Below are 144,179 nucleotides of genomic sequence, written 5' to 3'. Positions count from 1 at the left end.
CATGTCCTTGTGGAAAGATCTGATGATGCTGAGGAGCCTGGGTGGACATCCAATCTTGGGGAGAATCTTGAAGAGGCCGTCCCTGCTGACCAGGTCGAAAGCCTTTGTGAGATCTATGAAGGCTATAAAGAGTGGCTGTCATTGTTCCCTGCATTTCTCCTGCAGTTGTCTAAGGGAGAATACACACACCTCCATACTGTAGCTGCTTTGGTGCAAGTGGTGGGGGACAGGATTGGGGCATTGTTGCAATGAATTCCAGGGAGTAACAATACAATCATATGTATGGCATTAAATCCTATTACATTAAGTGGGGCAGACTCCTAAATACATCTGCATAGACAAATATCCACAATCCGGTCAAATCAGACAACTTGCTCAGTCCCATTCATTTCAATAGAACTAGCACAATGAGCTTAAGTGATGGTCATTGAAATAAATGTTTCCAAGTTAGTAATTAAATTGAGATGTACTCATGTACATGAGATGTACACATGTACATGTACAATGAGATGTACTCATTGCAACTGTCTCCTAGATCAGATTATAAGCAAGCTTCAATGAAAATGTGTCAGCTTAAATGGTTTGTAGATTTCAGTGACAAACATGAAGCACAGTAAATGCATGATTCACTCTTAGGTGAATAATGCAAAGAAGTCATGTCCTTGTCATGACAGGACTTTGAAGTCCTGTCAGTATTTTTCTAAGGAACAATGACTTTGATATCTTTAATTCATATTATGTGTGCATGAGTGTCATTGATTGCATCTCTTGAATGTTAGTCATAAATGCCTGTTTTCTGACCAGAGGTCATTATAGGAGTGAAATTCTTCCTAAATGCACTGCTCTTCCCTTTTTGTAAAATAAAAGTTCCTACTGACTACTAAGAAAAATTTTAGGCAATTTGTGAACAACACATTACCAGAAGAACTGGGAAGCCATCTTCTTTGGAGCAGATTCATAGCCTATATAAGCAAGGTCTCCAGGAAAGGAAATCTTATAAAATGCTAAAGATATGCTGAATTGCAATTGGCCAAATGATTTTAAATGATTTTGATTCAAGGAAACCTTTTCATACAAACTCATATAAAATCTGTGTTTTGAAACTAATCTGAAGATCATCTATAGACAAACCACTATACCTGGGATCGGCAACCTGTGTTTTCAGAGCCGCATGCGGCTCTTTCAGTCCTCTGATGCGACTCCCCAGTGGGGGCTGGAAGCGGGGCGCCTTTCCCTTGGCCGCCGCCCAGCCAGCCCAGCCCCGAGGGCGCCTCACTCTGGCGCGATGTGCTGCGGGTGGTGGCTGCTGGTGGCCGGGGCGCTGCTGCTCCCTGCAAAGCTGCAGCTCCTTCCCTGCAGTTCCTTCCCTGCAAAGCTCTCCCTGTGCGCACAGCAGCTCCTTCCTCGGCAGGCAGGCAGGGGCAGCGGTGCTCTCCTGGACCTACTCTCCATGCCCCACTGTGAGCAGGCGCCCACAGGCGCCCCACTGCGAGCAGGTGCGGGGGGCAGCCGGGCCCCTCTTTCCTGCGCTCTTCCTTCCTTCGACCTGCAGCAGGCAGGGGGCTGAACGGAAGAGGCGAGGCTGGTTGGAGAAGCACGGGAGACGCACCACTGCTGAGGCGATGGGCAGAAAGGAGTGAGGTGAGCTGCACTCGTGTCCACACTTCCCTGGGAGGAAGCCCCGTTGTCTCTACTGGGGCTGACAGGGAGAGGAGGGGCTCTGAGGCTGCTGTACTCTCCACACATCCCTGGGAGTGAGCCCCGTTGACTCTCCTGGGGCTGACTTCTGAGTAGGCAGGGGGAGGATCCTCTCTCAAGCTGCTCTCCTGTCCACACATCCCTGGGAGTGAGCCCCCCTTGACTCTACTGGGGCTGACTTGTGAGTAGACAGGTAGAGGAGGTGCTCTGAGACTGCTGTACTCTCCACACATCCTTGGGAGTGAGCCCTGTTGACTCTACTGGGGCTGACTTCTGAGTACACAGGGAGAGGAGCCGCTCTCAAGCTGCACTCGTGTCCACACTTCCCTGGGAGGAAGCCCTGTTGACTCTTCTGGGACTGACTTCTGAGGAGACAGGCAGAGGATGTCCCCTGGTTCTGGTGTTATGTGAGAGTGTAAAGAGCATCTCTCTATCCACTCTGTCCATCCCCTGCATAATTTTGTATGTCTCAATCATGTCCCCCCTCAGGCGTCTTTTTTCTAGGCTGAAGAGGCCCAAAGGGTTAGCCTTTCCTCATAAGGAAGGTGCCCCAGCACCTACAAGAAGGGGCTACATTATAAAAATGGGACCTGTAGGAGGGGAGCGCATTATAAAAGTTGCATATACAAGAGGGGAGTGCATTATAAATTGGGACATACAAGGGGGAGTAATAACTATAAATCTCTTTATTGTATTGAAAAATACTTGTCATTAGATTTTGTATTTCATTGTACCTCTTTTACATTACTGTGGAAAAGACACAAAGATGACTATTTACTGTTGGTCAGGATTTTCTGCTACGGAGGGCACCAGCCGAAGTCTTGCCTATAGCACCAAATTGGCTAGAGCAGGCCCTGGGAAAATAAATTAGTATTTAATTTAAATGTATTTTATTTTAGCTCTTTCGTTTTTTATATGTAATTCTAAATTTAAGATTATGGTGATCTTGTAACATTAAAATATGTTACATATTGTTTTCTCTGTAGCAGTTCATTCATTTCAAAAATGCAACACACTATAGTTTTTTTATACATAGCATAAAGGTAAAAGAAACTATATATGCAGTGTTATCTTCATTTTAGATGTTAAAAGGGTTTTGTGGCTCCCGAGGTTTTCTTTTCTCCAGAAAACGAGTCCAAATGGCTCTTTGAATGTTTAAGGTTGCTGACCCCTGCACTATACAGTAGTAGTAGTACACTATACAGTAGGAAAAGCACAGTGGCAACTCAGCCCAGTCAAATAGAGCTGCCTGATGAAGCCCAATTCTGCTACTGCTCCCTCTTGTGTTTGGACACATCCACATCACTTCATTCTCACACTTCGTTGGGCCTACTCTTATTATGGATGACAGGAAATGACTTTATGATCCCAAATATATTTTTCAATAGGTAATTAAACAAACTACCAAAGAAGCCCTGCAGGGAGAATACTAAATGGGATGATCTCTCACTGTACTTGGCTTATAGAAGTTTCTGCACAGGGTGGCAGAAATTTATTGTAGCTGGATGGGAGAACTATTAAAAGCACCAGCATTACTGAACAATACACCCTTATGTTATACAATGCCTTTCATTCAGTCATTTTCTCCAAAATTCTGCACAAAATTAAAAACAGATTTCATTCAAGAGCAGGTTATTTTGTTTCTTTAAAGAATTGGGGGGGGGGAGGCATACGGGACCTGAACATGGACTCATACTGGTGTAAATCAAGAATTGGTGTGTTAAAATTATTTGGGTTGTTAAAGTTGGTGAAATTCAACTCTATCTACATATGCAACAGAAAAAGGTGGTAGAGTCCAGAGGTCATAGAACAGAGTGTACCACTTCACACTGTATATGGAGATGATACAATTTTTCAGTGTTTCTCCCAGTTCACTTAACTGCAAGCGAACAAGGGAAAAAAGCATTTCAGGAAGGCTATGCTAAACTTCTGCCCTGACATTAAATTCTTCTGTGGCCAAAGAGTTATTTGCCTGAAGTATTCAGTCCAGACTTTCAACCAGCTGTGTACCATCTCGTTCTGTCTAACTTGGACCTGGTCTATACATGCAGGAGTATGAGGTGGTAAATTATTGAGGTGATAGAATGGACCATGCAGGCTGGGAATATCATATTTAAATATGATGTGGCATATTTACATACACACACACATGTGTGTGTGTGAAAAAAAATCTTCCATGTGAAAAACTAGCACATTTCTTAGGTTCTAGGTAATTTCCAGACATGCTAGAGAACATCAGTTAAGGGATTTTTGCAAGATCTTATCTTGTAAAGTGGGATGACAATGGAAAGAAAGGCATCCAGTCCTTACATAAATGACTGGTGGCAAGGTGTGAATGGATCTGTTTTATATCTTTTTGCAATATCTGAAATTTCATCTGAAGGCAGAAACTCTGAAGTTGAGAGTCATTTTAGACAGTGCCTGCAATGCAGGTAACTACGCTCCCATTTGGTGCAACTTTGTCTGCAAGCAGTTGATCTTATCATGGGAATGGTGGACTTCCCTTTGTAATGACTTCACTTCTCTCTGCTGCTACTTGTTACTTTAAAATGAAAAGGTTAACAACTGCAAACTGCTGTACAACTTATAAGACATAACTGGGAGTGTGCAATTCAGTTCACAGCAGAGAGAGAAGCAACAAGGAATGAGCACAAGCAAGTGCAGCTACACATAGTTGGAACTTGATTTACTCAGAAGTAGAACCATTGCTTTCCATGGGTACTATTCTTAAGTAATGCTGCACTGAACTGTAGCCTGGAACTTTGATTCAGATGGAAACAAGGATTACATCCTGGTGTTTTAAAAACCATACCTCTGCCAAATATGCAAAATGGAAGGAGGCTTTGGAAGGGTCTGCTAAAGAGAAGGAGGTTTGCTTGATTTAAATGGAGGCCTTGAGCCCTGGCTTTTGTTTTTTTTCAGAAGGAGAATGAAAGGTTAACTTTTGGCTGCAGCTTCCTTGCCCTGAAGATTAATAGCCCCCTAATTATCTCTGCATTGTCCTCTTGCTTCTCCCACTGCCACAACTTGCCTCAAACAGCCCTGACCCCTGAGTGACCTAGCAGAAAAGGCAAGAAGATTATCTAAGCTTGATTTACTGGTAGAAATTTCTCACCTTATAGGCAAGTATCTACAGGATATCACGTCTTTGCTCTTGTTTCCAAGGTGACTGATTAAAAACATAAAATACATTACATGGGATGTACATTACATTATATCCTATTTCAAGTTCACAATAATTCTCTGTGTTAGTATTCACGTAGACATAGTGACTGGCTCAAAGTCACCCAGAGATCATCATAGATGAATGGCAATTTGAATCCACATCTCCATGGTCCTTCTTTCTATCCACTCTATCATTAGTTCTCAAACTTCTTAGTCCAGGACCCACTTTTTAGAATGCCAATCTGTCAGGACTCACTGGAAGTGATGTCATTAATCTGGAAGTGATGCAATGGCCAGAAATGACATCATCAAGCTGGAAAATTTTTTTCTCTTAATCCTGTATTCCTATCTACGCTTACCCAGGAGTACGATCCATTGACTATTATTGTTAAAAGCATATACATTGTAACCTGTCAAAAGTACAGATCTCCCCAAATGCAGTTACATACCATGTTGGCATCAAGTCTATTATACTAAAAATAAAATATTGAACTGAATAGAGACCCACCTAAAATTGGCTTGCGACCCAACTAGTGGGTCCTGACCCACAATTTGAGAAAGAGTGCACTACATCATACTGGTTCCCAGTATGGTCACTACCCATTGTCATGTGTCATATACATGCACCAATTAAGCTGCGCTCAACTCTGAGCTTTACTTTATTGTTTTTTTCCCCCTGCTTCTTAGCCTAGCTTGCATCTGACTAGGATTTGCTGGTAAAGTATTCAGCTATTTCTGTGTAGAATGCAATATTGTCAGTGTTCATTCTGATCTAATCTTTCTGCAGTCCTAGAAATTTAGAATGCCATTCCTCCTTCAGAAATACTTAGAAAGCAATACTTTGAAAAGTCATTTTTTGCAAATGGTCCAGTGTTATTCAAAGGAATTCATCCTCCAGGGCAAAAAACCCCTTTCTAGAGGAAAAGGAATTTTAAAGCTCAAAGACACCAGCTAAGCGATTAATCCTCTGTATAATTTAGATCTGGTTGCTAAAGAATGTAGATGCCTGGTTGAGGGCAGCATTGCACATGATTAAAAATCAGTATTTGTGTTCCACTTCTCAAGGTCTTTGTCCTAGTATAGAAGCACATAAATACTTTGTCCTAGTATTTAATACCAAGAGATCCAAGAAAGTCACTAAAGGTGATAGTAGCTGGTTGATCATTATCTCCTTGGGAGCCTCTTTGCAACCCGACACGGAAGATAGGATACAGCAGAGCAGATCTTTGCTTTGCAGGGTTTCCACTGGGTTCTGTTATATCTCCCCTCCACTGTATACTCCACTGTATACTCCACTGTATCCTATCTTCTGTGTTGCACTGTAGAGCCCAACATGGAAGCTCTCAAGTCTGTGCTGGCAAAATAGCCAGAGTAGACTAGAGTAGCCCCTTTTAGGGCCTGAGGCTTTCCCTTGTGGAAATTCTATTCGCCCTGTACGGATCAGTGGCATAGCTAACAATCCTGCTGCCTGGTGCAGAGCTCAAGATGATGCCCCTGAAGTGACGTCACTCCTCAGTTTTTATTTCATACCCACTTTTTAAAAACTGCAAAATAAATCTGCCACATCCCCCAAGCTGCTTGCTGCCTCCCCCCAGGACCAGCTCCCTCATACTCACCCCCAAGCTGCTGCCACTTCTCTGTCACCTTTGGCACACTCCACCAGCCAGGCATGTTGGACTACATGGGACAATGGGTACATTGAGGCCAGCCCTGCGCCCCCAGGGGCTGTTTTGTTTGGCGGGCAGAGCTCGGTCCCGCAGCTGCCTCATGGGGCTGGGAGAGGACCTGTGGTGAAGCCCTCCTGCTCACTCCCAGTGGCTGCGGGGGAAGGAGAACTCAGGGCAGGCGGGCTGGGAGGAAGTTGTGCCTGACTGTCTGAGACTGCCATCCTATCCACCCTTACCTGGGAGTAAGCCTCATTGACCATTATGGGACTTACTTCTGAGGTGCCTAGCGTTGGCTCTGATGAAGCTTCATTCACAGCTGGGGGCAGGAGGACAGAACGGGCAGGCAGGAGGAAGTCGTGCCTGACTGAGTCTGCAAGCCACTCCACACTTTCCTGGGAGTAAGCCCCATTGACTATCATGGGCTTACTTCTGAGTAGACGTTCCTAGGATTGGTTGTGAGTGAAAGGAAAGCTTGCTCACTGGAAGCAACTGGGGGCAGGAGGACTTAGAGCAGGCAGGTGGGAGGGAGCTGTGCCTGACAGACTGAGGCTCCCATCCTCTCTACACTTTCCTGGGAGTAAGCCTCATTGGACACAATGGGACTTACTTTTGAGTAGACATCCATAGGATTGTGCTCTGAGGCTGTGGGATGCGGCGGCGGCAAGGCACCTCCTCCTCCTTCCCTCCAGCTGCTGCCCCTGATGGTAAGCGGAGATGCTTGGCAATCCCACCAGGGAAGCTCCCTCGCCCCAGCGCCCACAGGTGGTTCTAAGCAGGAGGGGGGCTGCAGAGCTTCCCCACACCAAGGCGCCCCCCCATGAAAGTCTCCCACAGTCCCCCCATCTCAGGCGCAACAGAGCAGAGCTGCGTCTGCTGTCGCTGCCTCAACCCCCTTCCGGGCTTCGCCAAGGACAGGCTGTATGTCCCCACCTCTCCTTTCCATGTGCTCACAAGGCAATGGGCTGCAGGGAGGGAGCAGGGAAGCCCCACCTGAGCTGCCATTCAGCTGCTGGCCAATGTGCCTGGCAGGGCTGCAGCAGCCCAAGGTAACTTGCGTGCGCCCTGATGTTGCCCCTCAGCCCCTGATGTTGCCCCTCCAGCAGCCGTGGCCCGGTGCATTTGCTACCCACTGCACCCCCTAGCTACGCTACTGGTACGGATCATTCCCTTTGTCAGTCCACAGCTACAATGGTATGCTTTAAAGATTCTTTTAAGTATTTGATTAAGTGTTTGCTAATAGATCTACATTACCCTGAATTTTCTATCTGATTCTTTGAAACTGTTTCAGTGTTATGTTTCAGTATATTTGCATTGTTCAATATTGCTTTTAGTTCCTCCTGTAAATGTAGTAAGGTAAATAATCTTTAACTACACCTTTAAAACTAATTTCAGAGATCTATAAGATGTATTTATGAACTTGTTTATCCAGTTCAGTTGAAACTGAGTTAAGACTCATCTAAAATATTCTTATATGCCATCCTTAAAAATGTCAACCATGGTCCATTTGCTTAGGGTCAAAAAACCCTAAAACTGTTGATTTGGCTGAGGCTCCAAGCCAAGCTGGAAGTAATCACCACTGAACACAATAGAACTTACTTCTGAGTAGGCATGTATAGGATTGTGCTATTAGAGACATTTAAACCAGATGCAAACATGGATCAAGATTATTCCAGATCAAGTACATTATTTATAAAGATGGGATTGTATCCAAATATCTTCCTCCCCCAGAGTAACTAATCATCCTCAGCAGAAAAGATTCCTTGCCCCAGAGAGGGGAACACTGAATATAGTGCATACAGTTCCATGTGATAGAGAAGGAAGAAGTGGAGGTAAGAGGAAACAGAGCAGACAATATGGTGATAATAGCAACACTGGTTAACACTGCAGGATTGCTGTAAAATCATGATCTTGATTCATATGGGCAAAGATAATTTTAAAATCAAGCAGTCCCCAAACCATATAGCCTACTGTGCCAATTTTTAAATATCTGTGGCTTTTACCCCACCTTCTGCCCCTGAAGGGGCCCCCAAAGTGGCTTGTACAATAGAAAAATAACATAATCAATGATAAAACGCAAAAGTTATGACATGAAGATGTCCATATTGTGGCCTGGCATGTGCAAAATTTACCTTAAGACAAGCAACCACACAGCACAAAATAATCTCCTAAAGTGCACATAAATGAATCTATCCACTGAATAAAAGTCAGTTAACACTCTAATCCCAGCAGACCCCTGCAAAACATACACAACAAAAAGGTGGTTTCCTCTTCTGGACAATAAATTTCAGTTAAAAAGGTCTGTCCAAGTTCCAATGTTGATTGGTGCAAACTTCACTTGTCTTGGCAGGCTGGGAGTGAGAGGTGGGGCTGGGGCAACACCCATTCCTGGGGAGAACGGAGTGGCTCCAAGCTGCTCGGCCCTCCTCAGATTTGTACCTCAAGAGGTGGTGCAAGCCCAAGGAGACCCATAGGGGCCAGCGGCCCTAACCCAGGGGTAAGGGGAAAAGTTTCCCCTTGCCTCTGACTGGATCCTGCGCTTATGATCACTATCCTGCGCTGGATACAACGCAAGCCTCCTGGCTTGCCTGTTCCAGCGCAGGGTAGGATTGTGCCCTAAAGCAATCATTTGCTGTGGACCAAACTAGACCTTATGTAGGAATTGCATGATTGGAGCTTTTCCTTTTCTCTTTCAAAATGAGGGCATGGTTAGGGGGAGCTAATTTGTGTAAGGGCTGAGGCATAGAGAATGGTTTTGTTTTTTTTTACTCTTTGACTAGTGCTGATTGCCTGATGCAAATTTCAACTGCTTACCCCCACACTGCAAGAAGAAATTGAAGCATGCAGCTATACCAGTGAATTTTCTCTCTCTCTCTCTCTCCCCAAGACTAAGGGCAGTTTGATGGGTGCTTAGGATTTGAAATGTGGTATCAGCACAAGGCTGGGGCAAAGAGTTAGTCACTCCTACCCCGTACCATGACCCTGATCCAAATCTGTCCCTTGCAAGCTTGGACTGATATTTGATAAAGGAAAAGATATTGGGAGCTCCAATCATAGAACTGCCACATCAAATCTAGTTTGAACATGTGCCAAAAATGGATACCAGCCTCAGTTTTATAGTATCATTGCTTCCAACTGTAAAAGCACAATAGCAGCACATGAAATACATCTCATTTTCAACTACAGTTGAAATAATTTCAGTTGAGGGGGTCACATTGCAAAGAAAATGAATATTGCAAACACAGAAATTAATATTATAACCCAGTTAATTTTGATTTGGTTGACAATATTGGTTGTAATATATGATTCACTATGAGACAAGCTGAGACAAACACAGGAGTTCATAAAGCTTAGTGACACTGTGACATCTGATCAGTTACTGTAGCTGACTTAGAGCCCAATCCTGTGGTCTGTGGCACGGCTCCGTGGTCTTTGCGGGGCCACCGCTGGGCTCCCACAACTGCTAGCCCAGCGCCGGGTGGGGGCCCAAGTTCCGCGGCTTGGTGGTCTCCTGGATCGCCGGGCTGCGGAACGGGAGGTGGGGGCATGGACGGGAGCATGGGGCAGGCATTCCAGGGAGGGGGGAGTCCAGCGGGGGTGGGCGGATGGGAGGTGTGTCAGGGGAAGGAGAGAGGCAGATCCACGGAGCTGCGCTTTGCAGGATCCAGGGCACTCATGCAGGGCTGCGCGCCCTACACGAGCGCCTTTACTTTAGCACCCACCTTTTAGTGGGCACTAAAGAAAGTAGCCCCATTGCAGGGCTGCTTACCTTACTCAGGGGAAGCGGTAGGGCGGGAGGCGCAGGATTCGGCAGCAGCCCTTTTTGGTGCCGCCAAGCCTGGGCGCTGTGGGCAGCTCAGGATCGGGCTGCCCGATTATGTAGCAATATTGTGGAAGAAATGTAAAAGCACCATCCAACAGACTTTTTTTTAAAATACAGAGGATATTAATGATAATGACATCTATAGTACAATATTCAGTGGGCCCCCTCAATCCAGTACGCCTCTATCATATCGGGCAGACGTGTTGTGAATATGGAACAAAAACCCTAGAGGATCCTGCTGGACATGGAAACCTAAAGCAGACCTACTTTCTGCTTTCTGTGCTTGAGAACCCGCATAGGGAATACCATGTGATTGAGGAGAGCAGACCTGCAGATCAGTTCCCATTGGGTAATGAGACAAAATTGCAGTTCTCCATGGCACTATTGTCTGGGTTTTTATACACTTAGGTGTCAGTTACTGGAACCAGACAATTAATTTGCTGGTATTATTGATCAATGAGCATTTCACAAAATGAACCATTTTGAACCTGTAATTGGCTTTGTGAGATGCTGGGGGGGGGGGGGGGCTAAAGGCACAATCTAAATGGGAAGACCAGTAAACAAAACAAAACTCCAGGTTTTGGGTAGCAGACTTTGGGTAGAAGAGAGACCCAAACAACTTCTGTCTCCAGAATAAAAGGCACACTTCTTTCTTCATTCCTTCTGGAGGTTACTGTCAGAAGAGGAAGCCCAAAGTCAGACCCAACGAGACATCCAACATGAGAAGAAAAAGAATAGCCTTGCTGGATGAGAGCAAAGGTGTATCTCATGGTGTATCTCCTGTATCTCATGGTGGTCCACCAAACACCTCAGGGAGCACACGAGACAACAAAAGACCTGCATCCTGGTACCCTCCCTTGCATCTGGCTTTCTGAGGTAGCCCACTTCTAAAATTAGGAGCTTGCACGTACACATCATGGCTTGAAACCTGGGATAGACATTTCCTCCAGAAATTTGTCCAATACGCTCTTAAAGGCATCTAGACCAGATGCCATCACCACATGCTGTGGCAAGGAGTTCCACTGACTAATTACACGCTGGATAAAGAAATATTTTCTGTCCTAACTCTCCCAACACTCAATTATAGCGGATGTCCCCTGGTTCTGGTGTAATGTGAGGGGGAAAAGAGTATCTCTCTCTCCATCCCCTGCATAATTTTTTATGTCTCAAACATTTCCTCCTCTGGTACCTCTTTTCTAGATGGAAGAGCCCCAAACGCTATAGCCTTTCCTTGTAAGAGAGATGCCCCAGTTCAGTATTCATTTTGGTCACTCTCTTCTGCTCCTTTTCGATTTCCACTATGTCCTTTTTGAGATGTGGTAACAAGAACTGGATGCAATACTTCAGGTGTGGCCTTAAAATCGATTTGTACAAGGGCATTACAATATTCACTGTTTTATTCTCAAAACTTTTTGTAATGATCCCTAGCATGAAATTAGCCTTCTTCACTCCTACCACACATTGGGTTAACACTTTCATTGAGCTGTCCACTAGCATCCCAAGATCTTTCTCCTGATCTGTCACAGACAGCTCAGAACCTATTAGCCTATATGTGAAGTTTTGATTCTTTGCCCCAATGTGCATGACCTTACACTTACTTCCATTGAAACGCATCTGCCATTTTGCTGCCCATTCTGCCAGTTTGGAGACATCCTTCTGGAACTCCTCACAATCACTTCCAGTCTTCACCACTTGGAAAAGTTTGGTGTTGTTTGCAAACTTAGCCACCTCACTGCTCAACCCTGTCTCCAGGTCATTTATGAACAGGTTGAAAAGCACTGGTCCCAGGACAGAGCCTTGGGCACACCACTTTTCACTTCTCTCCATTGTGAAAATTTCTCGTTGACATCCACTCTCTGCTTCCTGTTCCTCAACCAGTTCCTAATCCAGGAGAGGAACTGCCGTCTATTTCCCTGACTGTGGAGTTTTTTCAGTAGCCTTTGGTGAGGGACCATGTCAAACGCCTTCTGAAAATCCAGATATATAATGTCCATGGGTTCTCCCACATTCACATGCCTGTTGACCTTTTCAAGGAATTCTAAAAAGTTTGTGAGACAAGACTTACCCTTACAGAAGCCATGCTGATTCTCCCTCAGCAAGGCTTGTTCGTCTATGTGTTTTGAGATTCTATCTTTGATGAGGCATTCCACAATCATCAACACCTCCCTGATCTGTTTCCTCATTTCAAGATTCCCTTCAGTTTTCTGGTCTGAAGGACAATACCATTCCCCCCCCCCCCAATTACATTGCTCCTTGAGCCTGGTAATTTAACCCACAGTGATTCTATGGCGGACTATGCTGTATTCTACCCCTTCTTTAACACAGATGGCCGCCCTACCTCCAACATGCCCCTCCCTGTACCCCCTTATAGAGTTTATAGCCTGGAAGGCCTTGCTGAGGGAGAGTCAGCATGGCTTCTGTAAGGGTAAGTCTTGCCTCACAAACCTTATAGAATTCTTTGAAAAGGTCAACAGGCATGTGGATGCGGGAGAACCCGTGGACATTATATATCTGGACTTTCAGAAGGCGTTTGACACGGTCCCTCACCAAAGGCTACTGAAAAAACTCCACAGTCAGGGAATTAGAGGACAGGTCCTCTCGTGGATTGAGAACTGGTTGAAGACCAGGAAGCAGAGAGTGGGTGTCAATGGGCAATTTTCACAATGGAGAGAGGTGAAAAGCGGTGTGCCCCAAGGATCTGTCCTGGGACCGGTGCTTTTCAACCTCTTCATAAATGACCTGGAGACAGGGTTGAGCAGTGAAGTGGCTAAGTTTGCAGACGACACCAAACTTTTCCGAGTGGTAAAGACCAGAAGTGATTGTGAGGAGCTCCAGAAGGATCTCTCCAGACTGGCAGAATGGGCAGCAAAATGGCAGATGCGCTTCAATGTCAGTAAGTGTAAAGTCATGCACATTGGGGCAAAAAATCAAAACTTTAGATATAGGCTGATGGGTTCTGAGCTGTCTGTGGCAGATCAGGAGAGAGATCTTGGGGTGGTGGTGGACAGGTCGATGAAAGTGTCGACCCAATGTGCGGTGGCAGTGAAGAAGGCCAATTCTATGCTTGGGATCATTAGGAAGGGTATTGAGAACAAAACGGTTAGTATTATAATGCCGTTGTACAAATCGATGGTAAGGCCACACCTGGAGTATTGTGTCCAGTTCTGGTCGCCGCATCTCAAAAAAGACATAGTGGAAATGGAAAAGGTGCAAAAGAGAGCGACTAAGATGATTACGGGGCTGGGACACCTTCCTTATGAGGAAAGGCTACGGCGTTTGGGCCTCTTCAGCCTAGAAAAGAGACGCTTGAGGGGGGACATGATTGAGACATACAAAATTATGCAGGGGATGGACAGAGTGGATAGGGAGATGCTCTTTACACTCTCACATAATACCAGAACCAGGGGACATCCACTCAAATTGAGTGTTGGGCGGGTTAGGACAGACAAAAGAAAATATTTCTTTACTCAGCGCGTGGTCGGTCTGTGGAACTCCTTGCCACAGGATGTGGTGCTGGCGTCTAGCCTAAACACCTTTAAAAGGGGATTGGACAAGTTTCTGGAGGAAAAATCCATTATGGGGTACAAGCCATGATGTGTATGCGCAACCTCCTGATTTTAGGAATGGGTTAAGTCAGAATGCCAGATGTAGGGGAGAGCATCAGGATGAGGTCTCTTGTTATCTGTTGTGCTCCCTGGGGCATTTGGTGGGCCGCTGTGAGATACAGGATGCTGGACTAGATGGGCCTATGGCCTGATCCAGTGGGGCTGTTCTTATGTTCTTATGTTCTTAAGTGCAGTATCCCACTGATTCTTTGCTTTCCATCAGGTTTCTGTTATGCCCACTATATCAAAGTTTTCCCTAGCCACCAAACATTCCGGATTTTCCATCTTCACTCAGTGACTTTGGGCATTTGCATAAAAGCACTTGTATAAGGAGTCCCCCAAGATGGGCTGCTTATTTGCTACTTTATCCCTGCAGTCTCTCATTCTGCTGGATGGGCTGTCACATCCCATCATGCTTCCACTCCCAATTCCTACTCCTACTCTGTCACTACCCTGTTGTCCTCTAACCTTTCCCTCCTCATCCCATAGGGATGAGGAGTCCCTAACCGGATGCCCCTCGGCTCCTGTCAGCTTTCCTCTAGGGGTCACTTTAAAAGCTGCTCTGCCACCTTTTAATGTTATGAACCAGCAGTCCATTTTGGTTCAACAGAAGCCTGTCCCACTTGTCCAGGCCTGGCTTGTCCCCAGACATTCCCCTGTGTTTAACAAATCTAGACTCCTCCTCCTGACACCACTTTCTCATCCACACACTGAGAACCATGAGCTCCACTTGCCTAGCTGGCCCTGCATGTGGAACAGGCCAGCCTGCCTGAGAACACTACCTCTGGGGTCCTGGTTTTTTGTTTTTTAAAATGTTTATTTATTTATTACAGAAACAGGATAGGGAAATGGGATAGACTTAGGGATAGGTCTACATGGGTTGCACATCAGGATAATGGCTTTGGGTTACAGCATGCATTCTTAAAAAAAATTTTAAACAACAGGCTACAAGAAAAAACTTATGCATACAAATATTATCTCCTTTATCATTATAATACTTACTAGTTGACCTAATCAATCAATATTATTCATCTAAAATTATCTATCCAGTCATAAAAAGGCTTCCAGAAGCTAAGCAGGGTCAGGCCTGGTTAGTACTTGGATGGGCAACCATCTAGGAATACCGGGTGCTGTGGGCTTATACCATAGTCTTTCGAGACTGAAGGTTGCCAACCATCTTATTTTACCTAGTTCTCTCTCTTTCATTCTTTCTGTTAAGACATCCATTTCTGCTATTTCATAAATCTTATCTATTAATTTTTCTCTGTTTGGAGCATCTATAGATTTCCACATTTGCGCATACAATATTCTTGCCGCTGTGCTAATATGTACAATAAGGTGTTTCTTGTGCTGGTCTTTAATTTCTGATATCACATTTAGGAGGAATGTTTCTGGTTTGAATGGTATTACACAATTCAATGTAACATATTATGTACTGTTTTCCAATATTTCTTTGCTTTTTCACATGTCCACCACATATGGTAAAAAGTCCCCTCAATCTCTTTACATTTCCAACGCTTGTTCGATGAACCTGAATACATTTTTGCTATTTTCTCTGGAGTCAAATGCCATCATTTTATGCCATCATTTTATGTAAACATTTTATATAAATTCCCTTTCAAAGATACCCCTTTCGTTAGCTTAATATTTATATTCCAAATTTGTTTCCAATCATCAATCGGTATGTTATATCCAAAGTTCTTTGCCCAGAGCACCATTGAGTCTTTCACTAAGGGGGCTGCAATGACTGGCATGTACTCACCAGTCCCTACAGCAGCCTCCCTGGGGTGCGGGGAGCCCTGTGCAAACATCTGCAGGCCAGTGGCGTCACTAGGATTTGCATCACCCGGTGCAGGAGGCTTGCGCGTCACCCCATGCAGTGGGCAGGGCAACGCCCCAAGTGGTGGGCATGGTGATGTACCATTGCCCCGCCCCCACTGGTTTTTAGGCTGTACCTTTTGTTAGAACACAGATATTTCAATGTGGTTTGTTTCATGGCATTCTGCATGAAATTACACATTGATTGATGTATAACATGATGGGATTATTCCTCCAAACTCTGTTTCAGTGATTTTGAAAATCTGTAGAGTCCCTCACACGCACACACCCATGTCAACTTACTAACACCTTATTGCAGCAGTTCTCAAACTTTTAGCACTGGGACCCACTTTTTAGAATGACAATTTGTCCAGGACCCATTGGAGGTGATGTCATGGCCAGAAGTGACATCATCAAGCAAATTAAAATAATAATAATAATAATAATAATAATAATAATAATAATAATAATAATAATAATAACTTTATTTTTACCCCGCCTTTCTCCCCGAAGGGACTCAAGGCGGCTTACAACATATTAAAAACAATTTAAAAACAAATAAAAACATATTAACACATCATAAAAAACAGCAGTCAGAGTAAAAGGGCAGGAGGTCTGGTCTAGAGGGTAGAGCCTCTGTTTGCCTGAAGATAACATCCATAAGGTCGCCAGTTTGAGGCCACCGGCACCGTGCGACCTTGAAGCAGCTGACAAGCTGAGCCGAGCTATTTCCATCTGCTCTGAGCGTGGGAGGATGGAGGCCAGAATGTGAAGCCAGATCGGAACGAAACATCTGAATTTGTTGTGGCTCTTGAAAGATAGAGCTTTCTTTCAATTGTAAAAATCCCTCCAGGGATTTAAACTAGCCTGCCTATGTAAACCGCCTTGAATAAAGTCTTGAATAAAGACCAAGAAAGGCGGTATATAAATACCTGTATTATTATTATTATTATTAAAAAAATAGGTAAAAAGAGCATAGAGCAGCAGCAAGTCAAAAAAGAATCAGGCCTGTAAAAAATATTAAAAGATGTTAAAAAGATGTTAAAAGGCCAAGAACTCAGAAGGCCTGTTTAAACAGAAGGGTCTTCAGGCCTTGCCGAAAGGTCTCAAGAGAGGGAGCCATTCTTAAGTCAAGGGGAAGGGAGTACCATAGCGTTGGTGCCACTACTGAGAAGGCCCTATTTCTTGCAGCCGCCCCATGTACCTCCCTAGGCGGCGGCACTTGTAAAAAGGCCTTCTCTGATGACCTGAGAGGGCGAGCCGGATTGTACGGGAGCAGGCGATCTCTAAGAAAACCTGGTCCAGAGCAGTATAGGGCTTTAAAGGTCAATACCAGCACCTTGAATTGGGCCCGGAAACGAATGGGCAGCCAGTGCAGCCGCTGGAGAAGCGGACTGACAGAGTCGAACCGTCTACCTCCAGTAACCACACGGGCCGCCGCATTCTGCACTAGTTGCAGTTTCCGAACCGTCTTCAAGGGCAGCCCCACATAGAGCGCGTTACAGTAATCTAATCTCGATGTCACCGAGGCATGGATCACCGTGGCCAGGTCTGCACGATCCAAGTACGGCCGCAGCTGGCGCACCAGCTGAAGCTGAGCGAAGGCCCCCCTTGCCACAGCCGCCACCTGGGAATCCAGGAGCAGCTGCGAGTCCAGGTGGACACCCAAGCTGCGGACCTGCTCCTTCAGAGGGAGTGCAACCCCATTCAGCGCAAGCCGATAGTCCAGCACCTGCATCGAGGATTTCCGAACCAGGAGAGCCTCTGTCTTATTCGGATTTAATTTCAGCTTGTTAGCCCCCATCCAGATCCTCACTGCCTCCAGACAGCGCTCCAGGCCCTCAACCACCACCCTGGAGTCTGGAGGAAAGGAGAGATAGAGCTGGGTGTCATCAGCATATTGATGGCACCCCACTCCAAACCTCCAGATGACCTCTCCCAGCGGTTTCATGTAGATGTTAAATAGCATGGGGGACAGAATTGAGCCCTGTGGCACCCCGCATCTCAAGGGCCAGGGTGTCGAACAGGCATCCCCCAGCACCACCATCTGGGACCGGCCCTCCAAGTAGGAGCGAAACCACCGCAAAACAGTGCCTCCAGCTCCCAACTCGGCCAATCGGCCCAGAAGAATACCATGGTCGATGGTATCGAAAGCCGCTGAGAGGTCCAGCAGGACCAACAGGAACGCACTCCCCCTGCCCAGTCCCCGGCGTAGGTCATTCACTAAGGCGACCAAGGCGGTTTCCGTCCCAAAGCCCGGCCTGAAGCCAGATTGAAAAGGATCCAGATAATCCGCTTCATCCAAGACCCTCTGGAGTTGGGACGCCACCACCCGCTCAATTACCTTGCCCAGAAACGGGATGTTGGAGACTGGCCGGTAGTTATCCAACACAGTGGAATCCAGGGAGGGCTTCTTCAGGAGGGGGCGAACCACCGCCCATTTCAAAGCGAGTGGTAACGTCCCCTCCATCAAGGAAGAGTTGACCACCCTCCCTGTCCACTCAGCCAGCCCACCCCGGGCAGCTCTTATCAACCAAGCTGGGCAAGGGTCGAGCAGGCAGGCAGATGGCCTCACACTCCAAAGGAGTCTATCCACATCCTCAGGCTGTACAAGCTGAAAAGAATCCCACAACACAGGACAAGCAGTTGCCAAGGGGACATCGTCAGACACTGTCAATGTGGCATCCAAGTTGTGACGAATACGATCGATTTTATCTGCAAAATGTTGCACAAACACGTCACAGTGGCTGACCGTGTGAGTAAAATGAGTAATTATAAATAATTAAATTAAAATAAAATAAATAATTAAATAAGGGGAAGCCAGTCCTGTTTCACCAAATGAATCTACTCTAAAGTAAGTCCCATAGTGGTCAATGGGGCTTACTCTCAGGAAAGTGTGGGTAGGATTGCAACCTGTGAGCCCAATCCTATGCATGTCTACTCTGAAGTAAGTCCCATAGTGGTCAATAAAGCTTACTCTGTAGCCTGCCTGCAATAACGCTCCTCAAAAAGAATCAGTGAGATTTCCAGCCCCTCCAGTGTCCAGTTTAAAGTTCTTCTATTTCAGGACTATCAAGATAAAGACCCTCCTGGCTTTGCAAGTGCAGAATAGAAAACTTTCCCTTACCAATTCAAGCCTCTTTTTTGTCCTTTTAAGTGGAGGGGGGGGGGGAGGCTGCCTTCTGGAGCATTTGTTGCCACCAGTTCCATCAGATCAGGACCCTTCAGGTGGCCTGACCAAAACGGAAGGCATGTCTGCCTACTCGTGAGTAAATGCAACCATGTGGCTGAGTTTGCTTTCCATAGAGCTCAATAGACTGCAGCTGGGAGGGAGGCATGGACCTCCTTCTCAGGTGTTTTGGGGGCAGCATTCATTGGATGAGGACCATTCTGATGTCCTTGGAGTCCTCTCTTCCTGCCCTTTCGGGCGGACTAAGGCAAGTTTGCATACTCACGAGTAAATGCGACCACGTGGCTTTGTTTCCGGCTCAGACTTGCAGCTGGGAGGGAGGGACTTTCTTGGGGGCTGCATTCATTGGATTGGGACCATTGTGGTGTCGTTGGATTCCTCTCAGCCTGCCCTTTTCGACGAACTATGGCAAGTTCACCTACTCGTGAGTAAACGCGCAAAATGGCTCACTTTCACTTTCCATAGGGATCCATGCATTTTTTCCTTCCTTTTTTTGGCCATAACTTTTGAAGGAAAGGAGCGATTTCAATTCTGTGTTTTGCATTGTGTTCCGCGGGCCATTCCGCATCCAAAGGTGTATGGTATGACGTGATAGCTCCTGAAGCCGCAATGTTACCGCATCACCCCCAGGACGCATCACCCCCCAGGTCACCCTCCAGGGCTCGTCACACACACACCCCCCCCCCCGGCGTGGCCCGGAGCCCTGCAGTTGCTCTCACAGGGCTCCCCACATGGCAGGGAGGCTGCTGCAGGGACTGGTGAGTACATGCCAGTCCCTGCAGCCCCCTTAGCGACCCGATCTTGGGGATTGCATTGCTGCCGCCCCCCTGCCCCTGCTGCCTTCCTCCCTCCCCTGCAAGGACTTTCTGTGGTCCTCAAACTCCCTGAAAACTGAAAAGGATTAACCAATTTGCAAGCTCCTGAATGGGGTGCCCAAATTTGCAGCTCCTAAAAGGTTAGATGACTATGCTAAATTTGCTGGCTGGCCAGGACCTCGGCCTTCTTAGCTTCTTGTCCTCTTAATTCATCCCTCTTGGCTTGACTGTACTTAACCCCAAGCTAGTTTTTACTTTGAATTTAAACTGAACTGACTTTAGAGTTTTTGAACTTGGAAGAACTTACACATGAAGTTTTAAATCCTTTTTAAGTTAAAACACTAAAATGCGCTTTCCCCCTTCTTTTATCATATTCCTCTGTTAGTTTGGGCTCCTACCCTTCAGTAGATTCTGGTCAACTCAGAGTGGGCCTATTTAGACTTGAGCTTGAACACCATTCAGAATCAGCTCCTGATCAAATTCTGCCCTATGGCTTATATTAGGTATGCACTTGTTTATTTTATTTATATTTATTGCCCTCATCTAGCTCCTGAGCCCTGTGCCCCAAATAACTAGACCTTCAAATTGTGATCTAACTTGGGTTAAGTTCCAACTTGGGTTAAGTATAAGGTTTATGTGGCCAGTGTGTGTCAGAGTCAGAAGATCCAATCTTCCCTGAACAAGGCAAAGGAGACCGAGAGCAACAGGACTAGGGATCCTCGAGCATTTACGTTTCACTTTGCCTCTAGAGCCAGTTGTGCAGGTTGCTGAGAAGAGCCCTGGGCTGGCCAATGTAGAAGTCACCCTATTGTCCATCAGACCCTCTAGCCCAGCCATTTTCAACCTTTTTCAGCTCACGGCACACTGACAAGGCACTAAAATTGTCAAGTCACACTACCAGTTTTTTACTTACATTAAATTACTATATTACAGTTAATCTTGAATTAATAAAATTAATACAATTAAATCATTACATGACAAAAAAAATTGACAAGAAGCATGGAGAGGGAAGTATATGTGGTTTCTGAAAAGGAGGAAAAATTCTATGTTCAAATTCTTATCAAAAGTGCCAGAAAGTGTTGGCAAAGACAGGGCAGGTTGATCACATAGTGGGTGAGGGGCAGTGAGGAGACATGATTGAAACAACTGCAGGATTAAACTGGGGGTGGGGGAGAGAGTGTGAGGCAGTGATTCTGTATCTTTGGAAAGTGTGGACAAGTGAGGGGAGGGACAATAAGAGCATTGCTAACTGTGATTGTGAGATTTGGGGGGGGGATATGACTGGGGAAGGGGGTGGGGGAGAAGAGGAGAGAGAAGTGCCAACTGCCTGCTTGTGTATTTGAGAGAAAAGAGTGCAACCAAAAGCCCAATCCTATGCATGCCTGCTCAGAAGTAAGCCCCATTATAGTCAATGGGGCTTACTCCCAGGAAAGTGTGGATGGGATAGCACCCCCAGAGCCCAGTCCTATGCATGCCTGCTCAGAAGTAAGCCCTATTATAGTCAATGGGGCTTACTCCCAGGTAAGTGTGGATAGGATTGTGGCCCAGTGCCCTTCCTCTAAAAGCCCCAAAGTGCAGGGAGGGTCGCTTTGGGGAATTGCAGGCAAACTGGCAAGGAAAAGGGATTTTCAGGAACCCTTTTCACTGCCAGCCTAAGGCTGCCTGACTACCAGCCAGTCCTTAGGTTGTGGGCCTCAGCAGACTCACTCACTATGTACCTGCCTGCCCGCTTCTGGCTCCCTCTTCTCACTCACTCTGCAGGTCCCACCTCCTGGCTCCTCCGGGCTTCTCAGCTTGGGCAATCAGCACGCAGGCAGGCAACAACCGCCTTCATGCCCAACCCTATGCATGTCTACTCAGAAGTAAACCCCATAGTAGCCAACGGGGCTTACTCCCAGGAAAGTGAGGATCAGGTTGCAGCTTGAGTCATGCTCAGTAGCAGGAGCAAGCTCCAAGCGGACTCTTCAGCTGCTGCGTGGGATGCAAAGCAGCCGTGACCACCCCTTTCCCTGGCTGCTCCCTTGCTTGTTCTCCCTACCGAGGGAGGCTCAAAGTAGTTGCTTCTCCTGCACGCGGGCGCGCAGCTGCTGCTGCCTGCCTCCTCTGATCCTGTGGCACACCGGAGACACAGCACAGCACTTGAAAACCGATGCTCTAGCCACTGGAGAACTTGAACTTGGTCTTGTTTGCCCAGCAGAGTCTTAATCACATCTTGAGGGTCCCCCGTCTCTCTCCTTGGCCTCTTTACTGACCCCTGAAAGCTTAGGCTCAGACCACTGGGTCTCACTGAGTCTTAGCGGACTTGATTTTGAAGCCGCGTCTGAGAAAATGTCTCCCAGAGGCTTACTGCTTATTGCTAGTTTAGAAGAGCTGGTAAGGAGTCTCAAAATGGTGACTGGAAGTTCTCTCATGGAGAGAAAAAACTCCAGTGTTGCTGGAGAGCAGAGGACAGGTTTGGGCACACTTTAGGAACACTGCCTGACCACCCCCAAATGCTGCGTTAGCATTTAGGGTCAGTCTTGGGAGTCTGCCAACACTCCCAATGCTTGCTGCCTCTTCTGAGAAGTGCAGTGTGATCCATGCTCAGCTTTGGCTTGTGAGTGCGCTGCATGGATGACGGGCTGCAGGTTAGCTTCAGTCAAAGTGCAGCAGAGAAGATGAGGCCTGAAACCCCAACATGACCGGGCGCCACATCATGCAAAGTTCTGCCAGGACCATGGAAAAGCTATCCAACTCATAGCGCTGTGGCTGCAAACATGGCAAACAATCTGCCGGCTGCCTTCGCTTCCCTGTGCAGAGTACCCAGTCCTGGCTAAGGACGGGAAGGAAGGGAGAGAAAGGAAGGAAGTTATGTAGCCGGAGGAGCAACTGGCTGATGGCTACTGAACTCCCTGCAAGGTATGAGTGGTCTGGGGACTGGATCCCTGCACATGGGAGTTCTTTGTGCTTGTGGGAGAGCATCTACAAGGGACTGATCTGGAACAAGGGGGCAATTGGGGTGGGATTCCTGCAAAGGGATAATCTGCAACATGGGGGCAGTTGAGGATGGAATTTGCATTCCAGGAGCTACCCTCCTGGTTAATCTTGGAGCACTGACTCCTCACATGTTCCAGTTCATTGCAGTGAAAGTACGTCCTTAGAGGCAGCTGCTCTTGATCTCGGCAGGGCTAAGGGGGCAGCAGCACACTGGAAAAGGATTGGAGTGCTGGCAGACTAGAAAGGACAGCAGACAGATGGGGGTTTCTTGGTTTGCTGTTCCACTCAACGTGATGCTTTCATGTCACTTCAAATGTTGGTGAGTATTTCACAGTGATTTCTTAGAACAGAAAGAATGCTACTGTGACTGAACTTTTTCACATTTTATTTTTGGTGCTCATCTATAACTGATGCATACCAAATGGAGGAAGCAGGATCAATGTTTAATTTCTGAACTTGGCTAGTTGAGCTCCTTCATATTCTATTTCCAGGGAGTGGTAAAGTGACTGGAATCATACCTGGCATTTGCATCAAAATGATCTTGTTCTTCCTGTTTCCATTAGTGAATACAGAGTCTAAGTCAAGAGCCATCTTCGATCTACCTCCCTTCCACGACAAAATCCAACATTTTGCGTGTTGCAATTAATGTCATGCCAACAATAATTCGGAGATGAACATGGAATTCTAATTTCACAACATTTTTCATGTGGGAAATTGTTTGGCTGTCCTACCGTCCAAAACCTGTAAAGAAGCAGCAATACCAATCAGGTCAAAATGGAGATCTACTTTGTTCTTTTCTGTACACTATATAGTGTCCAGTACACCTGCAGCATGCAACATAATTTTATTTTCCTTTCTCAGTACTGATGATTTTGATGGATGTGGGGGGCTCCTGTCCCCAAGAAGAAGTAGACAAGAAGTGGACATACAAACATACAGTGTGACCCCAAAAAACCAGAACCCACTAGGATTTAATAAAATTGTTATGGGTTCTGTTTTTTTGGGGGGGTCACTCTGTATTTTCTGACAGAGTTTTCCTATAGCGTGGCAAATTTGATGGGAGGTTTTGCCTCCCAAGTTGAGCTCTCTTTGGGCACCTCCAGGAGCTCACTAATCTGGAATGAAGCAATGACATCATTGCCAAATGTCTGATCCCTTTGCCCAAAAAGGTTGCTGACCCCTTGCTGTATATGTTAACCAAAATAGAACACCATGCTTACAAATACAATGACTGCCCCTTCCCTGTATACCCATGCCTTCCCCCTGCCCAGAAATGCTTTCCCACCACTCAGCAGGATACAGTTCCACTGTCTGTCCTAGTGGTGCTGAGGCCCAGCACTGACTGGTGCTGGCCTCCCTGTCACCACAACATGTCTTATGGCACATTTGGGACAGCCACTGCTGGAATAGCATGCAGGCCACCAGCACTGCCCTGGCATAGGATTAGGATGCCCATTCTTTATGTGACCATGAATATCACTTTGAGTGGCATGAATTCAGTACTGGGCCTAAACTCTCACAGGCACTATATACACAAGTGCACTTGAATACAGGTGCGACCTCGATATCACCAGATCCAGCATCCACGGATTTAATTACCCTGCACATGCTGAATCTCGTCTGATCTTGGAAGCTAAGCAGGGTCAGGCCTGGTTAGTACTTGGATGGGTGCTGTAGGCTTATACCATAGTCTTTCGAGACTGAAGGTTGCCAGCCAGATGCCAGCAGATACCAGGGTTAGGATTTAAAATGGGGGGAAGAGTCCTGAATCCAGATTTTCTTCTGAAGATTCCAGAATTTCTTACCTTTGTGAGGTCAAACAATGCAGTTTCTAAGCCTCTAAGGCAGTGGTTCTAGCACATTTAGCACTGGGACCCACTTCTCAGAATGAGAATCTGTTAGGGCCCATTGGAAATCATGTCATGATCAGAAGTGACATCATCAAGCAGGGAAATTTTTACCAGTCCTAGGCTGCAATCCTATTCACACTTACCCAGGAGTAAGTCCCATTTACTTTGTTAAAAGAATATACATAGTAACTTCAAAAAGTACAGGTCTGTAATATTTCCCCAAATGCTGTCACATCCCAGGGTAGCATCAAGTCTAATATATTGAAAATAAAATATTGAAATGAATGGGGACCCACCTGAAATTGGCTTGCAACCCACGTAGTGGGTCCCGACCCACAGTTTGAGAAACACCGCTCTGAGGACTAAAAACAGCTTAAAAGACCCATTTCTGAGTTCCACGAAGGTTCCTTGCTCTTCCCAGCATTGCCCCAGCTTGATATTGCCTCCTAGAAGAAGCCCTTCCAGGATACTTGCTAAAGGGCTAGGCTTTCTGACAGGGCAGAGAACATGTGACAGAGGGTAAGACCTCAAAGGCTTACCAAACATAAACCCTGTTCACCACATACACACACTCTCTGGTGACCTACACCCAGCCACAATTATCTCAGATTTTTGGACAGAAATATTACTCCTCATCTTTCCTGATTGACCCCCTCTCTGACCATAGTCTCCATGGTGCAGCTGCATCCTACAGCATAGCAGGGTATAGGACTGAGCTGTAATGTAAGGGTGAAACAAACATGAAACTAGGTTTTGCAGTCATTTTGCAACAAACAGTAAAATGTCACAAGCAGAACCCATTTTGTTCTGTTCAGCATCGACGCAAGACAAGCACAATTGACCACAAACCAGTCCCAAGAAAGCAGCAATCCATTTCGGCCTTTGAGACTAATTAGGGCTGCAATTATTTTTCCAGCACAAACCATAAGTATTGTGTATTTCCAAACTTACGCTGTCGTTACTCCTGACTTATCCGTATCCCAATACCAAAAATGCCTTCCCTGCTGCAGTCTTCTTTTCATTGGAATCCAGATACCAGTAGTAAGTCGGAGGAGTTGTGTCTCTAAAAACTTCTGCAAAAGACACATAGTGATGGTGTTTACTCCAACTAAGGGGCTACATTCTCATAGTGTTTCCCTCTGGAGGGAAGAGCCTGGAATTATGGCTGCATCACCAACTTCCATGAACCAAAAGACTGTAAAGTAATGGCTGGCATCTTTGCCATCAGCCAGCCCCTGAATTCATCTACAGTTCCTTCTGCCTCCATCCTTTAGAGGAAAGACTTGGAATCAGATCTATGATTTCAAGTACCAGGAAGCAGAAGAGGCTGTCATAAGAAATTTCACACAACATACTGCTATGAAATCAGAAAATGGGTTTCGGAGTTTGGAATCATGATTATCAAAATTAAGTCAACTGAATGCAGAACATTTTATTTCCTATAACAACATAAGAAGAGCCCCACTGGATCAGGCCAAAGGCCCATCTAGTCCAGCTTCCTGGATCTCATAGTGGCCCACCACATGCCTTAGGGAGCACACAAGACAACAAGAGACCTGAATCTTGGTGCCACTTCCTTGCACCTGGCATTCTGAGGTAGTCTACTTCTAAAACCTGGAGTTTGCATTATGGCCTGTAACCTGTGATGGACTTTTCCTCCAGACATCTGTCCAATCCCCTTTTAATGGCATATAGGCCAGACAACATCACCACATTCTGCGGCAAGGAGTTCCACAGACTACTTACACGCTGGGTAAAAAAATTTTCTTTTGTCTGTTCGAACTCTCTCAGTTTTAGTTTGGCCCCTGGCTCTGGTGTTGTGTGAAATGGAAAAGAACATCCCCCTATCCACTCTATCCATCCCTTGTATAATTTTGTATGTCTCAATCATAATTTTGTACGTTCCCATAAACAGTCTGGCAGCAGGATATGACACTTAGGGTGCAATCCAAACCTTGAGTTCGGCCAGCCCAAGTTTCTTGGGCCGGCCTGGGAGGGTCACAAACGTGCCGTAAAGCGTTTGTGCTTCCTTGAGGGGAAGCCAGGTTGGCGCTCTGAGAAGCGCTGGCCTGTGGATGCTGACAGAAGCGCCTGCACTGGCTTCCCTTCCGCCGCTGGTGCCAGCCTGCCTGCACTGACACAAGCGGAAAAGGTAGGCATGAGGGGACAGGGAGGAGGAGGGAGGAAGGCATTCCTGGGCAAGGGGAGGGAGGGTGATGGGCGGCCCCGGGGGTGGGCGGGCAAGCAGGCAGGCGGGCGGGCAGGGTGCTGGAGGCAAGGCTGGGATCTGGCAGTTGTGCCGGATCCCAACCCTCCTCCCCGGGGAGAACGGAGCGTCTTCAAGCTGCTCCACTCTCCTCAAACTTGTGCCACCCCAGGAGGTGGCACAAGTCCGAGAAGACCCATTGTGGCCAGCAGCCCTTACCCAGGGGTAAGGGGAAGAGTTTCCCTTGCCTCTGGTCACAATCCTGTGCTAGATACAGCGCAAGCCTCCTGGCTTGCCTGTTCCAGTGCAAGTTAGGATTGTGCCCTTAGTCTTTGTCACCAAGCAATGACTTGTCTGGGATTGAACAAAAGATGGTTAACACATGCCCCAAAAGTTTTCTGAAAGGGAGGTCTTAAAATTCTACCTCAAAGTCTACGAAATACACCACAACCAACCACAATCTGCCAGTACTTTGCAATCAACATCTGCTCACACTTGCTGTAGTAAAACCAATAAGAATCTACATTTTTAAAAATCCCTTAAGCAAGCACACTGATTGTCAGAAATTTGACAGAGATGATCCTTCAAATTACCTGCAAAAGTCATGTAGCTTGCCTGGAAAAACTGAAAGGACTAGGCAGAAGAACTGGATATGGTTCAGAAACGGAACAAAATGGGCAACAAAACAGACCACCCAGAGAACAAAAATGGTGTCGAGGAGAGGCAAGGTTGTAATAATGGGGATTTCAATTATCCTGACATCAACTGGATCAATTCATGCTCTGGCCATGAAAGAGAGACTGGATTTCTTGTGATGCTAAATGACTGTGCTTTAGAGCAACTAGTCATGGAGCCCACCAAAGGCCAGGTGACTGGGTTTAATATTGTGTTGTACTCAGGACCTGATTAGAGATGTAAATGTTACTGAGCCATTGGGGAACAGTGACCATGCTGCGATTAGTTTCACCATGCATGTCAGGAGAACAGTGGCATACCTAGCCCATCTGTCATCCGGGGCAAACTAACATTTTGGGGCACCCCCTGATTTAATTAATTAATTAAATTTATTATTATTACTGTATTATAGAAGATAGCAATGTAAAAATGGTAGATGAAATAACTTTAGCTTACAAAAACTTGTGCCACATCAATTTGTTAGGGCACAATCCTAAGCAAGTCTACTCAGAAGTAAGTCCTATTGTGTTCAATTAGTCCTACTCCCAGGAAAGCAAGGTTAGGATTGCAGCCTTAGGGCCCAATCCTATCCAACTTTCCAGCACCAGTGCAGCTGCAATGCAGTCCCAAAGTAAGAGAACAAATGTTCCCATACCTCAAGGAGGCCTATGTGTCTGCCTCCCCACCACAGGATGAAGTGCATGCCCCACTCGCATAGCTGCACTGGCACTGGAAAATTGGATAGGATTGGGCCCTAAATTGTCACAGGGTCGTGAATATTTTACTATCTTGGCACATCTCCCACACATACAGTTCTGTCTTAAGTAGCGTTATGAACTCTGAAAATATCTGACCAAAAGCATTCTCTCAGAGACAACTGCATCCTAAAGTGTTCTATCTCTTTAAAATGCAATGTAAGAAGTTGCCCATAAATCATAATCCTGAGCACATTTATTTGGAAACAACACTGAAATAAATTAAATTTACTTCCAAGGTAAAGGTGTTTGGGTCCATAGAGTTAGGTATACCATCATTATAATATGAAATCCGTAATGCTCAGAATGGTGCATTTGCACAGGATATTTTTCAGGGACTAAAATCAGTGCATCTAATCCTGCAAACCTGTCATAAAACACAACCTTCTTTTCTGGAGCATAGTTACCTATGTTTCTAGTTTTGCATTTGACATAAACACAGATCTCTCCTAAGCAAATATGTCCAGAAAATGACATATGATATTTAAATCAGACACAAAACAAAGCTGCAGTTAATCAGTTACAAACACATTCAAACAGCTTTGATTGGCAGAGTGGCCATGCTTCCTAAAATGTACACAGCACTCATGAAATTGGCAGGAAACTCCAGGGCTAGCCCAGGCTAGGAGGCAAACAGGATCATTTAGCCAGATTTCTGCTTCTCCAGCAAGGCCATACCCATTTATGACCGTGTAGCCCAGTGCCAAGCTCAAAATGTTGTCCTGGAGTGATGTCAAAACAAGAAGTGATGTCATGCCTGGGCTTTCTTAAAGTGAAAATTGGGAGGAACCCACCTCCTCCCTCCAGCAGCTTGCCATGTAATTGCTCTGCTGCCTCCCCTGGGGTCAAAGAAGATTTGTAGCCCCCCCCCCCCCAGACAAAATGAAATTAATTAAGTAAATAAATAAAAAGTGTGCCCTTGATAGGTTCAAGACACTGTACTGGGGTGAAGAGGGACAGTTATTCTCCTCTTGCTAAATATAAGAGGGGCACCAATTAAAAAAGTGCCTTTTACCCAGTTAGCATGGGTAACTGTATTATGGTACATGGAAATGAGAGCTGACTCATATTAACACCTTATTGGTTTCATGCTGTATCATAATAACATGTCATTGCCACATGTCAATAACATGATAATATGTCACTGACTCTCAGAACAATCAGTCTCATAGGTCAGTTTTGAGTTAAGTAAATCCACTTTTTGTTCCATAGGCAATTGTGTTTTCATTTTTTGCTTAATTAGCCATAACTTTTGATAGAATACAGATATGCCAGTGCAGTTATTTCATTGCATTCTGCATTAAATTACCTTTCCAGCGATATATAACACGATAGTATTATTCATACATACCAAGATTTTCACAATTTGGTCACTAGTATCAAGCTCAGCTTGTTGCACCCCTAAAGCTTGATGCTTGGTGCAACTGCTACCTCCTGCACCCCCTAGCTACGCCACTGGCCATACCACACTTACTGTGGGAGCCTGCTTTGGGTCCCATCCCCACATGTCTCCTATGCCCTTAACAGTGACATTCTACAACAGGCAAGAATTCAGTTGTTCTTTTTGCACCAGGAGAAGCTCTGGGAATCTAATGAAGTTCAAGGTTGGAGAGACTGGGATTCTCTCACATCAAAAGCAACATAAGAGAAGTTGAAGAGCTGCCTCTGTTCTCTCCTCCCCCAACAGTTTCACCATGAAGCATCCTTTCATTTTCCCCACCCACCACCCCTTTTTTTCGTGCTTAACATTAAACATGATAATGAACTGAAAAAGAATGTTTGTTCCGGCTTTGCTTCTAATATGTACCAGTTGTGTATGTATGTGTGTGTTGGGGAGGGTGCCTAACAGCTTTCCACTATGCCAGGGACTTCTCAAAAAGTCACCCCAGACCGCCCACCCCTCGTCACCCAGGCTTTGCCTGGATGAGCTCCTTTCCAGACAGCTAAGTCCCCCAGCCCTCCTTTCAGAGGATGACCACTTCTAGTGGGCAGGAAAAGTTCTTAATGGAAGGAGTTGACTTTCAGGCTGCAGTCTTCTATGTAGTTACCTGGGAGTAAGACCCATGGAACACAATGGGACTTACTTCTGAGTAGACAGAAATTGGCTGAGGGGGCAGGGCTGCAGAAGCAGGTCAGCTGCTTGGCTGATACTCAGCCAGTGGAGAGTCCTGAGCACCTGCGGAACAATCCCCCCTAAGCCACGAGCCATTCTGTACAGCCTCCCTCCCTCATCCACCTCACCTCACCTGCTTTCCCCTCCTGTTTCTCCATGTGCAACCTCACCCCAAGGACTACATTTCCCAGTGTGCACCTCGCCCTGTGCGTCCTGGGACTGGTCAAGGCTGGAGGAGAGGAGAGGAGGGAGTGCCTCGAGGACCCGCGAGCATTTCGCTGCTTTTCCAGCAGAGATCAGGAGCACCCCTTCTCCTTTAAAAAAAGGACAAACGGGCGGGAGGAGGTGAGGCTGGTGGAGGCACCCCCAGAGGGTCAGTGCTCGGGGCATCTGCCCCATTTGCCCCACCCTAGGTCTGCCAGTGCAGGAGAAAAGTTCCAAGCAAATCTGGCACAAAAACAGACTTCTGAAGGTGTAATTCCCTCAGATGAGGAGATTAGTTAGAAATAAGTTGAAAGGGAAAGTAAAGAGGGTCCAACCTCTCCAGTGTGTGTGGAAGCTGTTTAAAACAATGGTAACAGAGGCTCAGTGAAAGTGTGTACTGCAAAGGAAGAAGGGTTTGACTAAGGGCACAATCTTATCCTGCACTGGAACAGGCAAGCCAAGAGGCACTGTATCCAGTGCAGGATTGCCACAATCCATAAGTGGCTTAGCCAGAGGCAAGGGGAAACTTTCCCCCTTACTCCTGGGTAAGGGCCGCTGGCCCCTATGGGTCTCCTTGAACCCAAGTCTGAGGAGAGTGGAATGGCTTGGAGCCACTCCCTTCTCCCCAGGAACGGGGGGGGGGGGCAGGGGGTTGGGATCCTGCATAACTGCCGGATCCCAACCCCGCCTCCCGCTGCCTGCCCGCCCACCCCCAGGTGGCAGAGAACCTGCCAGAGAAGCAGTTGGCCCAGTAGATAGTGAGGGAGGGAAAGGGAAGATTAAAGGAGACTTAGAGATGGTAGAGAAATTAAATGAGTTCATTGCATCTGTCTTGCAGGCAGAAGACCTCCGGCAGATACCGCTGCTGGAACAGCCCCTCTTGACTAAGGAATGGGCAGCTGAATCCTGAGCTGCCTGTTGTGCTGGGAATGCCACGGCACTGAAATGACTGCCGCAGCATCCTGTGTACAACAGGGCAGCTGCTGGTGGCTCCTTGGGGGAAGGAGACTTTTGTCCCCTTCCCCTGGGTAAGGCAAGTAGCCCCACAATGGGACTACTTGATTCTGTGGCAGCCCTTGGGCTGCTATAGAATCAAGAGACTCTGTGCCTGTGGCCCGACACAGAGCCTCTGGATGCGGAGGAACAGAGGTCCTCTGCTCCCTCCTCTGGCATGCCTCCTCCCTGCCCTCTCCTTGCCTCCCCACACCCCAGAATGCTTCCTCCCTGCCTCCCCCATGTCCCCAACTACCTCTCCTCCACCCAGTGGTTCGGGCGACTGCAGAGGAGTGGCAGTCCACCAGCGCTAGCCAGTGCAAGCTGGTGCTGAGCTGGCAACAGTGCTGGACTGGCGCTGAGGGCTGCAGATGTGTCTTATGGCACATTTGTGACAGTGCGCACTGGCGGTAAGCTGGCGCACACTGTTTAGCATTGGGCCCTCCGTCAGAAAGAGGTGAAAAGATATTTCAGACCTAATTGACAAATTAAAAATCAATAAGTCACTGGGCCCAGATGGCATCCACCCAAGAGTTATTAAGGAGCTGAAGAATGAAGTAGCCCATCTCTTGACTAAAATACGCAACTTGTTTGGCCACTGTGCCAGAGGACTGGAGGACAGCAAATGTCACACTGATCTTTAAAAAAGGAAGGAGAGGGTACCCGGGAAACTATAGACCAGTCAGCCTAACATCTATACCAGGTAAGATGGTGGAATGCCTCATCAAAAATAGAATCTCAAAACACACAGACGAACAAGCCTTGCTGAGGGAGAATCAGGGTAAGTCTTGCCGCACAAACCTTTTAGAATTCTTTGAAAAGGTCAACAGACACTTGGATGCAAGAGAACCTGTGGATATTAAATATCTGGATCTCTCCAAATTGGAAGAATGGGCAGCAAAATGGCAGATGTGTTTTAATGCAAGTACATGTAAAGTCATGCACATTGGGGCAAAGAATCAAAACTTTACATATAGGTTCTGAGCTGTCTGTTACAAATCAGGAGAGAGATTTTCGGGTGGGGTGGGTGTTGGCAGCTCAATGAAAGTGTCAGCCCGGTGTGCGGCGGCAGTGATGAAGGCTAATTCCATGCTTGGGATCATTAGAAAAGGTATTGAGAATAAAACGGCTGATATTTTAATGCCGCTGTACAAATCGATGGTAAGGCCACACCTGGAGTACTGCATCCAGTTCTGGTCACCACAACTCAAAAAGGATATGCAGGTTGAGACTAATTATTCTGGTGGGTTCCATTCCAAGCACTATATGTGAATGGCAAAAAACACACTATAGCACTATACAAAACAAAGTTTCTTTGCCCCAGTGATTTAAAAACAGCCTTGCTGACCTTTGTGATGTTAAGATAGAGTCATTAAGACTACAATCCAACAGTCTCTCTCAAAGTGCTTAGAAAGGCTTCACCCCTCCCTTCACCAATGGAAAGTATCTTCCTTTCAGGCGCTCAGGGGGGAGGGAGGGGTCCGCTGGAGAAAGGAAGATTGATGGATTTTCAGCCAGCTGCCCTCTCTCTCTCTTTCTCTCTCTCTCTCATTAAGGAGGCTATTGTTAAAGGACTGTTCAGTTTTTTAAACTGATTTTAAAGGGTGCATTTTTCCCCTTCTCCAGGGATCAGCGCATTCCTTCTCATTTGCAGGAGCCATTCCTGTTGAGTCAAATCCGTGTATAAAAAATCCATGTATAACAAGGCTGGACCTGTAGTGGAAATGGGAAAAGAGCAACCAAAATGGGCTGAGGCACCTCCTTTATGAGGAAAGGTTACAGGATTTGGTGCTCTTCAGTCTAGAAAAGAGGTGCCTGAGTGAGGTCATGATTGAGACATACAAAATTATGCAGGAGATGGATAGATAGTGATGATCATTTCCCTCTCACACAATACCAGAACAAGGGGGTAGCCATTAAAATTGAGTGTTGGGAGAGTTAGAACAGACAATAGAAAATATTTCTTTATCCTGCATGTAATCAGTCTGGGAAACTCCTTGCCACAGGAAGTGGTGATGACATCTGGCCTAGATGCCTTTAAGAGGGAATTGGACAAATTTCTGGAGGAAAGGTCCATCAAGGGTTACAAGTCATGATAGGTATGTGCAAGCTCCTGATTTTAGAAGTAGGCTACCTCAGAATGCCAGATGAAGGGAGAGCACCAGGATGCAGGTCTCTTGTTTTCTTGTGTGTTCCCTGAGGTGTTGGGTGGGCCACCATGAGATACAGGAAGCTGGACTAGATGGGCATTTGCCCTCATCCAGCAGGGCTGTTCTTTAAGTTCTTATGTTCAGGAACCTCTGTGGATACCAATTTTCACATTAAACAAAAACAATTAAAAGACAAAACGCCCCTTTGCACAACAGTTAATGGCTTAAAAATAGCCTGCTTATCATTTCAATGGGCAGACAGGCAATCAGTCTCTCTCTCCCTCTCTGGGGCTTAGAACAGCTTAGTTTTAGCTGGGAGGCAGACCCCTCCCTTCCTCCTTGAGCAGCAAAAGAATGCAAAGCAATTCAGAAGAATCATCATTTTGCATTCTTTCCCTGCTCCAGGAGGAATGAAGAGGTCTGTCTCTCAGCTGAAAGGAAGCTGTTCTTAAGCCCAGGAGAGGGAGAGGGAGTGATTGATTGCCTGCCTGCCTGCCAAGTTACCATGGTAAGCAGGCTATTCTTAAGTTATTAAAGGTTGCCTAAAAGAAAGTTTATCTTTTAATTTAAAGCAGGGGTGCCCAAACCCCGGCCCAGGGGCCATTTGTGGCCCTTTGGGACTCCCAAAACAGCCCGCAGGGAGCCCCCAGTATCCAATGAGTCTCCGGCCCTCCAGAGACTTGCTGGAGCCTATGCTGACCCAACACAACTGCTCTCAGCATGAGGGCAACTGTTTGACCTCTCACATGAGCTGTGGGACAAGGGATCCCTCCACTGCTTATTGTTTCACAGGAAAGGCCGGCTTTGCTTTGTGCAAGGCCTTTTATAGGCCTTGAGTTACTGCAAGACCTTCGTTCATTCATATAAGTTCCATCTCTAATATATTCATTTATATAAACTTATGCAAATCTGAAATGTAAATTAATTCTTTTTTCTCCGGCCGCCTGACACACTGTTGGAGAGATGATGTAGCCCTCCTGCCAAAAGGTTTGGACACCCCTGATTTAAAGGGCCAACCTCATTCGCGTTGAGATAAAACTGTGTGAAAAATCCACTGGTAACACAGTCCTACAAAATTAAGGGTAAGAAACGTTTTCCCCAAACTTTATGGTGGCTGGATATGAATTTGGAGTGTCGATTCCAAAAATGGCATCCGTTTTGCCCTATCACATCTAGTTTTGGAGATATAGTATAGCCTCATTAGTGAATGGTTCAAGCAGCTTCCTCATAAGGAAGCCTACACCATGGCTTCCTTATGAGGAAGCTGCTTGAACCATTCACTAAAGAGGCTATGCCGTGTCTCCAAAACTAGACATGATAGGGCAAAACGGATGCCATTTTTGGTATCGGCACCCCAAATATACCAGGAATTGGTGTAACGTTTAAGGAAGCAAAATATGTGTTGGCCTGTGTAATTTTATATCTGTCTTCTGAAACATCGGAGCTGGCAAGCAAGAAGCAGCTTCTGGGATCTGAGGTGTGTGCAATTGCTTTTTTGGGGACTGATGTTGCTTTGCAACTTCTCTAACAACCCAATTCTAACCAAATTTCCACCACCAATTGTAGCTATACCAATGGGGACCACTGCGTTCTGTAAGGGAGGCAATCACAGAGACCTCTTCAAGGTAGAAGAGGTCTTGTAGCTTGTAGTTGTACTTTTAGCTGCATCAGCACTGTGCAGTTGTGGCCGCATCAGCACTGGAAAGTTGGTTAGGATTGCACTGTTAGTGCTTGATCAATGATTCTCACCTTCTCTACCTGTGCATTTCAAAAAGACATTACAAAAAAATGATTTCTTCAGTATACTTTGTTCTTCAGAAAAAAGACCTTGTAAAGCTGCCCCTGGGGCTTACAACCACTTGGAAAAGGAGAAGATGGAGGAAGCAACAGGATCTCCAGGGGCAAATGCTAGGAAGCCAAAACCAGATATTTGGAGTCACCAAAAGGATCAGGTTGTAAGATCCATTATCATTATGAACACATATCCTTTAGGCATTCCATTATTCAAACTCACCTGAAAGTTGAGTTGCTCGACTTTCTGCAATTTAAGTCCTTTCGATAAGCATTCCCTTACTATATCATCATAACTTTTTGGTTTTGTGAAGTACCAGTATGTCCTGTTATATATTCTCCACCCTTCACTGATCAGTCTGTTGGTGTAATCTTTGAGTCAAGCAGAGAGCATGCAAGAAACAGAGTGAGATAATTAAGGGAGGGCCTTTAGGAACAACTTCTACCTCGATATAGATTTATTTTTAAAAAGACATAGAACATTAAAATGACTTGCATACTGATATTTCATTTGACTGCAATACAATTTTTTTAAACAGCATTTTTCTAAGGAGAAAGCAAGATGTTAAGAACATAAGAAAAGCCCCGGTGGATTAGAACAAAGGGCCATCTACTGCAGTGTCTCTCATACCACCGGTGGTACTTGAGGTGGTTTCTGGTGATACTTCCTGGACCCTTGGACACCTGCAGCCTGGCAATGAGATCAGGAACACAATGGGAGGAGGCTCCAGAGCATGCTTTTCTGTGCTTTTCTGGTCACTACCTTAGATAGCTTAACATCTATTGATCAACTTGTCCATCATAGATGTTAAGCTATCTAAGGTAGTGACCAGTTTGGGGCACTGTGCTTTAAGAAGGGCATTGATAAGTTGGAGCTGGTTCAGAGGAGGGCTATTTCGATACGATACCAAAGGGGTGGAAAACCAAGTCCCATGAGAAACAGTTAAAACAGCTAGGTATTTAGCCTTGAGGAGAGAAGGCTAAGGGAAGATATGAAAGCCATCTTCAAGTATTTTAAGGGCTGTCCCACAGAAGAAGGAGAGAACTTACTTTCTATGGTCCTGGGGCAGGATTAGAACTACAGAGAAGTAGGTGTATGGCCCAAATCTATCCCCTGACTGAGCTGGCAGAGCATACGTTCTGCTGGTGCAGGCTGTCGCAAACGTGTGGCAGTGTAGGGGTTAGGAAGACTAGCAGGGAGACCTGCACCATCCTGCCAGTGACAGTGTAAAACTCTACACATGCCAGAGCAGGCAACTCCCATGCTGGGCAGCGGAGGGGCATGGGGAGGGCAGGGAGGAGATATAATAGGACAGGGAGAGGGTGGTGATAAGAGCAGGGGTGGGTCTGGGAGGGGGCGGAATAGGTGGGGCCGACACATGCCATATCCTAACCCCCCCCCTTCCTGGGCCAGATACGCCCAGGACAGATACAAAGAGGCAGCTCAGACTTGCACCAGTCATTTCATGCAGACAGATCCAGGCTGCCCCATTGTACTGGGTGGGGATTACTCTGGAGCAAGGGGTGAATGTCCCCTTGCCTCTGGAAGCCTGCTAAGTGCTTTAGATTTAGAGATGGCAGAGAAATTAAATGAGTTTTTTGCTTCTGTCTTCACAGCGGAAGACCTCGGGCACAATGGCCCCTCCTGACCAAGGAATTATGTCAGATAGAGGTGAAAAGAGAAGATATTTCAGACCTAATTGATAAATTAAAGATCAATAAGTCACCAGGCCCTGATCCACCCAGGAGTTAATAAGGAATTGAAGAATGAAGTTGCTGATCTCTTGACTAAAATATGCAACTTTTCCCTCAAAACGGCCACGGTGCCAGAGGATTGGAGGATAGCAAATGTCACGCGGATCTTTAAAAAAGGAAAGAGGGAGGACCTGGGAAACTATAGGCCAGTCAGCCAGGTAAGAAGGTGGAATGTCTAATCAAAGATAGAATCTCAAAACACATAGACAAACAAGCTTTGCTGAGGGAGAATCAGCATGGCTTCTGTAAGGGTAAGCCTTGCCACACAAACCTTTAGAATTATTTAAAAAGGTCATGTGGATGCGGGAGAACTCGTGGACATTATATATCTGGACTTTCAGAAGGCGTTCGACACGGTCCCTCACCAAAGGCTACTGAAAAAACTCCACAGTCAGGGAATTAGAGGGCAGGTCCCCTCCTGGATTGAGACCCGGTTGAAGACCAGGAAACAGAGAGTGGGTGTCAATGGACAATTTTCACAATGGAGAGAGGTGAAAAGCGGTGCGCTCCAAGGATCTGTCCTGGGACCGGTGCTTTTCAACCTCTTCATAAATGACCTGGAGACAGGGGAGAGCAGTGAGGTGGCTAAGTTTGCAGATGACACCAAACTTTTCCAGGTGGTGAAGACCAGAAGTGATTGTGAGGAGCTCTAGAAGGATCTCTCCAAACTGGCAGAATAGGCAGCAAAATGGCAGATGCACTTCAATGTAAGTAAGTGTAAAGTCATGCACATTGGGGCAAAAAATCAAAATTTCACACATAGGCTAATGGGTTCTGAGCTATCTGTGACAGAACAGGAGATAGATCTTGGGGTGGTGGTGGACAGCTCGATGAAAGTGTCGAACTAATGTGTGGGGGCAGTGAAGAAGGCCAATTCTATGCTTGGGATCATTAGAAAAGGTATTGAGAACAAAACAGCTAATATTATAATGCCATTGTACAAATCGATGGTAAGGCCACACCTGGAGTATTGTGTCCAGTTCTGGTCACCGCATCTCAAAAAGGATATAGTGGAAATGAAAAGGTGCAAAAGAGAGCGACTAAGATGATTACGGGGCTGGGGCACCTTCCTTATGAAGAAAGGCTACGGTGTTTGGTCCTCTTCAGCCTAGAAAAGAGACGCCTGAGGGGGGACATGATTCAGACATATAAAATTATGTATGGGAAGGATAAAGTGGATAGAGAGATGCTCTTTAGACTCTCACATAACACCAGAACCAGGGGACATCCACTAAAATTGAGTGTTGGGAGGGTTAGGGCAGACAAAAGAAAATATTTCTTTACTCAGTATGTGGTCGGTCTGTGGAACTCCTTGCCACAGGATGTGGTGACGGCATCTGGCCTGGATGCCTTTAAAAGGGGATTGGACAAGTTTCTGGAGCAAAAATCCATTACGGGTTACAAGCCATGATGTGTATGTGCAACCTCCTGATTTTAGAAATGGGCTATGTCAGATGCAAGGGAGGACAGCAGGATGCGGTCTCTTGTTATCTGGTGTGCTACCTGGGGCATTTGGTGGGTCGCTGTGAGATACAGGAAGCTGGACTAGATGGGCCTATGGCCTGATCCAGTGGGGCTGTTCTTATGTTCTTAAAGAATCCAAGGAATGATTAACAGCCCAATCCTATCCAAACTAGCCACAATGCAATGCAACAGCACCAAAATGGTCACTACTTTATCGAACGTGGGCAACCAAGCTGCCGGAGGTCTCCCCTAGGTAAAGGGACTTTTGTTGGGAAAGCCCCAATTTTGGGTTCTTTGGGGCTTTGGGACTACTCAGTTCTGCACCAAAATAGCTGATGCAGGCAAGTGCTGTCCTGTGTCGATCGATAGGGACCAGGAGGTGGGATAGGACCTAGCAGCAGCTTCTGTTGCCCAGTTTGACTGCCCCATGCCACCCCCTCCCAGTTTTGTCCCCCTTCTACCTTTCCCCCCTCTCTCTAATTTTTACTTACCTCCTTGTAGGTCCTGGGGCCACCTGTAGGTCTCCGTGGATATACACCACCTATTTTGGTGGTGAATATCTGAGAAGGGGAAACAGGCAGGGAGGTGTATGAAAGAGAAGCTAAGATCCAGCATGTGCCAAAGACTGGATTTTGAAGTGAGATATTAGGTGGTGCAGAAGATTTTCCACAAAACCAACCAGCAAAGAAACACACATGCATAGCCATCTTCTCTTCTTCTTTCACTATTATATATCATATAATGTAGTTATAGATTGCATATTTCATAATGGTCCCTTGTCCTAAACTCTCCAGGTATCTCCTGATGTATTTAGCACCATCACATTGATAAGCTATGGGTCTCTGAAGTAACTCCAGCAAGAGTGCTGAAACCACATCCGCAGGATGATATAGAATACTATCTTAAGTACAAAAGATCGACGCTGAATCCACCCAGCCTTTGCTAGGAAGACATCTTTGGAGAGGTTGTGGCACATGAGGACCTGACAAAAGCAGCAGTGCCTGGAATTCTTCCAGGTGAACTTGGAGATGAGCAAGAAGCTCACAGACACCCTAAACCACTACGTGGAGTCCCAGGAGCAGGATGCACAACTAGAGAGGGCAGCAATCTACTAGGGGTGAGCTCTCAACAATTTATCATCCAGGTTGGAGAGCCTAGCACAACAAAGGTGGCAGGACATCAGAAGGCTGGTTGGGGTGTGGAGGGCATGCAGCAAATGCCTTACCTTCCTGGAGAGGTAAGCCAATGTGATGGAGGCCTTTCTTGCCAGGATTAATCTCCCCCACAACCCAAAATTAGAAGAAACACAAGGGGGACGTGTTACTAGTGGGCTGTGTGACACCCCTTTTTTCTTGATGCAAACAAATAATTCCTGTGTCTATGTAAGTGTTGATGGTGTGGAGTGCAATGACCATGCTATTGAAAAATATTTGTGAACTCATCACTGAAAACAGTGCCATTAATCAGTATACGTCGGTGTGTTTCAAAAACACCTACTGTCTTTGCTTGAATGACCATCTACTGAGTGGTCCTGAGTACTGAAGATGCCGCAGAACCCTGATCCCTTTGGAATCCTCTCCATGTGCTCTGTCTCCAGAGCGCACTTTGGGTGGGAAGCAGCAGGGAGTTGCTGCCAGAAGCTGGGGGCAACACTATGGAAGGGAGAAGAGAATAAAAGATCTTCCAACTAGCAATACAGGTGTGTGCTACTTAACAACTGGGATACGTTCTCCAGTTCCTGATGTTATACGATTAGGTCACTAAGTGAACATTCAGTCCAATCTATTTCCTTTGTTGTGTAAACAGACCCTCCCTGCTAGCTGGCTGCACAAGGCTACTGGAGATAGAGTTTATCTTCTTTGCATTGAGCCTCTCTGTTGTGTAAACAGACACTGCTGCAGGCTACGGGAGACACAATTGCCTCATTACGAGCATCTTTATTGTACTTTGACCTCCATCGTATAAGCAGTCTGTTGTTAAGCGAACAGTTGTTAAGAGGCGCACACGCATACCAGTTCCAGGGAAGAACATCCAGGTCATCCATACTTGCCCAATGATGGATTTTTGGAGATCATATCTATGTACATGTGAAACTTTCAGCAATACAGTTCTAGTTTTGGGGTGTGAGTGCACTGCACTCACAGCTATCACCCCATGGTCTCACAGTGACTTACCAATTTCATTTTGCAATTCAGAAATACTGCTCCTCCTGTCGACCACATATTCTGCCATGTACTCAGCTCCTTTGAGTATTTCATCATCTAAAAAATTTACAACAGTTCAAGTCATGGGCATTTCAAACAGCATCTGCATATACAGGCTGAGTCTCATTATTCACAAGGGTTCCTTTCCCAGAACCCACCTGAATGGCACTAAAACAAATCAATTTAAAAAACAAAGTTGCTTCGCTTTGCTAAATCACTTTGCGCCAGTGATTTAAAAACAGCCTTGCTGACCTTTTGAAATGCACACGCAGGCAATCTGTCTCTCTTCAGGGGCTTAGGCTTTACTAGGAAGCAGCAATCCCTCCCTTCACCAGGAGTCACAGTGAGGGGGAATGAATGGAGGTGATAATCACTGCCATTTAGCCTTCCTTCATGTGCTCAGGGGGAAGGGAGGGGTTTGCCTTGTGCCTGGAGCGAGAATGATTGATGGATTGTCAGTCAGCTGCCTTCTTTTGCATTAGTGAAGCTATTGTTAAAAGACTGCTTTCTTTTAATTTAAAGGGTACTTCTCATCACACTAATAGCAAAATCTGTGGATAATTAGGTTATACCTGTAATCACTTGCATGACTGTCTCTCTACAACAGTAAAAAGCAGTTTTTTAAACTGTGGTTTTAAAGGGATGCATTTTCCCCTCCTCCAGGGATCAGCACATTCCTTCCCATTTGCAGGGGCCACTCATGTTGAGTCAAATCCGTGTAGGCTTTGGAGTGGTCTGGGGCTGCTGGAAGCAGCACCCAGGCAGGTGGGCTTCCAGCAGCCCCAATAGAGAACTCCATGCCACTTTACAAAAGGCACAGGAAGGCTCCATTGGGGCCTTGGCTGCCTCCTTCATTCCCCCTTTTTTCCAACAGAGCAGGTAGCCGCATGGAAGTCATTGTGGTGACGGTGATGTCACCACAATTACTTCCGTGACACAGGTGGGGGAGGGCAGAAAAGGGGTGGGGGGCAAGAGGTGTGGTGGGCAGAAAACTGGGGGTTACCTTGGGAACCAGGACCCCCAGGTATGCCACTGCTTAGGGTCACTGGCTGGCTTTTCTCTTCCAAAGAGATCAGAACAGGTGACCTATTTCCAGTGCATTTCAATGAGGCTTGGATAGGACACTGGGGAATTGTGTCCGCACTGTTTGCTTGTTGCTGCTTTATTCAGTTTTCAGAAGTGGGGGGCGACAACAACAAACTTCAGCTGAACTGAGACAATGGAAGGCCTCAGTCAAATGCATCTTTATTCCTGGTGACTGACCAGGGTTTATCTGTGCCTGCCTGCAAGGCCGCTGCAAAGCGACCCTCCCTGATAGTAAGGGCATTATTTGCTGTCTCTCTTGCATACGCAAGAAGGAAATTGGCGCCTCATTCTCCTCTTCTTCCTCACCCCACTCCTTTCGACATGCAGATCTCATTCCTTCCCCTCCTCAAATCTCATCACTGCATTTAACACCTACCTTCCTATCTCTAGCTACTTCCAAACATGTTTTCCTTCTTTCCAGAACCCACATCCCTCTACTCTCCCCAATTACAGAGTTCCTCTAGGTAACTTTATGAGAAAGAGCTATTCAAGTTTGATTTCAAGCTTGTTGGCGTGAATTTCTTTACTTGCCATGTAATAATTAGATTAAGTTATTAAGTCCATTAATTTAATTGCATTTATAATAATTTAATGTAATTTACAAACCGGTGGTGTGCTTCAACAATTTTAGCACCTTGTTAGTATGCCGTGAACTAACAAAGGTTGAATATAGCTGCTCTAGTATTTCTTCTCCCCCCAAAATTATGGATTCCTCTTCCCACCTTTTACCTAAAGGGTAAATTACCTAAAGGGTAATTTCTTTTAAAAAATATGCTGAATAGACCCACTGAGTATTAGTACTAACTAATAATAATATTAGTACTAACTAGTATTAGTACTAGTTGGGATTCAGTTATCCCCCCCCCCCCCATTAATCAAGGAATACCAGGCTGATGCAGGTGATGATGGGGAAGAATTTTCAGAGGAAAGGTGTTGGGTGGGAGATTAGGACTTAAACCTTCATTTGCTGCCTGCATTTCCAGTGAAACCCATTCACCAACCAGCAAAACTATGATTTACTGTAAAATGCAGTAAATCCTGGTAGGGAGGACATGAACTGGGGCAGCTGTTGGTATTCAGCACATGCACTGTAGCACTGCTCACCTGTCTTCCCTTCCAGGGATTTGTTGTAGCCTGTCACAACAGTTCGCAAATTTGCTAAAGCATCTGGTACTTCTTTCGACTTGATGTATACACCCTGAACTAACAGAAAGGTAAAGAATAAAACAAAGAATACTCTGACACTCATGCCAGGTGGCATTATGACTCTCAGGACCCCCCAATCAAGGGCTTAATGTGAATCAGGGCAAACCAAATCTTAGACCTGGATCTTGGCTTCAGTACCATGGCTCAGCCCTGAAACATCAAGAAGTGACATCAAGGAGACAATGCCTTTGAGCATGTGCAAAGAGCCATTATGTCACTACATAGTAATCCCTCAGACTCATCTAGCATATGACGCAACAGCAAAAGAGGCGCAGTAGCCACAATGTTGACGTCTTTTGTTTTTTTAAAAAGCAAGCTCTGCTGTGTACCCAGGGAGGGCATGAATAATGGGTCCGCTGAGGTGGGTGTGCAGAACAGCACGTGCCACCTGCAGTACTTTGTGGGCAGCAGTGGCAGACAGAAGAAGCACTTTCCTCCTACACTGTTTCTTTTTTCCTTCCTAAAGGTGAAATCTAAATGCACCAGGCTCCCTATAAATTCTGAACAAAGTGGAAGTTATAAGGGAAGCAAAGTCATTTCAGGACAAATAGGAAATCAGGATGAGCAGGTCCCATTTCATTCTGATTCAGCCCTATCCTATCCTTTCCTTCGCCAAAACAGGCTACTCTGTATGCTATGGTGGTGGGGGGGGGGGAGAGAGGGTAATCAGAAAAATGTTTCCTTTTTCTCCTTGGTAAGCCCCGCAACAACCAATAGGTCTCCTTGGACCTGTGCCAGCTCTTTAGCAAGTCCAGGGAGACAAAGGGGCCATGTCAGCTCACTCCAGAGGGGAGGGCAGGAGATCTGGTCTAGAGGGTTGAGCCTCTATTTGCCTGAAGATAACATCCGAAGGTCACCAGTTCAAGGCCGCTGACACCGTGCGACCTTGAAGCAGCTGACAAGCTGAGCCTAGCTATTCCCTCTGCTCTGAGTGTTGGAGGATGGAGGCCAGAATGTGCAACCAGATTAAGAAAGAAACATCTGAATGTTGTGGTTTCTTGAAAGATAGAAACCTTCTTTCAAATTGTAAAAATCCCTACGGGAATTTAAATTGCCTGCCTATGTAAACCGCTTTGAATTCTAAGGAGAAATCTGAGGACCAAGAAAGGCGGTATAGAAATACCTGTATTATTATTATTATTATTATTATTATTATTACATCCGCCGCAAGTTGCCCAGCTGGCCCTCTCCCCATTCTGCCCTGATCCTCCCACTCCCACTATGCCCACCCCACCAACTTTCCAAAGTTGATGGTCCTTCTCCTCCTTATCACTGCCTCCACGGCATCTGCAGCAATTTGGAAGCATGCAGCTACACATGCTTCTGGATTGGCGTTCATGATGTCAAAGCACATTCCGCTACCAGAAACCCCAGTTCTGGCTGCAGCAACATCACTTTGGATTGGACCGTTGGTCAGTTTCCCAGAGATGCACAATATGTCGCTGAACCTCATTGCTTTCTAATCCCCCATTCAGCATCAGCCAGGAAGGGAAGGGGGAACATTGCAAGAGGGAAGATTAACAATGGAAACGCTCTAATCATAAATGCACTGACATTTCTGCCAAAGTCCTTGGACATTCCTGCCTTCTGGAGAAATATCCAGTTGCCTACTGGAAGGGGGAAGGTTGTGCAGAAACAGAAGAATGACCAAACACACACATTCTCTTCCTTTGGTGGTGCAACTGCAGGGAGAGGGACAGAGGGTAGGAGCTTTGAACTTTGTGCTTTGAACTGTTATTTCCAAAACAGATTCCGATACTCATTTTGTCTATTAGGTAACTTACACACAATTGACAACGCAACTGAAATTACGGTCAGAAGTATGCACACCAACTTGCCAACATTTTTTGCAATTTCATTATCAAGCATGGATGGTTTAAGAGGTCCTGGAAGACAAAAGGCAGAAGATTCTGCTTTAATCATCAGTAGCCAATATCCTGCCGTCACACTCTGAATATGATATCCATATGCTATGGCTGAATCTCTCAATGTTTTGTGATGCGGGCCACATTCCATTTCTTACAGGACTGCAGTGGCTGGATAGGGAAAAAAGTATATTCAAAAAACCATTCTGCTGTGCCATTCTTACATTAGATTCTAAATTAGACACGTGAAGAAAATTTGTCAACATATCAAAGCCTATTCCTTATTTTACTTAATTTATATAAATTTTAATTTATATTAAATAATTATTTAATTTATATTTATATTTAATTTATATTAAATAAATTTTAATTTATAGTCACAATTTTAACGACATTTCCTTTGGGCTTAGTGGTGTGGAACCAGTGAGGTTCCAATTTAATGGTCTTATCACAGAAAGGGACTCCTGAAAGAAGGCAGGCTGAACAGGGGAATGACATCTAGTGGTTAGCGCGCACACATCTCTTCCTGCTTCCACTTTACTGCACCAGAGACTGAATGGGGAAAACCCTGGAAAGATTATGGGCCCAATCCTATAAGATTTTTCAGTGCTGGTGCAATTGTGCCAGTGGAGTGTGCGCTGCATCCTATGGTGGAGGGACAATCACTGGGGCCTTCTCAAGGTATGGAAACATTTTTTTCCTTACCATAGGGTTGTAGTATGGCTACACTGAAACTGGAAAGTTGGATAGGATTTTGCCCTGTACCTGCATTCAAGACTAAAGAAACCAGGCAGAGGAGGAGTGCCTAGGAAAGAAAAAAAACACCCTCCTGGGAGACACTGAACCCCAGAGCTTCTTATGAAAAATAAAACCCACAGTAGGGTCTTCAGGGTGAAGAGAGACGACAATCCACTGAATTAGCCATGAACATGGACCAGGCAAATAAAGGGTTAACATGCAAAACTAGTTTATTAAATGTCTAAATAAAAAAAAAGAATTAAACTATGTGGAGAAAGAAAAGTGGGTAGTAAAAATACAAACAGGCAGTTGGGAAATGTCTGTGCTTGGGTGGAGAGCATAAAGAAAAGTTTTCACCAAAGGGATGCAATAACTACTAATGCACAGCAGATGGAAATGGGACGTAACTCAAGGCCCAATCTTATTCAGTTTTCCAGAGCTGATGCTGCTGTGCCTATGGGGTTTGCACTGCTGTGTTGGGGTGGCAATCACAGAGACTTCCTCAAGGTATGGGAAGATTTGTTCCCTTACCTCAGGGCTGTATTGCAGCTGCACCGGAGCTGGAAAGCTGAATAAGAATGGGCCCTCATTCTCTCAGCCCACTACTCCCTCACACAGAATAGTGTTAAACCTGGGATAGTTTGCCTATGGCTGGAATGAATTTGCAAACCAGGAAAGTAACACACAGCCCAATTCTCTCTAACACTTGTCCCCTTGCCTTTGCAGCTGGACCACCAGGGAGCATCTAATGATGTATAAGTCAATGAAGAATCATAGCTTGGGACAGCCTGCACTTTCACTGGCTTCATAGATTTGTCCAACAAAATCTATTTTTGGAACTACACATGTTTCTACATCCATTGATCAGAATCTACTTCAGTTATGCCCACTGCAAGTTGTACATAGTTCCTTGAAAATATTTTCATTTGTGGCTGTTCCCTTACCCGGGGGTAAGGCTCCATGGTGCAGGATTGTCTGCTTGGCCCTGCACTAGCTAAAATAGCTGGCACTGACACTCTGGACCACACTGCAGGATCAGGTCCAGGAAAGAGGACAAGATATTTGTGGCACTGGCACCACCAATCCTGCCATTCTCCCTGCCACTCCCCCTCCCCATTCCACCCTCCTGCCACTCTGTCCTGCCACTTCCACTGACTTACATTCATTGGTAAGCAGCAAGAGAAGCACTGGAATGGGCGGGATGGTCCTTTCACACAGTTAGCACCAGTGCAGGAGCTGTGGTGCCATTGGGTGGCATGCATAGGATTGGGCTCTTTATCACTGAAACAGTAGAGTATCTCAGAAGAACTCTCCTTAGAACTCACTTAGAACAGTGTTTGTCAAAGTGTTCCCCTGAGGATATACGCAGGGCTTTTTTTCTAATGGAACACGGGGCAACCGAGTTCCGGCACCTTTTTGCAAGGCCCCTCCCCTTCGGAGGCATTCCAGGAGGGGGGGAGCAAAACAGAGGCATTCGCTGGGTGGGTGCTGGGGGGTGCAGGGTGGGCGGGCGCCTGGCCCCTGCACAACGACCCCCTCCTGCCCCATCTCCAAGCTCTCGCCTGAGCCCAGCCCGCCTCTCCTCCCCCCGTGCTCTGCTTCTCCGCACAGCTTCCAAGCTGGTGGAGGGCATGGGGGACACACGCCAACGCCAAGGAGGAGGACAGACAGACAGACAGCCAAGGAGACAGGCTGCGGCACCCACAGAACGCACAGGTACTGGCTTGGTGGAGGAGGAGGGGAAGGAAGCTGGCTGGTGCAGCCCCTGTGCCAATCTGCAGCACAAGCCTAGGCATGTCTACTCAGAAGTAAGTCTCATTGTGCTCAATGGGGCTTGCTTCTGGGAAAGTGTCATAGCCTTGCAGCCTGAGTAGACAGGCAGAGGAATGGCTCTGAGGCTACAGTCCTCTCCACACTTTCCTGGGAGGAAGCCCCACTGCCTCTACTGGGACTGACTTCTGAGTAGATAGGCAGAGGAGGGGCTCTGAGGCTGCAATCCTCTCCACACTTTCCTGGGAGGAAGCCCCACTGCCTCTAATGGGACTGACTTCTGAGGAGACAGGCACAGGAGGGGCTCTGAGGCTACAGTCCTGTCCACACTTTCCTGGGAGGAATCCCCACTGCCTCTGATGGGACTGACTTCTGAGTAGACAGCCATAGGCTTTGGCTCTGAGGCTGCAGTCCTCTCCACACTTTCCTGGGAGGAAGCCCCATTGACTCTAATGGGACTGACTTCTGAGTAGATAGGCACAGGATTGGGCCCTGAGGCTGCCATCCTATCCACAGTAAGCCCCATTCACTAAAGTGGACTTCTGAGTAGACATGCATAGGATTGGGCTGCAATCCTATGCATGCATAGGATTGGGCTGCAATCCTAGGCACTTTCCTGGGAGTAAGCTCCATTGACTAGAACGAGACTTACTTCAGAGTAGACATGCCTAGAATTGGGCTCTTAATCCTGGCAGAGATATATATCTGCACCCGTTTTCACACACTAAGGGCAGGTGAAAAGGGATTCTATGTGTGTACAACGTGCTGTCCAGCCTTGCCAGAGGTCCTCCTCATCCTTCCCCCACAAGCATGCCCTCCGCCAGCCAGCGTTTGCAGCTCCTCTCCAGCAATGCAAAGCAGCTGCTCAGGGCAGCAGAGAACATGCAATTGCATGCCAAGCGCCTTCCCAAAGACACAGAGTATTCTGATACCTGAATTAAACCATATTTAATCGCTTGTTTGCAAACATAGCTGTTTCTATGTGCACCTAAGGACTCCTCTCGTGTAAGAATTCCTTTTTTGTTCTTACTCCCACAGTTGCTTAGAGTAATTTTACTACATGGAACTCATGTAAGCCATTTTTCGGAATCTGTTCACTGCTTCCTCTCCTCGAAGTAGTGCCACACTACATACTACACGCTGCAAGTGCACCTATACAGTATTTTTCCCCATGTGTAGAAAAAGTAGCTGGGGGAAGAGGATGTGGAGATTGACAGCCCAATCCTATGCATGTCTACTCAGAAGTAAGTTCATCTTTAGGGGTGAAGCACATTTAGGAGTGAACGCACTCGGGATACTCCTCGGCGGGAGGGGGGTCGGGGGCTTCTTGTAGTGGGGGATTCAATTATTAGAAACATAGAGAGGGGGGTTTGCAACGGATGTGAGGACTGCATGGTGACTTGCCTGCCTGGTGCGAAGGTTGCGGACATCACTTCTTGTCTAGACAGGCTAGTAGACAGTGCTGGGGGAGAGGTAGCGGCTGTAGTGCATGTCGGCACCAACGACGTGGGCAAGTGCAGCTGGGAGGTCCTGGAGGCCAAATTTAGGCTTTTAGGCAGGAAGCTGAAAGCCAGGACCTCAAAGGTAGCGTTCTCTGAAGTGCTACCTGTTCCACGCGCAGGGCCAGCTAGGCAGGCGGAGATAGGGGTCTCAATGCGTGGATGAAACGGTGGTGTAGGGAGGAGGGGTTTAGATTCGTAAGGCACTGGGGAACTTTTTAGGACAAGCGGGGCCTGTACAAGAGGGACGGGCTCCACTTGAACCAGAATGGAACCAGATTGCTGGCGCATAACATTAAAAAGGTGGCAGAGCAGCTTTTAAACTGATCCCTGGGGGAAGGCCGACAGGAGCCAACGGGCATCCGGTTTGGGATTCCTCATCCCTATGGGATGAGGATGGGGAGGTTAGAGAACAACAAGACAAAGGCAGAGTAGGAGAAGAAATTGGGAAAGGTAGTGTGATGGGATGTGATAGACGGTTTGGCACAATGAGAGGATGTGGGGACAAAGGAGCGAATAAACAGCGCATCCTGGGGCATTCCGTGTACAAATGCTTTTATGCGAATGCCCGAAGTCTATGAGCAAAGGTGGGAGAACTGGAATGTCTGGTGACAAGGGAAAATATTGACATAGTGGGCATAACGGAAACCTGGTGGAATGCGGAGAATCAGTGGGATACTGCAATCCCGGGCTATAAACTCTACAGGAGGGACAGGCAGGGGTGTGTTGGAGGTGGGGTGGCCGTTTATGTTAAGGAAGGGATAGAATCCAGCAAAGTAGAGATTGAAGGTGGATCCAACTCCACCGTAGAATCTCTGTAGGTTAAATTACCAGGTTTGTGCAGCGATGTAATACTGGGGGCGTGCTATCGTCCTCCAGACCAGAAATCGGATGGGGACCTTGAAATGAGGAAACAGATCAGGGAGGTGAAAAGGAAGGACAGGGTTGTAATCATGGGGGACTTCAATTATCCTCATATTGACTGGATCAATTTGTGTTCTGGTCACGATAAGGAAACCAGATTTCTTGACGTGCTAAATGACTGTGGCTTAGATCAGCTAGTCATGGAGCCCACCAGAGGACAGGTGACTCTGGATTTAATATTGTGCGGTACGCAGGACCTGGTTAGAGATGTAAACGTTACTGAGCCATTGGGGAGCAGTGATCATGCTGCGATCCGTTTTGACGTGCACGTTGGGGGAAGAATACCAGGCAAATCTCTAACAAAAACCCTTGACTTCTGACGGGTGGACTTCCCTCAAATGAGGAGGTTGGTTAGAAGGAGGTTGAAAGGGAGGGTAAAAAGAGTCCAGTCTCTCCAGAGTGCATGGAGGCTGCTTAAAACAACAGTAATAGAGGCCCAGCAGAGGTGTATACCGCCAAGAAAGAAGGGTTCCACTAAATCCAGGAGGATGCCCACATGGCTAACCAGCCAAGTTAGAGAGGCTGTGAAGGGCAAGGAAGCTTCCTTCCGTAAATGGAAGTCTTGCCCTAATGAGGAGAATAAAAAGGAACATAAACTGTGGCAAAAGAAATGTAAGAAGGTGATACTGGAGGCCAAACGAGACTATGAGGAACGCATGGCCAGCAACATTAAGGGGAATAATAAAAGCTTCTTCAAATATGTTAGAAGCAGGAAACCCGCCAGAGAAGCGGTTGGCCCTGGATGGTGAGGGAGGGAAAGGGGAGATAAAAGGAGACATAGAGATGGCAGAGAAATTAAATGAGTTCTTTGCATCTGTCTTCACGGCAGAAGACCTCGGGGAGATACCGCTGCCCGAACGGCCCCTCCTGACCGAGGAGTTAAGTCAGATAGAGGTTAAAAGAGAAGATGTTTCAGACCTCATTGATAAATTAAAGATCAATAAGTCACCGGGCCCTGATGGCATCCACCCAAGAGTTATTAAGGAATTGAAGAATGAAGTTGCAGACCTCTTGACTAAGGTATGCAACCTGTCCCTCAAAACGGCCATGGTGCCAGAAGATTGGAGGATAGCAAATGTCACGCCTATTTTTAAAAAGGGAAAGAGGGGGGACCCGGGAAACTATAGGCCGGTCAGCCTAACATCCATACCGGGTAAGATGGTGGAATGCCTCATCAAAGATAGGATCTCAAAACACATAGACAAACAGGCCTTGCTGAGGGAGAGTCAGCATGGCTTCTGTAAGGGTAAGTCTTGCCTCACGAACCTTATAGAATTCTTTGAAAAGGTCAACAGGCATGTGGATTTGGGAGAACCCGTGGACATTATATATCTGGACTTTCAGAAGGCATTTGACACGGTCCCTCACCAAAGGCTACTGAAAAAACTCCACAGTCAGGGAATTAGAGGACAGGTCCTCTCGTGGATTGAGAACTGGTTGGAGGCCAGGAAGCAAAGAGTGAGTGTCAATGGGCAATTTTCACAATGGAGAGAGGTGAAAAGCGGTGTGCCCCAAGAATCTGTCCTGGGACCGGTGCTTTTCAACCTCTTCATAAATGACCTGGAGACAGGGTTGAGCAGTGAAGTGGCTAAGTTTGCAGATGACACCAAACTTTTCCGAGTGGTGAAGACCAGAAGTGATTGTGAGGAGCTGCAGAAGGATCTCTCCAGACTGGCAGAATGGGCAGTAAAATGGCAGATGCGCTTCAATGTCAGTAAGTGTAAAGTCATGCACATTGGGACAAAAAATCAAAACTTTAGATATAGGCTGATGGGTTCTGAGCTGTCTGTGACAGATCAGGAGAGAGATCTTGGGGTGGTGGTGGACAGGTCGATAAAAGTGTCGACCCAATGTGCGGCGGCAGTGAAGAAGGCCAATTCTATGCTTGGGATCATTAGGAAGGGTATTGAGAACAAAACGGCTAGTATTATAATGCCGTTGTACAAATCGATAGTAAGGCCACGCCTGGAGTATTGTGTCCAGTTCTCGTTGCTGCATCTCAAAAAAGACATAGTGGAAATGGAAAAGGTGCAAAAGAGAGCGACTAAGTTGATTACGGGGCTGGGGCACCTTCCTTATGAGGAAAGACTATGGCATTTGGGCCTCTTCAGCCTAGAAAAGAGACGCCTGAGGGGGGACATGATTGAGACATACAAAATTATGCAGGGGATGGACAGAGTGGATAGGGAGATGCTCTTTACACTCTCACATAATACCAGAACAGGGGACATCCACTAAAATTGGGTGTTGGGCGGGTTAGGACAGACAAAAGAAAATATTTCTTTAATCAGTGTGTGGTCGGTCTGTGGAACTCCTTGCCACAGGATGTGGTGATGCCATCTAGCCTAGACGCCTTTAAAAGGGGATTGGACAAGTTTCTGGAGGAAAAATCCATTATGGTGTACAAGCCATGATGTGTATGCGCAACCTCCTGATTTTAGAAATGGGTTATGTCAGAATGCCAGATGCAAGGGAGGGCACCAGGATGAGGTCTCTTGTTGTCTGGTGTGCTCCCTGGGGCATTTGGTGGGCCGCTATGAGATACAAGAAGCTGGACTAGATGGGCCTGTGGCCTGATCCAGTGGGGCTGTTCTTATGTTCTTATTAAAAATATTTCATTTCTCCAATAAAAAAATGGTTTATAAATAAATAAATAAAAGATTAACAAGTTGTGAGTTCCTGCACCTTTTTTTTTTTTTTTTTACAAAAAAGCACTGGATATACGTAAGTGGCTGCCATCTGTAAATTGCTTTGTGAACATTTCATTGAAAAGTGGTATATAAATACTGTTAATCATCATCATCATCATCTGCTTGGCACTGTGCTATTCAGTGCATGTGCCAGCACTATGGGGCTTTCTGAGACTCTGTGCGTGCACCAGTGGGTCCAGACTCTTAAAAGTTTCAGAACTGCTTCCTTAGAATTTGCTTTGTGCTTGTAGGGCATGATCGTAGGGCACTGACTTTGTAGAATTCCATACATTTTCACAGGAGCATTTTCAAAGTGGAAGTTGTCTTTGACAATACTAATTTGCTGAGATGTCAAACTCCTTGGTATGACAACCTCCTCCTCCATTGTCAGAACAAGGAAGAGGCTGATTGCTACTGAAAGAAGCAGGTTGAATAAGGCAAGTGTTTATGACACCATGTGGTGGTTATGTGTGTGTGAGGAGAGGTGCTTTTGAGTGTGATAGAAGGAACTTTGTGTGAATGAAATACTTTTTTGCAGGGCTTTTAAAAATGTATGTGCCTCTCTGAATGGGACTTTCTTCAAGGTTTTTGTTGAACTTGTACAGGGCCACTGAGACAAGGAGAAGCCAGAAAAGAAAGGGGTAGTGTGTTACTGACCTGGTTGCCAGCTGTCATGTTGGTTGTTGAATGGAGGTTGAAATTGGGCAACTTGTTGCAGCACCATGGGTTAGTAATCCACAACAAACCAACAGCAAAGCAGGTAGGAATCAGGAATGAATGTGGACCAAAGAATACGAGGCTCAAATGCAGAAGTTTTATACATTTTTTTGACCCCATAGAATCCTATGGGATTCATAGGTAGGGTGACTCAGGACCCAATCCTATCTAACTTTCCAGCATCAGTGCAGCCGCAATGCAGCCCTGAGGGAAGGGAACAAATGTTCCCATACCTTGAGGAGGCCTCTGTGACTGCCTCTCTACCACAGGATGCATCCAGCTGCATCAGCACTGGAAAATTGGATAGGATTGGGCCCACAGTCAGGAGGTTTTGAATTGTTAGCCAAGGACCTCTGGTGGGTTCTTTTGTCCCACCATCCAGCTAACGATGTGGCAGCCAGTTGAATAACCACTGGATCATTTCCTTAAGTAAGCTTCATCATCATGAGGTTGAGGAGGACCATTGGAGATGTGAAACCTTTGTCTTTCAGAAGGTGATTTTCAATAGCTGTTTATGAAAAGATGATCTTCCAAGATGCTAGTCAAACCATAGGGGTATAAAACCTGACAACCTAGATTTTTTTTTTAATTTAGCACTTTTTCATTTAGGAATACCTGATTGCCACTAACTGCACTCATCTGCCTTCACCTTCCACATTTTCCAGGCATCTGATTAGTCTGTCTGAAGTGCAACAGTTCAGAATTCTACTATCTCAGATCACCTTTAAATAACATGTCAGTTGGATCTTAGTTACATCCAGATTAGATGACTCCAAGGCTCTGAATAGGACTCACAGTTGGTGGAAAATGCAGCCATGAGTGTGATACCTGGGATGAAGCAGCCAGAGCACATCACACTGGTTTGGTTCAGCTCCCCTAGTGGCCGGGAGGCTTCCAGACCCAATTCCAGGAAAGCTGTAAACAGCTTTGGATTGGATTCTTTTATATGCAACTTCCTGGACTGCATACCTTCCACAGAAGCCCTGCTTGTGCATCCTCTGGACTCAGAATGTGGTCAGCAGCAGCTAGGAGCAGAGGCTTTCTGGTAGCCATCACAGAGGTTTGGGACATCCTGCCCAGGGAGGTTAGGCTGACTCCCTCCTTCACCATCTTTATGTAATGCCTGAAAACCACTCTATTCTGCACAATTTGTGGTGTCATGCTGTGATCAGCCCTCGAAACCTGCTGTTGTGGTTTTGCTCTTGCATATTCTTTTAATATTTTGCTGCACTGCTGTCCATTGTATTTCAAGTCTGTAAGCCACCTAGGTACATCTATGGCTGAAGGGTGGCACATACACAAAGAAATATGTATGAGTTTTAACTTGGAGACCTTACACTTACACAAAGAAATATGTATGAGTTTTAACTTGGAGACCTTACACTTACAAGTTCTCCCTGCCTGCCTCTGTGATTTCAGCAAAGGGGAAAGCAGAGGCACATGCCAACAGGGATTCCTGCTTCCTTGAGACTGGTTTGTGGCCAGTTGTGCTTGGCTTAGGGCAGCCATTTTCAACCACTGTGCCGTGGCACACTGGTATGCCGTGAGTGGTCCCCAGGTGTGCCAGAGGATTTGGGGGAAGGTCATTTATTAATAGGGCAAATGGGAGATGTGAGCCCCCACTAGCGGCATGGTGTGCCTTGTCAATTGTCAAAAACCTGGTGGTGTGCCTTGACCATTTTAGCGCCTTGTCAGTGTGCCATGAGATGGAAAAGGCTGAAAATCACTGGCTTAGGGAGACGCTAAAGAGAACAAAATAGGCTTTGCTTCTTATGTTCTCAGTTCATCCTGAAACTAATGCACATCTCAGTGTTTACTTCTTATGTGGCATTCATGTTAACATGGGTACTTTGAGCTACAACTTCCATGCCTGTTTTGGCACAGCTGCAATTACTCTTACTCTGAAAGGTTTTGCAAAATCTCAGAATATCAATTCCCCCTTCCTGTGCGGGCCTGTAGACTGAATGACTTCAGGGTTTATAGCATACATACCGGTGGGACCTTTTGCTTCCTTTCCTTTTTTGGCATCACCTTTTTTTGCATCATCCTTTCCTTTTTTGGGAGCCATTTTTCTGTAAAATGACAACAGAAGAATATTACTGTAAGCATTAATGTAAAGCTACACTCCATAATACACTTAAGCCACATAATATAAGGTATATAAGCAAAATATATAGGGCCTGATTCAGCCACAGGTAGGCATTTTGCCACTGAATACAACTCTGGAGTAGAGCTGTAGCTCTGTGAGAGAGAACATGCTTTGCATGCCGAAGGCCCTAGGATAGCCCTTGTATCTCCAGGTAAAACTAGGAAATGTCCCTCTCTGAAATCTTGGTGCTCTAGATCAGGGGTGTCCAAAGTTTTTGGCAAGAGGGCCACTGTCTCGTGGGCTAGTGTCAGGGGAATAAAAGAATTTTTCTAGGGGAAAAAAAGAATTAATTTACATTTAAAATTTGAATAAATTTACATAAGTTTACACAAATGAATATATTAAAGATGAACTTATATGAATGAATGAAAGTCTTGAAATAGCTCAAGGCCTATAAAAGGCCTTGCACAAAGCAAGGCTGGCCTTTCCTTTGCTGCTGCTACTGCATCACAGATGTGAAACAGTAAGCAGTGGAGGAAGCCCTCATCCCACAGCTCATTCAAGAGGTCAAACAGTTGCCCTCACACTAAGAGCAGTTGCATCGGGCCAGTGCGGGCGCCAACAAATCTCTGGAGGGCCAGAGGCTCCTTGGAGACTGGGGGCTCCCTGAGGGCCGCATTGAGAGGCCTCGAGGGCCGCAAGTGGCCCCAGGGCCGGGGTTTGGGCACCCCTGCTCTAGATCACCAAGTATACTGAGCTGATAAACAGATCTTATCAGATAAGCAGATAATAAGTAGATACTTGATAAGCAAATCATTTCCCCATGCCCATTTTCTAGGGCTGATGTGCCCTCAGCTGCTTCTGACTAACAACTACAAGAAAGCATCCTGGGCATGTGTTTAACAAGAGGGTTGAGCCCACAGAGACTCTGAGGACATGTGTGCGATCCCATACACCTGAAGAAGGAAAGCAAGGCAGGAATCATAATCCCCACCCCAGCCTGCTGACCTTTTAAAAGCTGTTTTTAAACTGAACGTGAGCCACACTGAGGGCTTCTCAGGCAGTGGCAAAGTGGCATACAAATGCCCAGAAAAAAAATAATAAACATGTGCACCCATAACATATATGTCTAGGGACATGCAGACAGTAATGGGGGAGGGGGAGATGTGACCTGGAGCCCAAACTGACACAAAAGGATAATGTGTCTGGTGCCACTGGAGGAACAGCAGAAGGGAGGAGACAATGCAAGGGATTAGCAAGGAGTTGTTTAAGGGAAGGTGCAGCACTTATGTAAAGTGCTGAATATACTGAGAGCACATGGGATTCTAGGAGAGGAAAAGTGAGAAGCATACAAACGTGACTGATGAGAGAGAGAGAAATCCTAAGGGAAGGAGCAGAGAATGGAAAGCAAAATTAGGGTGAAAACACAGTGGAGCAAGGACCAAGCTTGCTAACCCAATCAGGGAGTTGACTTCTGTCCATTTGTTAACCATTCATTATACTCTATTGACCTGCAATGGGGCATAGAACTGCCAAAAGAAACATCCATACGTTGATGTTTTAGTGAGACTTGCGAAGGGGGGACAATGGTGAAGAAGGGGGGACAATTGGATGTATGGGTACAAACCACTTTAGAAATTATTTAGAAAGTGTGGATAGGATCCTGGCACAAGTTGCTGCCTCCACCCCACCCCATGTTTCTGTGGCTCAGTCTACAGAGAATCATAATGCAGCCAGGGTCTTTTGCTGCAGCCAGAGTAATGGGGACAGCACTTTTCCTTCCCCCCCCCCCCAGCATTCCTCCTCTCCCTCTCCCATTAGCACAAAATCCCTGGTTCTTCAGTCTCAATTCCCCCTCCTGATAGCCCTATGTTCCTTCTTCCCTCTTTACCAGTTGCATTACACGCTCCTTGTTCCTTTTATGGATCTCTCCCCCCCCCCAAGCAACTACTGATGTTTAGGAAAGCAACTACATATGCATAGGAATGGGCAAGAAATAACACGTTGACCTTTTAATTTGATCCCCCTCCTCTGCATTTGTAAAATCATTCCCACAAAAAAGTTTGTTTTTTGCACCTTTACCTTCACCTTCTTATTCCTTCCCTGCTAAACCACTGAGCTGTGCCATTGGCCATTGCAGGAAGTTCCAGCACACAAAACAGATTTCCCCCACAGAACATGTTTTTCTGAAAACCACACCAATTAACAGTCCCTAGAGTAAAGGGAAGGGTAGCTTCATGAAGATGAGACTGATGTTTTCTCACCACTACTCTTGAAAGACTATCAGCAACACTGTTTACTGCCTCAAGAGATTTATTATATATAAAACAAGCTTGAGGTAGCAACTTGACTCACCCCACTCTGCACAGAAGGTCACACTTCCCTCTCTTGTAGTATGCTGTACCCAAGGGTTGAAGATGCACACACACAGCAAGAAGAGGCCAGTGTGGACTTGGCCAGTGGAAAGGCAGGACTCAGGGTATGGAAAGGAACTGCAATTTAACCCAGCCACCCTAGACAGTGCAAGGTTACCAAATAAGCAGCCTAGGAGAACAAGGGCTTCTGGAATTCACAGGCTGATGTGTCAGACTAGAATCTGGTCAAAGAGAGAGTAGGCCAAGCTCCTTAGTTATCCACCCCATCTTAGTATTTAGGTATCCCAGTGGAAGGGTAATTACAGTAGGAGAGAACTGCAGGCAGAGTATTTAAAGAGCACTCACCATGGATTTTTCAAATGCAGACCAGTTGGCATAAAAAACTCATTGCAGAACACAACATTTCTTTGAAGGTCCAGATGAGGCCACTCTTCTCCCTATGTAACAGACAAAGCCTTTTCAATGGTGGCATCCCAGTTGTGGAATGTTGTACAATAATGTGTTTGTGTATTACATTGCAGCACCTGTGTTCCAGCATGCAGGCAAGTATGTTGCGGCACCCACCTGCATCTAGCTTACTGCAGCCCCTGGCTTTGTGTAGCAGGTTGTGTTGCCCGTATGTGTATATGTTCATACTGACAGCTTGTACTTGACTGTTGCAGCTCCCATATACATGTAGCATGTTGCACCATGCATGTTATCACGTTCCTGCAAGCAGCCATTTGTTTGCAATTGTTTGCATGCAGCATATCAGATGATGTGTTTTGACAGTTGTCTCTGGTGCTGTGGCACCCCTTCACATCTGGCCTGTTGTGGTGCCCATGACTGTCTTTATTCCTGGAATGATCCAGTGATCTATTCCAGTGGTTCCCAAACGTTATGGCACCAGCATCCACTTTTTAAAATGACCCACCTAGTTTTAGAACATTAGAAAAAAGTTTACCAGCTGAGCAAACCTATGTTTTTATCCATTTTACTGTGGGGGGGGGGCCCTTTGGGAGTGTTTGTGGGCTCTACATTCATTGTATCCGGACCATTCTGGCAGCCTTGCTTTGCTCTGTGCTTGGCCTTCCATAGGAGCCAAGGCACAGTCTTACTCAAGAGTAAAAGCTCATGAGTGACTCAGTTTCACTTTCCATAGGACTTATTACATTGTTTCTTGTCAGCTGGGGGGCCACTTTCTTCTTGAGTGTTTTTGGGTGCCTGGATTCATCGGATTTGGACCATTTTGATGGTGCTGCGTTCTTCTTGGTTTGCACATCAAAACAGACTGAGGCACATTTGCCTACTTATGATTAAACACACATGTGCAGCTCGGTTTCACTTTCCATAGGGTTCAATACATTTTCCTTGTCAGCTATCAGCTTGTCCATTTCAGTTTCATGACCCACCAACAATTAGGTTGCGGCTCACTGATGGGTCCTGACCCAAAACATGAGAAACACTGATCTATTAATTACAACTCCCACATCTGCAGGTTTTTGAGCTTTTTATACGAGGCCATTAGTAGAGACAATATATTTGTTGTATTGTTTTAATCTACCCCTTTTCTTCTTGTATAAGGAACCAGTTCAGATAAATTGCCTCCCACCCATGACATAAAGGCACTCCAACCTGCCTAGCCACATTCAACCTCTGGATTTCACCAATGGTAAAAAAGACACAAATTCTTTCTCCGACCTTTCTCACAAATTTTTTGTTTCCTAAAAGAGTATCACAAATGTTCCAATCCAATGGATCACCTACAGCAGCAGATCTAATGATCTGCTGCCATAAGTCACCCTGAGATGCCACAAATGTTCCACTGCCACTCCGTATGCTACAGAGCCACCAGCAGAAACAGCCAGAGCCACTATGTGCATGTCAGAACTACCCAGATGCTCCACCAGTGCAGGCAAAGTGGCAGAGGAAAATATTTGTGGATGGTTCAGGGCAGGATCAGGGCAAGGAGAGGGGGGAGGACGTGGATCTCGGCAGCAGGATCCTCTCTCTCTTTCCTGGCCTGGACCCACCCCAAGGCTCCTCAGACTTATACCAGCAAAATAACTGGTGTAGGACCAAGGAAACCCATTGACATCAAGGCAGCCTACTCAGAGTTAAGTAAAAGTTATTTTTACTTACCTCTTACCAGGCCGTCTGGTTCCCCCTCCCCAGCATAGCAGGCAGTGCACATTCTGTCAGCAGTGCTGCATGTTATGGACTGGCGGGTGGTCACATTGGGATGTTAGTCTCCACCTCAAAGTAGGCTCAGCACTTCTCATACTTCTGCCAGTGGCCAGAGGTCTGGTTACAGCACCAATAGGCCAGCACAGGCCTTTCTGCCAGTGCTGCTGGCTCTCGAGTAGTCACAAACATGCTTTCTGGCACTAAACTAAAGCACTAAACGTGCTTTCGTGACATTTTGGGCTGGTGCAGCTGCTGCTGAACTTGTGGGGCCACTACTTAGGACTGTGCTGTGAGTCTGTGCTGGGTCGCATGAAGATATACATCCTAAAGAAATTTTCCTTCAGTTCAAATGAAGGCCCCCCCCCCCCCGTTGGGGAAAAGACATTTTGCTGGGGCCTGGATCTGGCACATTTTCACCCCTGTCACCGCCATCAGACATGTCCCCTCTCCCAACATAAGCTTCTGGATGCCTCAGAACTGGGGTGGAAGGAGGTGACAGTGGCAGAGGTGCCTTAGGGCCCAATCCCATCTAACTCTCCAACACTGGTGCAGCCACAAGGCAGCTCTGAGGTAAGGGAACAAATATTTCCATACCTTGAGGAGGCCTCCGTGACTGCCTCCCCACCACATGAAGCAGTGCACTCCTCATTGGCACAACTGCCCCGGAATTGGCACTGGAAAATTGGATAGGATCAGGCCCTTAGAGAGCTCCATCACCACCACTTGGATAGTGCAAAAATCCCCAAACTGTTCAGGGTCGAGCCAGAGGATACTTATGCATCGCTGGGAACACTGGTTAGATAAGTAATTACCTGGCATGGTATAATGCTGCTTCCTATGAATAATTTCCCCCTCCCCAGATATTGTGGTGGAGACTGGAAGGACCCTTAGTGAGGAACTGCAGCAGTTATTTTGCTTCAACAGCTTAACCTTTCCCCCTCTGATGTAACAAACATAGTATTATTACCATTCTGTTGTACTGCTCTCTGATTGGTCACAGCAAACAGCCAATCACCATTCTGCATATAATCTAAACTTAGAAAAATATTTATTTTATTATGTTTCCTAACCTTCCCTTCCTGGAGTTCAGCTGTGAAATAGAATCCCTGCTATAAATGGCCCTATTCCAAAAGACAGTGGGACTGGACTAGTGAGCCTTAGATGGGTGAGGCCACTTGAAATCCCTCTCTCTTGTGCTGGGTCCATCACACCTGGATTTGGGATGAGCCACTCAAATGAGTCACCCTCAATGGCTGTGCATAAGAAGGCAGAGGGGCACCTGCCCAAGGCGGGCTCATCATCCATCCCCACTGGCCAGGAAAAGATGCTGAAGCTGGGACTAGTCTTGGGGAGTGGGGTGGATGGCTCAGCAACTTCTTTCCTACCACTGGCCAACAACAGCCTGAAGGGACGATGGTTCGGAGCCACGAAGCTGGTGTAGGGCAGGATGTAGGTGTAGGGCTCCCTCTGCCAGCTCCAAAACCCTGTTGCAAATCATGCCTCTCCACATTGCTCCACACCCCAGCCCTGCATAAGACCTAAGAGCTCTGCTGGATCAGGACCAAGGCCCATCTAGTCCAGCTTCCTGCATCTCACAGCAGCCCACCAAATGCCTCAGGGAACACACAGGCAACAGATATATGCATCTTGCTGCCACTCCCCGGCTTTCTACTTGCCCTGGCACCACCCAATGAAGATTCCAGCCTGTGGCTTGGGTTTAACTTGGGCCACTTTATTAAAAACAAGTGACCCATTTTTAATGCATTAAACCTACTGAATTTACCTTCCTTCCTTTGCCAGTCAGAGGTATATGAAAAAACTACCATCCAAGGCCAATTTGGATGACAGAAAAAAAAAATCCTACCCACCCCTAATGATGAGTGACCTGCTAATCTCAGACTATACATACCCATTGTGGCTTGTAACCTGTGATAGAGTTTTCCCTCAGAAAAGTTTTCTTCTGTGGAAAGAAAGGAGCCCTAATTGCAGCGGGGCTCTGACCTCACATCTGGTTTTGTCTCTGGTGAGAACTTCTGCAGCCCAGAATGAAAGGCACAGCCCCTCCACGCCCATCCCTCAGATGGGGAAGTCTGTGGGGAAGAAGCTCTGCTCAGCCTGGCCCACACAAGGTCCACTTCAAGTGGCAGAACCTGCAGGAAACCTGCCAACCCCTGAAGGTGAATTCTGTCCAGGCAGTGGGGGGGGGGGGCGAAATGTGCCTGCAGCAGCCCTTTGTCAGCACATCAGCTCACTCCTCCCATCTCGGTGGCAAGGCCAGAGGGCCAGCCAGGGGCATCCATCGCATGTCCAAGAGTCCCCGGAGAGGCTGGAGAATGAACCCTTCACCAGAGCCCCCTCTGTCGGGCGTGGCCAGTTGAGAGACACGGATGCAGAAGCGACTTTAAGGAACCCACACGCCAAACCCCAAGACTACGAAGTGTGTGTGTGGGGGGTGGGGGGTGGTAAAGGCCGTGTGAACGCAAGAGGGGTACGTCAAGGAGGGACAGTAAGGCAATTGGAGCTCCACTGTCGGGAATGCAAATGACTGTATGGCCATCCTCTCCAGTCTCCGCCTTGATGCCAGTGCGGCTCTGGTCCATCGGCCCGTTCCGGGGGGTGAGGGGAAGAGGAGGGGGCAGGGAGGAGATGTGGGGAGTGGGCGAGGGCGTGAGTCAGCGTCGCTCCCTGTCACTCGGCGGCTTTGGGGGGCGGAGAGAAAGCCCAGCCCCGGCCGGGGAGCTATAAGAGCGAAGGGGGCAGCGGGAGGGCGCAGGAGAGCGCGGCTGCGGTTGCGTCCTGCGCGTGGGGCGCTCGCTCTCCGCTCCCGCGGGATGCTCGGGACCAGCTGAGCGCGGGCGGGCAGCGCGCTCAGCACTCCCGGCCAGTGGCTCTGCCGGGACTGGGGGCTGCTTCCGCGGGGGGCGACCCGCCTCTCGCTGCCTCTGAAGCCCCGGCAGGGCTCCGCGGGCGGGGAGGCGCGCGCAGGAGGAAGGAGGCGCGCAGGATGCCCGCGCCCAGGCTTTGATTCGCGCCCCTGCGCGCTTCCTGCGGCCCGGCAGCCGCCTCCACTCCGGGGAAGAGCGGCGATGATCATGCTCGGCCGGCACACCTCCTCCTCCCCGCGCCCGCTGCTGGTCCTGGCCGCGGTGCTGCTCGTGGAGAGCTCCCAGCTGGACGGCTCCAAGGTGAACTCCATCAAGGCCACCCTCCTGGGCGAGGCGCCCACGCAGGCCACCAACCGCTCCACCGCCTTCCCGCAGGGCCTGGCGCTGGGCAGCGGCGGCAGCAGGAAGGGCAAGATCCTGGGCCAGGCGGGCAAGGGGCTGAAGCACTTCCACCGGCAGGGCGAGGTAGGACCGCGCCTCTTTCCTGCCCTCGCGCCCTCACCTGCCCCTGAGCCGTGATGTCACTGTGTGTGAGCTCCTCTGGTGGTTCTCAGGCTGGCCCACCAGAGTCACTGCCCAATCTTGGGTGGTTGGAGAAACCGACAGGGGAGATTGGACTCTGTGCATCGGGGGTTCAACAGCCTGCTCTTGGGGGGGGGGGAGCGCTGCTGCCTAATAGCCACAGACAGAGGCTTGAGCAGCTGGTTAAGTGAAAACCTTTTTTCAGGTGCTCCTGATGCTAAAAAGTTTGGGAACTACTATGTAACTGGCACGACTCTGTCCGTCTTTTGTCCCCAACATCCAGAACTCTGTCTCTGGAATGGATTTCTGATCCATACAATCCAGTGCAGACTGTTGGCAACCCATCTTCATTGGCAGCACCCTTAACAAGGACAGCTGTTCTAGACAGCAGTCTGTGGCCATCCGCTTGCTCCTTGTTGTGGAGAGTAACAACCTGAAGAGAAGGTGGAATAATAAGACAAGCGTTCAGAGTGAAACCACCAGATTGGGCAGGAAATCAAAAGCTCTGGGGAGATCACGGCTAGGACTGACTTCCAAACAAGCCTGTGATGGTTTACACGCTTGCTTGAATGCTGTGGAAAGGGCTCTCCCATATTCATGTGTGTGTGTGTGTGCGCGAGAGAGTGAGAGAGAATAAGTGAGTGTGCGAGAGCACTTAGGATCATGCAATGTGTTTCAGATTACTGGAAGAGCTGTTGCTATCCCCAGCTGAGGCAATGCTTTATCTCAGATGAGTGAGCAGCAGCTGGATATCCAGGGCCAAATCCTGCTCCCAGAGGAGTATAGGCTGCATCCTCCCCCAGCTGCCAATCAAAAGGGAAGAAGTGACAGAGCAAGAAGAATTAGAAGCTAGGAAATGGAAGAATTGGGGCAAATCTACTGTGAAAGGGTGAAGGGATTTGCCCACCACTGTCCACCCCCCTGCCTCATAATTGCTCTTCATGAGACTAATTGCTGGCCAGGATCTTAGGACTCAAACAGATAATGATGGAAAAGTTCTGCATCCAGATAAACTTTGAAGCAAAATCTGGTTAAGAGCTAATGTGGCAAGAGTGGGATTTGGAGCTGGACAGCAGCACTGAAGGAGAGGACAACCCTTTCCCCTTGTTGTTTTCCAGGTCAAAATCCCTTCCCCAGATACTGTCATATATACAGTACATATTATGCTTGTCTGTCCCGTCCCCCCCAGCCCAGCTAATAGCAGATTCCAGGAAGGATTCAATTGGGAAAAAGGCTTAGGGAGAAAGGGTTAAACCCTCCTTCTCAACTATTGCTGCTCCAATCCCATTTTCCCCCTTCCACAGCTGCACTTAAGTTTAAAAAAAAACAAACCTGGAAGATCTAATCACAGATCTGCATCATGGCTCCTCTGGCCCTTAGGTGTTCACAATGAGTGTTGACATTTTCTCTGCTTGTTGCCTGGTGACTATGACAACACTAAGGACAGGGAAAGGTCCTTACCTGAACCTATCCAGTTCATTTGTCCTTATCACCTTTGAACAGCTCAGGAGTTGATTAGGAACATAGCATCTTTATTCCATTCTTTTTTGTATTCTCCTCTCATGTGCATTTGAACTGCAAAGGTATTCTGCATTCCACAGGAAGTAGAGGGTGTCAAAAGTTATGGATTGCAGAAAAAGTCACCTGCCAGACTGTCACAGATTCAGACAAACGTAGGTCCTTGAAATATATGTTTGATATGATACAGCAACTGAACTGCTAAGATTCAATCAACACTGAAAAGGAAATATACTGAATGCCTTAACAAGCATTTTCCAAAAGGGAGAAAGAATCTGCAAAGTCACTCAGGCTGCAATCCTGTCCACACTTTCCTGGGAATAAATCTCATTGAACACACTGGAACTTACTTCTGAGTAGACATGCATAGGATTGGGCTGTCAGCTGGCTGACCTATTCTCAGTAGCTTCTTAATAATAGAATGTGTTCAAATATTTATCACTAGTATAAATAGTAGCATGCACTGTTTCCAAGGAGAAACAAAATGCAATACTTGAGCAAGAATGCACAAATTGTTTGGCTTTTGAACTTTGCTGTCACATAGACAAAGAAGCATCTTCAGCAAAGTTTTAGCAGCAGATGTATATTTTAATGGAATGCTACCAAAATACCTGCCATCACCCAAAAATGCAACTCACATTGCAAATGTGAAATGACCTGACAACATCTACATGTGTTAAGACTTTTTGAAGCTTTCGATTTAAAATTGGTATGAAGACTGTAGTGGTGGTATTGGGGTTGAGGAAGAGCAACAAGAATGATGACAAATAATGCTAAATTTAGCCCAGACTAATGAGCAGCTTCCCTATGCTAGTCAGTGAAATGGCCATTATGATTACTTGCTCTGCAGTGATTCTGCTTCTCTGACTTTAGGGTAACAAAATAGGTAACACAAAATATTCTGAAATCAAGCCATGGTCCAAAAAACTGCATAAAGGATAAAATTGGGGAAGGGTCCGGTTGTAGATTCAAAAGCTCCTCAACTATCCCCTCCCTTTGTGTCTTCATTTCCATCTCCATGCTTTACACCATGCTGCCCCATGTGGTTGTAATGATTTCCTCTGTATTCATCAGAAGACTGATGAACATATGAAGTTGCCTTACATTCAGTCAGACTTATCAGCCCTTCTAGTCCAGTATGACTGCTCTGATGGGGCAAGAACTTCCTAGGATCTTACTGCCCAATCCTAAGCAACATTCCAGCACTGATGCAGTTGCAATGCATCCCCGAGGTAAGGGAACAAATGTTCCCTTACCTCGAGGAGGCCTTTTATTACTGCTTCCTCCCTCCCCCCCCCCCCAGAATGCAATGCCATGGCTGCATTGATGCTGGAAAGTTGGTTAGGATTGGACTGTTAGTCAGAAGGCTTTCCCCACCTACTACCTGTGATGTTGCTATACATGAAGTTGATGCGAGAGTGCTCTTTTCTTCTTCCACTTTATAGCCTTCTCAGAAGTTTGTTCTAGCTGCACTTCCTCCTTCACATGGTCTCCCAGTCTTTATTCTCCTAAAGTAGACCAAAAACTTCTATGAGCATGAGGTGCCTCACTAATGGGTTCTGTACATTACTCGCCCTAGACAATGTTAACACCACACAGATACCACTTGGAGGTACTAATAATGACAGAAATGGCAGTTGCAGCCACTCCAACGTATTAGTATCTGTAGGTCAGTGGTTGGGGTGCTATTACCAGTGTAGTATTGACAATGTAACAAATCAGATAATATGATAGCATATAATCTCGTAGAACTAGATTATATGCTATGAACAATCCTATTATTTTCTGTAACAATACTTGAAAACTCTCATACAACTAACAATGAAAATGTTGGCAAGAGCCTTCAAAGTAAATAAAGATACTTTTGGAAGTCAAATTTAATATATTGAATTGCTAACTGTGATGTTTTGTGTTCTGGTGCTTTTCAGTCATTTTGGACAACAACCTTTACTCTGAATCAGGGTGGTTTAGTTCAAGATATGCCACCCAGATAAGTAATGTTTTTACTTTGGGACTTCACTCGGAGGATAGAAATCTTGAGAAATGCGTGTTGGTCGTACATACAGACGCAAGTTATGGCCAGTAGATTATACATACCACAAAAACTCAGGATGAAGCTCTTCCTTGATTGTACTACTACTGGCTTCAGGTGGAGTTTCATCAGCTTAAATGCACCCACATCTTAAAATTACTGCAAATATAAAAAAAGAGCTTGTCAAGAGAAAAAGATTCCATTTTGCCCATGTACAGGAAATTTGGCTTTGTGGGAATTCAGGCAGACTTGCCCAACCTTGTACAATAGAGGAAAAAAAACATTATTTGCTCCAGCTAAATGTATAGACTGTGTTTAGCAACATTTTGGAATTATCTGAAATTCTTCCATGTGAGTATATCAGAATCAACAGTGGTACAATATATTCATTCACCTATCTCTTGCTAACATGACTCTGTTCTTTCCACTTGCTTGAAAATAAGTTCCACTGAAATCAGTGCGGCTTATTTCCAGGAAATAGCACTTCTTAGAGCCCAATCCTATCCAACTTTCCAGTCCCTCTGGAAAGGGACTGGTGGTAGTGGGGGTAGGCACAGAGGCCTCCTCAAGGCAAGGGAACAAACATTACCGTGGGGCTGCATTGGCTCTGGAAAGCTGGATAGGATTTGGCCCTATGTATCAGAAGCAAAGAGCTTTACCAAAGTTGCCATGGGATGAGGGAGAACTACATGGGGTACATGATTATAGGAACACATAGTCACATATAGAATGATGAGAAATATATTCTAAGAGAAGCCCTTGAGTTTACAATCCTTGAAATTGTGCTTATTATGTTAGGACCACAGGGCAATTTAGTGAATCTTCTTCAGTTGCTGCTTCTGGTATTTCTCTGTGAAATTAGAATGGTTTTGAGTATTCTTCTGAAGAGAGTAGTCTTCTGTTGATCATTTAACTTTGTTGACATTCATTGTTTCAAAACTGGAAAGCTGCTGTCTTAAGAATTGTGGATTTTTATGTCCTAAATAATTAGCACATAACATTTTAATAATTTTGTTTTAAATGGACCTTTATTAGATTATCCATTCTCCCGAACTGTTTAGACTATAAAACATTGTTTTGTAGAACATAAGAACTTGTTTGTTAATAAATCCCATTTTGGGTTAAAGAACAAGGCTTTATTTTTTTTTCTTTACATTGATGGCGTTTAGTTTGATTGAATAAGATTATTTCCTCCTTTTGCAAAGATGACTTTAGATAAAAGTTAGAATAGGACTGCAAAAAACAAAAGGAATGAAACTTTGTTTGCTATTAAAATGCGAGTCCCTTGTAGATTAATGGTGTGTGGTTAGAATGATTCCAGTCTACACATTAAAAATAATATATAATGTGTTCAATTGGATTGCTGGGTCAATATGCTTTCAAAACACTTTGTAAGTATATTTGTTGTGTCCAGGTTAGTAGATTTTCTTCTGATCTGCTACTGATAATTTACACATGGGTGGGACGTTGTCTGTAATTCACTTCATGATCAGTCACAGTTTGTATTCCAGTTGTGTGTTTGTGTTTGAGTTGTTCCATGCCTTATGTAGCAACAATTCTTGCTTTTCCCACTGAATGCATGCTTCTCTCTCTGGTGAGAGAAAGACAGCACTCCTTAGACTGGGTCAAGCCATTGGTCCATTTCATTCAGTATTGTGGACACAGATTGGCAACATCTCTCCTGGATGTCAGACAGGCAAATTTCTCTGACCTACCTAGAGATCGTAGGAATTGAATCTGGGATCATCTGCATGAAGTATGTGATCTGTCACTGAGCTAAGCCCCCCCCCCCTAACAAATATGCACATTGTAGCTCTATGATACAAATTTTCAAACACCTGTTGTGTATGACACATGATTGGAATACATATAGCCATAAGGATGCATGAAAATAAGTTGATTTTTTGAACAGCAAAAGAACGCATAATGCTGGAAGAAAGAAAATGCACATGTACAGGAAGTGCTCGGAGATTAGTATGTGGATAGTAACAGCCCAATTCTATGCAGAATTGGATGCATGCCTAACTTTGCAAAGGATCAGGCTATGAGGGTCAAAACCAAAATGAAATACCATATGCTGGCTCTTATGCAAATCTAATCAAAGTAATGAGGAACTCTTAATTCTTTTAGATTTCCTACTCTTAGGATTCCCTACTCTTAGGATTCCTTTAACCTGGTCAAAGTCCCTTGCAATGTGCTGTGGGAGTAGAAGTTTGCATATAGAAATAAAGTACATTTTAAAAAGACCAGAATTATATACATTAAATACCAAAACAAGGAACCGTAATTTTTCTCAAATGTCTTAGGGCCAAATCCTGTCCAATTTTCCAGCACTGATGTAGCCATGCTAATGGAATGTCTGGTGCATCTTACAGTGAAGGAGCTGTCATGGAGGCCTCTTCAAGGTACAGGAATGGTGGTTTCCTTATATGGGGGCTGCATTGCGACTGCACGGGCACTGGAAAGTTGGATAGGATTGGGCCCTTAGTTCTAAGATTCTGAGCAGCTTTAGCAACTGGAGATATCCTCCATTGTTATACAAACATCTGCATCTGCAAGAAGAAAACACATTTTCTGGGCCTCTATAAAGTCTGATAATTTAATTATGAAACCATTTAGCTCTATACAGTAGACAATGAAGGCTGCAATCCTAACCACACTTTCCTGAGAGTAAGCCCCACTGAACAAAAAAGGACTTACTTCTGAGTAGACCTGGTTACAATTGTACCGGAAATAGATAATGCAGCACATCAACTATTTTATTTTTTCCACAAATACAAAGGCACTCATTCTGCAGGGAATTCCAAATATGCAGTATTTTCCATTTAAGAATGCCAAGGGCATAGTTTGGGAATTAATTTGGTGAAACATTATCTCAAGGATGGGGAAGTAAATCCTACTAATACCTTTGTGGGCAATGTTCAGTCTTATAATGGTAGAAAAAGAAATTGATGTTTAGATTTTTTGCCCAGCTTTTCTTTTCAGGGATTCAGGCACAGAGAGATTCAGGGACGCTCTCAACAGATAACTTTTGGGGATGGGTGGAGGTGGACCATAAATGAGATCAGAGGTGTAGCTAGGTCATTTGACACCCGGGGCCCATAAATTTTTGTCACCCCATATGACTTACTTACTTACTTAATTATTAATAATTAATTAATTATTAATTATATTGTTTAATTAATTAATTCACTTTTTATACCACCCTTCCTCTAAGCAGCTCAGGGTGGTGTACATGGTGTACATGGTTCCTCCCCTTATTTTGTCCTCACAACAACCCTGTGAGGTAGGTGAGACAGAGATAATAATAGTCATGACTTGGAATGAATAATAATAATGACCAGAAAAATAAATGCAGTGAATATTTTCCCACAAGCAATGAATGAAATTCTACACCAAATGGTATATAACATGATGGTATTATTCCTAAATGCCACAATTTCCAGAATTTTGCTCACTAGGGTGTCACTCTCCCCCCCCCCCCCCATGTCTCATTGGCCTGTTTTGAATTAAAGCAGTGGTTCTCAAACCTTTAACACTGGGACCCACTTTTTAGAATGACCATCTGTCCAGGAAGCACCGGAAGTGATGTCATGGCTGGAAGTGACATCATCAAGCAAAATAAAATAATTATAAATAATTAAATTAAGGAAAAACAGATAAATAAGGGGAAACCAGCCCTGTTTCACCAAGTGAATTTTCTCTGTAGCCTGCCTGCAATAACACCTCCCCCCCCACATACACACAGATAAAGCAGTGAGATTTTCAGCCCTCCCCAGTGCCCACCTTACCAGCTCAAGTCCCTAGTTTATTCTTTGGAAGGGCTGCCTTCTGGAGCATTTGTTGAGCTCCGCTTTCATCAGATGGGGACCATGCAGCTAGCCTTGCATTCCCCTTTGCCTGACTTGACCAGCAACCAAGGCACATTTGCTTACTCGTGAGTAAACACGGCCATGTTGCTTACTTTTGCTTTCCATAAGCCTCAATACATTCCTCTGCTTGGAGGAAGGGACTTCCTTCTTGGGTGTTTTTGGGGGTCTGCTTTCATTGGATAGGAACCATTCTGGTGTCACTGGATTCTTCTCAGCCTGCCCTTTTCCGATGAACTATGGCAAACTTGCCTACTTGTGAGTAAATGCGCAGTATGGCTCATTTTCCATAGGGTTCAATGCATTTTTTGGTTTCCAGTTTTTTTGCCATAACTTTTGATGGAAAGGAGATATTTCAATCTGGTTTTTTGCATTGCATTCCGCTGGAAATTCTACAACCAACAGTACATAGCTTGATGGGGTTACTCCTAACCTTCATAATGTTAGCGATGTTGGGGCATTTGTGGTTTTACACCCCCCCAAGGGTGGTACCTGGGGCGGACCGCCCCTCCGCCCCCCACTAGCTATGCCATTGAATGAGATTAATTGAAACATCTGCTTTGAGCAGCAATTGGGGGAGACTGCAAACTGGTGGGTGGTGTCATGTGACCTGTGTTTGCTTGCCTGCCTCCTCCCCCAGCCCAGCCATTCTACTCAGGGCTGCTCCATCTTTTTCTTACATGCTCAGAGAACACTTGGAGGGGGGGCTTACCTCCTCTTCCAGATTTGTCACCACTGTGTTCTTTTTCTTAAGTGACCAGGTGGGGTGGGTGCTGGAAGTGGAGAGGTTCTGCTCCCAGGATCCTCCTGACCTAGCACTTTGCAGGAAGCCAAGGTGGAGGTCATGGCACCAATGAAAAGGTGCATGCTGGACCAGGTTGTGTGCGTGCACACTTGCTGGGACACAGGCAGGTGTGTGGGGTGTTACACAGGAACTGGTGGTGTTGACGAGTGCTCACATGCTTGCTGGCAGGGAGGATGGTCAAATTTGGGGTGGGCGGGTAGCCGAATTTGCTGCTGTTTTGAGTGGTGATCGGTTTGGTTTGATCGGAGTGGTTGTTCCTGGGATGGGGCTGTGTCCCAGAGCCATGCTTTCCATGCAGAGAGTTCCAAGTTTCATCTCTGACATCATAAGGCCCGTGTCTGAAATCTCAGCAACCTGAATCAGTAGAACTCTCAGCCTCCCTGAAGCAAGCAATCCTCACCAAACCACATATGACAGTGGCAGAACCACATCTTCAAATATCTTAAAAGCCACCTAGTGAATTCATAGCAACAGGCTGTCAGGTGGGTATTTTTTTTCTTTCTCAGCCATTCCATGAGATGCTAGGGCTTGAATCCTTTTGCATGTACTTTACCACTGAGCTACAGGCCCATCAACACATTTGGTGTGCTCCCCCCCCCCCCACTGTAGCTGTGGGCAGCAATTTACATCAGGAAAAAGAGATAAAGGGTTAAATTCCACTTAGTTCAGAGGCCTCAGTTCAAATCCTACCACCAATGGCTGCTTTTAACCCATTAAAAAAACAGCACGAGATCTAATCATGTATCTTCCATGTCACGTCCATGGAACCATGCTTCTCTTCATGTGCATAAAGTCACCATGTCAGTGTGACAAGGAATGAAAAGTCTTGTGGAACTAACAAATGAATGTAGCGTGACACATCTATACATCTGATGAAATGGGCTTCAGTTCATGGAGGTTTTGCTACAGTTGATTTGTTGGCCTTTAAGGTCCCACAAGTTTCTTTGTGGGTTTTTTGCCTGTAACTGACTAATATAGTTGCCGCTTTGGAAGACATATTTCAGTTTTTCCTTTGTTGACTCAAAAAGCATTTATGCGGGTCCTGTGTGGTGGGTGGGGTTCCAACCTGGCCCCCAGAACTTCAATCTGTGGTAAGGTGCCCAGAGCTTGGGCCTTTGGGGGAAAATGCTGGTGGCCCCCAGGGACTGCCCCCTTTCAGCAAGTCTGCCCTCCGATTTGGCTGAGGGAGGGGGTTCCAGCACCAGGATCCTCTTCCCAAGCCTCTCGCCTCTCCTGTGGGTCGCTGGGGCTTCACCTTGTGGCTTGGCCTCCTACCATTTTGTGGCTTTATCATCAGTCTGCCAGCTGGTCTTGAAAGGGTTGGTCCCCAGACTCTGCCTACCCCCCTCCCCTCCATGGCCCACTTTAAAGCCGGCTTATGAGCCAAGCCCTCCTGCTTCACCCTCCTAGCTTCCTGCTGCTGCCACTGGGCTTGCCCTGCTGTGCATCTACAGAGACTGCCTGGCACAGCCTGTCTCCAGCCAGCCCACCCAGGGCCCTGCAGCCTCATTGCTAGGCTGAAAGAGGTGCTGCAGTGCCAGGCCAGGACTTCTGGCATCTCAGGTTGGTGGTCGCCCTAGAAAGCTCTGCAACTCTGTGATTGGAAGCAGAGTTTGCCGGCACGTGTGCTGTGGCTGACTTGTTGCTGTCTCCTCCTGGGAGGTGGGATGGGCAGCGGCAGCAGCCATGGAGCCTGGACTCGGCATGGCCAGGCAGGGCCTGTGGCTCACTAGCCGCATCAGGTCAGGGGAGCTCTGGAAACATTATTGGAATTTTCTTCCAAGTTCAACAGCAAAGAGCAAAACAGACTGCATGTCCTGTTAAATCCTAGCTCTCTCTCCTGTAGGGTCACAAGGCTGGGTATGAGGTTTGGCAGGGGGGTGACATGACACCACTCAAGCCTCCCTCTGGCAATCTTTGGGGCTGCTTTGGGCCCAGACACCAGGCACTCCTGCATTTGTTTTCACTATGCGCCGGCGAGAGCACACAGTGGCTGGGCCCAAAATGGCCCAAAGATCACCAAAGGGAGGTGGGCCTTTCACATTTAAACCAATGTGAGAGCCCAGAATTTAGGGGCAATGCAGTTATGTCACCCCACCCCACCCCAAACTTCTGGAAAGCTGCTGAAGGTAGGCGCCAGTGCTGGCACTGCCCTGGGTGCGCCTCTGATGCAGGAATACTTCTGGCTCTCTGTGGGCCTCATTTCAATCTACTATCCTTAGATAGAAACACGTCACTAAAACGTTCAGTGCACAAGCTCAGGAAATTAGAAACACTGATAAATGGGTCAGCAATAAATTGCTCAGATCAATTCTGCTGTGCTAATGTGCAGTCTGCTTTGAAATTCCATTAATCATATCCGGAACACAGGGCTTACTGAGCTCAGTGGAACTCTTTGCCTCAAGCTGACCTAAGAGTCACTCTTTTGAACCTAGAAACCCAGCTCCTAATATCAGACTATAATGGTGTGTGCTTTCTAAGTGGTCAGGGAAATGCATTCTGCGTGCCATCAAAGCAAATCTTATTTTTCCAACTCTGGATTTCACAACAAGTTTTGAGGCTTGGACCTTGTGAACTATGGCTCAAAGTTACCCATAATGATAGTGGCTCCATGTCTCTCTGACCTACCTTTCTGTAGTTCACACCCACAACCAGTTTTTGAGTGTGTTTGTGGCTATTCTTTACTGGTTAACTAGCATGTGTGCCTTTCCCCTTGCAAGCCCGTCCACTAATCTGAGAGTTTCATTGTAGGCCTTTTCTAGATCCTATTCTCTTGGATCAGGCTCCTGGAGAGAGAACTTTTCCTGAGGTCGTGCCCAAATTTTGGAACCTCTGTGTAGACATGTTTGCCTGGTGCTTTCTTTATTGTCTTTCAGATGTCAGGAGAAGCCTGGGCCATTCCATCATGCCTTTAATTACTTTTTGTGATTCTGAGACCCCTTTTAATGGGCCTTTTCATCTACATCTTTTTCTGAATTTTACATTTACCTGGTCACACTGTTACACTTATTGTTTTTATTTTTATATGATTGTTGTGTTTTTGTTCTATTTTAGTGTCTTGAGACCATTTGGTGGAAGATTTAATAAAAATGACAAAATTACATACAAATAACCTTAAGACCATCAGGATTTTATACATGCAGGTGCAATTTAATACACTTGCTCAGGAACATGTTAGAATGGACTGAAATATCTGTCCAATACTAACTGAATTTCTGGTTGTTATGCAGGTAATCCAAGCACAGAGTTCTTTACAGTACAAAAAAATTAGCAGCTCTTAATACTGAGGAAATTTATGGTAACCACCAGGATTTTTAAAAGCTAGTGGCTGCAAGTGTAGCACCTTCATTTGTTACTTTTTGTTTTTGACTAGGAGACATCATTGCAGGTCTGGGCAAGGGTGGCCAAGAACTCCTCAGGAGTAGAGGCCTCCTTGGGAGTAAGATCCAAGCACTGTCAGGACTGGGGTCCCAGTCAGGACACCTCCCTGGGAGTAGGGCCTAGTGCCTCCTGGGAGCAGCAAGCAGCCACGTAGCCAGAAGGAGTGGGGCTGGCCCAGCCCAAGACGGGCTTCATAAGGAGGCTGAACAGCCTAGGGAGAGGTCACTCCTCTCCAGGTGGGAGCAGGGTTGAGGGGAAGGCCAGAGGGGGTAACAACCCTGGTCTTATTCAGATGATCCAGGCCCTGAAGGGAACTTTGCTTACCTCAGCCCTGGAGAGAGTTGCAGGGGGTTGGGAGCTCCCTGATCGTAGACTCACCCAGGCCCTGGGTGTGACATCTCATTGAGCAATCTCATTCCTCAGAAGGCCCTTGAAAGGTCTTTCAGATCACTGTTGCACCAATGGTCCCCCAGGCTGGAGGTTACCATTAAAACAAAGATTGCAGCATCATCAGGAGGGAAAAAAATTACCAGATGGTATTTCATACCAATGTGGGCAAACAAAACTGCATAGTGGTCAGTAAAGTTGACTGGAGTATCCTGAAGGCACAGCAATAATAGGCCTCCTTCAGTGCAAAAACATGTAGCTGTAGTAGTATCTCCAATAATTAGCAACCTGGAGAATGGAATCCTTAACCACAGGACCAAGGCAAAATGTGAATTTGGAAGACAGAAGCAATTATAGTTTTAAATGCAAAGAGAGAGCTGTTTGCTGTTGTGCTTTTCTTTAAAAATCTATACTTAGTAGGAAATTTTCTTGCCTACTGGCAGTGTTCCTAATGCCTCTTTTACTTTTCTTTTTAAAAACTGGGCACCACTGATCTAACCTTGTCACATGGAGTCTCGTTTGATTTATTGTATTTTTAATATGCTGTATTGAAAGGGGGAAAATACCACAATGTATTTTATTATCTCTGATAATAAGCTCCAGGCTCTAGTCAAGATCAGAGCCCTACTTGGCTGAGCCATGTACAAAACCCACTAGGATAAGATGATCTTTGATTGGATGGGCTTATAATTCAAACCAGTAATGCCAGGAAAAGATAGAAGAGTCAGCATGATAAGTATTTCCCTTTTAAATTGGCACTCCATATTTAGAATGCACATGCAACATGTCCCACTCCCCTCCAAAAGTCACTTTCAGGGTAACAGTTCCCCAAATCCTAGTTTCATATTTTGGATTAGCATCCTAATCAATATTGAAAGTACACTGAAAGCCAAAGGCTGCAATTCTAATCATACTTGGAAGGAAACTACATTGAAATCCAGTCTGACATACTTGCAAGCAAAAGTTATTAGTATCAAGGTGTCCTGTACGTTGCCAGTCTTCACAATTTTTTTTTTTTAAAAAGCTTGCATATCAAATCCAAATCCAGATGGCGGCAGGTGGAATTTAAACTCACTCACACCATTCTGCATGTGTTCAAGCTAGCCCTTGCACAACTGTGTTATAATTGAATGCAAAAAAAAACCCCTGCTTCTGCATGTGGATGAGATTCATGGGATACAGCTTGATTTTCCTTATGTAAACCTTTTGTCCACGCTGCTTGTGCATGGAAAGCAGATTTTCCATATAGTATATGAAAGCTTGTTTCCACATGCAGAAAATGTTGCCTGTATCCTAGTCATGGATAATTTGAACACCTCTCCTGGGGATCAGGGCATTTGAGTGTATGGATCCTGCCCAGCTGGGGTATTGGGGCCTTTGCAGCTGTCTAATGTAGTCAGATATTGATGCTGGGCCTGAGAGTTGCAACCCATCCTACTTTGTTTCCAGCATTGACACTGAGTTGTCAGAGAGAAGTGATGGTAGAAACATGAACTGACAGGTGCAGTTCTAGACATGAGCACTGCAGACTAAGGCCTCTGAGAGGAATTTTATCAGGGGGTACAAAGTTTTTTATTTTTCTGGGGGGGGGCACACAAATATTTAGTGTGTTGGAAGTTCTTCAGCCAATCAGAAAGCAGACATTATATCCATGTCTTAGGTTACCAGTAGGAAGCCCACAGTTTTTTAAATTGCAAATGAATGACATATGACAGTTTACTATTCAGTCCTGCAGGGATGGGCAAGTCCAGCATGGCTTGACTTGAGTCGAGTCTAGAGTCACTGCCCCCCCATGACTCGAGTCCCCGCCACCCATGAGACATACAAAATTATGCACTGGAAGGATAGAGTGGATAGAGAGATGTTCCTTTCCCTCTCATACAACACCAGAACCAGGAGACATCCACTAAAATTGAGTGTTGGGAGAGTTAGGACAGACAAAAGAAAATATTTATTCAGTGTGTAGTTGGTCTGTGGAACTCCTGGCCACAGGATGTGGTGCTGGCATCTGGCCTAGATGCCTTTAAAAGGGGATTGGACAAATTTCTGGAGGAAAAATCCATCACTGGTTACAAGCCATGATGTGTATGTACAACCTCCTGATTTTAGAAGTGGGCCACCTCAGAATACCAGCTGCAAGGGAAAGCACCAGGATGCAGGTCTCTTGTTGTCTTGTGTGCTCCCTGGGGCATTTGGTGGGCCACCATAAGATACAGTAAGCTGGACTAGATGGGCCTATGGCCTGATCCAGTGGGGCTGTTCTTATGATTCAACATGAAAATGAGTCATAACGGGGGCACTTTCCAAGTCACCAAGTCACCCTTAGTGATTTGACCCACCCCCTTTAAAATGCCCACTGCAGAAAAAAAAACAGGGCTGAGAGAGAGAGAGAGAGAGTTAAGCCTGTTGCCCGTCCCATCTATAAAAAGGGCAGGAGGAGGTGGGAAGGACTGCGAGAGAACAGGGACAGAAGTGGCAACAGCTGTGAGGCTTACCAGGACACCAGATCCTTAATAGCTCAGAAGTAGTCCCATTTGCACCAGCCATTCAATGAGAGTTCCTCCTCCAAGTAGCAGTTATGCGAAGGAAAGTGTGTTTGCTACAAACTGCCTCCCTCCCACCCAGCTTCCCTGCCTCCTTTCTCTCCCTCCCTGGGCTTCTGCAGCAAGAACCCCCTTGGGTCCTCCTCCTGCCCTCCTTCAGTCAAAGATCCAGTGATCATTGGTTCTTTCCTTCCTATCAGACTTGCCCCTGCCTCCCCTCTCCTAGTCATTGCAAAAAGAAAACATTAACCCTTCCCTGTCTTGTGCTTAGAATTCTCTGCTATTTGCCCGGTCTGAATGATGACTCCACAAGGTTTTTCATGCCACAAAAAGAGTAAAAAAGTACACCCAGACACAGGCAGACTTGAGTCTGCATGCATGGGGATGAGTCACAAGTCAAAGGGCCATGACTCTAGTGTTCTTCAGAGTCTTCCATGCTCATGACTCATGAGTCAATGAGTCAACAAAAAAACACACGTTTTCGCAACTCAAGTCCGAGTCACCTAATCTACTGTATTCATGAAAGTTCTAGGGACTCCATTTGCAAAAATATTATTCACAGATATATAGTTCAGTTATTAATAATAATAATAATAATAATAATAATAATAATAATAATATTATTATTATTATTATTAATAATAATAATAATAATAATAATAATAATAATAATAATAATAATAATAATAATAATACAGGTATTTATATACCGCCTTTCTTTCTTTCTTTCAAGAACCACAACATTCAGGTGTTTCTATCTGATCTGGTTTCACATTCTGGCCTCCATCCTCCCATGCTCAGAGCAGATGGAATAGCTCTGCTTCAGCTTGTTAGCTGCTTCAAGTTCGCCGGTGGCCTCGAACTGGCGACCTTGTGGATGTTATCTTCAGGCAAATGGTCTCTAGACCTCCTCCTATTAATAAGCTAATACTATTTGGAAAGAGCTTGGGCTGATATAATATTTGGGGCTTGTATTCATGTGGGTACTTGTGACTCTCATTGTCCCTAAGAGGAGTAAGAGCCCAATCCTATCCAACTTTCCAGCGCCAATGCAACCACAATGCAGCCCCAAGGCAAGGTAACAAATGTTACAACAAACAAATGGAAACAAACCTTGAGGAGGCCTCCATAACTATCCCCTCACCACAGAATGCAGTGCATGCCCCATTGGCATAGCTGCTTTAACCCTGGAAAGTTGGATAGGATTGGGCCTTAACAAAGCAAAACTGGCCTCCAGCCTCCTTTCTACAGTTCCCTGAACAAAACCTAGTGATGCATTTTACCTCATGTGCATCTTGTTAAGGGCAACGTGTTCACTGAAGCAGAACAGCTGTCTGTCAAAAGTTAGGTTAAAAATTCACTCTATATTAAAACTTTTGTTCCATTGGAAGGACTGTGCTTCTTAACTCAGTAAAAATGTTTTTTGCAATTGTTTGAATTAATACAGTGCTTCCAAAATGCTTTTTAGGAGTGCTTGTAAAATTCAGGGCTTGTTTTGCTCCCCCTTTGGTATCTTCCAGAACTTCCCTTGCAAGGAAATGGCTTTTTAACCAGAAGAATCCTCTTGAAATTATGATTTTTTTTTTTTTTGCAAGGGGGTCTTTGCCACAGCAGCTGCAACAAATTGCAAGTGAACTTTAGTCTCAATTGGCTCTTTACATTTAAATGTATGAGTGACCAAGAAAATAAGACTGTTATAGCTTGCACAGCAACTAGTTAAGAATTGAATTTTATGATATGAAATGGATGAGAGGAGTAGAACAGCAAGCATTATTGTAAAACTATCACTGAACTTGGATGCCAGATGTCTAGAAGGAGGTTGAAAAATGTCTTAGGTGAACTTGGTTTTATCTCGACCTCTTTTGAACTTCACCTGTGAGAAGTTCATAGAGTTACAGTTTTGATAACTTCTTCTTTCTTCTCAAGTGGTCTCATTAGAACAAAAAGTAGAAGAGGTGCCATTTCAGTTTGCAAGGGAAGGGGAATTATTTTCATCATGGTTTACCTTTTGATTGTGGATGTGCAATATGCAAGATGAAACTGCACAAAACTGGGGTTTTTTAAGAGCATTTCTCGTTGTTACTTCTTAATACCTCAAAATAACATAACACAGTGGTAACACAGGTCAAACAAACACTGTCTTTCAAGCAAAACTGGAACCTAAAAGGTCTTGGTAGCCTTGAACCTGAACTGGAACCGAACCCCTAAAACAAAAAAGTGAAAACTTGTTCAATAATTAATAATGCAAATAATTTGGAGGAGATATTTTTGAAGGGCAGTGAGGAGTCCTCTTAAATCAGCTGATTTGGAAAATCTACATTTTTCAGTGGGTGATGTTAAAAGATGCAGGAGAGATTGGTGGTCCTCCTGGTGCTTGAGACTTGACCACTCATCAACAAGTTCTCAACATGGAGGATTCTTGAACTGAGGCAGCTCAAGCTTCTTGAGTGTCCTTGGCACTGCAGATCCTTCTTTCTGCCATTCTCCCATTGGATCCTAAACAGGATAAGTTCTTTTCATTTTTTTGCTAAACCTGTGAAGTTTTTTGGAAGAAAGGTTAGGAACTTGAGTAGGGGAGATTAAAAACATGATATTGATAACTGATTTGAAGAGAACATGGTACTCCGTTTATATGTGTGTGTGGCTGCTTAGCAAATAACCAAATTTGTGGTTTCAGTGCCATTAAACCCTCCAAAGGCTATGCGCTGGTTACCTCTGGAGGGCTTTTTGACGCCAGCAGAGGCCACAAGCATCCGCCTACAGCCTCTGCAGGCTTCAAAATGAACCCTGGAAGCAAAAAAAAAGTGACTTCTGGTTTCCCTGGGGAAATCAGAAATGATGTTTTAATGCCTTTTAAGTAGGGGCAGTCTAAAATGGTATTTGCAGAATAACACTGCCGTAACGCAAAATTGGGCTCATAAAACGACAAACACAATATTCTGCTCAATTAACAAAATGACACCACCATGTGACCATTAGTGGCTGTGGAGTGACTGTGGATCATCCCAAGTGCTTCTGACTGTTTTTATGTCCCTAACTCCCTTGGAGCACTCCTGCTTTAACAGGCTGTAGAGTCTTCTGAGCATGCTCAGAAGCTGCCATGGAAAATGCATGGAGCCCTATGGAAAGTGGAGAAGCCACAGTGCACATTTACTCATGAGTAGGCAGCCGTGCCCTGGTCCATTGGAAAGGGCAAGCTGAGAGGAGTGCAACACCACCCAAATGCTCCTGATCCAATGAACACAGGCCCCAAAAACACTTGAAGGAAGTCCCTCCCTCCAACCGAATAAATGTATTGAACCCTATGAAGGGTGAAACTGAGCTACGTTGTTGCATTTACTTGTGAGTAAGCAAATGTTTAATTGTTCCTTGCTATATCTGTGTGTGTTTTTTCCTGCACTAAAAGCAATTTTTCCCCATAACAATTCAATGCTATATTCAATTCTGTTGGTTCAAGTTGCTATTTTCTCAACATTTTAATTTGGCAATGTCTTAATTTGTTGTGTTTGGCAACATTGGTTCATTGTAGTTGTTTATACAAACAGCATGCAAGTCTTAAATGGCTCCTGTAAGTTTAATTGAAGTAGTTGACTATGTAGTTGTGCTCTTTGGGATTGGTGTGATGTGTTTTATGCCTATGGCTATGTCTGCTGACAGCCACAGGCATAAAAACATATATACCACCTATACAACAGTGATTGGACTTGATAAAAATGCTTTAATATTGATTAAAATATTAATTTGGAATAAAACCACGTAACACTACTATAAGACTGCTTTCAGTCCTCTTTTTTTTTTAAGGATAATACCATCAACCACGAAAAAATAAAACCATTTTAGACTGCCTCTAAAGGCATTCTGACACCTGGGGAAGCCCTCCTGGTGCCTCAGAATGCCTTTAAAGGCATTAAAATATCACTTTCAGTTTTCTGAGGGAAACCAGAAGTAGTTTTTTTTGCCTCCACACTTCAGAATGAAGCTGCAGAAGCTGCAGAATGACTGCAGAATCTTCAGAAAAAGCCGTCCTCCAAGCACTGGCTGCCTTCAGAGGGCGACCAGGTTGAGCCAAGTCTGGCTTGAGTCTGCATTGAACCAGATCTGCAGATATAAAATCCTTGGATAAACAGCCTCAACCTTTCCCTGAGGAAAGCGTTCCACTGAGGAAAGCTCCAGACCCCGCAGTGGGGCTTCTCAAGACTGTGCTGGCTACTTTGCTGGCGCAGATGAGCCCAACATGGAGGATAGGATCCAATGGAGAAGGTCTCGGCTGGTCCCACCCCACCCTCAAATGCCTCCCCCACCATGAAAACCTGCGATGCCACCTGGCAACTTACCTCTATGTGCTCCTGCAGCATCCTCGACCCAGCACTGGGCCCATTACCAACTGGCACTGGCCCTGGTTCGGCGCTCCCTCCTCACAGGGTGCCATAAATGTGTTTTTGGGGCATGTTTATGACACCCAGCGCCAGCGCTAGGACTGGATTGGATTGGGCCCTGAGCCAGTTAATGAATTTGATGTTGTTTTGCATGATAATGTATCCAAATCAGTACAAAGTGTCTGAATTAGAACTTAACTGAAAAAAATACTGGTGAACTTGAACTGAATCCATATTTTTTATGGTTTGACTCACAAAACTGTAGTTTTAGAGTTCTGACCTGCCATCAACAAGAAGGCCAGGTCCACATCTTTTTTATGTTTATAGTTCTTATTTGTTGGGATTTTTTTCATTTCTTGTTTTATAGAGAAGTAGTGTAATAGAAAGTGTTCGCCTTATCTAACTGGACAATGTCACGAGGAAGGGACAGCTTTTTTAATTAGTTGTAATAAGAATTTTTGAAAAAAGCAGAGATGTGTCGTTTGTTATTACTGATGGGCAAGCAGCACACTGCAGGCCTTTGAAGTGGAAATTATCGTGATGTTTGAAACAAACAGGATGGGTGGAAAATGCAAGAGCTGGTAGTGATGGATACAGGAAGAAGGTATGGCAGCATTTTTACCTACATGGCCTTCTTGCTGGGCAGGCAAGAAGGAGAAGAAAGCTGAGAAGGCTGGGCAAACAGAAGAATCTCAGGTCCTATTGCCTTATTGTTTCATACTACAGCTTTGCTGCTATGATTGCTCATGGTGGCAGCATAGGAGTGGACCATCTTGGTGAATGGTTAGCATTGCCAACACTCTAGGTCTAACCTGGAATCTCTCGGAATCCGCACCAATCTCCTGGTGACTTCTGAGAGCAACCCTGGAGATTTAACAGGGCCTCCAGGAATTTCCAACATGGCAGGATGTTGGAGAAAGAAAACCAGGAGCAGTGACAGTCAGAGTTGGCAACACTAAGAATGTTTAAAGGTCCCCTGTAATTTTTATGCAGAAATTCCAATTCTTTCCTTATTCCAGATATTGGCAGCTTGAGGACCTTACTGCTGCTCAGTAGCTACAGGATCAACAATTCACTGCCAGTATGAAAGACAACTGCTGTAGAGGATGCATTTTATCTGTATGATGCATTTCTTTCACCAGCAACCCATAGTCCTTTATTCCTACACTGATCTAATGCTTTCTATATAAAACTGGACAGGGATGCAAGCATGTTACAAGCCGAGTTGTGGCTTTTTTTTTTTTTTTTAATGAATCCCTTCCTGGCCTTGCCGACTCAGAAAGACTCAGAAAAGAGTTAGAAAAGACTCTGCTCGTGCCTCATGTGTTCAGCAGCTGGAACAGCGGTGCCAGTTCAGACAGGCAGTTCTGTGTGTCTGGTTTGATTTTAGCCTCCAGAAGCTCTGGCACTGTGGTGTTCTCCGGAGAAGCATCTACGTGGTATTTCATTGACCAGTGATATGGTGCTAGTGGTGGAAATGGCATGTGAGTTGGGACTCCCTGATATGAGATGAATCAAGTCTTTTCAATACAGGATGCAGACTATGGCCAAATTTCTGGTTTTGATTTTCCCTTTTTTTGTTGTATAGCATGTCTGTGGGTCACCTTTCAACATTCAGATTTTGGCTGCCTGATAGGAAGGGCGGAGGGTTAGCATGAAATACATTGCTCTGTGGTATCATTTCCATGGAAAGCAACTACTGATGAAGCCTGGTATATCTTCATGATAAAGATGTTTGGGCCTCACGCATTAACTGGCTTGAGTGAAATCAAAACTGTGAGACGTTACTTCCACGAGAGGCAGAAAGGCGAAATTTGGTACATGTGTCTTTCGAGACATTGCAATGAGTACAGGTGTTTGAAAGTGAAACAGTTTTGCATCACAGTCAGAATATGTAGTGTGAAATCTCCCTCATAACAATGGTCAACACTTCAAGCCACACAGGAGATAGAACTGACAGGAGTTGGAATTCTCCCTTCACACAGTTAAACCAGCCTCCACCTGGAGGAGGGGTACTTGACCATATTGATGTGGTTTGCATCCTCAGTGGGCTTTAGGACACGGCCTAGGAGAGGGGGTAAAGGGAGTAATTTATACCTGGGCCCAGGGGTTAAAAAGGGGGCCCAAGAGCCAAAGGAGGGGGCCCAGAAATTTCCTGGGATCTTACATTTTCCTATTGACTCAAAACTTGTTGCCTGCACGAGATGCTGGGGACACTTATCATGAGCGTGGGGCCCCAGCTACTGGCAAACCATATATGCTGGGCTGAGGAATGCATGCATGACACTCCTTAACACAGTTTCAAATCTGGGAGGAAGTGGGACTGCTACAATAGCTCATTGGCTTGGGGATCTGCTTACCATGAAGGTGTGTATAGGAGCTCAGGGACACAGCTGCAAGACTACAGCTGCTGCAGAAGCAAGTTTACGCACAGGACAGGACACTTTCCATTCTATGATGCTAATTTTCTGCATGATTTTCTATATTTAAAAGATTTTAGAGAGACTTAAGAGTGTGTTTGGTTTTCCATATTACTGTATCTAGCTGCCAATGCCACATGGGTGGGTAGACCTAGGCTCCAAAGACTGGGGTCTCCACTCTCCCCCCACCCTGTTTCACCCCTCCCTGCCCCCATTCTCCTCACCCGTCACTACCTTCCCCTGCTCTTTCACCCCTCCTTCTTTGCAAAGGGGCCCAAAATAAACTTTGTACCCCCTGATAAAATTCCTCTCAAAGGCCCTGCTGTAGAGAGACTGCGGCAGACTGGGTGAAGGGGCACCCTAAATCTGTGATGGAAAACTCTGCCACCTGCTGCTGACAGAGTTGCATCATTCACTTCATGAGCATGCATGCCATGTATGTGTGAGAGTGTGAAACCAAACTCCTGTGTTGCTTTGGGAACATTGCAAACCAGACATATCATTGGGTCTTCAGCAGCAGATGGCCAAGAAGTTTTATAGGTGGGTAGATTTGTGTGAGCTTAATGACAGGGCTGCTTGAGACCTGTGAGTTTTCTCCTTGTCTACAGTCTTTTAGCACCTGTGCTTGCTTATTTATTTATTTATTTATTTATTTTATTTTATTTTATTTATTTGAGAAATTTCTATCCTGCCTTTCTGTAATTAAGACAACATGCAAGATCATGCATGACTATAAAAATTAACAATATAGAAAAACAGCATAACACAATGATACTATATAAATGAGACTATGATGAAAACAGCACAATAAAACCAGCAGGATTAAACCTCACACTTACATACTAAAGGCATGCCAGAATGTTCCCGGCACAGTGGAAAGCCAGCAGGGATTAACTTCCAGAGTCTGGGTGCAACTGCAGAGAAGTCTTTCTCCTGAGTCCTAACACACAGGGAGAACCTCCCCTGCTGATTTTAGCAAGCGGGCAGGTCTGTATGGGAGGAGGCTATCCTTCAAGTATTCCAGACTCCATGCTGGTTAGGATGTTGAAGTCTAGAAACAACACTTTGAATTGTGTCTGGAAGCATGCTGGAGATCAGTGTAGATGTTGCAATGCCAGCGACACATGGTCCTGGTAGTCAGTCCTCATTAACAACATGGCCCTTGCATTCTGGACCAACTCTGATCAGTTTTCAAAAGCAGCTCCATCTAGAGCACATTGTAATAATCTGACCACAGTGCCAACAAGGCATGTATTATCGTGACTGGATCTGACCTATCCAGAAATGAACACAGTTGGTGCACTGGCTAGACCTGGGCATCCAGGCTCAAAGTCAGGTCAAGTAACACCTACAAGTGAAGAACTTAGACTTTTAAGAGAAGTGCTATTCATCCAGCACAGGCTGAATCCCTATTTCCAAGATGGTAGTTCTACTAATCAGGAGTACTTCTGCCATGTCTGGCTTAAACTTTTGTTTGCTTACTCTCATCCCACCCATTTCCACTTCCAGGTTCTGAAAACAGATTCATGTCTGGTCCAAGAGCTTCTGTGAAATGTGCTGGAAAACAGAGATAGAGCTGAGTGTTGGCAGGTTTGTTACCATGAGTGCTTTGGGATACCTGTAGTGTACTAATAATGCATACATTCCCCCTTAACTGCTGTCTGTAGTGCATCCATCTTCCAACCTGGTGCCAGAGAAAAGGAGTCTGAATGTAATTGAAATGAATATATCGTCTATTGAAGAGATGAGGGGTTGGGGATGTAATTGGATGGTCCAAACCGAGAGAATGATTGATCCAGATGGATTCCTTACAAGTCTGAGAGATTTTGCATCTACCATGGCTGGTGGTCCTATCCATGCCCTGTTTGCTATGGAATGGGGAAATGACAGTTGACACAATTGTCTCTAAGCATCCTCTTGCACTGACAAGAGTCCAGGCTGCTTGGCTTTCTGGAGAGCCTTTGGGTGCAATCCTAACCAACTTTCCAGCATTGAGGTAAGGGCAATACAGCTCTGAGGTAAGGGAACAACCATTTCCTTACCTTAATGTGATGAGACCTCCGTGACTGCCACCTAACTGCAGGATGTAGCACATGCCTCATTAGCACTGCTGTGTCAGTGCTGGAAAGTTGGTAAGGATTTGGGCCTTTGACACTGAAGTACCATCATTTGGAAGATAACGAGAGAGACAGTGGAGGAAAGGTTCTGATTACTGTGATGGGACATATGTTGTAGCTCATTGTAGAACCTTCTCCATGGCAGTGTTAGTGGTGAAGAATTCATACTTAATGCATCAGCCTCTTAAGGACAGAGCGATCTGGCAGAGTTTTTTCATTGTTGAAGGGCTTAGTACAGTGGTTCTCAAACTGGGCCATCACAATGCCCAAGCCACAGAGCCCTGGCCTCTGCCCCCTTAAGGGGCGGGGGGGGGAGGCAGCAATGCAATCATCAGTATCAAGTTGCTTTTGAAGGGCGCAGGGGCTTGCTTTGACTTACCAGAGCCTACAGCAGGCTCCCGGGGACGCGAGGAGTCTCACGTGAGCCTCCACAGGGCTCCCCAACTTGTGGAGACAATGCTGATAACAATTACGACCCACTTCTGGTTTGCGATTGCAAAACCGGAAGTGGGTCGCAATAGTTATTTTGAGTGTCTCCACATGTTGGGGAGCCCTGTGGAGGGTCACACAGGGCTCCCCTGAACCCCCAAGAGTCTGCTGCAGGCTCTGGTAAGTGAAAGTAAGCCCCTGCACCCCTTGAAAGTGACATGATTCTGGCCATTGCCTCGCCCCTCCCCTGCAAGAACTTACAGTGGGGCTCAAACTCCCTAACAGTTTGAGAATAGCTGGCCCTTATGGGAGTGAGGAGGAACCTGATTGTTTGCTGATTGTTTCCTGTGACTGGTTTGTGAGGTAATTTCCTGATAAAGTCACTCATATACATTTTGACAGAGTCTATATTGGGAATGTTCCTGAGGCACTGACTTGACCTGTTTTGATGGATTCATTTCATCTGATTCTGCCTGAGGATGTAGACAGATTGCTTGGAGGTCTGAGGTTGCCCATGAGCCTGCTTGACTCTTGTTCATCCTAGCTGCTTAAAGCAACTGACCATCTGGGTGGTGGAGGTGATGAATGCTTCCTTGAGAGAGGACAATTTTACATCTGCCCTCAAAGAGGCTATTCAAACTTTGCAACAAAAAAATAAAGTTCCTTTAGATCTCACCATCCAAGGCAATTATTAGCCAGCACCTGACTTGCTATTTTTGGGTATGGTGATCAAACAGGTGTTGGTGACTTGGTTCCAGATTTTTCTGGATGATATAGATTATCTTAATACTTTTCAGTCTAGTGTTAGACCTGCTTGTGGGACTGAAACAATCTTGGTTGCCCTGATCATTGATTTACATTGGGAACTAGACATGGGTTGTGCATCCCTGTTAATTCTAGCAGCATTGGATACTGTCAACCATGGTATCCTTCTGATCCACCTGGCAGGGGCAGAATTGGGTGCGGAGAAAGTGGATAGAGAGAACTTTCTCTGATAATACTAGAATGAATAACACACACCATTCATGGAGGAGAGATGTAGCCATGGCTATTAGTCATTATGGCTTAATGCAGGGGTGCCCAAACATTTTGGCAGGAGGGCCACATCATCTCTCTGACACTGTGTTGGGGGCTGGGGAAAAAAAGAATTAATGTACATTTAAAATTTGAATAAATTAACATAAATGAATATATTAGAGATGGAACTTATATGAATGAATGAAGTTCTTGCAGTAGCTCAAGGCCTATAAAAGGCCTTGCACAAAGCTAAGCCAGCCTTTCCTTCTCTGCCATGCTGCATCACAAACGTGAAACAGTAAGTAGTGGAGTTCAGTAGTGGAGATCACCTCGTCCCACAGTTCAGGTGAGAGGTCGAACAGTCGTCCTCATGCTAAGACCAGTTGTGTTGGGCCAGCACAGGCTTCAGCAAGTATCCAGAGGGCCAGAGGCTCATTGGAGACTGGGGGCTCCCTGCAGGCTGGATTGGGAGCCCCTGCGGGCCGCAAGTCACCCCCGGCCCAGGGTTTGGGCACCCCTGGCTTAATGGACCAGCACTACTGAGATGCAATCTGTCACTGAAAACTGGTTGCTGGGAGCAACTACCTGTCTTCTGGAAAATGCTTAAAGTTCAGTTTGTAGGCTTCCCGGAAGCATCAGATTGGCCTTTGTGGGAAACAAAGGATGCAGGACTAGTGTAAGTAAACTTATGGTCTGATCCAGCAGTGCTATTCTTATATTCCTAAGCACCTGTGATAAGGTGTCTTTGCTCATTCTCCATCTCTGTTCATGGTTCACTGTGGTCTGAATTATGTGAGTTGACTGGTGGAGGTGAGAATATCATAGGAGTGTGGGAACTCCTGCCTTAATTCAGAGGCTGGACTGAGTGTCCTTGGTTTTCTTCAAGGGTTGTTTTATTCCATATTTTTTTACTTAAAGCTGCTAGAGCAAGCATGCAGGAAGTTTAAGAATGCTAATAAAAGGTTACTATGGATTTGAAGTAGACCTTTGTCCACTTTGATGTTGAATCGGAAAGGTCTGGCTTCCTATGTTGGGTGAAAGCAAGTGTTTGCATATGGTCTGAAGAAGTATTCATTCTCCTCATTCCCTCCTACAGCTGCAGTTTCCTGTTACAAGTTGTGATTTAATAAATACGTATATTTAATAATGAAAAATCATTTTCTCCTGTACCCTTCCTCTTCCAGCTGGAGCCATGATTAATACATATGTTAATTTAGTCTTTCAAAAAATAATCGCCATTCCCCCTAGAATCCCCCTCCACCCCCTCAGCCTCCCAGCTGCAGATTTCCAGCCCCATGGTATTCTTCCTTCCAGCTTTTATTTACAGAAATACTTCACTGAAAAACCCAAACTCTCCAAGCATCATTCCTGAGGCGACCATCATTGCCTCCTCATGCTGCTTCTAAATGCATTCAAAAGTGGCGGAGAAGTCAAGGAGTAACCATCACTCAAAAAGATTCCTAAGGGAGGATTTAAGAATGGGCACAAGTTTAAGAAATAATCCCCTAGTGACCCAGACAATAATAGTGTTGCAAGTTGTAATGAATGTGGCAAACCCCACATCTTATTTGGCCTTTGAGTAGCATAACTCATGGTTTCTGTCACACACTTAGACACATCCCTCCTACATTACTTGGAATATATTCAGTTTTGAGTTCCTCTTTACAAAGTATAAAGAAGAACATGTCAGCTGGTTTGCCGCACTGGCTGGTGTGTGTGAAGTTCTGCTAGACTTCCTTGGGTATTTCCAGCACCTTGTGACCTGATATCTAACCCTCAGTCTATTGAAATGTTTTCTATAGCTAATCTCTAATGCAGTGGTAAGTTGTGATTCCCCAGCCTGAAGGCCCCGCCTTTGTCCCCTTAAGGGGCGGGGGCAGGGAGGAGGCCGCGAAGCGGTCAGCAGGATCATGTTGCTAACGGGGTACAGGGACTGGGATGCACTCACCAGTCCCTGCAGCAGCCTTCCTGGTGTGTGGGGAGCCCTGTGCAAGCATCTGCAGGGCTCCCCAGGTTTCTAAAACTGAAAGTGGAGTGATCACGAAACCACTTTCACTTTTGACAACCTGGGGGTATCTGAGGTCGTGACGCCCGAGTTTGAAAACCACTGCCTTAGAGATTAGCTATAGAAAACATTTCAATAGACTGAAGGCTAGGTATTAGGTCACAGGGTGCCTTCCCCCACCCCCACCAAAACTTAATGTGGTTCAAACTCTCCCTGAGAGTTTGAAAACCACTGCTCTAAGGGTTGCTTAATAATTACCTTTTCTGACCAAAAGATAAATATTCGTGTTGGGAAAAGTATGCGAAATGTATATATAAATTCATAAGACCAAGGGCTTGTTGTAACAACAGATTAAAGAACGCATGTTCAAGTGCTCATTAAAATTAATTTATGTTTTTAGGTATTTAATTAGATTATAGCATTATAACATAGATTATAACTGGCATAAGTCCAGTTTCTAGGCAAAGTGAGGTAGCTACACCAGGCACCAGATTTTTGAAACTATTAAATAATGAATCGGCAGTTATTTCATTTGCTTGTACATTTTTAATGCTAAGTTTGAGCATTATTTGGATTTTCCGTTTCAAATGCCATAATGTCTTGGGTTGGCTCTGCCTGTTGTGGAACCAAAACATAAAATGGCTTCCAACAGTTCTTCTCCAAGGATAAGCAGTTCAAGAATGGCAGTGCAGACTCCAAGAATTCTGATCAGGCTGTGGTCATTCAGAATAAAAGTTTTATGTGGAAACTCAAGGAATAGTGGGACCTTTGAAGAAAGGAAAACAGTCATTTAAAGCATGGGTCTTCAAACCCTGGCCTGGGGACCAGATGCGGCCTACAGCAAGCTTCTATCTGGCCCGTGGCCAGCCTCTTGTCCCCTGAAAGCCTCTGGCCCATTTGACCAACATGACTGGAACAGTGCTCTGGTTGTGTCTGGCAGGTGTTCTAAGGGCCAGAGAGTTGGAATGAATGAGCCCATTCATTCATTTATTCACTCATCTAAGTTCCATCTCTAATTTATTTATATAAATTTTATATTTAATTTTTATTTTCTGGCCGTCAACACCGTGCCAGATATTTGATGCGGCCCTCTGGCCAAAATGTTTGGAGACCCCTAATTTAAAGCATCAAAGAGATTGAACAGATGATACCTACATCCAAAGTGACCCATCTGGTGAGGAATAACAAACCTTCCCTCCCTATTGGCCCACAATGCCTACCCTGCCTTCAACAACCTCAGATATCCCCATGAAGGTATAACATGAGAAAAGGACTGCTGCAGGTCATACTATAGACTAGCTCTTCTCATTGGTCACAAGGGTGGTAGTCCGGATGCAGAAGATATCTTTTTGATTCCTGTGTCATGGTCAGATCAATTTCTAGTGAGGTTTAGGCTTGCCACAATTTCTTCCTTCTGTAGAGGTGGTGGACCAATTATAGCAGTTTGTCCTGGAGCTGATTGATTTATACAGCTTCTGAGCTTACACTCAATCCAATTGGTGTTCCTGTTGATACCCTAGACTCTCTGTGGGATTCTGAGAGATCACATTGGTGGTAGACATGATAGGTCCTCAGCATCCTCTTGGTTTGGACAGAGCCCACTTAGTGCTGTGGTTTTGTTTTTGTTTTTTAGTGAGCTAGGACTAATGAAAGGACATTGACTAGAACACAGGTAAAGGAAGGCTCAATGTGAACATAGGAATTCAACTTGAAGCTCTGCACTATGGCAGTGACCATGGCAAGGAAGCAATACTTCACCACACCATTGTTTCCCTGCAGTGCCATCCAGTGGAGTTCTTCTGAGTGATCTGTGGCTTTCAGTCTGGACAACAAATGAATGTTGCTGATCCCTTGGGAGGCTACTGTTACTATTTATGGGTAAAATAGTTCAGATCCACAAAAATAGTGTCAGTGGAGTGTCAGTGGGGGCTACCATTTCTTTCCAGAATGCCCTGGAATGATGCTATACACAGGGCATTCTAGGAAAAAATGGCAGCTACTAACAATCACTGAGAGGGACAACTATTTAAGAGGATGTGGGACTAGAGGGAATCTGCAGAATCTCATGCTTTAGAGGAACCTTCCATGGCCAACAGACTTTGCCTTCGTATCTGGAAATAACAGATTGAAAGGAATAGTAAGTGCAGAGGAATGGGAAGCTACTTAAGAAAAGGAACACCACTATGTGGGTGAGAAGTTATAGTCTTTCAGAGGAGAGAGAGAGAGGAGAGGAGGAGAAAAGGGCCAAGTGTGACAAAATGTTTGGCACCAAAGTCAATTTTTGGAAACAATCCTTGAGTGTGTTCAGTCATGGAAAAAAATGAAATCAGAATTTATAATTCCAGTAACTTATTTATTGAAAAGAGAGCTACACTCAGGAACTGATAGAATACTGTGATCCTGCTTAAGAATTTATGCATATATTAAATTTATTTAGTCAACTTCTACCATGCCTTCCCACTCAAAAAAGGGTGCTCAAGGTGACTTATAAAACTATGTACAAAATACAGATTTAAAACACTATAGAACTACAATAAAAATATAGATGATATAAGAATTATTCAAAATCAGCAGTGCCATAAAATCAACGAACAGCCCAATTCTATCTAACAGTAGTACCAGCGGAATGAACATTCTGCTGGTACAGCCTGCTGCCAAGTAGGCGTAAAGTGCTTTACAGCAGTGCAAAGGAGCCAGTGTGCCAGTGGGAAGGCCAGAGCAAGTGGATGATAGGAGAACTGCCAGAGTAGGTAAGGCTGGCACAGGGGGCGGAACAAAGTGGGGGAGGGCAGCAAGGGGGTGGAATGGGACGGGGGAGGGCAGAACGGGTAGGAGATGGAATGGGGGGATAGGCAGATCAGGCCTGTGGCAGGTTTAGCAGCAACAGCACCTGCCAAATCCAAACCCCCTTCCTATGCCTGAGCTGCCTGCCTGGGTCAATGTGGACTTGTCTCCTTACTCCAAGGAGACCGTCAGCAGCCAAAACCCACCACAGGATGCAGCAGAGGCCACACCAGTGCCACTGCATTGCCTGGCAGGGATTTAGATAGAACTGGGCTGTAAGAGAACAGGCAGCAGCATAAAAATATAGCCTAAAACAGCATAGAATGCAGCATAAAAGTGATCAGCACGAATAAAACTGTAATCAAAGCAAGCATGCAAAACAGCATAGTACAATAGAACGAACGCCAGTAAAATATATCTATTGATTAAAAGTAGCAGCATAATTAAACCATTTCTGCCCAATGTTGCATATATGCAACAGGGACCAAATGGGTACACCTGTGGACTGGGCAAAAATGAGTTAAAAGGCCGCATGAGAAAGAAATACTGTTATGCTGATAAATTTGAGCTGTGAATTTATGATTTTTGAATAGTGCATTGGAAGAAAATCAGTAATCTCCTGATAATGAAGGTTACTCATGTTACCAAGGTTACTAGGAGTGCAATCCTAAGGTGTAGTTGGGCCAACGCAAGACCGTTTTGCTGGCCCAATGTTATCGCAAAAGTGCCATAAAGCACTTCCACGCCAACACAACTGCACTTAACAAATGTGGGCCCCAGGGAGGGTGGGTTTGTGCCAGACAAGTGTGGGGATCTGGAGGGGGTATGGGGAGGAAGCGAAGGAGGAGGGAGGGAGGTGTTCCAGAACAGGGGGTAGGTGGGGGGTGGGCATTCCAGGGCGGGCAGGAGGCTGGGCCAGGACCCGGCAGTTATGCCGTATCCTAGTCCCGTTTGTTTGAAATTAGTTTGTCCAGTTTGGATGTCTCATCAAACTTTGACTTACACAAACTGTATTGAGGGAGAGAATCAGTTAGTGAGAGGGAGAATCTGAGAGCAAAAAGGAAGGAGGGGGTTCAGAGAATGAAGGAATGAGTTTGAGGTATTGCCTTGATGATCAGATCTTGGTTTGGCTGTTCTTGGTTTGATTTATGAGCCAGACCAAACTTGATGCTTCTGTTGGATGTTATATTTTTTTCCATTTAACTTTAGAATTTTTTTGTTGAAATTGTCCCCTGACTACAGTTTAAAAAGTGAATGAAATGGCTTTTGAGAATACTGGTATATATTTTTTAGAAACCAAAAAATGCAATCAAGTAAAAAATTAAGTGTGGGCGTGAGTCAAACAACATTAAATAAAGCACCACTGATTTCAATAGAAGTGACTGAGCTCAAGTTGTTTAAACCTCTCCCGTTCAAAGTAATGACGAGCAGCCCAATCAAATGCTGGGCTTATAAATAACTTTCTATATGGATCTTGCCATCCATTTGCGTAAGCAGGGTTGGGAGGAGGGCATGAAAGCTGCATTGTCACCATGAGATTTGGAAGTGCTGGTACAACCTGCATATACTCCAGCCGCTCCTGGACATCCCCCCTGGAGCAGGTAAGGTGGTGGCTTGGGGGTGGGGAGCTGACCGAACTGGGCGTGCAGGGTTGCCTTTGCAAAGTCTCAAATTTGGGAAAAATGAAAATAAGACCGGTTAATCAAGATTTGATTGCTTTAGCCAGAAAAAAATGATAAATTTTGAACTGTCGTATTAAACTTACAACATTTGAATAGTGTAACTGGCTCCATTATATTAATCAGGTAAAAACCAAACACAGTTTTGATCTCCTTTTTTGGATTCTGGTCCTGTTGGAAGACCACAGGCAATTACTGTCTTTTCAAAACTAGATTAAATTACAGCAGTCACTAGCAAAGAGCTACATGGAAGAGACAGGTCTTCAAACTTCTCTTCAGTGAAAGAAGAGTCACAAAAAATGCTAACCTTGTTTTTAAAAATCAAGAGTGCCCACCCAGCTTGTTTCTGGTCAAACACTGCTGTGGGATTGAAAATTCTTTCCTAGCTCTTGCACATTTACATAGCATCAGCTAGGGGGTGCACATGTCAAAACTAATGAAAAACACAGGCGAGCCAAGAACCAATACAGTGAGTAAGGAAAAGGGTGACCATATTCCTAAAGGGATACAGCTTCCCTCAGAATTAGGAAGAAAAGGATCGTTCAGTAGATACATCTTGTAGGGATGTAACCCCCAAGGAATTTTTCTCAGAACACTTAAAGGAGCAAAAATCCTTGGCCTTTCTATAACTTAAATCCACATGAGAGAAATAAGTGTTGCGTCTAATGAGTGGATATACACATATGTGTATATATAATGCTATCTCATATTTCTAATAATATTAATCCAACAATATGCATTTAGTTAGCAAAGCTTTGTTGCAAAATTAAAAGCATCCGTTTGTTTGACTGATAGCAAGAAACTCCTTCCTTTAGCCAGATGATGGGTTAGTGCTACTGCATATTGCAGGAGACCCTTATTCATTGGTAAGGCAAGATTAGTTTTCAAGACCAATTCACACAGTATGTTTTGGCATCATATAGGCACCACAAAGTCATTTAACTATGGCAGTTTTATTTACTGATTGAGGAAGCAATTGATTTTGTGCCTCACCACCTCCAGGTAATAACGTACTAATTAAGAACCCAATCCTGAGCTCTTCAGCATTGGCAGTACAAACATACCACCGGCTCTGAGTGTCGCAAACGTGCCATAAGGCACATCTGCAGCATCTGGAGATGAGAGGCTACCAGTGCTGGACTAGCACCAGTTGGCACTGACCCTCAGCACCGCTTGGTGGGCTGGCCAGTGCTCCAGCAATGCCGGGCAGCGGAAAGTAGTATCCGCTGGGAGTGAGGCTGAGGCAGGGAGTGGGTGGAACGGGGGGGCAGGTTGGGGGGGGAACCAGGATGGGGGTGAGTTGGAGGAGCTCTGGTCCACCAGTTCCTGAACTCTATGTCAGGCCAGAGGTCCTGACACAGTCTCGCAAGTCTGTGCCAGAAAAATAGCCAGCACAGATCTGAGAAGCCCCATTCTGGGGTTTAATAGGAAGCATTAACACTGAGCCCAAATTGTAAATTTACATTGTAGCCACATGTGAGGCCTGTGACAAAATACCCTTAGGGGGTGTCACTTTTCAGCAGAGCAGGGGAGGGGAAGAGCTTTTCCCTTCCAGCTCCTCCTTCCCATGGTTTCCCTTTCCTGGACCTAGTTTTTGAGGTCCAGTTTCATGATGTTGGGGCCGTTTGCCACAGTAGAACATGCGGTTTAACTCTAAGACAACACAGTACCATCATCTTAACTCCAATGGAGCATCAGAACAAATTCTTGTGCGGAAGTTACAAGTTCAAAGAGGAATTGTCCTATATAAATACATACTGTTGAAGTAAGGGGGGAGGGATTGGGGAAATCAGGAACAATGAAACTGAGCATTATATACGTGCAATTACCCTCACTCTTTGGGGCTGATAGGCCATGGAGAGTTTTCTAATCTAAAGATGCCATTCCTTTATGCTTGACATCCCCTTTGTTTAAGTCTTCTTCAGTCTTTGGGATCAGCCTCTTGTGGAGAGGTTATTGTTTCAGTGGTAGTATGCAGAAAAGTCTCTGTTCAATCCTTAGCAACTCCAGTTAAGGCTGGCAAAAAATCCTCCTGAAGCCTCCCACTGACAGATTTATTTATATACCACCTATTTCTTAGGCTTGAGTCTCAAACTCAAGGCAGTTCACATAGGAAGGCTGACCATTTTTGTTGGCAACCTTCAGTCTCGGAAGACTATGGTATCGCGCTCTGGATGGTGGTTCTGGCACAGCGTCTAGTGTGGCTGAAAAGGCCGATTCGGGAGTGACAATCCCTTCCACACTGGGAGCAAGTGTAGTGTGTCCCTGGTCTGTCTCCCTGGCTATGGGCCTTCCTTCTCTGCCTCTTAGCCTCAGACTGTTGGCAAAGTGTCTCTTCAAACTGGGAAAGGCCATGCTGCACAGCCTGCCTCCAAGCGGGCCGCTCAGAGGCCAGGGTTTCCCACCTGTTGAGGTCCACTCCTAAGGCCTTCAGATCCCTCTTGCAGATGTCCTTGTATCGCAGCTGTGGTCTACCTGTAGGGCGCTTTCCTTGCACGAGTTCTCCATAGAGGAGATCCTTTGGGATCCGGCCATCATCCATTCTCACGACATGACCAAGCCAACACAGGCGTCTCTGTTTCAGCAGTGCATACATGCTAGGGATTCCAGCTCATTCCAGGACTGTGTTGTTTGGAACTTTGTCCTGCCAGGTGATGCCGAGGATGCGTTGGAGGCAGCGCATGTGGAATGCGTTCAGTTTCCTCTCCTGTTGTGAGCGAAGAGTCCATGACTCGCTGCAGTACAGAAGTGTACTGAGGACACAAGCTCTGTAGACTTGGATCTTGGTATGTTCCGTCAGCTTCTTGTTGGACCAGACTCTCTTTGTGAGTCTGGAAAACGTGGTAGCTGCTTTACCGATGTGTTTGTTTAGCTCGGTATCGAGAGAGTGTCGGAGATAGTTGAGCCAAGGTACACAAAGTCATGGACAACCTCCAGTTCATGCTCAGAGATTGTAATGCAGGGAGGTGAGTCCGCATCCTGAACCACGACCTGTGTTTTCTTAAGGCTGATCATCAGTCCAAAATCTTGGCAGGCCTGGCTAAAACGATCCATCTTTGGCAGAGTGGGTAGTGACAGCTGCATCGTCAGCAAAGAGGAAGTCACGCAGACATTTCAGCTGAACTTTGGACTTTGCTCTCAGTCTGGAGAGGTTGAAGAGCTTTCCGTCTGATCTGGTCCGGAGATAGATGCCTTCTGTTGCAATTCCAAAGGCATGCTTCAGCAGGACAGTGAAGAAAATCCCAAACAAGTTTGGCGCAAGAACACAGCCCTGCTTCACTCCGCTTCAGATGTCAAAGGGGTCTGATGTGGAGCCATCGAAGACAACAGTGGCTTTCATGTCCTTGTGGAAAGATCTGATGATGCTGAGGAGCCTGGGTGGACATCCAATCTTGGGGAGAATCTTGAAGAGGCCGTCCCTGCTGACCAGGTTGAAAGCCTGTGTGAGATCTATGAAGGCTATAAAGAGTGGTTGTCGTTGTTCCCTGCATTTCTCCTGCAGTTGTCTAAGGGAGAATACCATATCAGTGGTGGACCTGTTGGCTCGGAATCCGCACTGCGATTCTGGATAGACGCTCTCTGCAAGTACCTGAAGCCTCTTTAGTGCAACTCGGGCAAACAGCTTTCCTACTACACTAAGAAGAGAGATGCCACAGTAGTTGTTGCAGTCACCCCTGTCACCTTTGTTCTTGTACAGCGTGATGATGTTTGCATCCCTCGTGTCTTGAGGTACTCCACCTTCTCTCCAGCAAAGACAGAGGATTTCATGCAGCTCAGTGACAATGATCTCTTTGCAGCACTTTAGGACTTCAGCAGGGATGCTGTCTTTTCCTGGTGCCTTGCCAAAGGCTGACCATAAACCCCATTTTTTTCAAATGGGGTTTTTAGAAGTTTTATTCTGTGAGAGAAACTCATAGGATCCTCCATTTCTCCAGTTGTTTCCCTTCATGGTGCAATCATTGTCCTGGCTGCACACTCTTGCACTTTCCAAGCTTCCACAGGCTGCTGCAAAACACAACTCATGCTGGATGTTATCTATTTCTTGCCAGTCCACATTTCTTCATCTCTAGCCAATGGTTTCTGGTCATCCATCCAAGGTGAGACCCAAGTTAATCCTGTTTAGTTTTTTCAGACAAGACAGCAGCTGAACCTCCAGATTATGCCTCCTGCTAATACTGGGCTAGATGGACTAGTGAACTGAGTCTGTATAAGGCAGTTTACTATGCCCTGACCTATCAAGAACTGATGTTCTCATGCCCCAGGACATAGAAGTCCCTGCCTTTGAAGACTTATTTGGACTCTGTTCTCCTTGTTTATTGACATCTGTTAAGGATCTGGCTGTTTCAGCAGACTATTAGTTACTTTAGAGATGTACCGGCTAGTTCTCAGTTGTTAGTTGTTGTTGGTTCTCGGTTCTTTATGTTTTAGTTAGTTTTTTGATATTAAGGTATTTTGGGGTGTCATCAATTGAAATGGCAGGGTTCAAATTTTCTAATGAGCATCTAAATGTCACAGACAGCCTCCTTGCAAGCTGAAGATTCATACTTGCTGACCAGTTGCTTTCCTTGGCCATAGAAATCAGTCAGCCCTTAAATCGGAATTGTCTCCTCCAGCCTGTGAGAATTTTCAGTCAAGAGTTTGGAAATAAAATCAACATTTAAATAATTTCCAGGACTGAAAAGAGCCTGTACCCCCAACATTAGCAAAAGTCATTCCAAAGTTATTGTTTTTTTAAATGTTTAATTGAGTATTCTTTCATTTGAAAATTGGATCCAGATTTTTCTTATTGAGAGATCTAGAAGTGCTGTGTCAAATTCAGGGACAATCTCTGCAAGGAACAATTGCCTTAAGGTGGTTCTTGGTGTATCACACAGGTAAAAATATAGCCCTCAACAAGAAGATAAAACAATTTGTTTGCAAGCGTGTATCAGAACCTTGACGAAATTGTGGTGCTTAAGGGAAAAAAGATTAGTGTCTTCCAGCTACTTCAGAGGGATATAATTCAGCACAGATTTATTTGGCAACATATGTTTTTGAAATCGAATATTTTATTTCTTTGAAGAATGGTGGAAAAACCATCATGCTCCAATTGCAAAAAATTAAGCACATGATGAGATTTTCCTGAAATCATACGTTCCATTTTCCGTATTCCTCCTGTCTACATTTTCTTGGCTACTATAATTTCTCTTAAATCCGCTTTTTATGATACAAAGCATTTTCTTCTTACATGATTCTAAGTGACTTCTTGGCATCTTATCAAATCTACTGCAAAGAGAGAAAATACAGTCTATCCTCTTGTGACTGTAAAAGTACAGGTGGTAGATAATGGGTGTGATTCAGCCAAAGCAAAGCACTTTCATATCTCTCTGATGTCAATGAGAAGGTTAAGGATGTGCGCTCCTATTGATGTCAATTAGACTTAAAATTGCTCATCTCTCATTAGGAGAACTTATCCTTAACTTTGACTGGATTGTATCCTGAACTCTCAAGGACATTGTTAATATCTGTTGGGGACTATTGCTATCAGTAATCCTGCTTGATAAAAATACGTGGATTGGATTGGCATTGGTCTGAAAAAAGTATCTTTGTGAAATTACTTTTGAGACGTATTGAATAAAAATCAGTATGTTGGAAAAATCAGTATGTTGCCACACAGTAGGGCATGCTTAGGGAATGCCCTGCAACATTTCACAAAATAAATTAGGGATACTTTTGTTGTAAGTAACACATCATTACAGAAGGATCACTGCCTTCCCATTCCTGCAAGAACTCTTTCTTCACCTGCTGTTTTTTTAAACTATGAGTTAAAAAAAAACCGTGAAGAAAGTTTCAGTGAACTCCATAAAAATCGATCTGATGTTGATTCCAACCCGTGTGCACAGTGTTTTATGAAGATCATGAAGACAGATCCCTGCTCCAAAGGGCTAACAAGCTAAGATTAGACACAAGGAAAACAACCAAGAAGGGAGACACAAATGGAAGTGGAGATAAACTGGTCAAGGACAAGCAGTCATTTCATGTACATATACTTAACAGCCCAGTCCCGCCCTTTTCTCTGCCATAGCATGCAGGTGCACCAAAACAAGCTGCCCTGCATGTTGTGATGTTGGGGGGTGCTGATTGGGAAGCTTCAGAGAGGCAATGGGTCTCTTTGGACCTGCATCAGGTCTTTAACTGGCACATGCCAGTTAAGGGGGTATGTTGGGAGGCTCTGGAGGGGATAGCATCAGGTGGAAGTCAGTCATGCCAGGTGTCACCCCCTCCCACCTCTGACAGGCCCCTATCCTTGCCCTTGATCTGTCCTGACCTACTCTACCACCACCCCAACTGACCACCCTGAGTGGTTTGTTTGCTCACTCCCTTCCTGTTCCCCTCTTTCCCCTGTTTGGCCACAAAGCTGAATAGGGAAAAGTCTTGCATCTGCTGCCACCAGCCCAGGCTATCAGGTCATGCAGAGAGGGGCTGTCTGGGCAAAAAAACCCCTCCCAGGAAAAACTGAATCATAGGGATTCCTATCAAAATAACTCTCACAGTAGCCCTGCAAAGCAAGGAGATGTGACAATCTACTGTGGTGTTTCTCACATTGTGGTTCGGGACCCACCAGGTGGGTCGTGAGCCAATTTCAGATGGGTCCCCATTCATTTCAAAAAATTTTTAATATATTAGACTTGATGCTACCATGGTATGTGACTGCATTTGGGGAAATGTTACAGACCTGTACTTTTAACAAGCTACTATGTATATTAACAATGTTAGTAAATGGGACTTACTCCTAAGTAAGTGTGGGTAGGATTGCAGCCTAGGATGGTTAAAAATTTTCCGGTTTCATGATGTCACTTCCGGTCATGATATCACTTCTGGTGGATCCTGACAGATTCTCATTTTTAAAAGTGGGTTCTGGTGCTGAATGTGTGAGAACCACTGATCTACTGTATTTCCTATACCAGGGACCAAGCAGACCAAGAGTTAAAATATTGGTTGTCCCTCTGAATGGATCCCTCAGGTTATCCATTGAATGGATTAAAAAACAGTGGAAAAATAGACTTAAAGACCCACTTTCAGGTTTCTTGCTGCTCCACTGCTTCTAATAAGGCCATGCCTTGGTATCTGCAGGGACTTCCTGCTGATACCATAAAATGTGTTAAATAAAAGCAATTAAGTGTGTCTCTTTACAAATGTGGTTTAAAAACAATTTCTTACTGCGTATAGAGGCAGACAGCAATTAGAAATGCAAAGGACCCCCTGCCCTTGCCTGGCTCAGCTGAAGAATGGAATGATCAGTTGCATGATCACTACTCTCAACAACAGTAAGAAAAGCAGTTTCTTAAACTGCTATTTTAAAGAGATGCCTCTTTCCCCTTCTCCAGGGATCAGCACATTCCTTCTCATTTGCAGTGGCCATTTGTGTTGAGTCAAATCCGTGTATAAAAGATCCATGTATTACAAGGTTGGACCTGTATAACCAATTTCATAGAAAAGATTAAACAAAAAAAGGATTAAATGAAATAGCAAAAGGACAAAGTAAGTTGAGAAAATGTGAGATGCAAAGGGTTTTTTATGGTTAAGTTACTATGGGGTGAAATTATTGCTATTGGCCAGCAGATGGTGCTCCCGCTTCCAAGTTGTTTGTAATGGGAAGAAATTAAACAAAAATGAACCTAATTTTGCTAACACTTCTCTGACTTGCTTTTCCCTGTCATCTGACTTATTTGCACAGCAACAGCTATTTTATTCAGTGCTAGTATATGGGTTCTCTCTCTCTGAGGTTCAAAGTGTGGCCTCTTGGCCAGCTGAAATGAAGTTAATCCCTCTTCTGGTGAACTTGAGAGTTTTGACATTTGGCTATAATGATGACACTGGTTTACCTGGTATTACCTGGTTTACTGGGATGCAGCTGGCCTGGGGTAGGGTCTACAGGGGTACCTTGAACCCCAAACCACCTGTTGCCCCATCAGGATGTCCCAGTCTCTCTCCAAGATAGGGTCTAGAGCCCCATCTCTCAGCTTTCTCTCAGGTGTATGAAAGTTGGGGCAAACTGCTAATAGCTTCCACTGCAGAATCTATTCTCTTTATCCTTGCTGGCAGATCTCTTCCTCTCATTTGCCCTCATTCACAGTACCTTGTCTCAGCAGCCCCCTTTCTCTTCCTTCCCTATCTCTCCTTTCCCCATCCACTTGCTCCTTTCTCTACACCTTTGCCATTTCTTTCGTCATCATTCTTCCCTTCTCCTCTGTTTCTCTTTCTTCTCTCTCCACCTTTCCCTCCTTCATCTGTCTTCCCTGTCTCCCCTGTGGCCAGCCTAAAGTCTCTTTTACATGCTGGTCCCAGCACCACTCATGCTTGACCAGGCGCTCTTGATCTACCCTCCCTCCTAGCCATGTCCACGCGCATGTTCAGTTGATCTAGCCCAGGGGTCGGCAACCTTAAACACTCAAAGAGCCATTTGGACCCATTTTCCAGAGGAAAAAAAACCTCCGGAGCCACAAAACCTTTTTGACACCTAAAATGAAGGTAACACTGCATATATAGTTTTTTTTTTTACCTTTATGCTCTTATAGGTCCCATTTTTATGAAGTAGCCCCCTCTTGTAGCTTTTAGTTAGTTTTGTCATACATTCTTGTCCTGTGTTTTCAGACACCTGGTCCTCTATGGTGTTTTGCCTGATTCTAAGGCCATTCTCTGCCTGGAGAATTATGCCCACTTTAAGCAAATTAACTCCCCTTTCCCCCAACAAATGACCCTGGTTCTGCCCTGCAGTCCTGCTGGACCCCACCTCCAGGGTAGCTCCCCTGTTCAACCTGCAGAGGTCCTCTCTCCTGCCAGCAGCCTCCCACCACTACAGCAGACCCTGGATCGTCAGCAGGTCTTGGGCACAGCAGCCGCACTTCAAACTCCAGTGTCTCTAGCAGTCCCTTAGTCACAAAGTCAGTCAGAGTATCCAGGGCAGAGTCCAAAGTCAATAAGCCAAGTCACAGTCCAAGGTCAGATTCCAAAGTCAGTTAAATCAGTCAGAGTATCCAAGTCAAAGTCAACCTGCACTCCTTCTACAACCCACAAACCCTTCCTGCCTCAGGTGCTCTTATATCCCTGAGGGCCCTATTGCCTTCAAGTGGCTGCAGCTGTGCAGCACACTCTGCTGGATGCCCAGGACTTACCCTCAAAGGGGCCACTGCTGACACCACAGCTACCTACTCACCAGATCTTCCTAGATTCCAATACAAGTGGGGGGGGGGAGCAGATCTCTATACAGACCAGTGCAAAAACTGGGAGAAGGTGCGGGGGGAGGGAAGATCTCTATATAGATATCACAGCAAGACCATTGCAAAACCCCTTGCACACAGAACCAACACATGGAAGTTGGGGGGGCAGATCTCCATATATACCAGTGCAAAAACAGGGGGAAAGGTAAGTCAGCCCCAGTAGAGTCAACGGGGCTTCATCCCAGGGATGCATGGACAGGAGTGCAGCCTGCTAGTGGCTCCTCTCCCTTTCTACTCAGAAGTCAGCCCCAGTAGAGTCAATGGGGCTCACTCCCAGGGGAGTATATATACACTGCATATATAGTTTGTGCTCCCCTCTTGTAGGTCACAGTTATATAATACACTTCCCTCTTCTAGGTCCCACTAAAAATCAGGTCCAGACCCACAGTTGGAGAACAACTGTTTTAGATTGTGCACAGGTGAACTGCTTGTGAAGGATACTGTCATTCTTTACTGTCATTTACTTCTGTACTTCTGTAAATGTCTTTCCACACAATACTACCTCTGCACAAGACCACTTAGTACTACTTAACACTGTTCACAAAGGTGCTCCTGAACAAACAAGCTAAGAGTTCAAAACTTCATAAAATAAAAGGCATACTAACAGTGATTACTTCCCAACCATGAAATATGCTTTGGTGCTACATATACAGTATGTTACACATACAGTATACAAACATATACAGAATACCATCTGGTGCAGGGGTCTCCAAACCCCCTTCAAGTTTCCAAGTGAAGGAAATGGGGCAGTGAGAGTGTGAGTGAGTGACCGGGGGATGCTGAGTGGGGAGCTTGAAGGCTGTAATCCTGTGCACACTTTCCTGGGAGCAAGCACAATGGGACTTACTTCTGAGGAGACGCACAGGATTGTGCCCTAAGCTTGGGAGGAGGACAGAGCAGCTGCACTCAATTGCTTGCTTTTGCCTTGGCTCCATGGGGTCAGGTTCGTTTACGCACCCTCCCCTACACGGGCAGGTGGCTGGGGCTGCGGCTCGGGCGGGAGGGAACGTGCGGTGGCGGCGGTGCGGGCTCTTTGGGCAGGAGCTGCTCCGCCAGCCGTTCACGCCCTCTCCTATGGGGCGCGGCCGCAGGAGGTGAGGGAGCTGCGCCTGTGCGCTCGGGCTGGTGAGCAGCGGCTGCTTCACGGGAGGAGCATGCCCCTCCCCCCACGGCTTGGCCCCGCAGGGAGCCGCAGGAGAAGGCTGAAAAAGCCGCTTGCGGCTCCAGAATGGCAGGTTGCTGACCCCAGATCTAGCCCCTAGTTGGGTTCACTGGGTCTGCCTCCCAGGTGGCAGAGAGGGTCTTGCAGGCTACAACCCAGCCAGCCAGAGGAGCCCTGCTTCCTTCTTGTGGCTTTGGTGTAGGCTTACACCTGGCCATTTCAAGTCAGGCTCTTGGGTATTCCACACAGAGGAGCAGAAAAAGGGGGAATCAGTGCTGCATGGGTCTCTTCATTCTGTAGGGCACAGAGCAGTAAATACATCCCATATGATGACAAGTTCCTGAAACATACCTTTAGGCATTCTAGAGTGTCCCAAGATTGGAATCAAATTTACAATTTTTAACTATGAATTAGATACATTTATCTAGCACTGTACAAGAGTGGTGTCTACCTTTTCATACTGGCTCCTAAGAAGTTAATGTCATCTCCTAAGGACTTGAAATATTTTTTTTTCTTGCCTTGTCAGTGGCCATTACGGTGCAGGGCTGTGGGCAACATGATGAAAAGGAAGTAATATATGTGTAAGACTAATTTTTGTTTTATGATTTAATCATGTAGCATGTTGAAGAAAACTAGCTGAACCAAACCTATTTAATTCTTTTGGCCAAAGAGCTATAAACATGCCCTGCCTCAATATATTCACTATCAGCTTTGAATGATGGATGGTCTGTGGATTATACTGTGCATCAAGGTTTTAATTTATCAAGATCTCTTTGTTTTACCAACACTCAAATGTTTGTTAGAACTATGGCTTTGCAGTTTAAAGCACAGATATAGGGGAAAAAATGTCCTTTTGAAAGGACATTATTATAAACTGAAGACAAAGGAATTGAAAGAAATAACTTCCAGAAATGCCAGGAAGGTCTGACTCTGCAAGAGGGGGACCTTTGTACTATTTTAAAAATAGATGAACAGCTATATCCTATGAGTTGCTGAATTAACTTACAAGTGCTTGTGACAGCGACAACTGCTGCAAAAGCGCAATGTCATAATTTGTGGAGTTACCCCACTCTTGTAAGCTCACTCAGCAGAGGAGATGTCAGGGATTGGCCATGTCAGCACTTGGCTCGGAGCCCATGGCCATAGCTGCATTCACATGAGCAGTGTGTGAATTTTGCTAACATTTCAGAACTGAAAGAAGAGCTTGAAGTTCTTTGAGCGTGCTTCTGAAAGGATGTTGGAACTGGCATGATGCTTCTGCAGATCCAACTAAATCAATTTAAGTTAATGGGGGACACAGAAGGAAGTCTTGACCTTTAACATGGACATTCTAAAATCCTATTGCCAGACAGCTAGTTTTCCCCTGTCTCACCTACTTAAATTTTCGAAAAGGTTTTTCTTGTATGGAATGTGCTCTGGATCAGACTTGTTCCTGAGCACTCCTGATAGCTTTCAAATATTGCTGGTGGCTCCCAAAAGATATGTAATTCTAGAAACAGCAGCGTGATGCTAAACATCCCCACCTGTTCCCCATTATCTTCCTTCAAAAGAAAACAATGTTTGGCTAAAGTTACAAACTAATGGAACCCATTTTCGCTAAATAGGTACATTTGGTCATATGTAATTTGGTAGCTCATAAAAGAAAAATACATAGAAAATGGCTTCGAACACAGAGAAGAAAATTAAATGAAAATTTTCCCAAGGCTGTGATTCTCATCACATGTGCTTGGAAGAAAAACCTATTGAAGTCAATGGAAATTAAGGTACATGTTTGGAATTGGAACTATGATAAAATCAAACCTCTTTGATTTTATTTAGCAAGAATGGCAGAATGTATCTAGTTAGAGCTCATACTGGTGATTTTGAATTACGCACTTGCACATGCACATGGAGTTAAGCCACCCCACCTTGTTCAATTGCTAACCCAATCCAGTGGTGTCACTAGGATTTGCGTCACCTGGTGCAGGAGGCCTGCGCGTTACCCCATGAGTGGGCGGGGCAATGTGCCAGGTGGTGGGCGTGGTAATGTACCATCACCCCACCCCCACTGGTTTTTTGGCTGTACCTTTTGTTAGAACACAGATATTTCAATGTGGTTTGTTTCATTGCATTCTGCATGAAATTATGCATTGATTGATATATAACATGATGGCATTATTCCTCCAAATTCTGATTTTAGTGATTTTGAAAACTTGTAGAGTCTCACACACACACACACACACACACACCCGTGTCAACTTACTAACATCTTATTGCAGCAGTTCTCAAACTTTTAGCACTGGGACCCACTTTTTAGAATGACAGTCTGTCCAGGACCCACTGGAAGTGATGTCATGGCCAGAAGTGTCATCATCAAGCAAATTAAAATAATTATAAATAATTAAAATAAAAGAAATAATTAAATAAGGGGGAGCCAGTCCTGTTCCACCAAGTGAATCTACTCTGAAGTAAGTCCCATAGTGGTCAATGGGACTTACTCTCAGGAAAGTGTGGGTAGAATTGCAGCCTGTGAGCTCAAGCCTATGCATGTCTACTCAGAAGTAAGTCCCATAGTGGTCAATGGAGCTTACTCTAGTCTGCCTGCAATAACAACCCCCCAAAAAGAATCAGTGAGATTTCCAGCCCTCCCCAGTGCCCAGTTAAATTTCTTCTATTTCAAGCAGATGAAGATAAAGACCCACCTGGCTTTGCAAGTACAAACTAGAAAACTTCCCCTTACCAGTTGAAGCCTCTTTTTGCTCCTTTTTAGTGGGGGGGGGGGGAGGCTGCCTTCTGGAGCAGCTCCATCGGATCGAGACCATTCTGGTGTCCTCACATTCCCCTTTGCCTGACCTGACCACCAGCCAAGGCTTGTCTGCCTACTCACGAGTAAATGTGACAGTGAGGCTGCTTTGCTTTCCATAGGACTCAATAGGGCAGCTGGGAGGCAGGGACCTCCTCCTCTGGTGTTTTTGGGGCTGCATTCATTGGATCAGGACCATTCCAACATCCTTGGAGTCCTCTCAGCCTGTCCTTTCTGACGGACTACGGCAAGTTTGCCTACTCATGAGTAAACACGCGATACTGCTCACTTTCATTTTCCATAGGGATTCATGCATTTTTTCTTTCTGGTTTTTTGGCCATAACTTTTGAATGAAAGGAGCTATTTCAATTCCTTGTTTTGCATTGCACTCTGCTGGACATTCCACATCCAACGGTGTATGGCATGATGGGGTAGCTCCTAACGCTGTGATGTTAGCGTGTCACCCCCCAGGGTGTGTCACCCGGTGCGGCCCACACCCCAGCACCCCCTAGCGACGCCACTGACCCAATCCAAACCAACTTCTTAGTAGTAGCGTAGTTTGGGGGCACAGCACTGAGTTTTGCAGGTGCCTCAATGCACCATATAAGCAGCCCCTCCCCCTCACCTTTGGAGTCATTCTGGGCAGCAAGAGCAAAGTAGGGGAGATGCTTTGCTCTCACCACCCAGAATGGCTCTGAAGGCGAAGGGGAGGGGCTGCTTAAATGGCATGTTGAGGGGCCTGCAAAACCTAGTGCTGTGCCCCCTTCTGGAGCTGCGCATGTTTAGTGCATGCTGCATTCTATGGTGGGGGCGGTCACAGTGACTTCCTCATGGTAAGAGAATGTTCCCTTACATTAGGGCTGCATTGGTACTAGAAGGTTGGCTTGGATTGGGCTGTCAAGTTTGTGTGTTGCAAACCCCAGGAGAAAGCTACTATGATGATGAAGAATTTTCCTCATTTTTCCTGTAGGAATTCTTCATGTTTCCTGGAAAATTTCCTTGAATTAGAATACCTCTTGAATGACAAGACCATAGAAATAAAGCATGATCCAGATCAAAAGTGGAACTCTACCACAAAGGGTCCACAAAAGGAAGACCCATGGTGGAAGAGAAAATTATATGAACCTATTCAAAATAACCTGGGTAGGGAGTGCAGCTTGAAGCAGCAGCTTAATGGCTCAGAGAGGATGCTTTGTGAAGCATTAATTCCTGGGTTTCTGATTGAGGCAGAAGGCCTTGGAAAGATACTGGAGAACCTCTGCAGATAATAGTGGGTTATATAAACCACAGTCCAGAACTGTAAGACAGGCTTCTATATCCAGAATGGAACACAGTCTTTCAGTTTAGAATTCACCTAACATCTTCATGAAAAAGCAAGGTGGTATGGAAAAAAATGCAAGCATACAAGAGTATATTTGAATTACCAAAGTGATAATACAAATCTTAATTTTAGTAACTGTTCTCTGTTATTAAAATATACATAATCAATAGTTGACCATTTTCGTCTGCCTAGGTACAATTCCATTGTCTGGGTTGGTTCATCCATTGCTCCTTTTGTTTTCAAACTATTTTGGATCAATATCTGAATTTATCATCTTTCATTTATTACATTGCTGTCCTGCCTTTATCTTGTTGTGGAATTCAAGAGAAAATACATGGAGTTTAGGTTGTCATCCAGCCAGGCACTAGCCAGACCTAGATCTGCTTGGGTTCAAGATTGCTGGATCATGGACCTTTGGACTAGCCCTGGCCATGAGTATTGTTGCTTTTGAACAGAATGTTTTTCATTCTTTTCCATGAGACATAATCTTAGCAGTTTCAAGCAGTTCCGTTATGTGTTACAAGTTATATGATGTATGTAGAGCTTCTGGCTTAACACACCAGACACCTTAAAGGTGTCTTTGATTCATGGTTCTCCTCATGTCCACCTTAAAGGTGGATTTGATTCATGGATCTCCTGCAGTGGTTCCCAACCTTGTTCACTTGCATATCCCTTGGCAATAATAAATTGTACCCTTCATATTAGCAAAATGTTTGTAATAATACAAGCCCTCATCTCCTCTATGAAAACCCAGACCATGTATTCATCACAGTGTTTTCTCTTTTTGTTTGAGGAACAGAAGACTCTGCCTTTGCACTGTTTTGCACCAGAAGTGTCCTGAGAAATTCTGGGTGATTGATCACTTTCCATATTATGTTTCAGCTTTTTTACTGTGCTGGTTTTCACTTACTGGTTCATACATGAATTGATGATCAAAAACTAGCTATTGGTGGGGCTTTCACAGCCAGCTAACTACCTCCCTTCCTGCCTTGCTGGTCCTTGCAAGGCATTCTGGAGCAGGACCTGCCTTTTTCTGCCATTCTTTTTCAAGTACTCCTAAAGGTCCTGTTGAGTGTCCCTGGGAGTATGTGAATACCAGGTTGGAAACCACTGTTTTACTGGTATGTAGTTTACAGTGCACTTACTCTGATAGTGTTTACAAAAAGGTGAATTTAAATTTAAGGAGAATAAAAATGTATCTTATGATCTTTTACTATGTTTTTAATAAATTAGAGACTACAGTTCTTAGGTAACAATTAGTGGTAGGTTATTTTTCAGGACCTGGCCTCAGGTGAAATCAGACAAAACTATAAGACCCCCCCCCTTAAGTTTAACCCCCGACTTATCTGAGGGTCATAGGAAATTTCATGATTGCTGGCTCAAAACCTACCCTCGACTTATCTGTGGGGTCAACTTATGGGCGAGTATCTGTGGTGGTTATTCACGCAGATAATTTTAATTAAATAAACAAAATTTTTGGAATGATCCTATGGAAGCCTATGGAGCTGTTCATGTTTACTATGGACAGATTAAACAGAAGAAAGGACTTCTTGGTCTTTTCCAGTTCAAAGTAAGTTAAGATCATTGTTTTGATTTTGGCAGGGGGTGGCCATGGTCCTCTGTTGGTCCGCTAGAACATTTCCGTTCATATGCATCACTTTCCTCCCATCAGGACAGATACTGTAAGTGCTGGACTGTATATGCGCAATAAATTATTTTTGAGAGTTCCTGCAAATATCCAACAGCTGTGAATAACTTTTGTATTATTCAGGAACAAAAATTTGAGTCTAATGGATTCTCATTAAAACCATTCTTTGTTGCTTTTCTTTTGAGCTTTTCCAAAGTAATCTTTACATTATATTTGATATAAGTGATAAGGACACTACTGTGCATTCCTCTGTGAATATGTAACTTAAGAGCATTTCAGTGTGTGCATGTGCACACAATAGAGTGAAGCCAAAGTGAAGACGTTAAACAGGAATTTCCTTTACTTCAGTTGGCTTGTTGTAATGGATCTAAATTTATAGAACTGTGACCCTTCACGATGGAATCGTATGTGAGACAAAGCTTTGTGGTGACAGGGAAAGCTAGGAACCATACCAAGGAAACAGATAAGAGTAGCTGCACTGTGCAGCAGCTGGAGGTGCAACAGGTTTTTCTTTATTGTCCTCTTTCACTAGGAGAAGGACACTAGTAAACACTATTATGATTTGCCTCAGCATCTAATTCCCAGGGTACAAATGATCTGAGGGCATACAAAGCCGCCATCTTACTGAAATCCAAAGCTCAATCCTATGTATGTCTACTCAGAAGTAAGTCCCCATTAGGTTAAATGGGGGGGGGCGCCTACTGCCAGGAAAGTATGGATAGAATTGCAGCCCCAATTGGTATGAATGGAAGGTTGCCAGTGATCCTCCTGTACAACACCTTGAGTTCCACCATGGAACAAAAGTGAGATATAAATGTAAGAAATGAATAAAATACTTGGTGGAGAAGCTGTGCCCACTGGTGCTAGTGGGTTTCAATTCATTTTTGCCATGGCTGCCATCTAAGTAAATGATCAGTGCAGTATTGCCAAGCCAGGACCCCAAAGATAGCATGTTCGGAAGTGTTACCTGTTCCATGCACAGGGGCAGCTAAGCAGGCACAGCTCAGGGGTTTCAATATGTGGATGTGACGGTGGTGACCTGATCCAGTGCAGCTCTTATGTAGCTTCAAGACTGTGAGCTGTGTGGACTTCAGGTTGGGCTTTTTGTTGGGTCTTCCTGCCTGTGTGGCAGTCTTCTTGTTCTTCCAATGCAGAATTTTAGCCATGTTGTTTTGGGCAAATTTCTAGTTTGCCTGCTGTGATTTATCTATAAGCATCGAAGGCAGCAGACACAGGTTTTGCCCTCCCTCTGCCCAGAAATGCCACTCCCACCTAAGTTCCCTCCTGACCCTGTGCAGCTTGGCACAGGACTCATCTTTGCTGATGGCCACAGATTGTTATACCACGTCAGTGGGACAACACAGACCTTTCTGTCAACTCCGCTTACATGCAAGTAGATGCAATGTGCTTTACAATATGTTTGTGCTAGCTAGTGCCAGCACAGCAGCCACTGCACCTGCGCAAGCGAAAAAGAGAATAGTTTACTGAACCAAGTTCTGAATAAAGACAAGGGAAGTTTGCTCTTATTACCTCTAAAACCTCAGAAAAAACCTATCCGCCCCCTTTTTGGTCAGCGCACCTAGATTTGAAGATAAGTCACTGAAAAGAAGCAGTGGAAAGTAGCAAAAACATCTGTGCCATTTATTGCTCTGGGGCACCCTGTGTTAAGGATGCTGAGGTTTGAAAACTTTCCCCATGTTTCAAAAGTGAAACTAAATGGCTGTCAGGTAGTTTATCAATTGAGTCCATGTGAATTCTGCCACTGACTTCAAAACTTTCGCTGTTTGATTTGGTATGTAACACATTCAAAGTGAGACAGATGTTTCACAATAAAACAAATCATTACTAATGAATCATGATATTTAACACTCAGTGCTGAAGAAGGATTTATAAATGTGTTTCTCAGCAGCAGCAGCAACTTCCGGTGTTAGGAAGTCTGACTTTGTAGCAGCCATTCCATTCAAACATCCCAAGAGCATAAAATTTGGAATTAGTAGACTTTGGAAGGAAGCTAGAGGCTGTACGTATGCCTTGGGCACTGAAAGCAAGAAGTCAACATTTCACTGGGGTTTTCAACCCTCAACAATGTTCAGAACTGGCAAGAAAATTCATAATCAGTTGCATCAACTTTTCAGACCTTTGTCCCCTTTGGTAATGCAAGATAATAGTCATTGGAAGGAGCCTGAAATTTGGTTAACAACTCCACTTGTTCAGCATAGCTCAGAATTAAAAAAAAAATTGCACTGAATATTTTGTGTTTCTTTTAGTTTTAGATGAGACTTGTGGGTTCTGTGTTTAGCAGAGAGCAAGCCAGGCCACTGGCTGCTGAGGAGTGCAGGAGGAAATACATGTGCAAAAGTTTCCTCTTTCTTCCCAATGGGGTAGCTCAATTTTAGCTTTTTCAATTGTAAATAGCATGCAGGGAGATGAAGGATCAGGATTGGAACCACAGCAGAGGCAAAACGCTAAAGCCCTCTATCACATTTTTTGTTCAAAACAGCACGTTCAGAATAGCACAATTAGAAGTGAAAGCAGAGGGGATGGTCTGAACAACCCTCAAGCCCCTGCCACAATTCCACTGTTTTATACCTACCTATTGCTAGTTTAAGGGAAGATCAACAATCTACCAACCCTTGTTACATGTTGAGGCTCCAGGGAGGGACAGAGGGTTCAGCCCACCTGACTCCACAACCTCCCCCAGAGTGTTGTGCCGTCTGCTTATTGCCTCCAGAGGTAATTAACTGGCCATAAACCTGAGGTATTCAATCAGTGCATCCCGCCTCCCCAGGGAGGTGTGGCTAGCCCACAGGGGCGTTATGAGGCATCTGGGGAGAGAGGTGGCCACAGTTGCTCTGCTCAGTTCAACTGCAGGTGCTGCCTCCTGATTTGCCGCTTTTCTGAGGCTGAGAAAGAGGTGGGTGGGGCAGTGTGAAACATGGTGGGGGGAGGTGGGGGAGAAGGGTGGCTGGGTAGCTGCCGCATCCCATCATGGAGCTCTCTCCATGTGCAACCTGGCCCCAAGGACTACATTTCCCAGTGTGCCCCTCACCCTGGGCATCCTGGGGTTGGTCAAGGCTGGAGGAGAGGAGAAGAGTGCGGAGGTGCTGCATCTCATCAGCACAGAGCAGGCTTCTGGCAGGGAAGAGCAGCTCAGCTAAGGAGAGAGCCCAGCCTGCACTTAGGGGGGTGTCCAAATTCCCCAGCCTGCATTCCTCTGTCTTGCCTGGGGGGAATGGGGTGACATCTGCTGGGGTGTATGTGTGTGAGCAGCCCCCATCTACTTTGGGGTGAGTTGTAATCTTGCTCTGTGTGGCTGCAATCCTTTCCACACTTTCCTGGGAGTAAGCCCCATTGACTCAAATGGAACTTACTTCTGAGCAGATGTACATAGGCTTGGGGTCTGTGTCAGCTTAAAGAAGGATCCTCACCTTTCTCTTTTTCCTCCCCCTTCAAAAAAAAAAAACCCCACTCTTGTTGGCTTTGTCACCAAAAATTGATTAAAAAAAATCCCCATTCCTTTTCAGCGACCCCCCCCCTTTTCCTCCTGCCTCCTGGGGGGGGTATTCTGTTGGCTGCTATTGTAAGACAAAAGGCACAATCCTAGCTAGGTCTACTCAGAAGTAAGTCCTATTGTGTTCAATGGCACTTACTCCCAGGAAAGTGAGGTTAGGATTGCAGCCAGACAGTCTCTAGGTTTCAATTTGCATCAGTTTGCAATTAGCAGATACACACAAAACAAAGTCTTCCCCTCCCCCAGCAAATTCATCACTTCCCCCTTCCCTTCCCCAAACCCTCCAGGTGTGCTGCTAACAAACTGGGGGCATGATCCTAACCAGGTCTACTCAGAAGTTAGTCCTATTTTGTTCATTGGGGCTTACTCTCAGGTAAGTGTGGTTAGGATTGCAGCCTCAGAGTGCTGGCCGCTGTTTTTTTGTTTCTAGTGTATAATTATAACACCTTCATCCCCATTTTGGGGGTAACTGAGGTGAGATGTTGTAATGGGGAGCCACAGCCAATGGCCACAAGGATCAGGGGAGGTGCCAGCTGGAGAAGTTTGAGAACCACTGCCATAAACCCATCTAGCCACTTAACACCTCTCAAGGCTTCTCATGTTTCAGTTGCCTATTGCTCTACAATCAGAAGAGCTTCCAAATCTGATAGTCGGTCAATTTAGCAAACCCCTTTGAGCCGTGCTCCAGCCTGAGCCTCCCTGACTGGGCCCGAACCCAGGAGCAGGTCTCAGTTAGTGGGGTCTCCAGTTCACATACCTACCTACCAACCAACCAACCGCTCCCACAACCAAGTCCCTTTTGTTCCTTCAGTTAAATAATCCAGTCAGCTGTAATAGATAGGATTTATTGAAGAGAAAGTTAAACAACTAGTTATACGGACAGGCACTGCATCATCAGTCATAGATTTCAGAATTTAGATTAGAGCATATCATTACAATACAATACTCAACAATAATAAAACAATAAAGGGCTAACTCCTAATTCTATCACTCACCAAAGTCTTACACTTTCAAGGTTCCTGTCCAACCCATCCTTGCTGCAGTCAAGGCAGGTCCATCTTGTCAGAGTGGTCAAAGCTCAGGCCCCTCCCCCCTTGCCCAGAGGAAGACAAAGGAAAGCTACTTCCTTCCACCTTTATAGGTCTCCTGACCCATCCACCAATTAGAACTCTGATCCAGCCAACATTCTAGGTGTGGACATGCCACAGGCCTTCTCCCTCATGGTGGAATCCCCCAACCTGAAAAGTTCACAGCGCCACCTTGTTAATCAAGTGGCCTGAGAGCCAATTTAGCAACCTGGAACCTTATCTGAGGGCCCTGTGAAGTGGCCACCTCCACAGTTCTCTCAGACCTGGTATGTGCTAATGAGCACTCTTGGTTGCAGCTGGGCCTTGGTAGCTTGGGCCTAGCAACATGGCTAAAGGCAAGAGACTGTCCTTGCTCTGATTTTTACCTTGTCAATCCAATGTTAACTTTTCCATCGCACCCACCCTTATGGGGTAGAGTTTGGTTTTGGGCTCCCTGGCAGCCCCCAACCACATGACCTCTACCCAAGAGGCAGAAGGGCATCTTGGCACCATGTTTCTGGCACCTGTCACTACCCTATTCCTAGAGCAGGTTTTTCCTCCTTTCCTACTGTTGTCTACTTGCACCCTTCCTCCTGTCCTTCCCCAGTTCCTGTCACTCTTCTTCCCCTGCTTCCCTCTTCCTTCCTCCTTTCCCTAGCACCATCTCTTTCTCCTCCTCCCTTTTCCTCTCCACCCCTCCCCCCATTTCTTTCTCTCTTGCCGCAGCACCAGCCCCTTTTAAGGACTGGTGCCAGCTGCCTGGCCCTTTTAGCAGCTGATTATCATCAGCTGCAGAACCAGCAGTAATACCAGCTGCTGCTGATCAGGGTCTAGGAGAGAGGAGTAAAGGGGGTAATTTGTACCCAGGGTCAAAAAGGGGGCCCAACAGACAAAAGGGGAGGCCCAGAAATTTCCTAGAATCTTACATTTTGCTATCTACTTGGACTTGTTGCCCGCACGGGACACTACCATGAGTGCATGAATGCAGCTACTGGCAAGCCATATATGCTGGGCCAAGGAACATGACACTCCTTAACATTGTGTCAAATCTGGGAGGAAACTGCCCTGCTACACTAGCTCTTTGGCTTGTGGATCTGCTTGAACATAAGAACAGCCCCACTGGATCAGGCCATAGGCCCATCTAGTCCAGCTTCCTGTATCTCACAGTGGCCCACTAAATGCCCCAGGGAGCACACCAGATAACAAGAGACCTGCATCCTGGTGCCCTCCCTTGCATCTGGCATTCTGACATAGCCCATTTCTATGGGCTTGCCATGGAGGAGATCAGGGACACAGCTGCTGCAGAAGTAAATTTCTGTACACGCAGGGCACTCTCCATTCTAGTGTCAGCTTCAATATGATGATGCTAATTTTCTGCATGATTTTCTATATTTAATAAAAGATTTTAGAGAGACCTGGGAGGGTGTTTGGTTTTCCGTATTATTATATCTGGCTGCCGATGTCACATGAGTGCGGAGACCAGAGCTCTAAAGACTTTTCCAGCTGTTTCCACCTTCCCCCATCCTGTTTCACCCCTCCCTGCCCCCATTTTGTTTGTTTGTCATTACCCCCCTCACTCTGTTTCACCCCTCCCTCTTTGCAAAGGGACCCAAAAGAAACCTTGTAGCCCCTCATGAAATTCCTCTCAGAGACCCTGCCGCTGGTTCTGGCCACTCTGTGGGAACTCAGTGCAGTGTGGACTATAGGCCCTTACTAAATTAATAAGAGACTTAAGGCCAAACAGTACATTATAGCAGTTTAACCCATAAAAGCAAGAAACACTTCACTTTGGTAAGCCTTTAAACAACATTAATGGCCATGGAAGGGCCGTGGCGGCATTGCAGGGGCCACGGAGATAGTTTCCATATCTACAGGGAGCCCTAGAACAGATCTGCAGTTATAGGGGCCCACCTGTATTATTATCAAGGCATGGATGACTATAGCCCTGTCCTCTTCAGAGAGAGGTACGGTGTGCCAGCTGAAGTTGGGTAAATATAACCCACTGCACATCCATTCCCTGGGCATCCAGAGACAAGGCCTTGTTTAAGAAAGAAAGCTCCCAAACTGCAAGGGGAGTGCAGTGCTGTCTGGAACTTGTTAATACACCAAATCAGTAGGTCCCCTGACCAGGAGAACCATGGTCTTGTCTGGATATAATTTCAGTTTATTCACACCCACATCCATTTCCTTACTGATTTAAAGCACTTAAACCTTTGCAACTTCCCCAGTTGAGAATGGCATTGGTTATACACAACTTGGTGTCATCACATATTGGTGATTCTGAGTGACAATCTTATAGATGATCACCCCCAGTGGTTTCCTGTAGATGTTGAAGAGTGTAGGGGACAAGATTGGAAGTCTCCAGGACAGCACAAGTCAAAGGCCATGGCCCCCCAGTTAATTTTTACCTCTGATGTTGGTTGGTTGTAAGGTCAGGCATAGTTTGTGATGTGCTACAGAATTAAGGATGGTCTGAAACCTTCTGGCGCCTGAGGCAGTGTGCCAAATTCTGCCCTCCTTACTCAGTAATGTGCCAGCCTCTGCTCCTGATGCTCTTGCCCACAGCTACCCTCCACACTTGTGCTCTGCCCCACTCTTCCAACCTAGGGAGTGGGAAGAGCAGTAGTAGTGGATGTAAGCGGGTGGATGGAAGTGGGTGAGCTTGCCAATCTCCTACCTCAGGTGATCACTTCAGATAACCTCATGAACAAGCTGGCCCTGTACAGAATTGTTGTTTGCATGAAAAAGGTGGTCAAGAAGATGGTGCAATATGGCTGTAGTTGTTTCCCTGGTGCTTCAGCATTCATCACATTTGAATGATCTTACACATTAAACTTACTTAGATTAGGGTTTCTCAACCAGTAATACTCGTACCACTGGTGTTACCTGAGGTGGTGTCGTGTGGCACATGCGGGACCCCCAGGCCTCAACCACCTGGCAGCGATTCCAGCAATGCAATGCAGCAAACAGGAGTAGGAGGCTCGGCAGGCAGAAAAAGCTTTTGAAAAAGTTTTCCCATCCACCCTGAGCCTCTCACTGCTGTTAGTTGAGTTGCACCTGGACTCCCAATCCTTAAGTAACTGGTGATGACATCATTGCCAGTTACTTCCAGTGGTACCTCCGATAGGTGGATCAAGCAAAATGGTACAGCAGGAGACAAACATTGAGCAATGCTACCCCAGATTCTTACAGGCAGCTTTGTTTCAGAGGCAAAATGTGCACAATAAGAAGACTTCTATTCCTTTTTTTCACACCAGTCACCCTTATTGGGCCACCCACTGGACAATAAGGGTGACTGGAGTGAAAAAAAGGAATAGAATCTTTAATGGGTATTTGTTCTACAAAGAAACAGGCCTCAGTTTGATGTTGTGCCAACCCCAGAGGATTTATTTTTAAAGCATGATTTAAGATTTATTCGTCTCCAAGACATCCAAGAGGGAAGACAAGGTTACTAAATGTCCTGTTCAAAGAGTGTTGTTTCAAGAAAACCAGGATGAGATGACAGATCAAAAGGCTATTGTAAATAGAGTGTGGAGGAGACCAAAGTGTCATTAGCAGAACGGAAATAGAAGAGCCATTGCTGAGAAGGCCAGATTCTGTCATTTGTTACAGGCGAGCATTTCTGCATTCACACATTTGAATTCATTTAAATATCTATGCAAAACAGTCTGAGGGTTAAGAGTGGTTAGCTATTAGTAGGTAACCTAATAAAATACTCATTAAATTAAAAATACTGAAATAATAGCTCTGAATTAAAATTACCCCATATCTACTTTTTTGTGTAACATATGAGGACAGTGTACATGTAGGTTATCATTTTATAACAACCCTGGGAAATTAGTGTGGAGGTGTGTGTGGCTCAGAGTAATCCAATAGGCAGGGATTTGAACCCAGGTCTATCTGTCTGAAACAGAACACTCCACTCAGTTACGTTAGCTCTCAATGTGCTTGCTGTGATATCCTGGGTGGGGAACAGCAATCCCATCCCGGGGTGGGAGTGGGGCATCCAAGGGGTTGCTGTTTGACATAGCATGGAGCAGATTTCCAAAGATCAGGCAGACAGGGCAGGTTGATACAGAAGACTCTTTATTCAGGGATGATACAGCCGGCTATAGTGAAGGCCTGTCACCTGGCACCACCAGGGCAGGGCACTGATGCCTGGGGAGACAGGAACTTGGGAGGAAAAAAAAAAATCAGTCCCAATGGCATCTGGATTCTCTGGCCAGGGCAGGGCACTGATGCCTGGCCAGGTGCTGAGTGCTTTGCATGTCGAAAGAGGTATGGGCTAGGCTAGGGAAGGTGCCAGCATCCATTTGTTCTGTCCCATCAGGCGTGGCCTTCCAGGGCACCTTCTTTGTCTGCCATGCTGGCCCATTGGGGATGTAGCTGGGCTGGTCTGGTTGGGACCAGTGGCAAGGAGACAGGAGGATGACTCCACCCTGCTTCAGCACTGGGGCCTGGACAGTGAGGTTCTTTTGGGGCAAAGCTGTGACCCAGGACCTGCCTTGAGTATCACACTCTCTGTGTCCCCCTCCTCCTCCCCGTACCTTGGCATCAGCACTATAAGCAGCTGGCAGCTGGAACCCGGGAGCAGGCCTTTCAGGGAGGCTGTGCAGCTCCTGTGGTGGCCCGAGCTGTCACTTAAAGTGACCGCTTGCTTTGGCTTCTCAGGGCACAGGCTCAGTCGTGTGGCCTTGTCATGACACTTGCCTTCTCAGAGTTGACCCAACCCAAAGATGTTATAGCATTATGAAAGCCCACCTCCCCAAGAATGAGGTGTTACAACACTCCTACTTGACCTTGGTTAAGCAGGGAACTTTTACTGTGTTGTCATGGCTACCACCCCTTGCCCCAAAGGGGTGTTGATGTCCTGGGACTGTGGCTATGACATAAGGCAAGGAGGCAAAGTTCTGTTCCTTCAGAATTCCTTGTTCAGCAGAGGGTCTACCAAGAGCTAAAAGATTATTTGGGTTGAACCTGACAAATCAGTTTGTTTTAACCACAGTTTGTGAATAAACTCAGAATAAGAGCATTACTTTTCCTTTTGCATGAAGATGTGTGTGCACGCATGCTAGTCTGAGAGAGAGAGAGAGAGAGAGAGACTAATCCTGTCATTCCCTGTGCCTGGAGGAAGAGTGGCACCAAAATGACTTTCATCCCCTTCCCCCAAGAAAGCCCCAGGCTCCAAAATGGGGCTTCTCACGTCTAGGCTGGCTGTTTTGCTGGCGCAGACTTGAGAACCTCCATGACGGCTTTTCCGCCTGACACGGAAGATAGGATCTGCTGTCACCCTGCCCTCCCCTTGCCCTCATCCCACTCCAGAATGCCTCCCCCCTCCCTGAAAACCTATACTGTCACCCGGAGCTCTTACCTTGCTCCAGGCAGCTGTGCAGCACCCTCTGTCCAACACTGGGCCCAGTGCTGATACTCCCTAATCCAAGGGAATGTGCTTTACGGCATGTTTAGAATGCCCAGCACTGGCACTGGAGCTCAGCACCAGTGCTAGGGCCCAATAGGATTGGGCTCAGTTTGAGCAAGCTCAAGACTCATACTAGTACTGCTAAATCATAGTTTTATCGTAGCATTTAGCATAAAGTTTAGCATTAAGTTGAACCTGGCTACGAGCTCATCTATTCTTTACTTTAGGTATTAATACCTAAAGTATTCTGGAGTTTCATTATTCCTGCACTTTTTTGGAAAAACCACTGTTTCTTCATGGTAGTAAACAGATTGTTCCAAAAGCAAGAGGGATCTAATTCTGTGGCAGATGATTAATAACCAGTGAGAGATTAAGCTGAAAAATCAGGTAGCAGAAGGGGTGGAAAGGAGAAGGCAAAGATGAAAGACAAGGAAACTCCTTTTGAAAAAGCTGGATGGGGAACAAAGTACATTAGATATCTTTGTCTTTCATGGAGTCTTTGGTGAGGCACTCAGATATGACATAAAACCAAGTGATAAAGTTGCCTTGTCGCTGGGAGTATTTTTCATGGCTGTCAGAGAGGATACTGTTTAATGTAACTGTTGAGTCCTCAGTGACAATGCAATGGATGGCTTATCTCCCAACAAGATGATTCACACAGACATACTTTGTCACTGCCAAAAAGATATTGGGATCCATCTGACAATTTTAAAGAGTTGGGGATATTATTATTATTATTATTAGTAGTAGTAGTAGTAGTAGTAGTAGTACTAGTAGTAGTAAGAACATAAGCCCTGCTGGATCAGGCCAAAAGTCCAGCTTCCTGTATAACACAGTGGCCCACCAAATGCCTCAGGGAGTACACAAGGCAACAAGAGACCTGCATCCTGGTGCCCTCCTTTGCACCTAGCATTCTGGCACAGACTTGAGAACCTCCATGACGGCTTTTCAACCTGACACAGAAGATAGGATCCACCATCACCCTGCCAGCAGCCCTTACCTGGAGGTAAGGGAAATGTTTCCCCTTGCCTCTGGCTCAGCTGCTTATGGCCACTGTCCTGCGCTGGATACAGCACAAGCCTCCTGGTTTGCCTGTTCCAGTGCAGGATAGGATTGCACCCGTATATATTATTAATTACAAGCATTTTGCTAATATGAAGAGTGCAATTTATGGAAATAGACTGAAAAGCCCAACATAGAGTCTCTCAAATCTGCCCCTGCAAAATAGCCAGTGCAGATTTGAGAAGCCCCATTGCAGGACTTGGAGCTTGCCCAGGGAGAAGGGGACTTTCATCCCCTTCCCCTGAGGAGACTCCTGGCATTTTCCCAGTGCCCACTAGATACAGCAGTAGCTGCTTTGGCACCACTTCTCCAGTGGGTGCCGGAAAGCTTAGGATTGGGCTGTATTTCTCCTGTCCTCAGCCATTCCCTTCACTGCGAAAGCATCAAGTACCTTTATTATAAGTGGAAACACAATGGTAGTGGTAGGATGGCAAGTGAATGATGTGTTTAGTCAGAATTAGAATGATGGCAGGCTGTTCTCCCACATTCTTGCAAGATCTTTATTTTATTCTCAGGTTGCTTGGCATATATATTTTGAAAATAACCATGGAAAGATAACACACTTGTGGAAAAAAGATTTGTGAGAGAAATGTGTCGGGAAACCAATTCTGTTAGAAATTAGGGGTTACAAGTTCTGCAGGAGGGAACATATAAGCTTTTGAGCCCTATGAAAAATGTTCCCAACAAATCCAAGTGATGTTACTGCTAGTAATGGAAAATAGAGATTGGCTCATTTTACTATACTTTTGTTTGCATCCAGGTCTTCTGGCTTTTGCTTATGATTTTATAATTTCCCCAGGGCGACTTTATGGTTCTTTCAAAACCCGTGGTATTACAAGCACAACCTGAGATACTATTTTTGAAAGCTTTTTGTGCATTTAGTGTGCAGACCAATTCATGATTTGGATGGCACATTATACTCCTTGAAAAAAAAGATCCAAGAAGTTCATGCCATGGCACAGAATGACAAGAACATTCTCCAGAGACTTTCTGAAATGCTTTTACTTCATATATCTATTTTAAATAAATCAGATATTGGAGAACTCTCTCCCTTGCTCAGACATAGGGCATGTTTGTAACATACTGAAACCATGAATACTTTTTCACCGAAATAAATCATATTCATGTAACATTTCTAGGCAAGGTGGTAGAGCAGGTGGTGGTTTCAGAGTGTCCTGGATGAAACAGTTTATCTGGATTCCTTTCAATCTGGCTTCAGTCCTAGCCTCATGGAGAAAACCTTGGTTGCCCTGGTAGATGACCTGTGCTGGGCACTGGACAGGGAGATTGTGTTCCTTTTGGTCTTGCTGGACCTCTCAATGGCTTTTGACACCATTGACCATGGTGTCCTTCTGGGTTGGTTGGTTGGTTGAGTTGAGGCTTGGAGACAGTGCTCTGCAGTGGTTCCGCACTTTCCTGGCTGACAAGTGGTGCTGGAGATGTTTGTTTGGTGCCATGGCCATTGTTGTGTGGGGTGCCCCAACTATCAATCTTATCCTCCTTGCTGATTAACATATATATAAGTGTTTCTCATCCAGTAGCACTCGTACCACCAATGGTATTTGAGGTGGTGTCCAATGGTACACATAGGATCCCCTGCCACCTTGCAAGAGCTGCAGTAGGAGGCTTGGCTTGGTGGGCAGAGCTCCAGTGAGTGCTTTTTGCACTCTTAGAAAAGTACTCTCATCCACCCTGGCCTCTTACTGGTGTTTCTCACATCATGTCTGGCTTCCCAATTCAAAAGTAACTGGTGATGACATTTAGATTGTACCGCCCACTGGAGGAAAGTGCTAAAACTTTCAAAGGCTGCGCACGAAACTGAACAGCCCATCGGCAGCGCTCTGTCCACGTAAAATGCGCCATCGAAGTGGAAACCCAGTTGACAAAAATCAATTGGGTGGATAGGCAAGAGGCGAAAGGCGGACTGAATGTCCGCCTTCGCCATTAAGGCTGCTGGGCCACATTTACACAAAAGGGCTATGGCTTGGTCCAAGGAAGTATACCTCACAGAGCATAGCTCATGGGGGATCCCATCGTTGACAGAATCACCCCTGGGGTATGAAAGGTGGTGAATCAAACGAAATTCACCAGGGGCCTTCTTGGGGACCACACCCAAGGGGGACACCCACAAGTTAGGCAAGGGCAAATTAACAAATGGGCCAGCCACTCGACCTGCCCCCACTTCCTTCTTAATTTTATTCTGAACTATCTCCTCCATCCCATAGACAGAGCGAAGATTCTTCGCCCAAGTGTGGCAGAGAGGAGGCAGTGCCGGAATTCTGAAACCTTGAGAAAAACCTGCGGCTAAATATTGAGCGGCTGGCCTGTCAGGGTAATCAATCAACAAAGCGAACAATGTAGAAAGCCTAATCGGTGTTAGCCCCCTTTCCCGAAGCAGCAGGTGCAGGGCCTCCGCCTCTCTTTCCACCGGAGAAGGCGCCCCTTGATCCAGGGCATGACCACCCGAGCTTGGGGCAGGCAGCAACGGCATGCTTTGCCCCGCACTGGACGCATGCGTGCAGGAAGTTGCAATTAAGCCAGCTGCACCTCCCGGAAGAGTTAAATTCAAAACAGGTGCGCATGTATTGAACCCCCTGCGCACCACTAGGTGCCCTAACCTGATCAAACCTGTTGCGGGCAATGAGATGACCACTGTCTGAACGGTCACCCATGGCTGCCTTTGAAGGCACGACCAGCTGCGACCACAACTCCCATTGGGGAACCTTCCAATCGAGGGCAGGGTCATGAGATGACCTCAGTCTAAAGTGCTGGTCATAAGAAAGCCAAGCGGGCCCCAAATAATCACGAAAAGCCCGATGGATTATGTCAAGATACTTGAACAAGGCTGTAGCCTTATTGGGGTACATTTGCAGCACCACTGATGCATATATCACAAACCCATTCAGCCAGTTGGTCCAGTTCCTATCTATCTTCCTACGGCGAACTAACTCCTGGTCTCTCAAAGGTTCACCCACCTTTGGGACTGGCTCGGTTTCCATCTGCAAGAGGTCGAATATGTCCACATATTCCCCCCTCCATATCTTCTCCTTAACAGCTAGAGCTAGGTGTCCACCCAGGGGAAGAGCAATACTCCATAGGAGATCCTGGGGCGCTCACTGGCTTCCGTGATCAATCCACCCCCCAACCAGGGGCCCTGTGGGCCCGCCAGCTGTCCCAGGGCTGGGGAAGGCATTTGCCCAGGAATAGTAGGTGATACTAAAGGCGTGCCACTATAACCCAAAGCAACAGGAGCTGTGCCAGTATGCCCATAATACCCTCCAGCTGACCAGGGCTGAGTTGGATAAATTTGTGCAACTGCTCCTTGTGGTCCCCACCACTGCCAGCCCTGCGAATGAGGTGGGGCCAGAGGTGAGACCTGACCGTGTGAGGCCTCTCCCTCCCCCCATACCATTGCAACCGCATCCTGCTTGCTGGAATTGATCTCACCTGTACTGGCCGTAGGAGCAGCCACCGGCATTGGCCTTGCTGCCGGCGCCTTCGCCTGTTCCAGCTCCCTGGACACCTGCATTTCATCCTCAGAAGAGTCCTCAGCAACTGCCACGGCCTTGGCCCTTCTCCCAGAGGATAAAATAGACTTTAGGTTAGAGCCACGCCCTGGCCTGGTAAATGTACGCCCAGGTGCCTTGGACCCTGAAGAAGCACCACCATCCCCCTTGCCAGCTCTACGGAGGGCTTTCTCCATTTGGCGTGCCTCAAAACGTGCTACCAAAGCTCTCAGCTCATTAACTTCCTCCAATTCGTCAGAAGATGAGACAGGCTCCACCGGTTTGGGTGGGGGGCGCTTAGGTGCCTTCCCACCTTTTTTCTGGGCTTTCTTAGGCATGGCAGCAACTTGAACAAGCACTGCCACTATACTAGCCTTTAAATAAATGGGGGGGGGGAGGAGAGTTCTGCACTTGAATGTTATGGAAAGCAAAGGGAGAAAAACACTATGTTATGCAATTCTAAGTCTCCCCTCCAAAACTCAACCACAGCTGACTCTGCTTAGCTTTTTTGCCTTTCCAAACCCAAGCACTCTGAACTACCAGCCCCACTCCTCTCATGCAGAGCAGTGGCTACCAACCCTCATAGAAGAGAGAGAAATAACAAAAAAGAAAGAAAGAAGAAGAAGAAAAGAAAGAAAAAAGAGAAAAGAAAAAAAAAGAAGAGAGGAGGGAGTGAGACGGGGGGGGGAAACAAACAAACCAACAAAAGGGGGTAACCAATACTAAGCAGTCCTCACCCACCAAAGACTACCCACGAGGTGGCAGAGTGGGGTGTGACCTGCTCCAGCAACCCCCTACTACAGCGCCTGGGCACCCAGCACAGCCCTCGCCCCTTGCACGGGGTCCTGCAGCCTAGGGTGCACTGCAAAGGCGCTCCTCCAGTGGCTGCCCAAGAGAGGGGGAGGCGGGCGGGGCGCTCGCCCGCCTGCCGCTCCTCAACCACAACACGGGGAAAGGAAAATCCCCCGCACACGACTGCTGCGCTCACTGGGAGCGCTCCTCCAGGCAGCCTCCCTCCTTCCCCAATACCACCGCCTTTCCTGCCCAGCTGGGCACCAAGGACGCGGAGGGGAGAGGCGAGAAGGGAGAGCCTCGCGGGCACGTCTCTCTGTGTTGCTGCTGCTCCCCGGACTGAGCTCCTGCGGGCGGGAATTGCCCACGTGAGCTCAGCTCCCACCGCGCCAAACTACGCGGTCCAATGGGAGCCTGCCTCTTCAGCCTGCCCGCACGAGGTGGGGCGGGGCAATGGCCGATAGCGCGCACAGCGCTAACGGTCTTTCTCTATGGCACTACAGTTATGGAACTACTTCCCTGGTAATTTAAGATTTAAGTCTCCCCCTTCCCCAGCAATGTTCCATTGGAAGTTAAAAATCTTTCTGTTTCACTTAGCTTTGTCTTTGTAGTTAGGGTAGAGAGGTATGTTGATGGTGCCCTTTCCTTGGCATCTCTATTGCCTTTCTTACTGTAGTCAGCCTGCACTGCCTTGTACAATGTATTTTGTGCTGCTAATTTTGCACTTTGGTTTTTGTTGCCTTATTTTTGGATTTATATGCACTGGGGGTTCTTTTTATGCTGTGGGCTATTTTAATTTTGTTATTTTTCATGTACAAGTTAATGTTTCAATTTCTAATAGAAATGACGTTTTATAGTATTTATTTTTTGATATCCAGTTAACTGCCTTGGACTCCCATAGCTTGGAAAAATTAATGTATTCACTTAATTCATTAAGTAAATAAATACTAGTACATTCAGGGTGAATTCACATTTTTTGCCCCTTCTAAGGGCCAGAAATTAATTTTTCAGAGTATATTTGTGGATGTTGTATAAAGGGTTCCTCCTGGTAGTTATTGTGGAAGTGGAAGACTTGGAAAGTCACATTGTTAATGGGGTTTGGAGTCTTAAAGGTTTGTAAGCTTTTAGATATACCTGAGCTTGTCTATTTTGCTTTATATCACACCTTATGATCTGCTGTGGGAAGGGGTTTACAGAAAATGCTTTGATGAGCTTGAGTTTAAATATTGTGAGAATCTACTAGATTGGCATAAAACTGGCAGAATGCTATGGCAGTAGAGCTATGACTAGAATACATTATTGTTGTTGATGCAAGTACAACAACAATAAAACTGCCCTGAGACAAAGTGAAGTGAGATAATGACTTGAGAGATAGAGCATTTGGAGCAGGATTCATGATTTTCTGAACTACAATATTTCATTCAGATTCTGTTTATTGTGAACTTCGGTTGAATCTGAAATGTAATTCAATTGCTGCAGTCCTACACATGCATAGCTGGGAGTTGAACTCCATGGGACTTACTTCTGGGACATGTATAGGATTGTGCTGAATATTAAGGGATGTTTAACATTGTAGCAAGATCTGACGGTGGAGGTCAAACATTTATAATAACTAACTAGGTATTTTATATACCGCCTTTCTGGTCATCAGATTACTCCTCTGACTTTATTCAAGGCGCTTTACGTAGGCAGGCGTTTCTAAATCCCTCAAGCGGATTTTTACAATCATAGAGGTTCTCTCTTTCAAGAACCAACAACATTTCAGAATGGATCTTCCTGGTTTGGTCTCACTTCTGGCCTCCAGTTCTCCCACACAGGCTGACAAGCAGCTCTATCTCTCACATGGAGGCAGCCAAGACGCTTCTTGCTCACACCAAGAGCAGGTGGGATCACTCAGCTGGGCTTGTCAGCTGCTTCAAGGTCTCGCCATTCTCAGCCGTTCAGGGAGCTGCTGGTGTCCTCGAACTGGCGACCTTCTGATGTTATCTTCGGGCTAGGAGGCTAGACCAGACCTCCTGCCCAATGCCCCAATCTTATGCCAGCTGGGCACTGGCATACCTCACAATGCAACATCAGAGGTGCTTTAATGTATTCGCAAAGCAGCCTCTGTTATGCATGCTACTGGGCCACTGATGGAAAAGCTGTCCTCCTGCATGCTGGTGGATGTCCAAAGACCTGCCAGAGCAGGTAAGGCCACACAGGAGGTGGAATAGGGAGGGAGTGATTGGAATGGGGTGGTGATGGGGACAGGGAGAAGGGTGGATCAGGCCCGGGAGAGGGTGAGTTTGGTGGTGGTAGCAGCACATGCTGAATCCTGACCTCCTTCCTGGGCCTGATCCGCCTTCATGGTGCAACTTGGACTTGCACCAGTGATCAAGCCAGCTTACCTCAGGACAAGGGGACAAATGTCCCCTGACCCCAAGGAGACATCCAGCAGACAAAAATACCTCACAGGATACCGCAGAAGCCCTGCTGGCTCCACCACATCACCATGTGAGGATTTAGAGTCCAATCCTATGGGCCTCTACCACTGACACTGAACTCCAGTGTTGGCGCTGAATGTTGCAAACATGCTGTAAGGTATATCTGTGATACCCAGAGAGGAGGGAGCACTGGCACTGGCGCCAGTTGGTGCTGGGCAACAGATATCGCCCAGAGCAAGGGAAGCGCTCTGGGTGGCGGTAAGAACTTTTGGGGCTGGGGAGGGCAGGGTTGGGCGAAGAACCTTCCCAGAAGGGGGGTGGGACTGGCAGAGTATCCTATCCTCTGTGTTGGGGCAAAGAGCCACTGGATACAGTGTTAGCCATTTTGGCACTGCTGCACCCAGAGGCACTGCCTAGTGTAGGATTAGGTGTTAGTTAGGATCGAGCTGTTGATTTAATAATATGAGCCCCAAAACTGAATTATTTTTTTAAAATTATTATACAATTATTTATGTCACATAAAAATGACAACACAGCTGATAATGATTATATATGTACGCACAAAAACCACAACATTTATCAGCTGGTAAATCCTCTTCCACATGGACATCTGCCTGACATCTAGGTGTAGATGAGGTATTGACAAAGGTTAGATGCTGTCCCAATTATGGCGGTCTTCTGTAATTTGGCTGGTGTTATTGCAGGGGTGTCCAGCTGTGCAACATACTCGTTAGTGTTGATATTGTTCCTAGTGCGCCAGTTACTACCAGCAGCACTTTTATATGCTTCATCCAGATTTGTGTCAACTCTGTGCACAGGTATCTATGGATACTTTCTCCTGTTCCTTCTCCAAAATTCGCGAGTCGCCAGGAATGGCGACATCAATGATTAACACGTGCCTGGCTTCTATGATGGTAATATCTGGAGTATTGGTCCCCACATGTCTATCAGTCTGTATCTGAAAGTTCCATAGGATTATGATGATCATGATGATGTCAAAATCCTATGGGACTTTCGGATACAGACTGACATATGTAGAGGCCAGTACTCCACATAATAATGCTATCGTCATCATCATCATCATCACCATCTACAACAACAGTATTTATATACCACTTTTCAACTAAAAGCTCACAAAATGGTTTACAGAGAAAAATCAAACAACTAATGGCTCCCTGTCCCAAAAGGGCTCACAATCTAAAAAGATGCAAATGAATACCAGCAGACAGCCACTAGAACAGACAGTGCTGGGGTGAGGTGGGCCAGTTACTCTCCCCCTGCTAAAAAGAGGAGCACCCACTTGAAAAAGTGCCTCTTACCCAGTTAGCAGGGGTAAGAGGGATATGAAACCAAGGCAAACCCATTCACTGTATTTCAACACAATTTAATATTGCTTATGTGAACTCAGCAAGGAATAAGACATCTCTGGCAAATTTATAGTCATGTGGAAAAAAAAAATTCCCTTGTTGTACTCTAAGAAACACACTCAGGAGGGCGGGTGACACCAAAGCAGGAGAGTCAGAAATTTCCTAGAATCTTAGCTAGCCTCATGGAGAGCAAAAGACGGAAGCTGAGCAAATGGGAGGCCTGGAATCTTAAAGCTTTTCATTTTGTATATTCAGAAATAATTGTTCTTGGCATTTTTTTACACTCCTAAGCAATGGTTCCTGCTCCCCCTGAATTCAGAAGCACCCTACTGGGATTCCCACAAACAAGAAGTTTCTCAGGCCAAGTTCTCTAGATCAAAGAGGCTGCAATAAATTCAAATAAGTGTTTTAACATTATGTTTTGCCAAAATGTGGCTCTTTGATGGAATGATTAATGTGAAAATACTAAGAGGGTTTTTTTTTGTTTTTGTTTTTTTTGTTGTTTTTTTTTTGTTTGTTTTTTACGGAAAGAGGCGTTGGGCCCAATCCTGTCCAACTTTCCAGAGCCAATGCAACCGTGCGGGGGTGGGGGGGCATGTGCTCTATTGAGCAGGGGGCAGTCACGCAGGCCTCCTCAAGGTAAGGGAACATTTGATCCCTTACTTTGGGGCTGCACTGCAGCTGCATTGATGCTAGAACATTGGATAGGATTGGGCCCATTGTTATTTACAGATAACTGATGAGGGTAAACACTGGAGTTTAGCAGATTATTATTAACAGAGCAGTGCAATAGATTTTAAATGCCTGGGAATGAATAGGAAGTTTTTTTTCAGTTTGTTCCGAAAAAGTTTGCTTTCCCTTTAATAATTTGTGTTGGTAGGATTGATTCCACAAATAATTCAGTTTGAGAAAACATTGTCTACCTTGCACCTTACTTTTTAATCCCCTAGAAAATACCTACAAAATAGTTATTTATGTACTCTGCAAACAGGTGTTGTTTTTTTTAAAATTACATTAATTCTTTTCTTAACATTCACTTTTTGTCCCAAAGTGGCTTACAACTAAAGAAACAACAGAATAAACAGTAAGACAAGTAAAACATATATAACAGTAAAGGTTTGCATCTTACACATGTCAGAGAGGTGAGTTGGTACAGTGTGTGGGTAAGAAACGGGGGCCCAATCCTATCCAACTTTTCAGGGCTGACACAGTTGTGCCAACAGGGTGTGCGCTGCATCCTGTGGTAGGAGAACAGTCATGGAGGTCTCCTCAAGGTATGGGAACATTTGTTCCCTTATCTCGGGGCCGCATTGCAACTGCATTGGTGCTAGAAAGTTTCTAGCTTTCCAGTTGGTGCTATCCCAACTGCTGTTGCAGCCACAATGCAGCCCTGAGGAAAGGGAACAAATATTCCCTTACCTGAAGGAGGTCTCTGTGATTGCCCTCCTACTGCAGGATGCAGCTCATGTCCTGTTGGCAAGGCTGCACCAGTACCGGAAAATTGAATAGGATTGGACCCTCAGTGCTGATGCAGTCCTGCCAACAGGGTGTGCATTGCATCCTTTGGTGGATGGGCAGCCTCTGATTCTTCCTCAATATAAGGGAATGCCTTCAAGAAAGGGAAAAAAATCCCACCTAATTACCCAAATTTCCAGCCCATTAGCTTGGTGTTGATACCTGGAAAGCAGGGTGGAGATTGCTAAGAGCCAGCATGGTTTTCTCATCACAGCTTGCCAGACAAGCCTTTTCTAGAGTGACTACCTCAGTGGACTAGGGCAGAAGTTCTCAAATGGGGCATCATGATGCCCTAGCCTGAGAAACCTGGTCTCTGCAGGACAGCTGAATGAATGAATGGCAATGGTGGCAACTTGATTGCCACAATTGTGCTGCCACCAGGGGAAAAGGAGTTTTATTTGTATTTATGATGTGTCATGTCAGCCCCTTGGGGGTTGTGGGAAGCCCGTGGAACCATCTCAGAACACTGAAAAAATGCAATCACGTCCCACTTCTGGGTTGCAATTGTGAAATAGGGTGTGCATGCTTCAAAATGTCAAGGTTTTTCCATAAAATATTTTACCCAGTGCTTTTCCTGAGTAGTGTGCTAACCTCCTTGTATTTGAAAGGATTAACAAATACAGTACTTTAGAAACATGTTGTTGAAAGTCTTGAATTAATATGAAATTTCTCAATGTATATCTGCTTATGTAATTGAAATGATAATTTAATAAGCATTAATTAAGGTTCATAAGAAGTCTTCTTTAAGGGTTGTCTGGAGAGTTATTTTCCTCAGTGTAAAAGTGTGTATGTTTACACACAGAGATCTGTGATGGGGAGAGTATATTTGTGTAGCGTTTTCTCCACTAAACAATATGGCTTGACACTATTAAGAAAATACACAGTAAACTGCAAAGAGCCAATAGATTCTGTGTGTTAAGCTCTATTTTTCCTCCAGTTACATATCATGATTTTGCCAATTTTCTTATTTTCTGGTTCAGAATTTAAAAATTTTAGTGACTGATAATGCTTGTCTCAGATGTGAGAGGAGCAGTATAGTTCTAAAAATTCAGGGGCTGAGATTTTAATCCAGTGTGGAGAAAAATGTAAGCCCTGATTCCTCTGCCCCCAAAGGCCAAAATCCTAACCAACTTTCCAGCACTGGCATAGCTCTGCCAGTGGGATGTGTGATGGATCCTGCAGTTGGAGGGCACTCACGGAGGTCTCCTCAAAGTAAAGGAATGTACCTTGGAGCTTCATTGCCCTTATTTCAGTGCTGGGAAGTGGGTTAGGATTGTGCCCTAAATTGCCTAAGCCTCACCTATTTATTCAACTTGCTGCTTAATAACTAGTCATTATCTGATTAATGCATATATGCAATGGTGTTGCTAGGGGGGGTGCAGGGGGTGACACACACCCACTCACCAGGTGACACGCACCCCCTCACTAGATGACACGCACAGGGGTGGTGACACAACTACGCAACAAAATTTTTAAAATCTTGGTATTTCTGAATAATACCATCACGTTATATAGCAATCAATGTGCAATCTCATTCAGAATGCAATGAAACAAGCTGTGTTGAAATATCTCTATTCTATCAAAAGATATAGCCAAAAAACCAGCAGGGCAGGATGATGGTGTATCACCATGCCCATTGCCCAGGACATTGCCCTGCCCAGTGCATGGGAAGAGGTCCATCTTAGGGATGCCACACTGGACTTCCACACCAGGTGAGGCAAATCCTAGTGGCACCATTGCATACAGGTTGAGCCTCAATATTCCCATGGGTTCTCCGGTTGTGGATGGCAAAAAACCCACTATAGCAAATCAATTTAAAAAACAAAGTTTCTTTGCTCCAGTGATTTAAAATCAGCCTTGCTGACGTTTGTGATGTAAGATAAGAGTCATTAAGAAGAAAATCCATTAATCAGTCGTACTCCAAGAGCTTACAAAGGTGCTTCACTCAGCACCTCCTTTCACCAATGCAAAATGATCACCTTTCTTTCACGTGCTAAGCGGGAAGGGAGGGGTCTGCTGGGGAAAGAAGGACTGATGGATTGTCAGCCAGTTGCCCTCTCTCGCTCATTAAGTAGGCTATTGTTAAAGGACTGTTCAGTTTTTAAAACTGATTTTAAAGGAGTGCATTTTGCCCCTTCTCCAGGGATCAGCACATTCCTTCTCATTTGAAGTGGCCATTCATGTTGAGTCAAATCTGTGTATAAAAAAATCCATGTATAAATAGCCTGGACCTGTATATGGCTATAACTGCCCACCTTTACAAGGATAGAAGGTTAATTAAAATTTTCCAGTTCTAGAGATATATAGAGCTTTTGGATTCCAGAATGCTGTGAGGGATTTACAAGAGAAAGATGGCTCTGTTGATATTCTAATTAACTCCTGAAATGGATTGTGGACTAGGGCTGTTGAGAGAGTTGTTCCCTGCCATTGTCTCTTCCTGTTCTATCCCCAGTCTCCTAGAGCTCCAGCTGTTTAAGATCTGAAGTTACCTTTGGCTGCATCTTCATTCGTTTCCAACGTTTGTTTCATTCAGTTTTGTGCAGGATCGTTGGCTATTTGGGCAAGATAGTTGGATACTAATTCGTTATTCTTTTCCACTTTTTCTCCCCAGGCATACCCTTGCACCAATGATAAAGAATGTGAAGTTGGGAAGTACTGCCACAGTCCCCATCAAGCAACATCTGCTTGTATGATTTGCAGGAGGAAAAAGAGGCGCTGCCACAGAGACGGGATGTGCTGCCCTGGAAACCGCTGCAGCAATGGTATTCGCCTTGCCTTGATGGCTGAATTATAAATGGCAAAATCAATTCAGTAAACATTTCAGTTTATCTTCAAACTACTTATTCTGGAGTTGTCCAATTAATAAACAGAACTCTAGAATAAAATTTTTGAAGACATCAACTAAATTAAATATATGAGAGATGAAGAGATTAATAGTATGAGCTTCATTCACTGACTGAGCAACTCATTCTGCAGGGTGAGTTCTCAGACACCCCCTCCCATGGATACTGAAATATGCAGATACTGGGGTCTGCATTAGAAACTTTTTAAAACAGTTTTTAAAAGTGTTCCTTACCTTAGCGCTGCAAACCGTGCTGGCTGCAAGACAGTCTCTGGAGCTTCCGGAAGCCACTCCTGGGTCATGTTGAAGCTCACAATCCCCCCACCCAGCCTGGCAGCCTAAGAATGAGTTGCAGAAGTGTTTCCCAAAGGCAGCCAGGGCAAAGTGAGAGGTCATAGACCTTGGCACGACCTGGATGTGGCTTCTGGAAGTGCTAGAGGCAGCCCTGTAGCCAATGTGGTTTACAGCGCTAAGGTAAAGAATGCTTAAAAAAATTTTTTTTTAAAGAAGTTTTAAAAGGAAACCCTTTCTTAAAGTGTCTGGCATGATCCAGAAGTAGTTTCTGGGAGTTCCAGAGACTGTCCCTCACCATCTGCAGGTGTCAAATCCGTGGATGCCAAGACTGTGGATGGCAAGGGACCACAGTGCTTCCAAATGACTTACAGCACACTTCTGTGCATGTCTGCTAAGAAGACGTGTAGAGGTATTTGTTTCTGGTAAGTAAGATAGAATTACAGACTTTGGGACAAAAGGAAGTAATTCTCCTTATCCCAAGTAATGCAGCAGCAGGCTGAATGGGGCTACTTGGATCTGTGCCATTTAAAGAGGTGGTGCAGATCCAAGCAGCCCAGTGTTAGGCCAGGCTGCCCAGGAAAGGGCACCATCCCCCTTCCAGGCCTGGCCCTCCCTGCTCTCCATCCTACCTGCCACTAGCCTTCTCCCTGCCCCAGAACGTCCTCCCCCCATCCTCCCCTTGTGCTGGCCAAGGCAGGCTGGCGCAAACCTACCCTTATGGCATTTTTGCGACACCTCCAGGCCAGCACAGAGGTCCTGTGTCAATCTAAACAGCCCTTTGGATTAGGCTCTAAGTCTTATTGGACTTACTTCTGAGTAAATTAAATAACTGTGAGCTATGAGGTGGGAAGAACCCAGTTCAAATGTCATTTCAGCCATAAGCGTACTGGGGTTGCAAGCTCCTATACACTTTCTTGGAAGTAACTTCCACTGAACACATCGGGACTTACTTCTGAGCAGACATGCATAGGATTGCACTGTTGGTGGCCTTAAACAAGCCTATCAACCTTAACACTCCGTTTGCAATATGGAGATAATAATACAGACCTATCGTACAGGAGTGGCATAAGGATTACTGAGATCCTTAATCAAATTAATCAAATATGGAAAAGTATTAATCAAATATGGAGCAGACCTACAAACTATTCATATTTGTTTAGCAAATAAATAGATTTTCTTGATCTTGCTCTACTAAACAACATTTCCTCTCCTATACTGTTCTCATAGGATCTTCCCATCTTTTCCCATTTTGATTCATTTTACTAATTTACCCTAGGTATTTGCATACCAGTAACTGAAAGCATTCTCACACCCCATATTCCGGCCCTGGAAGTACCTCGCAACAAGAAAAATAATCACTATCCCAGCAAGGACCTGGGCTGGCAGAATCTAGGGAAAGGACAGACTAAGCTGACACAGATAAAAGGTAGGACTGGATTCTCAATGTATTATACAATATACACTCTGTGTGTGTGTGTGTGTGTGTGGACTGCAGTCACAAGACTATCATTGGGGCTTCTTTGGCTCCATCTCTTCACACTGTTTCTTCCTCCTCTAACCTCCTCTACCCTTTTCCTCTTCCTCTTTCCATTTGATTCCTCCTCCTTTGATTAAAACAGTCTTTTACAACACAATTCTTATAATCTCTGATAGTGCCAAAAAAACAAGAATCAGTCCTGCTTTACGAATAAAGTGCTGCGTACTTTCAGACCATCTTAACCATAGGAACTGTCTCAGTTGCAAGTAGATGGCATACTCCAGTAATCCCCACTCATTGACAGAGCCTGAGAGATGCATTGTGGTTGTGAATGATATGTGTGTGTGTGTGGGGGGGGGTGTCTTGGGAGGTGAGCAGACTGACTACTCAGTGCTTACAATTGCTTTTCAAGAGTTACTGCAGCACAGAGACTGGTGCATTGAAGTCAGACCTAAATCTTTTGATATACAAGTTGTTCAAGTGGATTCTTAAGGCTGAAAACTACTCTTTAACAAAAAGTAGACATAATGGAGTCCTGATCCTGTTTGGGATTCCAGTGTCCAGGGAGCTGGTTTAACTCTTCCCCCTGCACTATTTTTCTACTGAAAGTAGCAGTTTACTCCACAGCTGTTTTCCTCCAAAGCTATCCGCCAAAAGGACAAAGACAGCAGCATGGGAGAGTTATTTTCAGTGGAAAAACAGTGCAGGATGAAATTAACCCCCCATATGTCATGGTCCAGACTGGATTGTGCCCCCCACTATGGTGCATTTTTATTAAAGACAAGAAGTTTCCACTGTCCAGAATGCCTCTAATGGCCCAGTCATAAGAACATAAGAACAGCCCCACTGGATCAGGCCATAGGCCCATCTAGTCCAGCTTCCTGTATCTCACAGCGGCCCACCAAATGCCCCAGGGAGCACACCTGATAACAACAGACCTGCATCCTGGTGCCCTCCCTTGCATCTGACATAGCCCACTTCTAAAACCAGGAGGTTGCGCATACACATAATGGCTTGTACCCTGTAATGGATTTTTCCTCCAGAAACTTGTCCAATCCCCTTTTAAAGGCGTCCAGGCCAGTCGCCATCGCCACATCCTGTGGCAAGGAGTTCCACAGACCAACCACACGCTGAGTAAAGAGTCCTACCCTTTACCATTTTACACTCTGCAGCCACTGATGCATTCTATGCAACACAGTATGCATAGTATAGGATGTGATGCATAGTATGCAACACAGTGCATACTATGATGGGGGGGGCTTGCAGCCTAAAAGAAATAAAAAAAAATTTTTTTTACTTACCTCTTAATTGGCCACCTGTCATTGAGTCTCCTCATACGTATGAAAGCTATTTTGCTGGGAAAATGGGGATAGGATCTGCCATATGTTACTGCCACTGAGATCCGCTTCCTTCCATCCTTGAAATGTCCCCTGCACACCCTGCTCCCCACCCCAATCCTTCCCTGAACAGCCCATGACCAGCCCCCACTGGTACCCTACCCGTTCTGACACAGACTGAGTTAAGTCTCTGTTGGCATGCAGATACCTTGGCCTTTCGCGCCAAGAGCTCCGACATGCACGATGGTGGTGCAACATCTACAGCGCTGTAAGGAGAGCTGTAAGGGTTTCTATAGAGCAGGGGTCTCTCAGCTTCTAGACCAGAGGGCCACATCAAATATCTGGCATGGTGTCGAGGGCTGGAAAAATAAATAAATTTTAAATATGAAATTTAAATAAATACATTAGAGAGCCTCAGAAAGCCCAAGGCCTTCAGACGGCCCAAAAGTCACTTCTGGTTTTTCAGGAAAACCAGGAAGTGATGTTTAGAAGGCATTCTTAGGAGAGGGGCATGGCCTCCCCCACCCTCAGAACACCCTCCAGAAGCAACTAGAGCACAGCTCTGGTCACATTTGGTTGAGCAGAGGCTTGCAGGGGTCCAGAGGCTTACCGCAGGCTGGATAGAGGCTTGTTGCGGGCTGCATCTGGCCCCCAGGCCAGGGTTTGGAGACACCTGAATGGGAGGTCTCTAAGCACATCTCCCTCTTGCCTTGATATCAATTATAATGCAATCTAGTCCACAAGTAACTTCCCCAAAGCAGAAGGGAAAGGTTGGGTGGATATTCAGGAGGTGTACAGAGGCGTTCCATTCTCTCTAAAACCCAGTCATGCTGCCTGCATGCAGTGCTCTGGATCTAGTCCAATATCTACTATACTTTGAAGCTTAATTCTGAAGCTCTGCATTCCATAGCAACCTCAGCTGAACCCATGGGAATTCTTTGGCCAGGTGCTGAATCAATCGTTGGATTGTGCCCAGTGCTTACTGTATAAGTGCAACTGCAAGTAATAGAACTGTAAAATTGCACATATATATTTATGCATTGATCTAAAATATTTTGAACCTAGGTTTCTTCAAAGAAAACCTAGAATGGTTTACTGTTATTGAAATAATACAGCTTGTAATCTAGCACTGTGAAGCAATTTGTTTTATGTGACCTTGAAGTGTATGATTCCTTTATTCTTGCAAACATTTACAGCCTAATCATTTTGCTTGAAATATGGAGTAGAAAGAGAGCCCCCCCTTTCCTAAATGACATCACTGAATACAGTAAGGTTTTTAATAGCACAGGGGACACATTCCTGCAAAGCTGAGCTCTATGCTGTAGGAGCCATTATTAAAGATAAGGCAGGATACAGGATGTGGATTGGCTTATATCAGCTGGAACATACTGCTCCCATTGGCTGCAGTGGCTGTCAGTCACACCCAAGATGAAGAGCACTGTAAAAAAAATGGCTCTAAGGAAGCAGCTTTTTGGGAGGTAGACCCATTTAGAACTTTAATGAGTAATTACATCTGTTTCTCTTACCTGTGTGTTAACTATAGTGATTGTTGTCTTTAGGTCATGAAGGAGATGCCTGCTTAAGGTCCTCTGACTGCACTGAGGGCTTTTGTTGTGCTCGCCATTTCTGGACCAAAATTTGTAAGCCTGTGTTGCACCAGGGGGAAGTGTGCACCAAACAGCGCAAGAAAGGGTCCCATGGCCTAGAGATTTTCCAGAGATGTGACTGCGCTAAAGGACTGTCATGTAAGATCTGGAAAGATGCGACCTATTCTTCTAAAGCAAGACTTCACGTATGCCAGAAGATCTAACCATGGATTTGGAGGCTGTAATTAACAGGACATGACCCTGCATACCAAACACACTGCAGCACAGAGGAACATGAGGATTGTAAATAAGAACAGAATGGGCTAAGCAGCAGTTATGGAAGGAGTATGCATCATCCCAAACTGAATTATATTTCAGTGAACGTGGTGGCAGCCGGACTCCCTTCATGATACAGTGTCATTCTGCCAGTGGTGCCAAACTTTGGACATTTGACACTTGACCAATTAACAATCCAAGGCTGTCACTAGAATTGAAAAGTTCTCCTGCTAAGCAAAATGCAAGATGTTGTAGACTGTTGTGCAGATGGAAAATCTCACTGCATAGTGGGGTTTTTTCCTCCAAGACAGAAGGTGCCTTTAATTTAAGCAGGGCTTTTGGTTCTAGTTTTGCATATTGATAAGCATTTGGACTACAGTGCCTTAATCACTTTGTCTTTATTTACCATACATAACAGCTTCTATTTGTCTCAGTTTACTGCTAGCACAACTTGGGCTATCAAATTAAGCTAATTGTCCATAGATGCATGTAGAAAGGAATGGAATTGTAAGCTGAGCTCATAGTCATGAATTCTGGGCTATTGAGGGCTGCATTGTAAACTCTTTTGCCTCAAGAAGAGGCAACCTGTGTACTTCTAAATAATACTGTCAGTAAGCCAGGAGTACAGATTTCTGTGCTTTGGAGACACTAAAAAGGAAGCACCATGTACAAGTAGCAAGAACATAAATACAAGAAAAGCTATGAAGGTGAATGTGGAGATGCAATTTGTTCTTAGTAAAATGTCATCACATGACAAAATATAGCAACTCAAACTGACAAATGCATGTTCTTCTCTCAAATGCATGTTAGGAATATGGATAACAAAATCTGCTACTGGACTTCCTGTCATTGTAGTGGGTCAAAATGTTTGCTATCACTGCAGCAGTATTAATGGACTGACAAATGAATGGTGACTACTGCTGTCTGATTTTGCCTAGCACCCCTGCATTTTCTCTTACTAATATTCACTTATTTTTCCAAATGTATTATTTGTATACGCATAAGAGGCTAGAAGAAAAAAATGGAAGCATAGGGTTGCTCTCTAGACAGTATGGCTGAATGAAGGAGAAAACAGTGTACAACCTTGGTTTTTTTTTTAAATGTTTGTGCAGCTCTATTGGTAGATTCAGATTACTGATTTTTCCCCTCACCCTGATGTTTCACTTACAATAGCAGAGTGAACAAATTCATGTGGAAGTAAAGCATCTGAAGAAGTCTAACATTTGTGGGTTCTGTGGCCACCACACTTCCTTAAACACCATATCTTCAAGGCCTTCTGAATCCACATTATGCTAGTGTGTCATGGTTTATTTGTAACTATTACATATAATCCCTCACTAAATACATGTTTTGAATGCTCTCTCTCTCTCTCTCTCTCTCTCTCTCTCTCTCTCTCTCTCTCTCTCTCTCTCTCTCTCAAAACAATTCCCCCTCTTTAATTTGGAATTAAAGAGAACTTTCCTCTGGTTCAACTGACATGGCTTCCTCCCACAGAATTCAGGAAACTAATTTAATAAGGAAACTGAGAATTCTTTGAGTCCCTAGTCCTCCCACTTCCTACTTTAGTGCTCAAGGAACTCAAGGAGAGCCATGAAAATGAAATTGTTTTAATTCATAATGCCTACACACCCTTGGTTCAGCCCCTTAACTTAAAGTAGAATTATATATACGCTGACTCATATACACATAATTCATGAACTTCAACTCTGTTATCCAGGAGCAAACTAGATGTTTACTTGCAAATTTGTCTTTGTAAATAAATGTGTCCTTTATTTAAAAAAGAAAAGAAAATCAGCCTTGAGAAATGGAAGTCTTGAGCAGAGGAGCAGTGGGGATAGGAGGTTCTCATCCTACCAGCTACTTTTTTTTTTGGCATAAAAGCCTACCCCCAAGTTCTTGTTCACTCCCCTCCCACAGGGTTCCAGATGTTTTTACCCTTGTAAATATACAGTTGGAACCCTGTGCAGAAAAGCAGCTTGGAAAGGAGGGCAGATTGGGACCAAGAAGGAGGTGGGTTTGCTGGCAGTAGCATCCACCGCATCCTAATCCCCTTCCTGGCCTTGATCCCCCAACCAGGTCCACATGGACTTGTGCCAGCAATCTTGCTGGAGCAGGTTTGAGCAAACTCAGTGGCCCTGCACAGGCTTACCCCAGGGCAAGGAGACAAGTAAGGCGTCCTTACCCTGAGGAGGCCTCTGGAGGCCAAAACTTCCCTTTGGGATACAGTGGATGCCACTTGACATCCACAGGATACAGTGGATGCCACATTGGCCCCTCTGCATCACCTTGTGGGGGGGGTTACTTAGGATTGGCCTATATGTGTCATTAGCTGAGAAAAAAACAGGTTGCCTTAAATCTGAGACATCATTGATAAGCTTTTTTTCCCTGTATGAAACAAGGTTATACAGAAGATGTTTTAAACTATAAAGAGCAAAGGCTTAATTTTGAATCATGCCTGGACTTTTTTGAGATTGACATGGAGCTGTAGTGAGTTTACCTAAGTGCACTGAATGCAGGAATGTGTGAGATAAAGTGTGTTGTTTCAGTGAGACATTGTGTATCCACAATCCTTTTGCCTCTGGAAGACCACAGGAAGGAGTTTGTGTCCCTTTGCACAACCTGCAGTTACAAAGTAAGTCCCCATTCATCTAAATGTTATCTGATGGCTTCTGCATGCCCTTCCCTTATTTTCCTGCAAGATCTAGTATTTTGAATAATTTATTTACAGGAAGTGTTTAATAAGATGTATTTTCTTATAGAAGATATTTCGTACAGAAAGCTTTGTAGCAAACTATACTTGCAACTTGTTGACTTTGTAATTTAGAAAGAATGTATAATAAGATTAAATATATTAAAATGTCCCCTTTTCCACATTTGTCTTTGCATTTTTGCTAAATGGGGAGCAGAGAAGAATGAACTTTATCAGAAGATTAAGGCCCAATCCTAAACAGTTGCAGTGCTAACATTCAGCTCCAGCGCCAACTCTGGGTTCCATAAATGGCATGTCTCTGGCACCTGGAGAAGATGGGCCACCGGCACTGGGGCAGCACCAACTGGCACTTAACCTCAGCTCCACTTTTAAGTCCAGCTGGCACTCTAGCAGCGCCGGCTGAAGGTAAATATTAGCGGGGAGGTGGGGAGTAAGGAGTGGAGGAGCACAGGGTGGAGTGAGGAACCAGCCTGGGGCAAAAGAGCCAGCACAGACTTGAGAAGACGCCTTGCAGGACTTGGCGCTTTCCCTGGGGGAAGGGGACAAAAGTCCCCTTCCCCAAGTAGACCTCTGGTAGCCTCAGTAGTGGCACAGGATGCAGTGGTAGCTGTTTTGGTGCCGCTGCACCTTGTGGAGTCACCAGCTTTACGATTGGACTGTAATGACATCCAAAGTTAACTGGAAACACCAAGTGTTCCTTTGTGGACATCCCAAATACACTGAAGTACATTGTTGCTGGTTGAGGTCCTGGAACCAAAGCTGCAACCTTCAACATAGGAAGCTTTATCACTGAATTCATGTTAATCAAATTGCATAATATTATTATTCTGCATATTATGCTTATTTTTCTCCATTTTTAACTTGGTATATTGCCAAGATTCAGGGTGGACATATTATTTCTTGCTCATACTACATGCTGCAAAACAGCTTTAAAATGAATGTATTTTAACTTGAACTTATAACCTTATTGGAGAGAAAGCAGAAGCCTTGGGTCCTTCCATCATTGCAACACACTGTTAACTCTTTCGTGGTTAATAAATTTTCTGTTTGAAACGAAATGCTTCATGAATAATCTCCACCCACACTTTACAAACTTCTGATATGAAAAGTTTCTGTGTAGAAAATTACAGAAATCAATCATGTAGAGCATCACATATGGAAATTACATGTAACTGCTGCATGTACACATATTGCATGTAAAACTTAACTGTGAAGCATTTGTACAATTTCTTTGGTGATTTTTATAATGTGTGAAGTGGCACTAAACCATTAATTGAAAAACAAGTTTTCAATCCCTTAAAGCAACCAATCGTGCACTTTCTATACATCTAAACTTTTTATCATTGTCTTATGCATCTTTACATTGCAGTAAGTATTTTTGTGGTCAATGGGGCTACTAAACAATGTATGCAGGATTGCAGAATTATCCCATGGTGTATTGAAGACATTATGACTAACAGCCCAACCTTATGGGCAGCTCCACCAGGTGCAGAAGCACCAAAATGGCTACCACTGCATCCAGCGGCACCGTTGAGCCACAAGAGGTCTCTTTGGAGGAAAGGGACTTTCATTCCCTTCCCCAGAGAAAGCCCCAGGCTCTGCAATGGAGCTTCTCCACACTGGCTGTTTTGCCAGCACAAATTTGAGAACCTGTGTCAGGCTTTGCAGCCTGACATGGAGGAAGGGATACAGCTCCACCAGTCCCAAACCCCTCCCAGTTTGGTTCTTCCTCCACCCCACTCTTCCCTGCCCCATTCCACCCACTCCCTGCCTCCCCCCATCCTGAGCATACTGCCAGCCAGTGCTGCAGGATGTTGGCTGGCCCTCCATGCAGCAGTGAGGCTCAGTGCCGCTTATGGCACATTTGCAACACCCATGGAAACATAGGCTTGGGCTCGAACAGTGCAATCCTATGAATGTTTACTCAGAAGTTAGTCCAAGTCTGTTCAGCGGATCCTACTCCCAGGTCAGTGTGCATGGGATTCAGTAGTACTACTGAAACAAAATGGGATTT

The 144,179-nt window shown here is 45.5% G+C and overlaps 1 protein-coding gene across 1 annotated transcript; it reads left to right on the top strand.

The window, feature by feature from the left end:
- The first annotated feature begins 63,125 nt into the window (after positions 1-63,125).
- DKK2 (dickkopf WNT signaling pathway inhibitor 2) lies at positions 63,126-139,403 on the top strand. The gene is made up of 4 exons (XM_066632702.1): positions 63,126-63,389; positions 134,255-134,405; positions 136,056-136,205; positions 139,153-139,403. Exons 1-4 carry the CDS (start codon positions 63,126-63,128, stop codon positions 139,401-139,403), a joined length of 816 nt encoding a protein of 271 aa, XP_066488799.1.
- Positions 139,404-144,179: the final 4,776 nt, after the last annotated feature.

The sequence above is a fragment of the Tiliqua scincoides genome, chromosome 6 (assembly GCF_035046505.1).
Source record: "Tiliqua scincoides isolate rTilSci1 chromosome 6, rTilSci1.hap2, whole genome shotgun sequence".
Taxonomy (NCBI): domain Eukaryota; kingdom Metazoa; phylum Chordata; class Lepidosauria; order Squamata; family Scincidae; genus Tiliqua; species Tiliqua scincoides.
Note: the sequence above shows the minus strand (reverse complement) of the source record. Positions and strands in the feature narration are given on the sequence as shown.

What these genes read in the sequence shown, in the direction of transcription:
- DKK2 (XM_066632702.1), top strand. Translation starts at nt 63,126, where the DNA reads ATGATCATGCTCGGCCGGCACACCTCCTCCTCCCCGCGCCCGCTGCTG. An exon ending in ACTTCCACCGGCAGGGCGAG is followed by an intron (nt 63,390 to 134,254) that starts GTAGGACCGCGC and finishes TTTTCTCCCCAG; the next exon opens with GCATACCCTTGCACCAATGA. An exon ending in TGGAAACCGCTGCAGCAATG is followed by an intron (nt 134,406 to 136,055) that starts GTATTCGCCTTG and finishes AATTTACCCTAG; the next exon opens with GTATTTGCATACCAGTAACT.